This window comes from Enhydra lutris, unplaced genomic scaffold, assembly GCF_002288905.1.
Source record: "Enhydra lutris kenyoni isolate GAN:26980312 unplaced genomic scaffold, ASM228890v2 scaffoldscaffold13, whole genome shotgun sequence".
Taxonomy (NCBI): domain Eukaryota; kingdom Metazoa; phylum Chordata; class Mammalia; order Carnivora; family Mustelidae; genus Enhydra; species Enhydra lutris.
The window spans coordinates 6,416,664-6,538,559 of record NW_019154097.1 but is presented as its reverse complement, the minus strand read 5'-3'; the positions used below and the strand labels follow the sequence as shown (position 1 = coordinate 6,538,559).

At 49.1% G+C, this 121,896-nt stretch overlaps 2 protein-coding genes across 2 annotated transcripts; both read right to left on the bottom strand.

Annotated features, from left to right (window-relative positions):
• Window positions 1-1,522: 1,522 nt before the first annotated feature.
• LOC111146089 (stimulated by retinoic acid gene 6 protein-like) lies at window positions 1,523-59,506 on the bottom strand. Its single transcript, XM_022501473.1, is given in 21 exon segments — window positions 1,523-1,671; window positions 2,356-2,502; window positions 3,222-3,385; window positions 4,629-4,748; window positions 5,795-5,912; window positions 6,141-6,189; window positions 6,498-6,579; window positions 10,090-10,165; window positions 16,070-16,223; window positions 21,622-21,733; window positions 23,116-23,186; window positions 24,390-24,518; window positions 27,021-27,066; window positions 27,993-28,113; window positions 33,566-33,696; window positions 36,311-36,411; window positions 38,146-38,221; window positions 49,700-49,730; window positions 49,733-49,861; window positions 59,444-59,464; window positions 59,467-59,506. Coding segments are annotated over 21 exon segments (2,067 nt in total).
• A 22,454-nt stretch (window positions 59,507-81,960) lies between these two features.
• Window positions 81,961-83,514, bottom strand: LOC111146290 (aldehyde dehydrogenase 1 family member B1). The gene has a single exon (XM_022501779.1). The coding sequence runs from the start codon at window positions 83,512-83,514 to the stop codon at window positions 81,961-81,963; it is 1,554 nt and encodes a 517-aa protein (XP_022357487.1).
• Window positions 83,515-121,896: the final 38,382 nt, after the last annotated feature.

Here is a 121,896-nt window from a genome sequence, read left to right as displayed (position 1 = left end):
GAGGGGACTAGTAGGGGTCTGGTGTTCTTAGAGGGGGACAGGAAGAGAACTAGGGGGCTCCCCATGGGAACCCTGGGGTGGAGGCTGAGGCGTTTTCAGGGGACAGTCCCTGGGGGCACCTGAGAGCCAGAGCTCATCCCCACTCCTGCCCTGATGTTCCCCTTCCTTGGCATGTTTCTCACTGACCTTGCAATGCAGGATTATCTGGAAGCCAGAGAACCTGGGGGCAGGACAGCAGGGTTTGGAAGGAGAGAGCTGCCTACTGAGTCCTGAGGTCACAGCACCTGGCAGGCCTCTCCCATGCTGGGGTTTGATGCTCCTCTTAGGGAAGACTGAGTGGAGGCACCACATAAGCCTCATGTCATGGTTCCCGGGGCTGCCCCACAGCAAAGCTGCCCGAGTGGGACTCAGCCTCTCCTTCAGGAGATGCCCATGGAGGGGAGAGAGATGTGGGGTTCCTCCAAGTCAGGAGACACTTAAGTGGCTGGGCAGTCACTTCCTGCCTGAGACCTTAGTCTCCCTGTCATCAGAGTGGGTTGTGCTAGCTCCTCCCTGAGCTTCAACTCTCACCTCCCACCTTCTCTGGGGCCCAGAGCCTGGCAAAGGTCCCTGTCTTGTTATCTGTGCATGCCCTGCCCCCTAGAGGGCCTCGGCAGTAGTGCATCCTGCGAAGGGGTGGGGAAGGGAGGCTAGTTATGGGCTGGGGACCTCTTTCTGATGGACCCTGGCTGTCTGCCTCCCAGGGGAACCACATTAACCCCCAGAAAAGGAATAAGGTGAATCTCTCTCGAACTCACTGCAGGGGGAGTATTGCAGGGGTTTGGGGGAGCAGGAATCAGAGCCCCCACCCCTGCCCCAGGCAGGACACTCCCTGGGAGTTTGATAGCAGAGAAGTGGAGACCCATCCATTTGGTGGGTGGGGTAAGTCCCACTTCCTGAGGGGGAGCTATTTACACCCATCTCTGAGGATAGATAGGATCTGGATGGAATTGGAGGGTTTCCAAGTGTACAGAGACCCAGAACCAGCCCCCTGCCTCTCTTCTGACCCCCCAGAATGCCCCTACACACCCCCTGCTTAGGCCCTGTCTACATCACCAGAAGGCCTGGAAAGGGGGAAACAATGAGGATCCTGTTGGATTAAGGCCACACTTTCTTCTAGAGAAAAACTGTTTTAAACAGTTAAGTTCTCCTGGTGTAGACATTTTACCACTTTCTTCACAAAGTTCTATCCTGTAGTCAAACCGAGTGCTTGTCCGTACAGAAATCCCCAGCGCCACCTCCTAACCATGGATAGTGGAAATCATTATTGAGAAAAGACTGTTCAACAGAAATTCTCTTTAGTTCTTGATCTTTTTACCAAGGGACTGGATTATTAGACCTGACTTCGTGGTTCAGCCCACGTGCTGTCCCATGACAGTGACTGCATCCTCTCACACTGTGGGGGACAGCAGCTGGGAGCCTGGGCCTCGTCTCAGGGGCAGTTGTGCTGGAATGGCCTTGCAGCAACATCGGTTGGTTACTGTCAGCTCTCTGAGCACGTCAGCAGGATCTGGGTAAAGTCCCGGGAGCCGTGACCTTGTCTTGCCTTTCTGAGCATGACAAGTCTGGGGTTGTTGACCAGGGTCTGCAGCAGGAGCCACCTCGTCCTGGACCTGGCTGAGATTCGGGGACCTAGGAGTGAACCAGAGCAGATGGACTTGGGGGATGGGGCAGCTTGTCTCTGTTCTCAGAAGCTCTAGGAGAAGCTGACTGGTAGGTGTGGGGTGCAGGAGAAGGAGCTGGATGGGGACTTCTGGGGACATGAGGGCGGATGGAGGGATGTGAGTTTGTGCCAAAGCTGGATGTCTGCAGTTAGGAACAGTGACGAACGTAGTCCAGACCAGTGCTCACAAGACGTGGCTAACTGGTGGGCTTCCCAGCAGAAGGCAGAGCAGAGTAATAAGGGTGGGAGGGGTGGGGTAGACAGTTTTGACCCTCAAGGGAGCAGAGAATGGTAGCCAGAAGAGCTTGATGTAACTAAACCGAGCCCCATCTTGGAGGGCGTCTGGCATGAAGCCTGGGATATGGGTGAGGTCTCAAACAAAGGGACTGGAGGACACAGACAGCAGAACTAGGGCTCCTTCCTGGGAACATGGGAGGAACCCACTTAGAAGGACAAGGACACCAGGCCTCCAGGGTCCCCTGGCCAGGCTGGCTACGTGCTAAGCCTCCTGGTCTCCTCGGTAGAGGGCTCCCCAGGGCACAGAGTATGGAGGAAGGGGGAAGCTGGGCCATGTCATTGGGGCTCCCAGAGAAGCCTTAGGGTCCTCGTTGCCTGTTGTCCAACCCCAGCATAGGTTCAAACAGGAGGCTTACCTGTCGACTGATTTAGGCACCAGTATTTGATGGCCCGCTGCAGCTTCCTCTCCCTCTGCCCTGTGATCAGGATGTTACAGAAGCTGACGAGCACAGGGTTGGTATGATAATGATCCACATAGAGCATGCCGATCCAGGCACTGAACCCTGAAACGCACAAGGCAAGTCAGGCCGGGCAGCATGCCCTCTGTCCTGTCCCGGGACGCACGAGCCTGGGCCACGTTGTTCCTCAACAGTGCTGTTTTCACTGAGAATCTAGAAAATCAGGTACAAAGAGCTGGAAGGGTTCTCAGGCTATCATTCTAATCCATCCCTTTTGCAGAGACCTAAGCCGAAAGCAGGAGGAACGCCGTGGCTTGTACGGAGAGGCTGCCAGGCATACAAGCAATGGGGGAGTGAATGAATGGACACAGGTCAGAAAGAAAACCGAGACGATTTTTGCTCTACAGAAATGGCTTGATTTGGGAGTCTTTTCATCAGGACAGACCATTTTCTTAACTATGTTTCCAGCTAATGACACTGTTAATTCTATGACATATTCTTCCTCAAAATGTTCAGGTAAATTAGTTACATTCTAACTGTTCAGATGGAGTTCTAGTACTTCTTACTGCTCTCCATGATACCGGGAAGGTCTGTCAAATATGCAGCTGTTTCACTAGCCTGAATTCTCTTCTATTAGGCTGAATGCTTTTTTTCTGCTCAGCATTAGAGCCTCCATGAAAGCTGAGTTCTGGGCAGGAGGAGGGTGTGAAGTCCAGGCTTCCGGGACCCGAACGGCCGGCGGCTTCCAGAAAGCTGCAAGAGCAGCGCCCCCCTCGCCCCCCGCCCCTGACTCAATGCATACCCACCGGGGATCAGCCACTCACCCATGTCCGCTCCCTCATAGCCATTCTGCATGATGGTCCTGTCAATGCGTGCGATCAGCCATGTGCCCAGGACGCAGCTGATGAGCAGCCTGGAGAGACAAGCGCCCAGGCCCAGCAGTACGTTGTAGAAGAACAGAAAGTAGTTGAAGTTGTGGAATGCTTTCCTGCAAACAGAAGCAGGCAGAGGGGCAGCAGGCTTTGAGCAGGAGGAGGCGGCTGTGCATGCTGGCTCAGGGCCCCAGGCCTGGGGTAAAACCCTGCAACTCCCGTCTCCTAGCCGTGTGACGTGATTGTCCCGGCCACACAGCACTGGTCTGGGGATGAGCTCAGATACAGTGCAGGTTGTCAACGGTGGCTGTGATGTTTCATGGGATCCTTGGGTTTTAAGGTTTCCTGTACCACAAGAAATCTCATGGCCACAGCTGGCTTTGTGGTTACAGCAGAGGTTGTGGCTTTCCCACTGTCCATTGTCATAATGACCGGCTCCTCTCCCCCTTCCCCCGCTGGAACTGTTCCAAGTCCTCCAGGGGAAACTTCCTAGAGGACCACTGGATTGTGTGGTTTCCTGTTGCCCGTGGGTGGGATAAGGCCCCAACTCGGGCATCCTGGATGTCTGGGCCATCTCTAGGAGGGGTCTTCCTGGGGTCATCACTCTGTACCCCCCGTCTGCCCCTCACCATCCAAGGCCACTTCACGGTTGCCATATTGAATTCTCACTGTTCTTTCAACACGTCTTGCCCTTTCGTGGCCAGCTGCCTCCATCTGGACCACGAGGGCTGCTGGTCACGCATTCTCCTCAGAGTTACCCACCGGAATCCCACCAGCCTACTGCATTCAGCTCAAACGTCCCACTTGCCATTGAATGACCCATTTCTGTCTCTCTTTCTCCATTACCTGCCTCGCTCTCATGAGGCTGTTACCAACCACCCCTCACCCCGGAGTTGTCGCCATGTGTCTGTGTCTGCTGGCCCCGGTGGACGGGGAGCTTCTGCAAGCGGTCATGGAGGGATACCTCTGTATCCTTAGTGCCGGCTTTGTTTCCTCCCTGAGTGAAGGGCTTTGAATGAGTGAACCACAAAGGAGCACGTCGGACCAGGCACTATTGTTCTAAGTGCATAATGGAACACAGTTCATGCTCCAAATACCTCTCTGAGGTGCGCAATTATTTGTAAAATGAAGAAACTACCATTCATGGGTGTTCTGGAAGACCACATACAGTGCCATCGCCCATAAGGGAGCCAGGATTTGGACCCAGGCAGTTGGGTCCCAGAGGCCGCTCCCAAACCACCACCCCTCGCCCTCTCAGGGAGAGTGTCGTCCGCCCAGGAACCTGCCAAGGGGGAAGAGGAAGGAGCGAGAGGCTGCTGACATCCAAGCCTCCGATCCCCACTCCCTTCGTTACCCCACCTGTTGTTGAGCGCCAGGGGCTTCTGCCTGTCAGCTGCGCTCATCTTCGGCTGCAGGAAGAAGGTGGCGGCAATCCACACCTGCAGGACCATGAGACCCAGGACGATGGCTATGGTGAGGCTGAAACACAGGGCGAGACAGTCCTGAGGTGGCCTTGTCCAAGCCCTCCTCCGGTGCCCAGTGACAGAGAGGACAGGGACCAGCCAGCTTGCTGGGACAACACGAGCCCCGGCTCTGGGCTTTATGCCTCCAGAGCCTTCTCACACCCACTGTCTGATGAGAAAACAGGCTCACGAAGGGCGGACGGCTTTCTCAAAGCCGCATGGTCAGGTCTTGTGACTCCAGATCGGAAGTTCAGGATTTAATTACATGTGACCGCTAAGCTGCGTGTTTAACAGCATGGAAATCAAAGAAAAGGATGGGGTTTTTTGAGAGTTCATGAAGGCCCTGAGAGTGGACAAGCAGGCTCTGCCCAGCCTCCCACATGGCTCTAGGGGAGAATGGAACCAAGGAGCTCAGAGCAGGAGTTCCCAGAGAGGGCCATGTCCTGTGTTTGCTTCCCCGAGAGGCCGTGCGGGGCGCTTAAATGGGGCCTCGGCTTCAGGTGGCTAGCTCCCAATCCTGCCTCTTCCCTTCCTTGGACATACTGGTGAGGCCTCTGTGCCTCTGCTTCCTTGTGTGAAAAATGGGCCTTAATATGAGACTCAACCTTCCAAGGGTTCCTAAGACAAAAGATGCACAGTGAATTCTCAGTAATGTCAACCTTCACTTTTACCTTCCACAGGGGTAAACTGAGGCTCAGAGAAGCAGTTCACCCAGGGTCACACAGCTGATCGAGAACCTAAGTTCAGGTTTTCTCCTCTCTCCTTCCACTATACTGCCCTGACTCTCATGTCACCTCCCTGAACCTCAATCTTCCCGGCTATAAAATGGACACATATGTCTCCCCCATAGACACAACTGTGAGCACCCCCACTGACCAGCGAGAATGCAAACAGTCTGTGAACCGTAAGGTTCCCATGGTGATGAGTTGCTATTTTGGCCCATCCTTGGGTCAGAGCTGAGAACGTGGGTCCAGGAATTAGTGAGATCCCAACAGGGAAGGGGCAATTTGAACAGGAGCTCCAAGGCCCCGGGCACGGACAGAGAGCCCGCCCAGCACTTACGTCCCAATGCCCAGTCCTTGGAGCATCTCCAGGTCCTGGTTGTGGATGACAGGCAACACCAGGCTGTACATGATCAGGATGCCAAAGAGGCTCTGCACCACGTGGATGATGAGGTAGCCTGGGGGCCAAGGGAACGCACAGTCACCCGAGGCCCTTCGTGACCCGGTCATACCTGGCCCTCCCTGAAGTCCCCCCTCCAGCCTCTTCCCACTGAAGGTCCTGGCATTCTTGCTTGTGCTGTGTCTTCTGCCTGGGACGATCTCTCTTCTCTCTACCCACAGCCAGGACTCTGCAGGCTCCTGGGGAACGGGTGTTGAACTACAACAGGTCACGTGAAGACACTTACCCCACAGTATGTAGGCTATTTGCCAGCCAGAGTACCTTGCAATGGCCACCTGGAATTTAAAAAGAAAAAGGGCCTCAGAGGGGAGAAAACACTGATCACCTCTAACACATGGGTCAAGCGTCCCCGCCTCATCTGAGGTTCACCGACCCATACACCAAGACAGATGTCATGACTGCCATCGTTTTACAGAAGAGGAGACCAAGGGCCAGAAGGCTCACCCAGCAGCAGAAGTGAGGCCCATGGACTCCCAGTCCGGGCTCTTCCTCCCAGAGGCTGCTGCCCCTGTCCCAGCTGCAGGACACCAGGATTCAGCCAACCCCTCGGTCTCAGAGCAGAGAGAGGCCTCAGAGAACTCACCACACTCTCCGACGAGGAAGGATTATGGAACTTCAAAGGGAGAAAGTGTTTCTTTCCTGCCCACAACCTCTTCATGTGCTTTCTAGAGGAAAAAGTGGGAAATCAGGAATACTCATGGCCACGGCTGTTTATGCACTTCAAGCTCAAGAGATGTAGACAGAAAAGCCAGTGGAGGGAGATGGTGGCCGGCTCGGCTTCCCTGTGTTGACCACAGCTCCTGGGACGTCCTCGTCAGACTTAAAAATACTTTCAAAATACTTTTTAAATTGAGATATAGTTGACATATAACATTATATTAGGTTCAAGCGTACAACATAATGATTTAAGTGTATATTGCAAAATGGTCACCATGATGAGTCTAGTTAACATCCATCATCTTGCATAGTTATAAGATTTTTTTCTTGTGATGAGAGCTTTTAAGATCTATACTCCCCAGCTTGTAAATCTGAAGCACAGCGCTATTACCTAGAGCCACCAGGCTGTGTATTACATCCCCATGATATTTATTCTATAACTAGAAGCTTATACCTTTTGAGTCCCTTCACCCATCCCCCCAACCTGCCTCTGACAACCTCACATCTGTTCTTTGCATCTGTGAGCTTGGATTTTTGTTTTGTTTTAGATTCCACATATAAGTGAGATCATACAGTATTTATCCTTCCCTGTCTGACTTACTTCACTAAGCATAACACCTTTTAAGGTCTATCCACGTTCTGCAAATGACAAGATTTCATTTGTTTTTATGGCTGAATGGTATTCCACTGTGTGTGTGTGTGTGTGTGTGTCGCATCTTCTTTGCCCCTTCCATCCATCAATGGACACCTAGCTTATTTTTCATATCTTGAGTATTGTAAATAATGTGGCAATAAACATGGGAGTGCAAATATGTTTCCAAAATACGGTTTTTGTTTTCTTCCCATAAATACCCAGGAATGAAGTTGTTGGATCATCTGATCAGAAGTTCTATTTTTACTTTTTTGAGGGACCTCCATGCTGTTTTCCACAGCAGCTGCACAATTTGCATCCCCATCAACAATGCACGAAGGCTTCATTTTCACCACATCCTCGCGCATACTGGCTACTTCTTGTGGTTTGGGGACTAAACTAGCCATTCGAACCAATGTGAGGTGATGCCTCACTGTGGTCTTAACACAGTCATATGTATCCCTGATGATTTAAAAATCTTAATATAGTTTGTAAAAATAATATGTAGTTACCTAGTCTTCATGGCGACTAAATGTGGAAGTTGAGACTGTGTGCGGCTTTTATTTTTTTCAATTTGCTCTGTTTTCTTATTTGTTCTGTGATGAATATGTATTACTTATGTAATAATATTTCAAAACAGGTAATAATGGAAACCCATATTTAATGATAGGTCCACCTTATAGCAACATAAAGGAAACTGAGAAAGGGACCACAGCCCCTCATGCTCCCAGCACCCCTGCAAACTGCTCTCAACCTGGCCCTTTGAGTAAAGATTAGGCTGGTAATGGTTATGTTCATGGTGCATTCTCATCTGTGTCCTGCCTTTTTCCTAACATCCTATCTCCAACATTTTCCAGGAAGTTTTGTGATTTTATGACCACTAAATTGGGAAGACTCAGTATGAAATAAAGAATGTAAACATGTCATTAATAGTTTGCATACTTGGGGCATTTGGGTGGCTCAGTTAAGCCTCTGGCTTCGGTTCAGGTCATGATCCCAGGGTCCTGGGATAGAGCCCCACATTGGGCTCCCTGCTCAGGGGGGAGCCAGCTTCTCCCTCTCCCTCTGCCCCTGCTTGTGTTCCCTCTCTTGCTGAATCTCTCTCTGTCAAATAAATAAAATCTTGAAAAAAAAGTATGCGCATTTATTACATGACAAAAAGATGGTTTGGGGTTCTGTTAGGTTCAGTAAAATATATTCAATTATTTTCATCTCTTTTTTTAACTTTTTAAGGTTAAAAGTTAGTGTCTGTTAGAAAATTCAAAATTGCATCTGTGAGCTTCATGGTCTCAGCTTAGCAGCCTGGAGTAGAGTACGCCACCAGGAATGCAAACACAGAATGCAAACACAGATTTGCACAAGGCACAGACAATTTCTGGAAGGATACAGAAAATGAATAATGCTTAGCTCTGGGGCAACAAACTGGGATCTGAATAGGAGAAGGATTTTACATTAAATATTTTTATAACATTTTTTAAAAAAAGAGAGATTAGACTAATTCTAAGAGAAATAAAAATACGAGCACAGTGCTAGTACTATCTGGTTGTAGCGTTTTCTTATCCACTATTTCCTTTGCCCCATGGTCCTGTAAAGCAGACAGGATGGGGGTCATCAGTCCTCATGACAGGAATGGGAGGGAGGGGCCAGCCTGGACAAGAATAAGGCCTCCCACCCCTGTGCCCTCTACCCATGTCAGCGCAGACAGCTCTAAAATGTGGTTTTGACTGGTTGTGGTCCAATGTCTCACTGATCATCTCCCAGGCACTTGCAGGCCATATCCCTGCATCAGGGAGGGCAGGGGAGAGTGGCAGTGTCCAGTCCACCCACAGGATCCAGGGACAAGAAAGCAGAGAGAGGGAGCAAGCTAGGGCTGGGATGGAGAGCTGGGGCCTCTTTGTACCAGGAGAGTACTTACTTGCCTGCCATCTGCAAGAGAGCCACACTTTGGGCAGCCAGATGGGGAGGCTGTAAAGGCAGGATGCTCCGGGGAAGGGGAGGCAGTAAGAGATGGCCCTGGGCCTCCTGTAACTGCATGTGAGGGAAGAACTGGGAGACAGAGAGATACTGAGAGTAGAGAGAGAGGACAGAAGGCGAATACCTAAAATTCAACCACTGTCTGCAGTGAAATGCTCACTACATATTCAAGGCCATCCCCTCCTCCTGCTCTGCTCTTCTAAAGACTCGTGCACCCCGTGTCCTTGACCTAATCTCCTTTGGTACCCCCTGAGCCAGATGCACCTGCTAGGAACCCACTGTGGTTAGTCCTGGGGAGCAGGGCAAGTCTGAGCCCCAACAGAGATGCTGAGCGTACAAGACGTGATAAGGCATCTCAGGGCAGAAGACATGGCCAGCTGCTAATGGCACGGCTGAGTTCTCTTGTCTTTTGTCTCAGCCTTCTCAGCTGTTAAAACAGAGATGGAAGTGCCTCTCAGGTTGTGGTGAAAATCAAAAGAATTAATTTTTTTAAAGATTTATTTATTTATTTATTTATTTGAGGGAGAGAGACAGAGAGAGAGAGAGAGATCATGTATGCATGTCAGGGGAGGAGCAAAGGGAGAAGGAGAAGGAGGGAAGCAGACTCCCCACTGAGCGGGGCTTGATCCCAGAACCCTGAGATCATGACCTGGGCTGAAACCAAGAGATGGCTGCTTGATCAACTGAGCCACCCTGAAAATCAAAATATTCTAAGCACAATGTCAAGCTTATAGCAGAAGCTCAGATCAATAGATTTTTTGGTTTGGGGCTTTCTGTTTTACAACCAATAAATGTGGCTACTCCTGGATGGCATATACATTCCTGGTTTCAATTCGAGCACTGCTGTCACTACTCAGGAATTTCTAGAAAATTCTAGCTGAAGACACACCAGTGACTCCCAGAGCCCTCTTACCGGTAACAGGCCAATATGTGGAACAGATAGCTCACGCACATGAGGGAGGCGGGCAAGATGGTCACCAGCCAGACTCCTGAAATAGAAGAAGTCACGGGAGAGGCCTGAGAAGATGAGCCAGAAACATTATTTTCAAAATACAGCTGTTCACATCAGAAAGAGCTGGGTGATACATTTTACTTCCTTTAACACATTTCTTGTGTACATAAAGTTTTGCTTCTATTTCTTCTATTTCTGTCTCATTTCAGACACACACACGCCCTTGCTATGCTTTGCTTCTTGCACAAGCCTCTCCTTTGATATTAAGATTTTCCATCTACAGTAAGTAATGGGAAGAGAAAATGAAGGAGTATACACATCCCAGTCACCTCCCACCCTTGTAGAATGACTCATAGTTGACTTCTCTTTGCCACCCCCGGTAAAAAGCAACCCTGCGCAAGGGTAATTGGAGTCAAGAGGTCCTGACTGACGTCTTTCATCCCTCTTTTGGCAAGTTTTTAATATGTTGTATCTAATCTGCTTTCACGTGATCCTGTGTGCTTGGGAGCAAGGTGGGGGTGGAGAAAACAGGGAAGGGGAATGATGTGTAGAGGAGCTTGCAGACAAGCTGTTTATCAGTTGGGCCAAAAACCATTTTAAAAACATCCAATACCTCTTCATAATGAAAAACACTTCATAGAGTAGAAATAGAAGAGAACTTCCTCAACCTGATACAGAGCATTTGCAAACAAAAACAAAAACAAAAACAAAAACACAAACACAAACACAAAAAACCCACAGCTAACACCACGCTTAACAGCAAAAGACTGATTGGTTTCCCCCCTAAGTTCAGGTATAAGAGAATCAATGTCCACTCTTGCCAGTTCTACCCAACATCGTACTGGAGGGCCTAGCCAGGGAAATTGGGCAAAAAAATGCAGCCAGTCTGCAAAGGAAAAAAATAAAACTACCTCTGTTCACCAGTGACATGTTCTTATATTTAAAAAATTCTATGGAATGAACAAACAAAAAAGATTAAAACTCATTAATAAACAAGTTCAGCAAGCTTGCAGGATACAAGACAAATATATAAAAATCAACTGTATTTCTAGGCACTGGCAATGAACAAAATGAAAATATGCTTGCATTAGCATCAAAAAGAATAAAATACTTAAGAATAAACAGAAGAAGTGTGCAACCTGTACCCTGGAAACTACAAAAGACTGTTGAAAGAAATTAAAGAAAATTTCGATCCATGGAAAGACATGCTGTATTCCTGTACAGGAGGGTCTCTGCTAACATGGTAACACTCCCTGAACCAATCTAAAGATTCAATCTAATCCTTCTCAAAATTCCAATGCCAATTTTGCATAAATCAACAAGCTAATCTTAAAATTCATATGAAAATGAAGAGACCTAGAATAGGCAATATAATCTTGAAAAGGAAGAAGAAAATTTCAGGACTCACATTTCTTGATTTTAAACTTACTACAAAGCTACAGTAATGAGGACAATGTGGTACTGCCATAAGGATAAACAGATCAGTGTGATAACCTGAGAATCCAGAAGTAATCAGCGTACTTAGCATCAGTGTACTTTCAACAAGGATGAAAAAGACAATTCAATGAGGAAAGAATATGCTTTTCCACAAATGGCATGGGGTTAACTGATATTCACATGGAAACCAGTGAAGTGAGAACCTTACCTCACAGCATATACAAAAATTAACTCAAAGGGGGATGATGGGTTTAAATGTAAAAGCTAAAATTGTAGAAGTCTTTAAAGGAAATAGAATAAATCTTTGTGACCTCAAGTTAGGCAATATTTTCTTAGATGCACACATGTAATGAAAGAAAAATGACTATGCTGAACTCCATCAAAATTAAAACCATCTGTGTTTCAAAGGACACTGTCAAAAAAGAGAAAAAGCAACCCACAGACTGAGAGAAAAATTCTTGCAAATTGTATCTCTTTTAAGGGATTTATGTGTAATGTAAAGAATTCTTACAGCTCAGTAATAATTTAGAAATAGGCAAAGAATCTCCATGGAGATAAACAGAAGATGTACAAATGGCCAATCTCCTCCAGTCCCATCGCAGTCAACATCCTTAGACATCAGGGAAATGAAAACCAAAACCACAATAAGATGACATTTCACACTTCCTAGATCACTATTAAAAAACAAAAAACATATCAACATGTGTTGGTGAAGATATGGAGAAACTGGATCCCTGATAAATCACTGGTGGTAATACACAGTGAGGCAGGTGCTTCTGAAAATAGTCTGGCAATTCCTTGAAAGGTTAAACATAGTTACCATACAATCCAGAATTCCACTCCTAGGTATATATCCAAGACATACGAAAATATATGAAAACCTTGGAGATGAATGTTCACAGAAATATTACTCATAATAGCAAAAAAGTTGAAACAACCCAGATTTCCACCAACCGATGACTGGATCAACACAATGTGGTATATTCATACAACAGAATAAACTCCAGCAATAAAAAATAATGAAGTTTGGTCGCATGCCATGACATAGATGAACTTTGTAAACATTTGCTACGTGAGAGAAAACGGTCAAAAAAGACCATGTATTGTGGGATTCCATACATATAAGAAGTCCAGAAGAGCCAAATCCACAGAGCCAGAAAACAGTGGTAACCTAGGGCTGGGAATGTTGAGGGGAAATGAGGAGAGATTGTAAATGATTATGATTTCTTTTTAAGGTGATGAAAACGTTCCACATTTGATTGTGGTGATTGGTCGCACAACAGTGATGGCTGAGAATATACTAAAACCACTAAACTGTACTTTAAGTGGATGGATTGTGAGGTGTGTGAGTTATATCTTTGGAAAGATCTATAAAGAACTCCTCAAACTCAACACACACAAAACAGATAATCACGTCAAAAAATGGGCAGAAGACATGAAAAGACCCTTGTCCAATGAAGACATACCAATGGCTATCAGACACATGAAAAAATGTTCATCATCACTAGCCATCAGGGAGATTCAAATTAAAACCACATTGAGATACCACCTTACACCACTTAGAATGGCCAAAATTAACTAAACAGTAAACAATAAGTGTTGGAGAGGATGTGGAGAAAGGGGAACCCTCTTACACTGGTTGGTGGGAATGCAAGGTGGTGCAGCCACTTTGGAAAACAGTGTGCAGATTCCTTAAGAAATTAAAAATAGAGCTTCCCTATGACCCTGCAATTGCACTACTGGGTATTTACCCCAAAGATACAAATGTAGTGAAAAGAAGGGCCATCTGTACCCCAATGTTCATAGCGGCAATGGTCACAGTTGCCAAACTGTGGAAAGAACCAAGATGCCCTTCAACAGACAAATGGATAAAGAAGATGTGGTCCATATACACTATGGAGTATTATGCCTCCATCAGAAAGGATGAATACCCAACTTCTGTATCAACATGGACGGGACTGGAAGAGATTATGCCGAGTGAAATAAGTCAAGCAGAGAGAGTCAATTATCATATGGTTTCACTTACTTGTGGAGCAGAAGGAATAACACGGAGAACATTGGGAGGAGAGGAGAAGTGAGTTGGGGGAAATCGGAGGGAGACAAACCATGAGAGACTGTGGACTCTGAGAAACAAACTGAGGGTTTTGGAGCGGAGGGGGTTGGGAGGTTGGGTGAGCCTGGTGGTAGGTATTATGGAGGGCACGTATTGCATGGAGCACTGAGTGTGGTGCATAAACAATGAATTTTGGAACACTGAAAAGAAATAAAATAAAATAAAATGAAAAAAAAAAGAAGGAAAAAGAAAGCTGATTTCCATTCCTTCCAAGTTTTAAATGTGTTTCTGTCCCAGCATCACCAGGATTAGGCAAGGGCTATATCCCAAACTTCAACCATCACAAAGGATGAGGGTAAACCCCCATAAATCTCACCCCCAGGGGCACAGGGAGCCTTGAAGGAAAGGATGGGAGGTGTCTGGCCATGAGCAGAGCGAGTGCAGACTTACTCCAGCCCGCAGCAAGAGCATGGCTGATAGCACACTTTTCATTTAAGGTTTATTGTCCCAAAGATGAATGTTTATCTTCAAAGATGAAGCCTAAAAGTCTCTCTCGGCCACGGGACAGCGGTATTAAAGCCGAAAAAGATCAAGATGGAGCGAAAATTTTATGTTTTGACTCTCAAAGTATCTAAACATGAGAGAAATACACGGAAGAGGGGGTACAACACGAGTGAATATGGTGATATATTTACTCCGGGTTCACCCAGAGTGAGTAACTGAGGTTGGCATTACAAACTTGCCCAGAGGAGGGGGAAAATGTAAACTTTCAAAACTATGACTTAAAATCAGTATGACTGAACTTGAAGATTAGACCAGGCTTGCTGAGCGCGGTACTCAGGGACTCCTCAGCCTGAGCATGAACCTACATTAAAGATGAATGGGAATGTTCAAGGGCAACAGTGAAGTATGTTGGTATGGAAGGGGTGGTACCCCAGTGCTCCCATCAAAGTAACTTTCCATGCCACGTGTATGAAAGAGAATTTCCCTCAAATAATTCACAGGAGATCTGTTTCCTTCTGGTTGCCGTACTCTACTGGATTGTGTCTTAAGTAAAAATATCATTTGCAACACCTGTTTCACAACTTAAGAAACATTTGGTAATTTATGGCCATTAAATGTCGATGCTACTGAGGTTTTTGGAAACCACTTCCCACCCCGTTCCAAGCCCCCATTTAAAGATGAGGAAGCTGGGGCACCCGGGTGGCTCAGTGGGTTAAGCCTCTGCCTTCGGCTCAGGTCATGATCCCAGGGTCCTGGGATCGAGTCCCGCATCGGGCTCTCTGCTTAGCAGGGAGCCTATTCCTCCTTTCTCTCTCTGTCTGCCTCTTTGCCTACTTATGATCTCTGTCTGTCAAATAAATAAATAAAATCTTTAAAGATGAGGAAGCTGAGGACAAGGGAGAGGACCTGACCTGTCTGATGGCAGGGAGTTTACCTAACATCTAGTCTAGGGCCTTTCTTTGCAGGAAAGAGGGAAGAACTCGCCTCCCTCCCTAGGCAACGGACAAAGAATTAGAATGTCGTTTTCAAAGACAGCTGGTATCTTAAGGTGAAGTGACTGCTCTGGACAGACTCCTATATCAAGACCCTAACCCCAGCATGATGGTAGGTCGAGTTGTGGCTTTGGGGATTAGTGTCATTATAAGAAGAGAAAGGAGACAGCTGGCTTCCTCTCCCTACGCTCCAGCACTGAGGATACAAAATCAGGAAGCAGGCTCTCACCAGACACCAGACCTGCTGGCACCTTGAACTCCTCAGGCTCCAGAACTGGGGAATGAGTAAGTGCTTGTTGTTTCTACTATCCAGTCTACGGCAATTTGTCACAGCAGTCCGCACAAACCAGAAACTACATAGGAACAGCAGAAATAAAATTTCCATATAACCCTAACGAAAAGCCATGACTTGCTGTTTTATTTTTTCCAAAGTGAAAAAGAGATGATGATTTAATTGTTCCCACTGGCATCAAAACAAAATGGGCTATTTAAAATGAGAAAATTCTATGGGGCACCTGGGTGGCTCAGTGGGTTAAGCCTCTGCCTTTGGCTCAGGTCATGATCTCAGGGTCCTGGGATCAAGCCCCACATCCAGCTCTCTGCTCAGCAGGGAGCCTGCTTCCCTCCTCCCCGCTACCTGGCTATCTGCCTACTTGTGATCTCTGTCCGCCAAATAAATAAATAAAATCTTTAAAATGAGAAAATTCTCAGGGCATGTTTAATTCAGCCCCAAACAGATTTTAACAGAATGGCCTGGATCCCAACCCCACTGGCCTTCCAGTCACCCAGGGAGGCATAGACCAGTTGTAACCCACTTGTCTCCCAAACCAGGCACCTCATGCAGATAATGGCAATGCTACAGAAATAATTATCCCAAGGGTGCACCTGCCGCGAGTTCCAAGTCCTTCTCCCAGTTTCCCACTCTTTCCCAACAAAAGAGGTGTGGTGGTTTTACCTTTGGTGACACTCATCAGCTCTTTCACTTGCAGACTGACTGGGGTCAGTGTCCCCGTCTGGTTCACGGAGGCGATGTAGCTCTCCAGCTCCCCCTCAAACACATCCAGCTCGTCTCTCACATACACGAACATGCAGAACTCAATGACAATGAACTGGTACAAACAGCAAACATTTCAATGTCACACCCGAGTCCAGCCTAGTAAGTGAATAACATATGGCCCTCTCTTTGGTTTTGAGGTCAAAACTCTTTAAAGCTCAAAACTCATCTGAAATAGACTCTGGACAGTGGCTATCCCAACATGAGCGGGACTGTGACTTCTTTGAGGACTTCTTTGGAGTCAGCCCAAACTCTTTTCTTCACCCAATAGCACACAAGACTAGGTCCTACAAGGGCTCAAGGAACTCTTCAAACATTAATTACATCCAAGTGAAATGAATGCCTAACTGTGACTAAGGAGTGACCTTGGGGACAATTCCAGCTGTATCTCTCACCACTCACTGTCTTTCTGGTGTCCTGGTGGTAGCCATGTTAGAGAAGGTGCTGGTTCCTGTATGCAGGTCACACGTGCTCACTCCCATCATCTTGTCATCATGGTTCCATGGCTCTATGCCTACCATCATACCAAAGCTTCTAGAGTTCCTACTACCATTTTACTTCATCAACCAGATTTTGTCTGTCTTTGAATGTGCAGCTCCAAATGTTACCATCTTCAGGCAGTGTCTCAATCTAAGATAATTCACTCAGCTTTCAGAGCACTTTCACCTTTTTTCTCTCTTTACATGGCAAGTACTTCATACCACATCATATCCCCTTCTCTTAGACCATGGGCCTCTCCTAGGCCAAGTCTGATAAATCCGCTGTCTTCTCTCTTCCATGATCCCGGGGCTTGATCCCAGGACCCTGAGATCATGACCTGAGCCGAAGGCAGAGGCTTTAATCCACTGAGCCACCCAGGTGCCCCATAGAGTTTTCTCGTTTTAAATAGCCTTCCATCTTAGCATGGTGCGTGGCATTCAGTAGAGAGCCACCAAAGACTTAAGGAACACAGTAACTTCAGGTTGGTTATTCACATTGTGGAGAACTCCAGTTGTCCATTAAAATCCATTCTCCCCTTTGGGCACAAAGCTGGACTACTTTTCCCAGCCTCCCTTGAGTTAGATGTGGCCACATGACATGGTTCTTGCCCCAGAAGAGGAATGGAAGGAATGTGTGCCAGTCCACACAGGTCTTTGAAAACCTTCCACATGCATTTCTCCATGCACCTCCCCCTTCTGCTGACTGGATGCAGATGGGAGGGTTCTTGGAGATAATGAGGAACATGACAGAAGAATCTGGGTTATGGAGTAACATGCAGAGGTCCACTGCCCTCCGGACCCGAACCCCACCCACTCATCATTGTTGCATGGGCAAAAATATATATAGTGTTAAGTCACTGAAATTTAGGGGTTTATGTGGTACTTCAGCATTACCTAACACATTCATTTAAAACTCAATCACAAGATTAATTTATATATAGGTAGCATCCAGAAGACAATTTGGTCTTGCTATTTCTATCTCTCCAGGCTGACCCCACTTTTGACTCAGACATTTTACCTCAGGTAACTTTGACCACATGAAATGTTTTGATCCCATGCTTAATAAAATATTAAAATCAAAATTATGCCAACATTTAAATTTTTTGGTTGTTGAGAAAGCAAATTTAAATAATACACCTGAATAATAATAAGCTGAAACATGATTATCACCCATACCCCATAGTTCACACTAGGGTTCACTCCTGGATTCTATGGATTTCAACAAACCTTTGATGACATGTATCTACCATAATAGTATCATACAAAGTATTTCCACTGCCTCAAAAATCTTTTGTGTTCTGCCTATTCATCCCTCCCTCTTCCCAACTCATGGAACCCACTGGTCTTTTACTGTCTCCATAATTTTGCCTTCCAAAATTCATGCAGTTGGAATCATACATTGTGTGACCTTTTCAAATTGGCATCTTTTACTTACTAATAAGCATCTAAGTTTCTTCCATGTCTTTTCATGACTTGATAAGTCATTTCACTTTAGTGCTGAATTGGATCCCATTGTCTGGATATACCAAAAACTATTTATCCATTCACCTACTGAAGGGTTCTTGGTCACTTTCATATTTTAGCAATCATGTATAAAGCTGCTATAAACATCCATGTGTAGGTTTTTGTGTGGACATTAAGTTTTTAGTGCATGTGGGTAAATACCAAGGAAGGTGATTGCTGGATCACATGGTAAGAGTACGTGTAGTTTATCAGAACTTACCAAAGGATCTTGCAAAGTGGCCATACCATTTTTATTTCCACCAGCAATGAATGAGATTCCTGTTGCTCCACACTCTTATCTGTATTTGATGTTGTCAGTGTCTTGAATTTTCGCCATTTTAATAGGTGTGTAGTGGTATCTCATTGTTGTTTTAATTTGCATTTTCCTGAGGACATATCCTGTAGAGCATGTTTTCAAAAACTTATTTGCCATCTGTCTATCTTCTCTGGGAGGTGACTATTAAGGTTTTGGTCCATTTTCCAACATGGTTATTTATTTTCTTCTTATTGAATTTTAAGTCTCTTTATATATTTTGAATAACAGACTTTCTCAGATGTGTCTTTTGCAAATATTTTCTCCCAATGTGGCTTGTCTTTTTGCTCTCTTGACAAGGTCTTTTGCAGAGTAAAAATGTTTTTTATTTTAGTGAAGCCCACCTTATCAACCTTTCATGGACTGTGTCTTTGGTGTCATATCTAAAAAATCATCACCACTTCAGTGTAGAGAACAAACTGATGGTTACCAGAGGGGCGGTGGGTGGAAGGATGGGTGAAATAGTGAAGGGGAATAAGGAGTGCACTTGTTGTGATGAGCACTGGGTGATATATAGAATAGTTGAATCACTATACAGTATATCTGAAATAATATGTTAACTATACTGGAATTAAAATAAAAATACATACATACATAAATACATAAATTCACACTTATCAGTCCCTCAAATAAATGCTTGATAACGCCAAAAATAGTAACAATAATAAATTTCATTTCATTTAAAAAAAATTAAAAGTCATCATCAAACCCAAGGTCAACTAGATTTTCTCCTATTTTACCTTCTAGGAGTTTTATAGTTTTGCATTTGACATTTAGGTCTGTGATCCATTTTAAGTTAATATTTATGAAGGTCTGTGTCTAGATTTTTTTTTTTGCATGCAGATGTCCAGTTGTTCCAGCATCATTTATTAAAAAGAAAATCTTTGGGGGCACCTGGGTGGCTCAGTGGGTTAAAGCCTCTGCCTTCAGCTCAAGTCATGATCCCAGGGTCCTGGGATTGAGCCCTGCATTGGGCTCCCTGCTCAGCGGGGAACCTGCTTTCCTTCCTCTCTCTGCCTGCCTCTCTGCCTACTTGTGATCTCTGTCTGTCAAATAAATAAATAAAAATCTTTAATAAAAAAAAAGAAAGAAAACCTTTGCTCCATTGTATTGCCTTCGCCCTTTTGTCCAAGATAAGCGACTGTATTTATGTTGGTCTATTTCTTAGCTCTCTATTCTGTCCACTGATTCATTTGTCTATTCTTTTGCCAACACCGCAGTGTCATGATTAGAGCAGCTTTTGCAGTAAGTCTTGAAATTGAATGGTGTCAGTCCTTCAACTTTCTCATTCTCCTTTAAAATTGTGTTGGCTATTATGAGTCTTCTGCCTCTCCCTGAAAACCTCAGAACCACTTTGTCAATGTCCACAACCTAACTCCCTGGGATTCTGATTGAGATTGCAACTGGATTCCAATATAGATCAATCCCGATATACGGAGACCAATTTGAGAAGTACTGATACCTTGACAATATTAAGTCTTTCCAAGAATGAATATAGAATATATCTCCATGTGTTTATTTGATTCCTTTCAACATAGGTTTGTAGTTTTCCTCATATAGATCTTGTACATATTTTTATTAGATTTACATGTAAGTATTTCTCTTAGGGGAATGCTAATGTAAATGATATTGTATTTTTTAAAAGATTTTATTTATTTATTTGACAGACAGAGATCACAAGTGGGCAGAGAGGCAGGCGGGGGGTAGGAGGAGCAGGCTCCCTGCTGAGCAGAGAGCTTGATGTGGGGCTCGATCGCAGGACCCTGAGATCACGACCTGAGCCGAAGGCAGAGGCTTAACCCACTGAGCCACCCAGAGGCCCCGATACTGTATTTTTTTTTTAAAGACTTTATTTATTTGACAGAGATCACAGTAGGCAGAGAGGCAGGCAGAGAGAGAGAGAGGAGGAAGCAGGCTCCCTGCTGAGCAGAGAGCCCCATGCGGGGCTCGATCCCAGAACCCTGAGATCATGACCTAGAGCCAAAGGCAGAGGCTTAACACACTGAGCCACCCAGGTGCCCCCCCCGATACTATATTTTTAATTTCAAATTCCCCTTGTCCAATGCTTATATATAAAAGAGCAAATGACTTTTGTATGTTAACCTTGTACCCTGCAACCTTGCTATAACTACTTATTAGTTCCAGAATTGGGGTTTTTTTTTTTTTAAGACTTTAAGTAATCTCTGCACCTAGTGTGGGGCTCAAACTTAAAACCCCGAGATCAAATGTCACATGCTCTACTGACTGAGCCGGGCAGGTTCCCCTTCAGGAGTTTTTTTGGTGATTCTTTGGATTTTCTACATACACAATCATGTCATCTGTGAACAAAGACATTTTAACTTCTTCCTTCCCAATCAGTATAGCTTTTATTTCCTTTTCTTGTCTTATTACTTAGCTAGGATTTCCTAAGTAAATGTTGAGTGGTGAGGGGGAACAGTCTTGCCTTCTTCCTGATCTTGGTGGGAAAGCTTCTAACTTCTCACCATGAAGTATGATGTTAGCTGTAGGTTTTTTGTTGATATTCTTTATCATATTGAAAAAGATCCCCTCTATGACTAGGTTGCTGAAAAATTTTCTCGTGAACTGGTATTGGATTTTGTTAAATGCTTTTTCTGCATCCATTGATAGGATCATGTGGTTTTTCTTCTTTCAGTTACTGATATGATTGAGTACATTAATTTTAATATTGTACCTTTGCATATCTGAGATAAATCCCACTTGATTGTGGTGTATAATTCTTCTCAGACATTGCTAGATTTTATTTGCTCCATTCCACTGTGGCTCTCCTACCCACCTGTCTGTCTCCAATTTTAGGGGCAATGGTTTGCACTATGACTTCTCTTTCCTTATGCATTTAAGAAGAACTATTGATTTTTCAGTTTGTTCAGGTTTTTACTTGTGGTTAGGATAGAGTGGCATCTTGCAGACTCTTTACATAGAATTGATAACCAGAAGCCTCCATAAATAATTCAATTATATTTATTCGTAATATTTGCCATGTGGGTGAAAGTATCCTTGGAGTAAAAATGGTAGGGGTCAAAAAATTGTTCTTCTTTGATTTACAGAGATTCAGTTTTGACCTAGCTTTTAAAGAATATCCCCTGCCCTAACCCCACCCCATTTATGAAACAGAAAAGGATTTGTTCAGATCTACTTACAAGGTACAGGCATATGAAAGCCAACACAGTGGTTCCAATCATTCTGCTTGGGAACTGAAAGCAGGGATCCCACTCATAGATTCTGGTTTGGAACCAGGACTTTTTAGTCTCCCTGTGAATTAATAAATAACAAGAAAAGAGAGGCTGTGGTTGATAAGCAAATGCCTGATACTTCTGAAAATAACCTCATTGTCGCTGCTTCATCTTAGAATGCAGGGAAGAGAAAGAACACTGATAGATCCCAGTTTTCATTCTCCCCTCATTCTTAAGAACAGAGACTGTTTTACTCAATACAGCGATTCAGCAGACTAAAGGGCTATGGCTTCTGACTCTTACAGCTAAGACTGGAAGACCAAGCACAGGCTGATCAGAAGTGACCACAGTGTGGCATGGCATTTTGGGGAAGGTGCTGAGGTAGAATTGACACAGCTGGGAGGGACCCCTCTGCCTTTCCTTCTTTTCTCCTGCCCAGCGTCTAAAATGCAGACATGGTGGATGGTCCAAGCTGGAGCCCGACCAGCATCTACTTTGGACGTGGACAGCCTTCATGATGACAATCACTAAGAATGGCAGCTGAAAGACAGGTGATCAGCAAACTTCCATGGTGGGCAGTGTGGGGTCAGTATGATCTGCCTACCTGCAGAATTCTTTTACATGAAGAAGAAAGAAATCTCCCTCTTGTGTGTCCCACTGTTGTTTTCCATTTTCTGCTACACGTGAGCAAATGTAGTTCTAACCAAAGTATGAACCTTGCCATTGTATGACCTTGGACTAGCCACATCTCTTCTCTGGGGCACATCCCCTTGTATATGGTGGCAGTGGCAGGGATAGGTCACTGAAGACCAGGTGCTTTTGCTTGGCCATGAGCTATGTCCTCTTGTATTGGTAAGAGCACAGCAGTCTTTCTCTGGGAACCTGCTCCCTCCCATCAGTCCTAGTGGTTAAGTGAGCCTGAACAACTTCCTAGTTTCAATGGTGAATATGTGACAGGCTTAACAATCCATTTACTCTAATTGCCTAGCCACAGGAATTGGTTTCGGAAAGACGTGTAGCCCCATGTGATCCAACGAATCACAATGAGGTTTTGGTTTGAATTATTAGAAAGGAAAATTTCTTTTTCCTATGAGCTTAAACCAAGAGGGTATAAGCTTAGAGATTCTGGGGGCCACCACCGGGAGGAAACCCCCCTCACTACAAGGCTAACACAGATCAAAGCAGAGCTAAGAGAAAATGAGGGAACTTGCCCTGGTTCTTTTATCAATGAAGCCACTGGGTCAATGGCCATCTGCGCTGACCGCCTCTACACTTTCAGTTATGGGAAGCCATACGTTTCCTTCTTCTCTTAAATCTAGTTTGAGTTGAGTTTCTGCCATTAGCAGACAAGAGTCCTGACTACTCTGTGCCCTTCCAGGCATCTCAGGGGCTGCCACACCTCAGGGCTCGTCCACACTGGTGCAAACATGGAGGGGTGAATGGGGGTACCCCGTGGCTTACTGCAGGGGGGGCTTCCTCAGGAGACGTTTGACATGTTCCGCCTGGTGAACTGCCAGGAAAGGCTTTTCTTCCTGTGAGAAAAGAGACAGATGTATGATGGGGCTCAAAAATCCTCGTGACAGGCTCTTGTCACAGAGGCCAGGAATTTGGGTCAAGTTGTTCTTCTGGATGGAGCACAGTGGTTAAGAGAGAGCCTCAGCAACCGAGCTCTCTGGCTGTTGTTCCCGCTCTGCTCCAGACCAGCGATATGACCTTGGGCAATGCAACCCACCTCCCCGGGTCCGAGTTTCCTCACACAGAACTGGAGCAATAAGAATAGTGCCTCCTGGGTATTTTTTTTTTAAGATTTTATTTATTTATTTGACAGACAGAGATCACAAGTAGGCAGAGAGGCAGGTAGAGAGAGAGGGAGAAGCAGGCTCCCCTCTGAGCAGAGAGCCCAATGTGGGGCTTGATCCCAGAGCCCTAAGATCACGACCTGAGCGGAGGGCAGAGGCTTAACCCACTGAGCCACTCAGGCGCCCCCTCCTGGGTATTAACCCCAAAGATACAAATGTAGTGATCTGAAGGGGCACATGCACCCCAATGTTTATAGCAGCAATGTCCACAATAGCCAAACTATGGAAAGAACCTAGATGTCCATCAACAGATGAATGGATAAAGATGTATATATATATATGTGTGTATATATATATACATACATATACATATATACAATGGAATATTATATATATATACTGTATATATAGTATATACATACAATATATACTATATATACAATGGAATATTATGCAGCCATCAAAAGAAACGAAATCTTGCCATTTGCAATGAGGTGGATGGAGCTAGAGGGTATTATGCTAAGCAAGATAAGTCAGTCAGAGAAAGACAATTATCATATGATCTCCCTGATATGAGTAATTTCAGAGGCAGGGTGGGGGGTCACGCAGGGAAGGGAGGGAAAAATGAAACAAGATGGGATTGGGAGGGAGACAAACTGTAAGAGGCTCTTAATCTCACAAAACAAACTGAGGGTTGCTGGGGGCTGGGTGGGGAGGGATAGGGTGGCTGGGTGATGGACATTGGGGCATTGGGGAGGGTATGTGCCATGGTGAGTGCTGTGAGTTGTGTAAGCCTGACGATTCACAGGCCTGTACCCCTGATGCAAATAATACATTGTATGTTAATTAAAAAAAAAAAAAAGAAGAAGAAGAATAGCGGTGGTTGTGGAGACCAGACCCATGGGGACACACACGGGGCTCCTACTCGGTACTCACCGTCTGCAGCTCCCAGCCTAGGTGTACCCTCAGAGATTTGACAAACATGTGCAGGAAGCGGCCCAGCAGGAAGGCCAGGCACAGCAGCGAGGGCCAGTAGAACAGGACCGTCTCAAACCTCCCCAAAAACTGCAACCAAAACAGAGCATGGTGCGGGCTACCACTGGGCCAGGGCCAGGCCACCGGTGAGGCTGTGGCCAGGGATCTGCCTGCCCCCGCCCGCGCCCAGCAAGCCCACTCTCTCAGGGCTGGGCAGCCAGGGGTCCATCTCTGCTCCCCTAGCCCCCCACTGTGGCACCTGCCGGGGCCTACAGCCCAGCAGCACTGGGTGTGAGTCCTAATATCCCCATTTTATTTTATACAAAGGGCTTTCATGGCTTCTTCTGTTCAGGAATTAAATATTGCTTTCAGAAAATACAACAGTGGGGGAGAGAAAGAAGGGTGAAGAGGGGAAATAGGAGAGGACAGAAGAGGAGAAAATAGGGAGAGAGTAGAGAGAGAAGGAAGAACGGAAAGAGAAGGAAGAAAAGGAAGGAATGAAAGGAGGAAGGAGGGGAGGAGGAAAGGAAGGAAGGGAGGGAAGGAGGGGAAGGCACAAAGGAAGAAGGAAGGAAGGAAGGTGGGAAGGAGGATAGGGAGGAAGGAAGGCCCCATAACTGCTATCATGTTGACAGCAACACAAGTTCCCAAGTACAGATCTCTCAAGATGGTTCTCATAGTTTATCTGTGATTTTAGTTTCTCACACACACACACACACACACACACACACACACACTGTAAATTTTTTTCACTGTTTCAGGACAAGTAATATTGTGACTTATCTTTCACAATCTAGAGTCTGGTTTTGTGGAATTTTTAAAAAAGATTTATCTATTTATTTCAGACACAAAGGGAGTGTGTGCTTGAGCAGGGGGAGGAGCAGAGGGAGAGGGAGAAGGAGAGAATCCCAACCAGACTCCCTGCCCAGTACAGAGCTGGACACGGGGCTCCATCCCATGACCCCAAGATCACGACCCAAGCTGAAATCAAGAGCTGGCAGTTCAGCTGACTGAGCCACCCAGGCGTCCCAGTTTTCTGTGTTTCCAGAGCACTTGCTCCCACGGGGAGCTGGGTTTTGATGTCGTGCTATTCAGGTGGACGGAAGCATGCTGAGATGTGGGGGCTCTTGTCTCCCCTTCATCCTCCTCTCTAATGTCTGTTCCCTGCTTAGACATCAGACATCACCACTGCCGATATTCCCGTTTCTTCCCTCTGTATCCAGCCTTATATCTCTATCATAAACTGAACTTATACCAAATACATAGGTCTGTATACATCATAATCAGCTGCCCACAGGCTCACAAATTATTTGCATACATCACTCCTAATGCTGCATAACAGTGCCTTATTTACATGAACCATGTACATGAACCATACATGAACCAACTTTAAAGTTTCTCCTAATTTTTGACTTTTTAGACTCTTCCAATGTCTCATTTTTATATATAATGTTTCCACGAATACATTTCAGAACATGAGACGAAATCTTTATTATTACCTTAGTCTGGATTCCAGGCCCATGATTTTTAACCCATAAGTCCCATTAGCCCCTGAGCCTCATTTTCTCATCAGTGAACTGGGGACGGCCCCCACAGACAGCCTTCAAAGGGCCTCGAAGCACTCGTTAATCTGGGGGGCTGAGCCTCGAACAACACCTAGCAGACAGCAGTTCTTAACATTAGTGATTCTGAGCATAGAGGTAAGACCCTGCCCTCTCCCTTAATTAACCACGAATATTTCAAATTTCAGAAGAACCTCAGAAGCCTGGAAGCTCTCCAAGATACCAGAGTAAATGCCGGGGATCTGGAATCTCCGGCACTGTGAGCAGAGTGGAGGGTATCTTTTGGGGCAGAGGTGTGCTAGAATGTTCTTAATCCCAGCACAGAGATGCAGAGGGAAAGCCCGGCCCCCAAACTCGTTTTCTAGTCCAGCTCCCCCAGACTCCCTTCTTCACACCCTCTAGTCCCCCACAGTGAGTGAAGCCCAGGATAGACCTTGGCAAGGCTCCTATCAGCTCCAAACCCCAGTGGCCCGCTGGTGCTCCCCCCACCTGCCTAGTCACCCTTCTAGATGCAGCGTGACACCGTCTTTCATCTTGCTCCTTTTCCTCACATACAAGGCCAAACAGATGAACCAGTTCCCTCCAGTTCCAACCTGACATGGTCAACCTGGAGGGTTCATCCAGTCCAATTTCCCATTTTCCAGACAGAGAAAGTGAGGCTACATGAAGGTATTGAAAGAAACGAGCTTTGGAGTCAGCCAGACCTGGTCTCAACTCTCGAATCTGCTATTTCTGAAGAGTTACTTAATACACTTGGCCTCCGTTTCCTCACCTGTGAAACGGGTCTGCTGAGAGGCTCCTCACCTCAAGGGGCTGCTGTGAACATGAACTGAGAGGACTCTGTCTGTGAATGAGTGCCTTGATAGTGTAAGATGTACAAATGGAAGCACCATGAACGGTTCCAACTCTCCTTCCGTTCACACGAGGTAACTGAAGCCCAGAGAGTGGCAGGGGCTCGTCCAATGTCACACAGCAAACTGGTCGCAGGGACAGGACTGAATACTCTAAACTTAGCTCAGCAGGGACTCACCTGTCCGTGGGGACACTCTGTGATGTAAAGGACGGTGACAGCAAACCTGCAGGACACAAACAGGTTTGGGGTACTGTGGCTGCCCTCTGCATAGCCTGCAGGAAGAAGCCCAGATTCCATCAGCCTGGAACTCCCTCCCCTTCCCCTCCTCCTTGGGAGGGCTGGTGCCCAGGCCTCTGTGTCCCTCCCTCCCAGATCAGCCACCCTGCTTATGCTCAAGTGCGGGCACCAAATCCATCTCGCGTGCGCTCGGATAGGACACAATTCTGGTCTGCATCTGTGGGGCTGACAATCCATGAAGGATGGGCTTGTGTGTCCCACCGGATCGAGTCGGGGATGGTAGTCCACAGGGGCAACAGCAAGATACAGACCAAGAGGCCAGAACACATGATCCACAGGGACTGGCCTGTTCTCCCGCGTGTTCCTGGGCTCCGAGCAGGGATACGATAGGGTGTTTGCCGAGGGAGTAAGCGGGTGGGTGAAGGGACGCAGGAGTCTGGCATGAGCAGTGGTGTGTGCTGGAGACTGTGGGGGATGGAGAGACAGGGGAGGCCTGCCCGCAGTGCCCTGAATGTCAAGCTGAGGTGCACGGACTTTTGGCTGGGCTCCCAGGGGAGACAGGACAGCACAGAGAAGCAGCATCCAAATGGGACTCCTACATCCCCCCCACCAGGACTCTGGGCAGTTTACAGAAATGAAGTCTGCTCCATTGCTGACTTTGGGGAACATTCTGATCACAAGTGGCTCATGAAGCAGAAAGCACAGTGGACCGACCTTCCGCAGCCTGACGTGCAGTCCCACAGACAGGCCCCAGTGGGACTGCGACCAGTCACCCCACCCACCCATCTTGAGCTCAGGTCTGGGCAAAGAAGCCCTCCATGGGGAGCTCCCAAATTACCCCCAGCCCTTTGTCCAGTGGTTAGCCACGGCCGAAGCAATCACAGGAAGGCAGGCAGGCGGCATCCGTCTTACCAGATCAGAGAGTAGCTGAAGCCAAGGACAGAGCTGAGCAGCTGGAACTCGGAAGAGAGGCAGGCGAAGAAGGGGAAGTGGGACAGGCCGACTTCCATGCCTCCAATCAGCAGCACAAAGGCTGGGAGAGACAGAGTGAGAGATGTCGTGAGTCCTCTTCTCACGGGCTCGGCGTGTACCATGGAAGCGATGGGGCTTTACAGGGACTTTGGGTCGCAGGCCTCAGGACCCAAGGAGATGCGATGACAAGCCCCAGCTCCGCAAGGAGGAATGCAGGAATGTCTTTCCCCCTTGCAAATGACCCTTCCTGGGACCTCTTCCATGCCAGGCACTGACTACGTATTGAGATGGAGAAGACCTGGCCCCTGCCTTTGGCCAGCTCACAGCGTGAGGTACAGACAGGCCACGTAAAGGGACAAACAGAAACGACCAAGAGTAAAGCACCGGGAGTGGACCACGGCAACACAAAGCGAGGTGATGTGTGTGCACAAAGCCTCGTGTAACCACCCTGTCCTAGATGAGGCGATCATGATATTCATTCTGCCACTGACTAGCTCTTAGAGGGTTTAACAGGGTCCAGGAAAATCTAATCATGCAAGATGACCTTTACGAAGTATCTGCTTTAAGCTGGGTCCAGAGCCAGGCACTAAGGCTACAGGAGGAATGAACTAGCTTCTTGCTTTGAGATGCTTGCTGTCTAGTAGAGAAGACAGGGAGGAAGGTAAGTGGTGTGTTAACAGAGGCACAGTCAATCTGCTGTGGGGACAAGAAGTGGAAGCCACTGACTTCACCTGGCGTCCCGATCAGGGAAGGCTTCCTGGAGGTGGTGACATTTAGCAAGGCCAGGAAATACAAGCAGGTGTTTGTAAGATGGAGAGGAGAAGGGAAGGAAGGGAATTCCTCACTCCCAGAATGGGAAGGAGATGGCCGGTTGGGGCTGGTCAGTATTTATGGGTATGTGAGGGGTGGGTGGTCAGCAGGACAGGACCATATATGAGGAAGAATTTTTGTGAGGAAAGAAGCCCCAAGAGCATAATTTTGTAATCTACCTGTCATAGAGGCAGACAGGGCAACTAAGACGGCAAAACCAAACCCAGAGAAAACATCTACCAGAAATCTAGGTCTCGAGGCCATTTGGTCTCGACATCTGAATACGTGGAAGCAGAGGAAGGCAATGGGATGTCTGAAGGCCCGAGAACAGAACAGCCCCAATCTGCCAGCAGACACAAGACACCGAAGCTGAAATCCCAGCTGAAAGCCGACCAGGTGACAAAGGCTGCAAATCACGGGTGAGAAAAACCTGTTGGCCCTGACCTCGCTCTGCAGACTATCTCAGGCTGCTCCCGCGACACAGCCCCCATGAAGACGGCCTGCAGACCCATACGACTCTAAAGCCAGAGGGAGAGGAACGTTAGGAGCTGGGAAACCGAGGGTGCAGACGCCAGCGGAGGGAAGAAGCTGACTGGGGAAGGCTCAGGGTATTAGGAGGATACAGCTCTATGATCACTTTGTGACAATAGAAGAGAGGGAGCTCGAGCCACGAAGCAGGAAATGATGTTCTGATCCTGCCAGCTGCTCCACAGCACTGGTCTTTAGGGACCTGCAAATCCAGATGGCAATTAGATGCTACCTCACCCATGCTGAGATGCTGTCATTGTTTTAAAAATAGAAAATACTGTTGGGGAGGGTGTGGAGAGATCGGAGCCCCCACATGCTGTAGATCCATGGAGGAGAGCAGAGTCCGGACACAGATCCATGCGTATGATGCTGACAAAGGTCCAAAGGCAATTTTGTGGGCAAAGAACAGGTTTTTGAAATACATAGTATTGAAAAAAAAAAAAGATAACCAAAAGCAAAAAAAAACAAAAACGATAATAAAAACAAAACCCTTCAGTCCTTATCTCATACTATACAAAAAACATTAACAAAATGTATCATAGACCTAAGTGCAAACTATCATGATTATAAAGGTTCCAGAAAAAACACAAGAGAAAATCTAAATGACCTTAGATTAGAAAAGATTTCTTCTAGAACACCATCAGCATGATCCATAAAAGAAAATGAATAAATTAGGTTTCATCAAAATTTTAAGTCGGCTTTTCAAAATAAAGTGTTGGTAGAATGAAAACAAAAGCCATAGACTGGGAGCAAATACAATTCAGACATTTGATAAAGGACTTACACACAGAACGAGATAGAGAACTATCAAAACTCAATAGGAAGGAAACAAAACCCCTCACTTTTGTAAATAATGAAAGTGATCCGGACCCTTTACCAAAGAAGCTACAGGGTTAGCAAATAAGCACATGAAAATATGCGCAACATCCTCAGTCATCATGAAAATGCAAATTAAAACCACAATAAGACAGCACTACATGCTTCTTGGAATGGCTAAAATTAAAAAGACTTTGCTTATTCATTTGTTTTATAGATTCTACATATGAATAAAGTCATACAGTATTTGTCTTTCTCAGTCTGACTTACTTCACTGTACCCTCTAGGTCCATCTATGTTGTTGCAAATGGTGAGATTTCATCCTTTTTATGGTTGAGTAATAGTCCTCTGTGTGTGTGTGTGTGTGTGTGTGTGTGTGTGTGTGTGTATCACAACTTCTTTATCCATTTATCGATGGGCACCTAGGTTACTTCTATATCTTGGCTACTGTAAATAATGCTGCAATGAACACAGGGTGCTTCTATCTTTTCAGCTTAATGTTTTTCATTTTCTTTGGGTAAATGCGCAGTAGTGGAATTACTGGATCATATAGTAATCCTATTTTTAATATTTTAGGACTCTCCCAACTATTTTCCACAGTGGCTGTACCAATTTACATTCCCACCAACAGTCCATGAAGGTTCGTTTTTCTCTACATCCTCGCCAACACTTGTTGTTTCTTAAATAAGCAAACAAACGAAAAGCAGAATATTTACAGAGAAAAAACTGATGGTTGCCAGAGGGGGTGCAAAATGGATGAAGGGGACTCATAGGTTGCCGGTTATAGAGTGAAAAGGCCACAAGACTAAAAGGCACAGCATGGGGCATATAGTCAATAACATTATAATAGCGTTGCATAATGACAGATGGGAGCTACATTTGCGGTAAGCAGAGCATAACATACCGAGATGTTGAATCACTATGTTGGACACCTTAAACTAATGTAATTAAATTAAAAAAAATTTTTTTTGAGTGAGACAGTGCATGCATGAGTGGGGGTGGCAGAGAGGGGTAGAGGAGGGAGAGAGAGAATCTTTTTTTTTTTTTTTTAAGATTTATTTATTATCTGAAAGTGTGGTGGGGAAAAGGGAAGGGTAGAGAGAATCTTTTTTTTAAGACTTCATTTATTTATATTTGTCAAAGAGAGAGACAGAGATAGCGAGAGAGAGCATAAACCCAAGGAGTGGCAAGCAGAAGGAGAAGCAGGCTCCCCGCTGAGCCAGGAGCCCGATGCCGGACTCAATCCCAGGACACTGGGATCATGATCTGAGCCAAAGGCAGACACTTAACTGACTGTGCCACCCAGGCAACCCCCGAGAGAGACAATCTTAAGCAGGTTCTACCCTCAGTGTGGAGCCGGACATGGGGCTCGATTTCACAATCCTGAGATCATGACCTGAGCCAAAATCCAGAGTCACGCACTTAGCTGACTGAACCACCTAAGGGCCCCAAAGATTATTTTTAAAAGAGACTGACTCCTCCTCAAAACAAACTGAGGGTTTCAGAAGGCAGGAGGTGGGGGTTTCAGAAGCATACCGGGTGATGGGTATTAAGGACGGCATGCGACGTAATGAGCACTGGGTGTTATATACAACTAAGGAATCACTGAACACTACATCAAACACTACTGATGTATTAGATGTTGGCTAACTGAACATAAAAAATTAAAAAAATAAAATAAAGGGCACCTGGGTGGTTCAGTGGGTTAAAGCTTCTGCCTTCAGCTCAGGTCATGATCCCAGGGTCCTGGGATAGAGCCCTGAATCAGGCTCTCTGCTCAGCAGGGAGTGTGCTTCCTCCTCTCTCTCTCCCTGCCTTTCTGCCTACTTTTGATCCCTGTCTGTCAAATAAATAAGCAATCTTTAAAAAAATAAATAAAATAAAAGCTGAGAAAGAAGGGGAAAAAATAAAAAGAGACTGACAACAATATAAATAAAAAATAGAAAGACTGACTACGTGTTGCCAAGGATACGGAGAAAGTAGAAGTCTTGCATGCTGATGGTTGTAATCGAAAATGGAACAATCACTTTGGAAAACGGTTTGACGATTTCCTTAAAAAGTGTGATCTTCTACATGAAGATCCAGCCATTCCACTCACAGGTACGTACCCAGGGAAAACAGAAGCAGAGGTACACAAAGATTTGTGCACAAATGTTCATAGTGGCTTTATTTGCAAGAGCTAAAGACGCAAATAAATCAAATGTCCATCAAGAGGGGATTTCCCCCCGGTGGGATGGCCAATTACAAGGTTTCCAACTTTTGGTTTCCGTTCAGGTCAAGGTCTCAGGGTCATGGAGTTGAGCCCCACTCAATTAGCACGGAGTCTGCTTAAGACTTTCCCTCCATCTCCTTCCCCGTCTCCTCCCCATCCCCACCCCGGGAGCTCTCGCTCGCTCGCGCTCTCTCTCTCTGTCATGAATAAATAAATCTTGTTAAAAAGAAAAAAAAAAGGTGAATGGGCACACACAAAGTCTGTTTTCTCAATATAGTGTAACACCACCTGGCAATAAGAAAGAATGAATTTCTGGCAAAGGTTAAAGGTATATGAATCTCAAAATAGCTACATTCTGTGAAAGAAGATACACCAAAATAAAAAAGTACATCCTGTATAATTCCATTTATATAAAATTCTGGAAAAAGATCAGTGATGAGGGCAGTGATGGAATAGGGTGGGAAGGAGAGATGACAAAAGATGACAAGGAAGTTTATGGGGTTCGTTGTCTTGATTGTGGTCCAGATTTCACAGATGTCAACATTTGTCAGAACTTATCAGATTGTACACATCAAAGAGGTGTCTGGTGGCATATCATTTCAGTGTCATTTGCATTTCCCTGAAGACTAATGAGATGCTGACAGGCATTTGCTCATACAGGCCTGGAGGCCCTCAGAGAGAACCCAGCTGGGCAGAGAGGCTTGGAGTCATTCATTGTACTGGGACGGCCTATTCTGTAAATTAGTCGATCCTTCAGGGAGAACAAGAGACATGGGGAATGAAGGGGCCTCAGACCAATGGCAAAGAAATAAGCATTGTTCTGTGAGGAGGAATGCCAGGGCTTGTTGATATCAAGAAGGCAGCATGCCTAGGACTCAGGACTGAAATTTCAGGGGTGGGTGATGGTGAACCCACTTTTTAAACCTTTATTCTCTATCTGAAGGAACTCTGACTCTCCCTGGAAGAAAGCCACACAAAAAAGCTTTGAGACCTGGCAGATGACGCATCTTCCTTGGGGAGGTTACGGACAGGGAGGAACACTGATGGCTCATAACGTTTATCCCGATCCCTGGGAACCCTTGCATGTGTTCTCTGAAAGCAAGACTTGCCATGGCAAAAATCCCGGCCGGTATGCGGCAGCCCTTACCTTGGGCCCACTGTGGGATCTGCAAGGGCTGGTAGCCTTCTGAGAACAAGAACATGACCTTATTGGCTGTGGCCCCAAAGGCGATTCCATAGGACCATCGGTTACTAAAGGTGCCCACGAAGTCCAGAGGTCTGTGAAGGAGGGAAACAGCTCATGAGGCCAGACCGTGGCTCCGTCCAACAGTTCACCTCCAAATTATCAATCCTACTCTGAGAAGGGGTTATTGGGTCGTGAATTTTTCATTTCAACTGGCATTTTTCTGAGACCCTCAGGGCCAATTCTGGGGGTAAATGTGGATTCAGGGTACCGAAGTGAGGAAGACCAAAATCTTTGTCCTTGAGGAGCTCCAAGTCCTGGGGAGGAGAATGGGGGAAGGGACACAAGCAAGGACACTAATAACCATGAGAACAAACAAAATAGGATGAGTTTCATCTATGAGAGACACAGGCAGTGTGACTCAAGAGACCAAAACAAGGACTATGTGCTCGACAGGCCTGGGGGAACCTGCCCTGTGCCCGGCTGCTAGGAGCGCCCCCAACATCCCTGGAGAGGTCTGGGTAGCACTAGCCATGCGGGTTCCACGCAAGCGTACCTTCCTGGCCACAGCTGATTGGACCAGGGGGTGACCACCTGACCCTGGGTGGGCCAATCAGACACCTGGTCTTGGATTTTGGGCTTCTGACCCTGAGGACACGGGCCAGTCAGCTGTTAAAATTCTGTTTTGGAAAGTCATGCCACATTGGGATCAGAGCTGGTGCTAGAGGCAAATGGAGGTTTTAGGGAAGGAAGGATCCTAAATCAGATGATAAAAGCAGATAGCAGAGAGGACAATAATAAAATGGTGCTGAGGGGCTCTTGTGACACAGGGAGGCAAGAACAGAATTAGTCTCTCAGAGATGACCATCTCAGGAGACCAGCAGCCATGAGGCTGGCCTTGCCAGATTCTGTGAAATCTCTGTAACTTTATAAAAATCCTTTATTACCCTTCTACAAAAACAAGCTTTATAGGATGTCTGTTTCTTCTAACCAAAATAGCTCTGTCCAGATCAAAGTCAGCAACCACATCTGGAAAAAAGAGAGGACTTTCCCGTCAAAGGACCATCTGAAGCAAGTTTTGATGAAAACACTGGGAGCAAGGCGTGGAGGCAGGGACCTGGGGCCAGGGTCTGGATCTCACCTCCTGTCCCTTTAGTCTTGCTCATCCTGTCCTTCAAGGCCCAGCTCAAGGAGCACCTCTTCTGGGAAGCCCCCCCACTATCACCCAGACCCCTCCCAGCAGGCCCACTTAGGTGCTGCCCTGCCTGTGTCCCCTCAGCCCTAAGGGCATGTCCGTGTTTCACACACTACTGCTTGTCTAGAAAACTATACGCTCCAAGGGGTGGGTACCTAGTACAGGCTCTTGAAAAGAGTGGGTGCTCAGCGCACATTCACCAACACCCGTTTTGTGGACGGGAACCAAATTCAGTCAGTCCCACCTGTGGTACCTCAGAAATATGTGAGACTGTTTCCAGATCCTTCAGACAGATGGAGCCCCCGCTCTGCTTATGGCAGTGACGCCATGGGTGGCAAATGAAGAACTGCTTGGCAAACTGGTGTGCCACGCACCAGCGAGGGGCTTCTGAAGCGTGAAGACGGTGGGCCTGACAGAACTCCTCAGAAAAGCGGGGGTTTTAATGGGAAAGTGGCCAGGGAGCAAGAAGGCTGTGCCCTTACCAACTGAAGTCGAAGCAGTTCAACATGACCCATAGGGAAATCCTGCTTCTTAAAAAGTCCCGCACCAGCCCGCCTGTCAGACGCCCACGGCCAAGTCTGGCTCTGCACCCCAAACAGTGGGGCTCAGGCCTGGCCTTTCGGGAGCAACTGACCCCTTCAGTGGGTGCTTTCCAGAATGAGTCTGCTCCTCAGAGCTGGCACAGGGCCTCCCTATGTCACCCTGAAGCCATAGGTCACTGCTAGCCTTGGTCTCGATGCCCTGCTTCCTCTCTCTTCGCCAGAGCCCAAGGTGGAGACCTTAGTGTGTTCGTACACTCGAGCCTGCTTAGGCTCCAACACTGGGAGAATCAGAGCAAATATCAAGCAGACCTCAGTGAAATCTCTTGTCACTTGTTAGCTGTGTGGACTTGGGCTGTCATCCATGACCTGAGGATAAGAACCTCCAGTATGCTAGGTCCGCAAGAAGGCTCGTCCAAGTAATACAGACAAAGCTAATGGTTCAGTGCCTGGGTCACGGTCACTGTGCAGTAACTATTATCTGCTTTATCATCATTATTATTATGAATTATTAAAGGATGATGTGGCAGGGATATGAATGATTAGAGCATAAAGATAAATGTGATCAGGGGTGCAGAGACTCAGGATGGCAGAGCCAGCAAGGGCTTGAAAGCAGCCTCGTCTGGGCGGGATCTCCTGGTGTGTGACCCATGGTGCCATCCCAGCACGAATGTTTGCTGCTGCTGGTGACCAACCCAGAGCTCGCTTCCTCCTGCTTCCCAAGGCCGCCATAGTGCTGGGTGTGCAAAGGCCGTTCCCACAGGGAGCGGAGCCTCCCTGAGACGTTGTAATCACATCTGGGCAGCCCTGGGTGCTGAGGCCACACTGGCTTGGAGGCCAATTCTGAATTTCCAGAGCTGGGCAGGGATGGGGAAGGGAGGGGAAGGAGGGGTGGAGAGGAGGCAAGGCTGGAGCGGAAACGGGGAGCTGTGCTGGCCTTGCAACAGGGTTCCCCAAGCTGTGGCGACCACTCACATGATGATTTCAAAGCGGTTCCCCAGGAGGTGAGAAGTGTCCTCTCTCTGCTTACGGTGCTCTCGTCTTTGGAGAAAGGACAAGATCAAAATGATGAAAAGCTACGGGAAGAGAAGAGGAGAGCGTCAGTGGGAACATTCATCCTCAGCGTGGCCACGGGGCCTTCCCTGAAAGAAAACGTGTGGTGAGCAGAGGGCATGGAGTGTCTGTGACTCCTCAGACCCCCGAGGCGGGGAGCTGGCTACATGCATTCTTGAGCTTCCAGAAAGCTCAGTTTTGTACTGAGCTTACCTTTGTGTTGCCCTGAACAGGTTCAAATCCCGTCTCCCCCACAGACTGACTGGAAGAGAGACCTAACTTCGCTGATTTCCATTTCCTCATCTGCAAAAAGGGGATAAACCCTGTCAGGTTACAAATCCTTCTTTGTTCTTTTTTTTTTTTTTTAACCTCCTGTGGATTCAATCATATTCACAATTCTTGATACCCCTTGTCTCTCCCCCTTTACAAGAAACCTCTTGAGAGCTGTCTACACTCGCTGCCTTCATTTCCTCGCCTCTCGCTTGCTCTTTAACCCCCTAACCTGGCTTCACCCCCATCCATGGAAACACCTCTGGCCAAAGTAAAAAATTACCATCAATCCAATGGAATCTTGACGCCCAAATCTGGTTGATCTCTCAGCCATGTTCCATGGTGTTGACCACCTCCTCCTCTTAGAAACACCCTCTTCCCTAGGCTTCCATCAGCTGTGCTTTTCTGGGTGTTCTCCATTACCATTCAGCCTCCTCTGCTGGATTATTAAAGTGCTCCTCATAATGCCTCATAGTTCAGTCTAAGGACCCCTTATTACCGGATCCTCTCACCCACATCCATGCCTTCAATGACCATCAATGCACAGAAGACTCACATGCTTGACTCTTCAGCCCAGACCTTGTCCATGAGCTCCATAACTGTTCATCAAACTACAGAGTTGGCGTTTCTTTTTGATGTATTGAAAGCTTCTTAAATTCAGTATGTCTTAAAATGGAATTCATGATTTGCTTCTCTGCCCTGTTCTTTCAACCACCCTAAACCCTGATGTCTTCTGGTTCTCCTTAACTAGTGAATGGCAGATACTGCCATTCTTCTGGCTGTGCAAGTGATGAAACCCACACCCCCTCAACTCTTCCTCTCCCTAACTTCTCTATTCGATGCATTACCCAGTCCTATTGTCTTTCCTCCCAAAAGTCTTAAGCTGACCACCACCATCCAGGATGAGCTAAAATCTGTAACCATCTCCTCTCTGGCCTACCTCTATGTGATTCCCGCAGTGCGACCAGAAAGATCATTTCAAAACAGAAATCTGATCACACCAGCCTTGTGCTGGAAACAGTCGTTACTCCCTACTGCACTTGGAGTGCAGACACCACTCCTTCACACAGAGCCCCACAGGGCTCCACCGGACCCAGGTCCACTCACATCCCAGATACCTCCACCTCAGCTCCCTACTCCAGTCACACAAGTCCTCTCAGCTCCTCACACTCCCCATTCCCCTCTTCCACAGGGCCTTTGCACGTGCTCTCCTGCCTGCCTGAGAGGCTCTATACCACATCTCCCAGCAGACCTCAGCTATCATCGCTTCCTTAGAAGAGCTTTTTTTTTTACTCCCCTAAAAACCAGTGTCTTTGACTCTTTGGCCTTAAAAAGCCTTCTTCTGCCTGCTTTTTTGGTGCATAATGCAAGACAGCAAGTTGAGGAAATTTACCCGATGTCTCTCTGCTGACCTATTCAGGCTTCTCTGGGAGTCTGTGTATGGGAGTGACCCAGTCTGCTCCATGCTCTCCCCTGCTTCTACTTACTGATGGGATGAGGGAATAATGGAGGAAGAGCTCCAAGTCCACCGAGCCGACACAGGTGCCATTTAGCTGCCTGGTTCTGAAAAACAGCCCAAACCACATTCACACCATCAGTCACGGCTGCAGTCACTGACCCGTCAGCATTGAGCATCACTGGCAGAAGCTCGGCTTGTACCCCACTAAGACCATCTGATCTTTTTTAACTTTGCTTCCTCAGGGCCAGCACTGCCCACTGCAATGTGTCTTCCCTAAGTGAATTTATCCTCATCCATATTTCTTTCTCCAGCCTGATTATCTATCCAACTGTCCTGCTAACCGGATCTAACTCCTTTTTTCTTTCGTTCCTTTTTTTTTTTTTTTTGGTTAATTAATTTATCTCTTAAGTAGTCTCTATACCCAACATGAGCTCAAACTCATGACCCCAAGGTCAAGGGTCATACGTTCCATGGACTGAGCCAGCAGTGCTCCTAGCTCCTTCCTTTCTTGATGACACCGTCGGGAACAGATTCAGGCTCTGTGAGGTCCAATGCTTATCTAATTTGGACATCCTTTTCAAATAAAACTAAGAAATCCTCTTACTTTTTTGTATTTTCAGGAAAACATGCCACCACATAAACACTTAACAGGGTGCCCCCCGCTCGGCCTCCCGCCGAGCCTTGGCAGGACCTCCCTGTGTGGGAGGCTGGAGCTTCATTAACTGGGCAGGAACGCCGCAGGCATCTGGATCAGTGGCTGCGGACTGTGTCCTCCCCAGGCTGCAGGAGCAGGATGCTGGGGCCTCAGGGCTAAAAGATGACAAGGCAGTTCCACGACTTCTCTTGACAGGGACCCTCTCCTTTCCGGACTCCCCATACTTTGTTCTTGCCGCTCGGATTCCACTCCACCCCCTCCCCCCAGATGCGCTCACGAGCACCCACAGGTCTGCGCTACCCATGGTGGCATCCGTCTGGCCCTCTCCAGGCTTCCTTCCCTGGCCGGCTCCTGCTTTTCCCTCCAAGGTCTCAGGGAAGAGCACTCCTCAGGGAAACCCGTCAGCGGAGCACCTTTCCCTGTAGTTCTTTAAAACCCCAATGTTCCCCAGGTGTGTGTAACCATGGGTCTGAAAGATCCTAGAAGCGGTGGGAAAGGTGCAGGAACCCAGGTCGCCAGAAACATGATAGAACCCTAAAGGTCACACTTCTGCTTTCAGGAGGGTACACGAAGCACATACACCAGCCTCCCCATCCCACACAAAACCCTCCAAATGACAAAGATGTCATTTTAAAAAAAGAAAAAAATCGCTCAGGTCATGATCTCAGGGTCCTGGGATCGAGTCCCGCGTCGGGCTCTCTGCTCAGCGGGGAACCTGCTTCCCCCCTCTTTCTCTGCCTGCCTCTCTGCCTACTTGTGACCTTTCTCTGTCAAATAAATAAATAAATAAAAATTAAAAAACAAAACAGAGAAAGTAAACAAAGAAAACAGATATTTGAAAGCAAGAAGGGGATCTAATAAATAAATAAATAAATAAACAAAGAAAACAGAGATATTTGAAAGCAAGAAGGGGATCTATCAGGGACAGAAACTACAAGAAGACCCTGAATGATACAGAGCAATTAGGATTACAGCAAAGAGGGGAGCCTGGGTGGCTTAGTCAGTTAAGCATCTGCCTTTGGCTCAGGTCATGACCCGGGGGTCCTGGGATGGAGCCCCATGAGCCCCACATCTGGACTCCCTGCCTTCTCCCTCTGCCTCTGCCACTCCCCCAGCTTGTGCTGTCGCTCGCTCGCTCTCTCTGTCAAATGAATAACAGCAAAGAGAAAAGGCATGAGTCAACAATACCACACACACAGGGCTCTACACCCACAGTGCAAGAGGGGAAGCAGGACAGGGTTGCCAACAGCCCACTGAGTGATGAACTGGGGTCTCGCAGAGTCCCAGCTGTCCTCCCACCTCCGCTGACCAGCCACGGGCAGTGGGGGCTGTCCCCAGGAGTGGTGCATATGGGTCACACAGAGAGAGAGAGACGGGTCGTGCTCTGGATCACAGGTGGTCTGTGAGGGACCAGGAGCTTCACCTTCCAGATGGCCAGCCCCAGAGGCACCCCGCCTAGCGGTGTCTCACCCTCCAACCCACTGCCCTGACGGCAGCCTTAGGACAAACCACCTTCCAGAAAGTGGGCACCCCAATGGCCACTCAGTCACAAAGATGAGCACACAGTCGAGGGCCATCAAACATCTGAGGAAAGATTACACCACAAAAGAGAGCTAAAAATTGGGGCAAGACAGAACCTCTCTGAAGTCATTACTATAGGAAATTTTTCATAAGAAGCATAAAGCCAAGGAAGTAGAAGGGCACAAGGAGCAACAGCAGGCAAAAAATCAGCAAAATTTACTGTTAACCCTGAGCACGGGATTTTAAGAAAATATACATTTAAATAAATACATAAACATGTAAATATATATGACATAAATGAAGATAAATTTATCTATCTAGTTATATCTAGAGAGATATATCTTTATATATAGATAACATTCTTAGAAACACAAGGACACAAAAGACCCTCTGGAAAGAAAAGTGGAAGAAATTCTCAAGAAATAAGAAAGAGGATTCTAGGAAGAAGGAGAAGGGTTTAAAAGCAACAACTAACAGAAAATGAGTAAAATACATGGTTAAATATCAGGGTGCCTGGTTGGCTCAGTCGGTTAAGCGTCCAACTCTTGATTTTGGCTCAGGTCATGATCTTGGGGTTGTGGGATCGAGCCCCACGTCCAGCTCTGTGCTTGGCATAGTCAGCTGGAGGTCATCTCCCTCTCCCTCTCCCTCTCCCTCTGCTGTGCCGCTCCCCGCCCCACTCATGCTTTCTTTAAATAAATAAATATCTCGGTGAGTAGTTATTGTGACACATAATGTGTGAAATGCCAAATTGGAGGTAAAATACCAGGTGATATCCTGCAGGGTGGAGGGGTGGGGTGGGAACAGGTGTGGACCCAGAGGGGAGAACGGCACCATCCCATTCTCCTGTTTGGCAGGAGGATGAAGAAAACGGTTTTCTCTTTCTGGGCAGTATAAGAAAAAAGTAGTTCTAAGTAAGTATGTTACAAATCCATAGGTAACTGCTGAAGAATACGATTATAGTGTAAACCCAGTGTAAACCTGTATATTAAAAAGTATCTATGGAAGAAAGAAAATTCAATCGTTCCAACCAACTACAGGAAGAGAAAAAAATAAAATCAAGATTAGAAGAGAAACGCCACGAGAACAAAAATGTGCAGAGAACAGTAAGCCACCAACAAGGAAGATAGAAATACGCAGAGTTCTTAAAATTCCAGCTAGTAAAAAAGTAGAAATTAAGATAAAATGCTATCTTATCTATTAAATTGGGAATTATTGAAGATATTACCCAATATTACTAAAGGTTAAAGCAAGTTAGTATCCATTTACTGGTAGTAAGAGGTTTAACTGGTATAACCATTTGGTGGACTAGTTTTGCAATATATACACCAAGAACTTTCCAGATACAGCAATCCCACTTCCAGGAATTCTACTTCTGAAAAATATAAGCTAAAGAAATACTCAGAAAGGTGCCTACAGATATGCTCAGACTCTCTCCCTCTCTCTCTATCCTCACTGTGTCACTCTCTCACGTGTGCATGTATATAACATTTGAAATGTAATATATGCTCATTGTAAAACACTCAAAATATGTACTAATGTATAAATGCATAAAGTAGTAAATAAAAGTCCTTTCTTCTTCAATAACTATGTGTGTTTACAACATCTATGGTGTTAAGCAAAATGTTAAGCAAAAATTGGGTCTAACTAAACTCGATTTTTTCATTTAATCAAGGAAAGAAAATGCATTTACTTAGGAAAGGAAATATCTCATGTCAGTACATACAGAACCATCACACTCTTCCAGAAGGGTGACCTCCCACACAGATGCACCCGCGGGCCTGTCTCCTGCTCGAGGGGCTGAGCCGAGAGCTGGTCTGGTAGCAGCTGGAAACAGGTGAGCTCATAACGGGTCCACAGCCACGGAGTCTGGCCCCCTAGGCTACACTTCCTCTCCGGCAGCCACTGCCGTGAACATACGAAGCCTACCACAGGCAACCCAAGCTCGAAAGCCAGAGACCCCTTCCTGGCAGATCCCGGTGGGGCAGGTGTGCTGAAGGGTGAACGTCTACAGGGCAGCGGCAAGCAACAGCCCTAAATGTAGAAGACCCGCCCTCCCCAGGTGATGCCTTCTTCTGGCATCTGGAACTGTTCTTCCAGAATTCAAAAACTCTTATCCTATTCATCTCAGAAATAGTTTCCGTCAACTGAAGAAGAAGTGACATTCTGACCGAACCCTTGTCTTCATTGTTTCACATTTGTCTTACTCATTAATGCAAATAAAACGATCAAATAACATTCACATTGAAACTATGCTCATTCATCAATTGCAGGTTGGCTACAGATAAGAGTTCAGCAAAAATCAATGAAAGCATTCCATGAGAATTAATTGGCTGTATGGACTCTATAATAAAGAGCGTTGTGTGTTTCATTATGTACAAGTTGTGTGATACACGCTAGGTAGGTACAATGTATGTCAAGCACATATATTATTTTTTCCAGGGAGTCAGCTGTTGCACACCTCTGGCCCACCTCTGGGCAGACGTGGCCCTGGCTCTGGGCATGGGCAAGAATAATGAGGATGTCCAACTCTGGAAATGGATGTCGATATAAATTATGCTTTGGGAGAAAGAGAAGTTTAGAGGAAAGAACATAAGAGGGGGCCAGCGCCCCAACCTAATCTCTCCTCCCAAGCTCTGCCAAAGGAGGAGATTGGATCAGTTCAGTGTTTTTAGGTTTTTTGACTACAAGTCATAGTTGTGGTCAAGTACACACTGTCGCCATGAGCCAGTTCACATGTGTGTGTATGCATGTAACCACACGCAAAACTAATTTTCACAACACAATACCCTTCTTATGCACTGTGTCCTCTAGGATTTTTAATCTGATTCAATTCTCTTCATTTTGTTCTGGCCTGCTCCATTTTGTAAGAGGCAGGTCATAACCACTATATTAACTTTACAGTCCATTAATGGAGCTCAGTCAGCTGCTTGAAAAAAACCCTGATTAGGAGGTGATCGGGAGGGCAGGGGCCCCCCACCCCTGAAGGCGTCTGACTCATGGTACCTTTGGCAAGCATCTGTCCTTGCACCAAGGACAGATGTGTCTGTCCCAAACACCAGGCCTTGCTCCGATGTGTCACAGCAGGTGAGATCATCTGGAAACTCTTTAACCCAGGCCCCTTATCAGCCTGCCCTTCGGGACGCTACACCAGCCTCCTCGCCCTGGCTCGTCTCCCTGGTGCCAGAGTCCATCCCTCGGCGCTCCCCTGGGAAGGACTCCCCCCAGCTCCTCAGCCACATAGCTCCCTGGCACTCATCACCTCCTGTCCCAGGTGCTTTCTTCAGGCCCGAGCTCTCACTCTTTGTCTGGGCTTTTCCAAAGCAAGATACATTTCACTCGGCTTTAAATTCCAACCATCGGGGCGCCTGGGTGGCTCAGTTGGTTAAGCAACTGCCTTCGGCTCGGGTCATGATCCTGGAGTCCTGGGATCGAGTCCCACATCGGGCTCCCTGCTTGGCGGGGAGTCTGCTTCTCCCGCTGATCTCTCTCTCCTCTCATGCTCTCTCTCTCTCTCAAATAAATAAATAAAATCATTAAAAAAAAAATAAAAAAATTCCAACCATCTCCCATCCCATCCCAACCTCACCCCTAGCTTCTGACTTGGGACAGGTACATAACAAACCAAATTAGGTGCTGAATGAATGAATGAAAAAGGAAGGAAGGAAAGGGGAGAGAGGGAGAATGAGAAACACGCAGCACTGGGTGTGGTGGGCTTGCCTGTGTCATGGCTGTGCCCTGTCCACCCCTGAGGGAAAATGTTCTCATCTACCCAGCCATGGAATCACAGACTCCTGCCCAGTCACCAGAAGGCTCTGGAATCCATCCCTCTTGGATGCCTGAATGCCTTCTAGGACCCTCCCCACCACACCCATACCTAGAAGTGAAGATGTTTCATTTGGGCACTTCTAGGCGTGGGCATCGTCTCCCCCACAAAGCCAACCCTTCCTTCTTACTGAGTCAGCGGGGTCTGGAGGGAATGGAAGCCAGACAGACCTGAGAGACAGCCAGCCCCACCACTCAGCAGCTGTGCGACCATGGGCGAGCCATGCCTTCTCTGGGCCTTCTACTCCTCCTTCCAGGCTGCTCAACAACTAGACACAGTGAGTGTCTAGTGCCCACCTCATGCTCAATGAGAACTGGTGTTCTTTTCCATCCTGTTCCCGCTTTTGCACAGCTCTGACCAAAAAAAAGGGATTTTCCTGCTGCTGGGCAGAAAAGGTACTCTTGCTGGCTGTGTTTCCACCTCCTCAGACCAGAGCCTATCTGCTCCTCTGTCCTTGGAGTGTGTGCAGTCAGCCCTTCTCAATCCACTGCACGGCACGGCCTGGCACTCCCCGCCTCTTGCTCATCAGAAGGGTATCAGGGACCCCCCTGCCCTTGGCCCCATGACTATGCAGTGGACTGAAGTCCTTCACCTGGTTAACCAGTAGCCACAGTGGCCGCCTACACTTGGCCCAATGACCTGCCTCCATGCTGTCCAGAAGAGCCCCACTGCCCTCCAGAGCCGCTGGCTCCTGAGACCCACATGTAGAGAACTGGCCAGAACCACTGCTTCGAGGCCACCCGGCTCTGCTGCTAAGTGCCGTGTGGCTCCTAGGGTCTCAGTCTGGTCACTCAGATTGGTGAACTAAGAAGGCTGAACTGCTTGGGGCACAGCCCACTGCTGGGAAGTGTCTCTTCCTGGGTCTGCACCCCCACTGGATGGGGAGCTCCCCAGGGGCTGAGACCCTTCTCATCCATCTCTATGAGTCTGGCTCCTGGCCCAGCACGTGGCCCCAGTAGGTGCTCACTACTATTCCCTTAAGTGGGCGGAGGGACAATCGGCATCTCCCCCGGGGCCCACTGTGCACCAAGCTACGCTTTAGGAGCTGTACATTTCTTAGCGAACTTCATACCCGTGACAGTCCTGTGACAGAGGCACTATTATCACCCCATTTCACAGATGAGAAAACAGATGCATCGAAAGGTCAGGAAGCTTGTCCAAGCCTCCCCAGCTAGTAAGGGGAGGAGACAGTAGGACTCGAGCCCTGGCAATGTGGACCGTCACATAAGAGCTTTCTGATACATTCTAGGACTCTTCAATGTCATATTCTGCGCCTGTGGCCACGGCAGGCCGAACGTTCTCAGAGGAAGACCAGAGACGCACAGGGGCTGTGAAGGGTTGACCTTGTGTTCCAGGTCATCTGCGCACAGTTTTAAGAGTTCCATGAGGGGAGGCAAACTCCCTTCACACTTGACACGCATGACGAAATGACAGGCTGTCTGGAAGTGGGGAGCATGCGGGGATGCCCACAGAACCAGACTGGCCATGGGACTTGGTGATGGGAATAAGTGGGTTCGATATACTATTCCCTCCTCTTCTGCATAAATGGTATACTTCCAATTTTAAAACTTTAAATTGTGAAAAACAAAATAAAATTAAGTCCATGACTATCATGAAACCCACACAGGTGGCCACCTTGCAGACGATCTCTTGTTTTCCGCCCAGCCCTGCTGCCCACTTCAGGCCCTCTTCTGACAGCCTTTCCAGAAAGTTCTATGTGTCTTCTGTTTCTCTCTTACTGCCTGTTGTCTCTGTCACTTTCTGTGACTCTCTGATAATCAGGGGAAAGCTGTATCATGAAAGATATTTACACACCCTGTTCTTATTCCATTTTTCCCCCAGGGTTTCTGTCTCCTCTGTGTCCAAAATCCCAATTCCTTTTTTTTTTTTTTTTTTTTTTTTTTTTCCATTTCCTTTTTTTTTTTTTTTTTTTTTGCTTTGACTACTCCCTTTCATTTTGACTTTGCTGTACAGTTAGAAACAGTCAGCTCTGGGTCGGTAACATCCTTTAGAGGGTGTGTAATGGAGTGTTTTCATGCTCATGTGGGACCTCAGATCTGTCTGGAGGGAAGAGCTTGGGATTTGGACTCAAACAATCTTGAAACCTGGGGTCAATCATTTCTCCTCCTGCAGCCTTGGTTGCATGTCTGTGGCATGGGTGGGATGGCAGCACTCGCCTAGATCAGGGGTGCCTGGGTGGCTCGGTTGGTCAAGTGACTGCTTTTGGCTCAGGTCATCATCCTGGAGTCCCAGGATCAAGTCCCCGCATTGAGCTCCCTGCTCAGTGGGGGGGGTCCGCTGACCTTCTGACCCTCCCCCGCCCCATGCTCTCGCTCTCATTCTCTCTCTCAAATGGAGGAATAAAATCTAAAAAAAAAAAAAGGGGGGGGAAGAAAGAATGGGTCTGGATGGTGCATTGCTAATTGAGGCCCGTGTTGCCTTCCCCTACAGCTGCCTCCCCCAGATGCTGTTCCCTGAGCTGCAGGCGGATTCCAAGCAGCAGCCTGGCCCCCAGGGGGCCCTAGGGCACTCCCCTGGGCTGGCACCAGCATTATCCAGAGCCACAGGAGAACCTTGTACCAACGAGCTGGACATCCTGGGTGGGTATCCCGGCTCCACCAGTGTCTCAGAGAGACAGAAGCAGCTCGGACAGGTGGGGAACGGCGCTCTCTGCCTGGGGCCCAGGAACCGTGGGATCTTTGCCAGCGCCCAGCTACAGACGCCGTGGGATAGCACGGGGCTGCACAACTCACACAGCGCTCTCACTCCCGAGGTCTCGCTGCGTCCCTAGCGAGGTTCAGAGAGAGGCTGTCATTTATCCACAGGGGACTCTGACACACACGAACTTTAAGCTCTGAGGATCAGAGATGAGGTGTTAATAGGCCTTTCGTGTCTTTGTTCCATTTTCTCCCCCTCCACGTGTCTAGGTCTTTATTCTCTTTATTCTCCTCTGCTCTCACCTCACCCATTGCTTCGAGCTTTCTGCACAGCTCGGAATGGTCAGCCTGGTGGGTAAGTGAAGGGGGGTTCTCACCCATGTCTGAAAAGTTCAGAGAGGGTTACCACACACAAAAAAAAAAAAAAAATCAGTGAATAAAGAAGGCAGAAGCCCATTTTTCTACTGCTACCATTCCTAACTGTCCGATAAGGCAACGTTCATTTTCACTTCTTCTCACTTAATAAAATAACAATAATAACAGGTGCTGTTTGTTGAAGGTTTACCATGTGCTAGACACTGGGCTACAGTCTTTTAAGTTATCAGCTCCCTGAATCTCTCACAACCTGTGGAGCGTGGACACTTATTCCCACTTCATGGGTGGAAAAACTGAGGCTTTAGAGAGAGGAAGTAAATGACCACAGGCCCTCAGCTAGCGGCAGAGCTGGCATGGGAACCCTTCTTCTATTTTCTAAACAGGAAACAGATTCACACATTAAAATTATAGTAAGGGGGCGCCTGGGTGGTTCAGTTGGCTAAGCATCTGCCTTCAGCTCAGGTGGTGACACCAAGGTCCTGGGATCGAGCCCCACATCAGGCTCCCTGCTCAGTGGGCAGCCTGCTTCCCCCTCTGCCTGCTGCTCCCCCTGCTTGTGCTCTCCCTCTCTCTCACAAATAAATAAATAACATCTTTAAAATCACACTAAGACATGGATAATGGCTCCATGTCGGGGGTCCTCAGATAAGACAGTGACCCCTGCTCTTCACCGGCCAGACAGATCTGAGCAACATGCTCAGGCCTGAGCCCTGCCCTGTGAGAAGGGCCTGACAAGGCAGCCTGGGTCCAGGCGATGACCACGACAAAGAGGAGGTCCTGGGAGGGGCCCTGAAGGTCATGGAGTCAGTCACGTCCTCTGGGTGCAGCACAGACTTATTCTGAGTCGAGACCATATGGCCAATTGCCTGCCTCCTGGTCCTCTCGTTTTGGATGTCCCGTGGGACTCCAGTCCAGCGTGTCCCCACTGGACACCCCTGCCAACCTGCTCCTCCTCGGGGTTCCTCATGTCAGGAATGGCTCCTCCATCCCCTGATTCAGCCAAGCCAGAGACCCAGAGGCACGTTTTCCAATTCACCCCCAGATCCAACCCAGTCAGGGGCACTCTGCGATCCCTGCTGAATCCAGACATGTCTCTGTCCCCCCGGCCCCTGCCACAGCCTAGGCTACCCTCACTGTCACCTGGATTCAGGGTGGATTTCCTGCCCTGTCTCACCCTTCCTGGTTTGCCCCCACATCCGTCCTCTACCCTGTGACCAGAGGGACCTCCCTGAAGTCCGCATCCAACCACACTCCCCTGCTCCCTCTCAGCCCACGGAGTCCAGCTGGAGAGAAGAGGAAGTGATGAGCGCCCTCCGGCTTCCTGGTTCCTGTCCCCTGGCACTCAGCTGACTCCCCTCTCTGTCCACCTGTCCTCCAGGACCCCCTCTTCTCTGTTTCCTGTCCTATGTCCTTTTCCACCCCCCGCCCTCTCCGTTCCCGATGCCTGGGGCTCCAGGGACAGCTACATCCCACTTTTCCAAAGTTCATGTTATGCCACTTCCCTTCTACAGAAGCCCTATGTTAGTCCCTGTTTCCATTAACCAAAAGAAATCCACAGGTGATTTTCCCCTTTATGAAAAAAAAGCCAAAGTGAAAACAGTGTCCTGGGTTTGTTTCACAACAAGCCAGTAGAGAAGTAGCAGGGACCCTGGGAGGGAGGGGGCTGTCGCCATGCTCCTTCCCCTGGAGACACATTTCCATCAAGCCGCCAGAGCTTCGAACGGGGTGAGCACTGGTGCTTTATCTCTATTTAGTTTGTGCATCTGTTAGCAAAATGTGTCTGAGGGTAACAGAAAAGCCTAAGAGAGGTTATTTTTGGGGCCTGGGAACACTCAAAAGTTTTTCCGCATAATGGCTTTCCAGCATTCTGGCTTCTGAAAAGTTTCGTGGCAGACAGCGGGGAAACCTGTTATCTGCTTTTCCAAGTGACCCCCGGCATGTCTGTCTGTCCACAACTCCTCTTCTGCCTCTCACCCTCCACGACAGCCCCCTGACAACCTAACCAGACACACTAGGACATCAGAAAGTAACAGTTCTACTTTCTGTCATGCTTTGGACTCATCTTTTCAGTTCTTAGACCATTTGAGATTAAATATTTAAGTTCCAATGTTTGAGCAAGAATTTTAATTGCTGGCATCTGGACCGGATTGTCAGATCTCAAAGTCCTTTCACAGTCTCTCCTCCTGTGATCTTCCCTAAGCTGGGGGTTGGGGGGAGGTCAGAGTTATTACACCTAATTTATAAGGGAGGAAACTGAGGCACGCAGATTTTCTAGAAACTACAGAGCCAGGGCTCCGACTCGGCTCCTCCACCACCGTACCTGGGCTCTTCCCATTCCGTTCTGGCTCCGAACTGAAGATAAAGAGAAATCTGTTCACTGACCCAGGAACCCATCCGTGGTTCCTGTCTGCGTGCCAGCCCTACCTGCAAGTCGGCTAACCCGATGCCCTTCCGCCAGTTTCCACAAGTCGCCAGCATCAAAGAAGACAGTTCCCAACGACGTGTGTTTGTCCAGCAGCTTGTCTTCAGTCTGACTCTCATAACTCACCTCGAGTTTGGGGAAAGCATCTCGGCAGGCGGACGGTGCCCGCGGCCCCCGTGAGCAGTCTGCCTCTCTGGACTGTGCTGCGAGCTTCTCTGGCCTCTTAGTTATGGACGGCTTCTGAGAGTCTGGTGTCCTGCCCAGTTCTCTTCACAGCACCCAAAAACCACAGAGAAAAGGCAAACACCCAGTCAAATATTTACCAGGGAAACGAAAGCAGGCCGGTGGCCTTCTTCCTTGTTTCAGAAGACGATTTTTCTGCTCTTCCTCCCCTTCTCCTGCTTTCTCATTTGAAAAGCAGGAGCTGCTTCCTCTTTCCTCTCTCCTGGACAGCTGTTATCTCTGTTAGCCTGCTGGGGTGGGCAGGGGGCCCCCCTGAGCTATCAGAACTTTGCCCGATAGTTAAGGCCTCTTTGGCTAGCTGTAAACATGATTATAGGCAATAAAGTAGGATTCTGCCTCAAGGCAATAAACTAGGAAACTAAGACCACTGGCTTCAAGATTCTTTTTGGAAAAGGACACCCGCTGCCGGGAGAGGAGGATGGAGACAAGTTCAAAACCGAACCCCACCCACGCAGCAGAACCGGCTAGCCGTGCACTGGGATTCCTGATCCCTTTCCATAAAGTGAGGTCGGAAGGACTGGCCTATCCAGAGCCACAGTCCCGAGGCTCTGGCCTCCAGGAACAGACATGGGGCCAAGGCTCAGCAATGAACGACAGAGGTGACAGGGGTTAGTTCTGGGCTGAGAGAGTTAAAGACGCCTTCTCCTTCCCCATCCGCTGGCTTAGGACTCCAAGACCCTAAAGAAAGGAGATGGGAGGAGCCTGGGTCCCTGGATCACTCCGCAGGGGAACCTGTTCTCTGCACCAACTGTGCTTTCACACACTGGTCCGTGAGCAAGAAATAAAATTCTACCATCATAAGCCAATGAAGCACAGGCCTCTTTATCACAGCAAACATAGCCCTAGGATGGAACATGAAGGCCCAGGTCCTTATGTTAAGGGTAGGAAAACTAACGTTTAAGGAAGGGATGTGTACTCACAGGACCAGCCAAGCCTCAGAAATCCCACCGGGCCCAAAGAGCGGTGTCAGGGCCCCAGCTGCCATGCTGGTGCGACAGGACTGCCCCAGGGCACCACTGATGGGACCGAATGCCCGGTTCATGACTGCCGGTCCTCAGTGATGTCCGCCCAGTATCGGGGATGGACACTGTGCGTGGGGAGGTGGACAGGTGTGTCTCGGGAGTCTGGCCTCAAGACAGAGAGCAAAAGCTGGGTGCCCATCAGAGGGACCGAGAACAGGTAACAGAGAGACAGACAGACAGATGCAGGGGCCTAAGGAGTGGTGGGGTCCTGATCAGGCCCAAGCACGCCTCTCTCGAAGCTGAGAACGAGTGACGATTTCCCAGTCACCACCGTGGCCATGGATTCCAAATGGTCTTCCAAGCTGAATGGGAACGAGACCCCTGGGTCCCCGTCTGTCAGGTCCCCACCCCTCCAGCACGCCAGGGTGGCCCCTCGCTCCCCTCCCTTGCTCTCACTCCGTTCCCTCTGCTGCCAGGCCCTTCTCACGCACCCCTTCACCTGTGTGAGGAGCGATCACCTCACAACGGTGCAGCCCCCACAAGGAAGGGGCCGGGACCCCTGCATCAACCCTGGAGGCAGACAGAGAGCCGCTGCTTGAGGCTTTGCAGAGACAAGCAATAAAGGCCTCTTGCGTCCGGGTCACACACACCGCAGGGTCCGCTTGCTACAGCCACTGGTCCTTACCCTCACGGCCCCACCACTGCATGGACCACCCCCAGCTCCTGAGTGCCACCCCGCCAGCACAGCTCACCCTTTCCTGCCCCCGCGTTCCAGGCTTTCCAGGCAGTTGCTTCAACCTTCTCTTCTGGCCTGCTCCCTGCTGGTTTCCCACACACATTACATTCTTCCTGAGCTGTAATCCTTCCTGAAACACAGCCTCTGCTGCTCCTCTGGGTCTTCAGGGAGCGAGGAACAGAGATGCACGCCAGGTGCCCGGGGCTAACGGGGTTTCCCATCACTCCGCCACAGGGGCTGGGGCCCAACCTGGGAAGGCGCCGGAAACTCAAGCCCCTCTTGGGAATGATTCTCCACCCCCGAGGGCTCTCTCGTTCTCTGGTCTCTCTCCCTTCGGGTATGTCTTGCTTCAGGCTCTCTATGGCGCCGTCCCTTTGCTTTTTTGTAGTTTCTGCTCTCTTGTGGCTTCAACTCACTGCTGTCCTGACAAGTATCCTTTCAACTTCTACCCCCACAGTTCACCCCCTCTTTTGTGGGGTTCCCTCAGATCTAACTGCTAACAGAAAGGCTCTGTCCTGGTTTATCTCTACCCCCGCGTAGGTCATAGGTCAGTCTTCATTCTTCTGTCTTAGGCTCATACAGCCCTTGTCTTACTTTGAGAGGGCTGCTGTAACAAACACCACCCACGGCGGGGACTTAACAACAGAAATTTATTCTTTCACAGTTCTGGAAGCTGGAAGTCCAAGGTCAAGGTGTCCGCAGGGTTGGTTTCTACGGAGGCCTCTCCCTTTGGCTTGCAGAGCCCTGCCTCCTCACTGCCCTCCAGCCCCCGCTGTGGCCTGTCCACTGGGCATGTGCATCCCTGGTGTCTCTGTGTGTGTGTGTGTGTGTGTGTGTGTCCTAATCTCCCCTCCTTAGGAGGACACGAATCAGATGGGATTGGATCCCACCCTGATGGCCTTATTCTAACTTAACTATTTCTTTAGAAGGTCCATCTCCAAATACAGTCACAGTCTAACATACCGGGGGTTATGGCTTCAACTTATGAGTTTGTGTGGGGACAAAATTCAGTCCCTAACACCCCTGGTCTAATCAGCTCCAGGGGAGCGGGAGAGGGTCCCACAGGCAGCGAACAGACACCCCACCTGACAGATTCAGGCCATTCATGTTTGATCCCTTTACTCCTACGATGAACACCCTGTCTCCGTCCTGCTTGTCACCAGCATCTTGTTCAGCAAGTCCTACCTCAGGCATAACATCCGGCATGAAGCGTCTCCGGGCCACTACAGTGTAATCTTGTTTCTCCTGGTGTGGCCTGCACCTCTCTTATGGCATGTACGAGCCTTTATTTGCTACGTGACCCCTATGTATGGAGAAGCAGTCCGGGGCAGCGGTTCAGAGTGTGGACTAGCTGTCTAATTTTGACCAGGTCACTGCTACCCTCTCGGATCTTCGGTTTAATCCGAGATAAGGTCTACGTGCTGCACGCTCGTAGGTTGAAATGAGCTAACACACGTGAGAGGGTGCCTGACACACAGGAAGCACTCGATGAACTTTAGTCCTTCCCAGGCCCCCAGCAGGGTTCAGAGTCTGGTGACAGGCCAGGAGGGAATTCAGCAGGGCATCACAAAGGCCGTGAGTCTTTCCTGAGCGTTGGGAGCTAATCACAAGACAGCCTCTATTTATTCCAAAGACATACGGCTGGCTTAATTATTAAATTTAGAAACAAAAGAACCCAGGTATCCAGGTGATCTAGTGTAATCTCTTCATTAGGTAGCAATGACGGCTTTCTGGGGCAGGCATGCCCCTTGACTAGTGATGATTTTTCTCACTTTGAAAAAGAAGGAAATAAAGCTGTAGTCCAATCCAGCCCCTTCTCCATCACCAGCAAGATGGCTCCCCCTGCTGGCAGAATGAAGGCTAACTCTTTAACCTGGCATTCAGTGACCTTTGTGACCTGATTCATCTTCCCAATTTATCTTCCCAGACTAGACTCAACTCTGGAAAAGTCTGCAGGAGATCTGGACTCTCCCCTCAGGTGCCATCTACTTCCCCTGACCTCACCTGCTCATTCTTCTCACAAATATTTACAAAGCACCTGTGTGCCAAGAAGTATGTCAGTCCCTGAGGACAGGAACTCTAGGGACACACCTTGGGCCCTCTTCCCACATTGGCCAAGATCCTGGCTTAGGTACAGTGTCTGTCCTGGGGAGGGTTCTGGTGCTTTGCAATTGCTCACAGATGGAAGACAGAGAACGAGATTATGGCTCCAGAAGGCAGACTGGGACAAATGGCTGGGCTGGGGTTGCGCAGGGACAGACCGGAGGGAGCAGCAGATCCAACCCTGCAAAGACCATTTCTGGAGCACCAGGAGGGGGACCCATGTTAACCAAGGCCCACCATGTACCGGAAAAGGAGTTCTATGCTGGGATACCCAGAGGCCTCGGTCCTCCCCCCAGCTCTGCCCTGCAGGGCTCTGTAACTTTGAGCAAGTTTCTTCCCATTCTGTGCTGCAGTCCCCCCCCCCCTGTAAAGTGAGGATGTCAGAGGTGCTCTCTAAAGACCCTTTCTTCTTATCTGACCCTGCTCAGATGTCACCCGTGAAGCTTTCCCTGATCTCTCCATTGCTTTAGACAGACTCATACCGCTGAGGACACAGTGATTATCTGTACCCATTTCTGTTCTCTTCACCTAACCAAGAGTGCTTTATGCCAGCACATTGGTTCATTCCAGTTACTAGGAATGACAACTAATTAATGAATGCGGAGCAAGGTCATTTCGAGATCTGTAATCCCTACATTGTCCACAAGATGGCAATGTGCACGGCGGCGGCCACACTAACCTTGCGTTTGATGGAAGCCCTGGGAAAGATGCAGAAGGCAAAAACAGAGAACCAGGGACTGCCCTCAAAGACTTATCCTCCTCTGGCTCTCCCTTTCCTCCCCACCTTTAAGGTATCAGTCTGTCAGCAACACAGACCTGAGCTGTGGGGTTCAGGCCTGGATTCCATATTACCAAGCACTCACTGGCCCCTCAAGGCTCAGTTTACAGAGCATTTTTTCTAGAGAAAAAATAAATTTTTTTCCAGAAGGTGGACTCCTTTCCCCCAGAACTTCTCTGTATGTAGTCACATTTATGGCACTGAAATGGCTTCCAGCCTGCCTTCCTGAGGCCACCCTCTTGAGCACACAGCGACAGGCTTACTCATCTAACCCCCGATGTCCCACCTAAGTCTGGTAAGCAATAGCAGATCCTTGGAGAGCCCGCTGGATGAGGAATGAATCAAAGAATTGGCAGATCACAGACGTGATGGAGCAAGAGGAACAGAAAACCATCCCTGGTTGAGAAAAACCAACTACAGCCAACCCTGGAACCACATGGAAGGGGTAGGGGCCCTGACCATCCGCATCACTGAAAATCTGCATATAGCTTTTGTCTCCCCAAAACGTAACTACTGATCGCTTACTGTGGGTCAGAAGCTTTACTGATAATGCAGACTGACACCTATTTCCTATGTCCTATGTATTGAATACCAAATTCTTACAATAAAGTAAGTTAGAGAAAAGAAAATGTTATTAAGAAAAATCACAAGGAAAACACATTTATGGTACTATACGATAAAAGAAATCTGCGGGGCACCTGGGTGGCTCAGTCAGCTAAGTGTCTGCTTTCAGCTCAGGTCATGGTCCCAAAATCCTGGGATCGAGCCCCACACTGGACTCCCTGCTCAGCAGGAAGCCTGCTTCTCCCTCTCCCTCTGCTGCTCCCCCTGCTTGTGCTCTCTCTCAAATTAATAAAGTTCTTAAAAAAAAGAAAGAAAGAAAGAAAGAAAGAAAGAAATCTGCATATAAGTGGATCTGCACAGTTGAAATCTGCACTGTTCAAGGGTCAACTGCACAGGTTTGTGTTGGCACCAGGTCAGGAAGAGACCACATACTCAGCACAATAATGACACACTGTTACTTTGAAAGGAGTAGAGCCAAGGGCCTGCTAAAAGGAGGCAAATGCTTTACTCAAGTGAGAGTACGCTGTGCGGCCTTCTAAGAAAATGAATCCTCCCCATGGCAAGGTGACTTCTCTTTCAATTATTTATGAGGAAACTGATGGCAGCTGCTAACTCTCTTGGTAAAAAAGGAAAGTTCCAGGGGTTTCCATGTGGCCCTGCCTCTTATAACAGCCCTTCCTCCATGTGTCACAGAACTGATGCTGGGATTCTGTCCATTGCCAAATGTGTCTATTGACTGCACATTTTTTTATAAAGATTTATTTATTTATTTGAGAGAGAGTGCTTGTGCTTACAAGCAATGGGAGCAGCAGGGAGAGGGAGAAGCAGGCTCCCTACCAAACAGGGAGCCCGATGTGGGGCTCAATCCCAGGACCCTGGGATCATGACCTGAGCAGAAAGCAGAGGCTTAACCCACTGAGCCACCCAAGCACCCCTACCTCTAAGCCTTTTCATCTCTTCCTTTGCAACACACTAGGGAAGTACTGGCATCTCAAATTAACTAAATGCAGATCGTCATTAAGCCTCAGTTTCACTTAAACAGCTTGGTAAAGACAGAGTCACTTCCAGCTACATAGACCAACACACTGAACCCAGAATCTCAGGTAAGTGCACCTCTATGGACTCAGTAAAAGTTACGTTCTGTTCTCTTTGGTCTTCCATCCTTAGAATCCATTCTTGCACATAATCCCCAAGTTGCTACAATGTAATTTAGCAAAATCTTGGCGTTCTTGTGGTATAGAAGCTATATTTTCTCACACTGGAGTTTGTACTTGCCTTTCTCAAGCATATGGAACTCTAACCCAGTTGTGAGTCTAGTGACGACAAGAGGCATGTGGGGTAGGTCTTGAAGAGAAAAGTTATGACTTGCGAGGAAACAGCCCTTCGCAGGGTCCTTAAACAAGGGAAAGCAAATCTCAGACATAATCTGCAGACTGCTTCCAGTGGGGGTGAGGGGGAGGCTCAGAATAACTCAGAGCTCAAGATTGTCAACTTCAGGGGCGCCTGGGTGGTTCAGTGGGTTAAAGCCTCTGCCTTCGGCTCAGGTCATGATCCCAGGGTCCTGGGATTGAGCCCCACATCGGGCTCTCTGCTCAGCGGGGAGCCTGCTTCCTCCTCTCTCTCTGCCTGTCTTTCTACCTACTTGTGATCTCTATCTGTCAAATGAATAAATAAAAAAATCTTTAAAAAAAAAAAAAAAGATTCTCAACTTCATCTGTTTCATCTGGGTCCCCCCAGATATCCCCATTCCAAGACCAGTACCTACACACTGTTGTTGTGTTCATTTGTGTGGGTTTTATAATTGTTTACAGCAGGAGGGGAACCCCTCTATCATATCTTGGCAGCTCAGCATCTAATTTCATTTTTGCAGAGCTCCATATCTTGTGATGTTCCTTCTTACACAGGACTGAGTTGAAATCTGTCCCTCCATAACTCCCACCCCTCATGCATGAAAACCTACCCCTCTCTCTGCTCGGGAACGTCCCACCAGAGACCTGGAGACAGGGATTTTGTTTTCTCTCGGCCTGGATCAATGTCTTTTCTGATTGGTCTGACGGTTAAGCTTGAGATTCAAGACTGTGGCCCATTTATGGAGAAAGCTCTCCTCACCTTAACTCCTCAGACTGGGACATTCATGCCACTTCAGCAGCTGCTGAGTGCGCGTACGCCCACCCGAGGTGCTGGATAAGCTAGCCTCCCGTGTGTGCCAGCCGTGAGCAGAGGACACAGAACATCAAGGGAGCTCACTACCTGGCGGACAATAGAGGGGCCTCAACCCCCTTCCCTGCCAGGAGAACTCATCTTTTCTTTTTCCTATAATCTTAAGGGGCCCACAGATGTTCCCCACAGTGTTAACTGGCACCCTGGGAACCAGAGTTCATTGGGCTATGGGCTTGCAGGCCATTTTCAAAGAAATGGACACCAATCCAAGAGGCTTCTCCAACTCTAAGCGTTTGGAAAAGGAAGAAAACTCCACAAGGCAAATGAGGATTAAAGGGTGAGCAGGAAAAGCCATCCATACAGCTGGGTCAGCAAGTCCCTCCCTCCAACCCATGCCTTCATTCGGCCACACAACCAAATCCAGCAATCAGGAACCCTCAGGTGTTCCTGTGTGTGTCCCCCGCCAGGGCTGGGCCAGGGATGGGATACACAGAGCCTGACTGCCGACAGGCGGCGCATGAATACATAGCTGGCTGCATGCTATCATGTCTTTCCACCCCCGACTAACGGGAGATGTGGGTCAGGACATTCATCACAGCACTACTCCTACTAACAAAAGCACTCAAAACAACTGGCTAACTGATTGTGTTTTTTGTGCAATTAAGCACGGCGCCAAGTTTAAAAGCCTGAGACCAGTCCAAAACAGATCCCCAGATCTCATCACCACCATAGTCACTTTTGACTGTGAAATATACCATGACTTTAGTAGCATTCAGGGGAGAAAAACAAACAATGCTCCATTGTTTGTACAAGAAATGACAAGAGGTCGGGTGCCTGGGTGGCTCAGTGGGGTAAGCCTCTGCCTTCGGCTCAGGTCATGATCTCAGGGACCTGGGATGGAGCCCGCATCAGGCTCTCTGCTCAGCAGGGAGCCTGCTTCTTCCTCTCTCTCTCTCTCTCTCTCTGCCTGCCTCTCTGTCTGCTTGTGATCTCAAATAAATAAATAAAATCTTTAAAAAAAAAAAAAGAAAAAGAAATGATAAGAGGTAGGGAAGCTATGGGAAATAACCATAGATGGAAAAACCAAGTGCAGAGTAATGCGCAGGGCACACTACTCTCTGTGTGTGTATGTCTGTGTGTGTCCGTGTATCTGTGTTTAAAGGGAGGAGCTCTACAATCATACAGGCTTTAATGGGCATACAAAATTTCTGCAAAGACACAAGAATCTGATAACAGTTGGCCTCCTGAGGTTGGGTTGGGACACTGGGTCACAGGATGGAAGGGAAACTCTTTTCATCATTACACCTATTTGTAACCTCTGAAATTTTAAACCGCATATTCCCTCTTTAAAATAAAACTTTGAAAACTACCAAATGCAAAATAAAATTACGAAGCGCATCCTTCTGGGGGGAATCAAGGTACATAAAATCTGGAGTTAGCCTTGAATCTGGATCCTGGCGCTACCCGAACGACCTCGAGCAAGTTCCCGCCCCGAGTGGGCCAGTTTCCCCAAGAGGCCACTGGGTCCACGAGAGCAGGTGTCGGGACATCACTCTAGCTGGGAACCCGGGCGTCCGCGAGCCCACCCCGCCGCGCTGCTCCCGGGCCCCAGCAGCCGGCTGCGGCGCCCCGCGGCGGAGGCCCGGCCAATCAGCGGCCGGGAGGCGGGCGGGGTGGCGGCGCGCGCAAAGCACAGCGCGAAGCAGAGGCGCCACTGCCGTCCAGAAGCAGACCATGCCACGCTCACCCTCGCTCTTCCCGCTGCTGCTGGTGCTGCTGCTGCCGCCGCTGGCCCCAGGTCTCGGGCTCCGCGCCACCGGCGGCCGGCGCCCCGAGTGCGGTCCGTGCCGCCCGGAGCGCTGCCCGGCGCCCGCGCGCTGCCCCGCGCCCGGGATCGCGGCGCGCGACGAGTGCGGCTGCTGCGTGCGCTGTCTGGGCGCCGAGGGCGCGAGCTGCGGGGGGCGGGCGGGCGCGCGCTGTGGCCCCGGCCTGGTGTGCGCCAGCCGCGCCGCGGGGGCGGCGCCCGAGGGTACCGGGCTCTGTGTGTGCGCGCAGCGCGGCTCCGTCTGTGGCTCCGACGGCCGCTCCTACCCCAGCATCTGCGCGCTGCGCCTGCGCGCCTGGCACGCGCCCCGCCCGCACCCCGGCCACCTGCACAAGGCGCGGGAGGGCCCCTGCGAATTTGGTGAGTCTGGCTTCTGCCGTGCGGTGCTGGGACAGGAGGAGAAAGAGGGACCCCAGCCCTCTGGAATGTGGGGCAGAGGATGCCTGCATGAGCCATGACTGAGAGCCTCAGTTTCCCCTTCGGAAGTAGTTTTTCTTACCTCGCCAGGTACTCCAGGAGCCTGGGGCAGGAATCCACATCCTTCACCCCTTCCCAGGCTCATGGAGATACAAGCCCTTGAGCTGGTCAGAATTTTGGTGAGCCTACTGTCTCTTTTGGTACTTAACTACCAAAAGGCGTGCAGTTCTGTGCAGGCCTGCCATGTATGCCTCCACCAGACTGGGAGTTGGGGGAGGGGGTGTCCTACTGGGTGTAAGTCCCCCCGGACCAGCAGCAAGCCAGGCCAGGGTCGGGTTTTGGAGCGGAGAGAGAGGGAAGGTGAAGATGCCAGAGGAGGAGGAGCTCCAGACAGGGAGTCAGGAATCACTGGGCGATAACCCTAGGTTAGGGCCCTGCTGGGAGACCCTGAGGAATCTCCCACCCAGGACAGGTAAGATCTTTAAGGACCTAAGTTCTGAAAAGATGATGGTGCTATCAGGGCCAAACCTGGGTTTTGTGGGTCTAAGGCTCATATGATTCGGCGGGTAAAGGAATGGAAATTTATTCATTGCTGGGTACCTAGAAGCTTCAGGTTCATTAAGGTCCCAGGAAAGTCATGTATGGGTGCCGTCATTGTCCACCTCTATAAGTAACTTTTTATAACTCAAACAAAAATAGACTAACAACATCAGTATACGGATGCCCAGTGGAGCACCCTGATGGCCCATGAGGTTTTGGAGAGCTGCCCCATCTGCACTGCCTGGAGCGGGCAGTGGAGAGTTGAGGGTGAGTGAGCTTGTGGACCGGAAGTTCCAAGGAACCTGGCTTGGGGTTCTGACTTAGGCCTGGAGACCCAAATCTAGACCTAAATGTGTAAGTCGGTGTAATGACTTTAGCTCCAACAGGGAAGCCTTGAGGGTAGGGGACAACCTTTTCTAGGCCTTGGAGAATTTCTAGTATTATTTCCACCCAAGCATTCCAGGTACGTGCACTCAAGTGCAGGAGACCCAGCGGGTTGCTGGGGATGGGGCAGGAAGGCTCCTGTCCCAGGCATCACAAAACTGATCTGTTGCCCACTGAGGAGGCTGAGGCAGTCCCACAGCATAGGAAAGGCACTTTTGGGTATTCCTGGCCGGGGCTTCCAGTGAAGGAAAGAGCTGGCAAGTGTTTCCCGATCTGCTGCTGCTGGTTCCCTGAGCAACCTTGGGCAGGTCCCTGCCCCTCTCTGGGCCCCGTCAGCCCTGTGGAGCCACGGTTGAGGTCCCTTCCACTTGGAATCTTTGTTTCTGATCTGTGGCATTTAAACAGTCCTGCCTCCTTCCTTCCTCCAGTTCCTTTCACTCCTTTTTACAATCTGCCTTCCCTAGCAGTTAATTCACAGGCAGTTCTCTTTGTCTCCAGACAAGTCACAGTTTCACTCCACACGCTGGAGACGCAAGAAATGCTGACCAAGTCCCCAGGATCTAACCGATGCTGATAGTCTCAGATGATTTCTCCCTGGAGTGTTGTTCTGTTCCTGAGGCCGAGCCTCCTTGAAGACATACAGACGGAATCTGCTATGCTACAGAGGAGCCTGAGACCCAGAGGGCAGGGGACACAGCCAGGGTGACCAGTAAAGCCTGACCAGCACCCAGGACCCGAGTGCCCTCTGTAGTGTTCTTTCAGGACAGGACTTGAGAGTGTTAAGTCAGGCAGGTGGTGGTTGCCATGGTTACCAGAGCACGGCCAGATGGCAGATGGCAACCCCATACCCCTAATTCATTGAAAATTACCAAATGACAAGTAAATGTGACAGCCCCTCCACTCTGATCTATGGGCTCTGAGGCCCACCCCAGGCACAGGCCCCGCGAGGAAAGATGTCCAAGGGGCCAAAAGGAAGGAAAGTCAGAAACTGCTTTTAATGATCCCGTTAGTGACAGGCAACGGGCCTCCCCAGAATTCAGCTCTCCTTCCCTCCCCCCACCGCAATTGTGTCATCTGCCACAGCCCCGGGCACTGTTGTCCCCTCTGTTTGTGTGGCCCTGTGCTGGTGTCCTGGGGAAGCATGGCTGTGGACAGGGACATCTTTCCCAGCCAGCCCCAGTGGCACCTCATTCTGGGTTGCCCCAAAGCCATCCTTTATTCAGAGGACGCAGCAGGGGCACTTTTTAACAATGTCCCCAGGGACCCTGGTAAAAGGGAAATGGGCTGAATCCTAGCAGCAGCTGTTCTGCTTCAATATGGTTAATAAAATCACCCCTCCCCGGCTCTCACCTACCCTTCAGTAAGCGAGCACCTGACTCAAACGGAACGAGACCTCGATAAATATTTATCAGGTTCCGCACAGGGTGGGAAGTGTTCTCACTCATACTTCGGAGGGGCGTTTGCAAACCACTTTCAGGCTTAAATTCTGGCCTTTGCCTCTGCTCTGAAACTGCCCCCCCAATGCCTAATAATTAGGGCAATCCTTTAACGCATTGAATGAAGACATGCCCAATTCCAGCATATGAATCATTCTTTTTTTAAAATTATGCATTCTTTACTGTTGGGAATTGCTGTTGTTTCCCATCTTCCTACTCAATTTTCACAACTACCCTGGCCTGATCTCACTCCGATTTAATAGAAGGGAAAACTGAGGCACACAGAAGGGAATTCCGGGGAGCTGCGTGGCTAGCCCCTAGCCGAGGTGGGGCACCAGCCTGGGTATGCCTGGCTCTTTTCAGGCAGAGCCACACACCTCTAGCTCTCCGGCCACCTGATTAGGAAGGGGCTCCAAATTGGTCACCCTTGAATCTTGAGGGTTTTTTGGGTCCTGATCCATCGCCTTACTGTTTTCCCCCCAGTGCCTGCTGCTGGCTCCCCTCCCTGCTTAGCACTGGGTGATGGCCCCTGAGAGGAGTGGGGATAGCTTCACAGAAGGGAAAACATCTCAGGGAACCCAGGAGGACTTGTAGAAAATTCTTGGGGAGAAAGGGGGATGGGAAGATAAAAGCAGGTAGGGGAGGTCCCGTGGTGGGTGTGACCCAGGGCTGCCGGGCAGCTCCCCAGGGTCATGGTTGGGGAAGGCGGCGAGGCCCAGAGTGGTGTGGGCAGGGGCATGGCCAGCCTTGAGCCCCGGATGAGAGGCGAAGCTTCGTTCTCTACTAAGTTACTGGTTTCATTTCTTTGCTGTTAAGTGGCATGGCGTTGTTGTCGCCACTGTCATTACTTGAAAAAGCTGTGTTGTTCCGTGCATGCACCCTGACTGTTGGCCGATGGGAGAGGGATGGGATCCTGTAGGTAGCAGGTTGATAGCAGGTTCTGAATGCTAAATTAGGTCGGAACAGGTCTTGGGCCACTACTTACCAGGGCACCGGGCCCCGAAGCTTCAGTGAGCTCTTGAGATCCTGAATCTTAGAAAATTCACCACCCTCCGGTGACATTCCGGCTCCGCTTAGAAATCGCAGTCTGTGCGAGGCGTATGTTACCAGGTAACCAGGAGAGGCTTCGAAAGCCACTTTGTGAGAGGGACAAAGAAGGGGGGCCTCGTGCTCAAAAGCCTTTCATGCTGAGGGAGGGGGTGGGAGGCACAGGCTGCAGGAAGCCGGCTTAAGCTGTTTCTCCTTCCACACTCGAACATGACTATTAGCATAAATTATCAGGGCCGCTCAACGCGTCAATGATTAAACTCTTTGGTTGTGCACTTCTTTGTACAAGCAGATGGGGTCCTGGGGGATGACTTTTGAAATTCTTTCTTTCCTGGGCACCATTAACTTGAAAGAAACCTCAAAGGCATGTGCAAAGATCTTACATTCTAGCCGTCGAGGACATATCTAGTTGACCGTGTTGAGGGGGGAAACAGATCTCCACACACTGGAATAACCGTCGGCCCCTCTCACTCGTACAGACCCACATGGTTAATAATTCAGTCACATCCGTCCTCTCCCTTCACCCCAGAGGATGTGGGGTAGCAGTCACTGTCTTCATTTGCAGACAAGGACAAAATGGTTAATGGCTTGTCCAAGTCCCCATGGTTGAGTGCACCTGTGGGTGACTATTCTGTCACCTGATGGGTGGATTGGTGCCCTCCCAGCTTTTCTTGAGCTGTTGCTGGCAGGGACAGAAGGAGACAAGTATTTAGCAAGAAAGAGCTAGGGAGACGAAGCTGGCATGTTCACAGGCCGGGCCCACCAGGCACCAAGCTCCCTCTTGAAATCCACATTACTCTTGTTACAAGCAGGTAGAAAAGAAAGTGCAAAAGTGAGGTGACAGGCTGTGCCCCAGGCTCTCCAGAATGAGGGCTGCAGACATGGCCTCTGGAGCCTCCGGGCAGAGCCCACCCAGAGCCTGGTCTCTGGAGCCAGGAGGGGGTTTGGAGCAGGCCAGGCACTTTGAGGAGATCCCTGTGGGGCAGGAAAGCTGGTCGAGTCCTCAGGTCTCTCTGTGGAAGCCTTTTACAGTTTGCAAGGGGTCTTGAAGTTCTTCCTCCCAGTAGGTTATGGAGAGAGGAGGAAAGGAGAGGGGAGAGGAAGGAAAACAGGTGCCTGTGCCCATTTTAAAGAAGAAACTGAGACCAAGTCGCAGCACTGGGGCATGGCAGAGACAGGATTTGAACCTGGGTCCATCCTGCCTGTGGTAGTCATGACATTGAACAGCCCAGCACCACACTTGAATGAGCCCTTCGGGACAGTAAGATGAATGTCCTGCGAGTGTAAATGACGTATCACCCATTTAATAGTGTTTTCACGAGAGCTTCTCCCTGGGGGTGATGTTTGGAGGATTTTTTTCCTGTGCAGAAGAGAGTAAACAGAGCAGGCTTGAGACTATCCTTAGAAGGGCCTGCTGGCCATGCTGACCCTTGGTGGGCGTCTGGGAACTTGGGTTTGGGGACAGTTCCCGCTGTTCCCTCAGTGATAAGAGTGACTTTTGGCCTGAGCTGTTTGGGCCAACACCGTTTTTTATGCTGCATGCCTGCTTTCCTTCCGGGACCCTGGAATTTGGGTACATGATGAGCAAGGAGGCCCTGGTGACCTGCCCCCAGCAAAAATCCCAGACTCGGAGTCTCCAGTGAGCCTCCCTGGCAGATGGCGTTTCGCACGTGTTGTCACCATTCACTGCTGGGGGACCCAGGTTGTCCTGTGGGGTCCTTTGGGAGCAGCGCGTGGAAGCTTGTGCCTGGGTTCCCTGTCTTTACCCCGTGAGCCGGTTTTCCTTTTGCTGTTTGCTTTGTCTCCTGTCACAGTAATAAGTCAAGCTCTGAGTCACACTACTGAGGCCTATGAGTCCTCCTAGCAAATCACTGAACCTGGGAATTGTCTTGGGGCTCCCCAACACAGTTCCTAAGGAACTCACTCTTGTTCTGGAATGGAGTCCATCCAGACAACAGATGATTCACTTTAAAACTCAGTGAAGAGTTGATGGAATCAGGGTACCTGGGTTTGAGTCCCTGCTCCTCCAGGCACTTCGCTGTTCTGAGCCTTGGTTTTCTTGTCTGTAAAATGGGGATAAAAGCACTGGCTGAGCAGGGTACATGGAAGTGTCATCTAAGTAGAGGGCAAGACTTCGGGACAAACCTCAGAGCTAGAACCTGCGCTCAAAGACTTGCCGAACCGTCTAAACCCAAGTAACCCTACCTAGCTCCACAGCTGGCGAAATTGCTGGAAAGATAGAATAGGTTAATCCCTGTGAGCAGACGAGAGTGCCTAGCACACAACAGGCTCTCATAATTAGGTGGTGGCATTATCAATGTTATTGCTGTGATGGTGATGATGGCTGATTCCGAAGGGCTATTATGGATAAAAAACATTTTACATTTAAAAGCAGATATGTTAATATTAAAACCAGATTACTATGACAGGGAGCAGCCTGAGGAAATTTCTTGACACAGACTGGACTCTTCTAGATCCTCGTTGTGGTGATGGTTACACGACCGTAGGCCTTTGTCAAAACTCAAGAGCTGCATTCCACAAGGAATAAGTGTGCTATATGTAAATTTTAAAACAAATAAAAATTTGAATGTTACTTTATCATCAAAAGCTGGGGGCTCCTTTGTCAAACAAGTGCTATTTTCTGCCACAAGATCAGTAGCAAAGACAGCATTTCCAGGACAGTCTTCAAAGGAGGGAGAGGGAAATTTGAGGAGAGAGACCGTTGAAATGTGATTTACTGGTTTATTCATTTAGGCCTGAAAGGGATTGATGAAATCTCATTTAAAATTTATGACTTTACATGAATGAAAGTAAAACATGTTGATTGAGTGTCCCTTTGGAATCCATTGAGGGCTTTGGAATAAGATACGGTTCTGATTGTTCCCCCCAGTGAGCCATTTGAAGACTGTTGGGCTCCAGGGGGAGGGCATGTCGGCGGGAGGGTGTGGATAAATTAGACTCTCTTTGTCATATTGCAGATGCCCCCCCAACTGGAAAGCAGGGGTGCAGTGGTTCTTTGTGGCAGTTTTGCAGGTGGCTAGGCTGCTTTGGGAGATGTTAGAGGCCTAGGACTTTGGTTCAGTAGAGGGCTTTGGCTACACTCAGTGTTGCGGGTAAAGCCATGATGCTCAGGGGGCAATCAAATGGGCACAACTAAAGGACTGGGGTGACCAGGCTAAGAGGGAAGAAAGCAGTCTGGGGGCAGGAAGCATAGTGTCTGTATTCAGTGGAGGCTAGTGGGGCACCCAGGGGACCATAGGGCTCCAGTCCGGCAGCCCTGGGATCAACATGTGGGAGTAACAGGGAGATAGGTTTTAGCTCCAGATGAAGGAAGACAAGCTTTCTTACCAGTGGAGCTCTCCTAGGGTGGAATGCCTGGCTCTGTAGGTAGTGAGTTCTCTGTCAGTGGAGGCATGCAAGTAGATCACAGATGGTCAGGCATAGGATCTTGAGAAGTTGGGCCAGTCCAGTTTGAGACTCTGGTTCTAAGACAATTTTCCAGAGATCTTTTTTGGTACCAGCTTGACAAGTTCTGTCAGAAGGGGCCAGACCAGTCTTATTTCCGTGCCCTTTCACTCCTTTCCCTCCTCCTCCTCCTGCAGCCTTCTCCCTCCCTCCCTTTGCTCTCCTTTTTTATTGTAGCTGCACCCAGGCAGGTGAGGGCCCTTTCCCTCTCCAGAGCCATCCATGAGTCACAGGGGAAGCCCCAAGAGTGTAGACCCTGCAGTTTGATGGCCAGAGAAGGAATGTTTTTTTCTCCTCATTCGCCATGTGTTTCTTCATCCAGTCATGTGTTTACCAGGCCTTCTGAGGCCCACTTACATGTCCTGTTAACTTAAACCATTGCTGTCACACTCATCACATGGTAAGATCAGTTCAACGGCCCTACGAGCAAGGGACATTATCCCCATAATGAGCAAACCTGAGCAGGGAGGATTCCCCCCACCCAGGCCCACTCACTGCATCTTGTCCACGACACTGCTGGGCCAGATGCAGGGATGGCCCCAGTCCAGAGGAGGCCGGTAGACATACCTGGACTGCAAGTAGGCTGTCCTCCATCAGCTCAGAGGGGTACGGACATGCTGGTCCTGGACTAGGACATGTACCCTAACCCTCTAGGTCCTGCAAGAGGGGGAGCCATCCCCCATGGAGTTGGGGAGTGCCTTCCATGCAGCGCGGGCAGGTCTACTGAGGGACAGGACGCAGGGCCCAAACACCGAGGTGGCCGGACTTCATTCTTGTAGCGTCCGTGTGAGCAGATAATGTGGCGGGCACCAGGAGAAGGGCGGTGTGGGGTGTCAGGTAAGCACTTCTAACCCACATGCCTACAAGGTCCCCGCCCCAGCCAGCCAACCCACACCCTCCCTTCTCCTTTCTGTAATGCTCTGACAGCCTAGAGCCCTGCTGCCTGGGGATGGCAGTCCTGGAAGTAACCCCTCTCCAGGTGTCCTTGACTCTGGTGGAGGGGGGCCCTTCGGGGCCTGCAGCCCTGCCCCTGGGGAGGGGGCCGTGGGCAGCCAGGCGCCTGCGAGTCTGCGATATGCAAATGATCGTCTGCGCCGGGCCGCAGGGGGTCTGGGCGCGTGCACGCAGCTGTTCTGCTTGGCCTGTTCTTTGGCCCGCCCTCTGCGTGCAAGGAGAAAAGCCCATCTGTTCCAAGACTTGGCACTGGGGAGGTGACACCAGCCCCTCCTGAGCCGCTCCGTGTCTCCAGTAACTGAGCTGCAAGCAGATGGCAGCCGGGGTCCTCGGCGGGAGTGTGACGAGACCCCGGCTCTGCCACAGACGCGGCGGGCGATATGGGAAGTCGCCTTTCCTTTCCAGGTCCCTGTTTTCCTGTTGGTAGAACAAAGGGGCTGGATGAGGAAGCATGGAGGCGTCCCTCCGGGTCTGAGGGAAACATGCTTCCTGGCCTCTGAGTGTGCTCTTCGCTCGTGGAGAGCTTTCCTCTGCTGCGGCTCCCCTCACGGGGGACTGTCCCTGCAGGCTCTCTGCAGGAAGGGCATTTTTGATGTGCGATGGCTTGGAACCTGGCAGGGTAAAGGTTGTGATCTCTTGTCTTCTTCCTCCAGCTCCCGTGGTCGTCACACCACCCAGAAGTGTTCACAATGTCACCGGGGCCCAGGTGTACCTGTCCTGTGAGGTGAGGGCTGTGCCCACCCCTGTCATCACGTGGAGAAAGGTATTTACATCCAAGAATTCCGTGTGTGTGTGTGTGTGTGTGTGTGTGTGTGAGAGAGAGAGAGAGAGAGAGAGAGAGAGATGTTTCTTCTAAGTGTGTTGATGTGTCTGTCTTTATATGCGGAGCAGAGGATTTAAAAAGAGATCTTACATGTCACTCTTCTATCTTCAGGCTTATGCCTCAAAACTTTCACCCCAGAGCTCTCCCCAGAGTAGGGGAGTCGCCATCCTTCCTTGTGCCATTTGCCCCCTCAGCCACTTAGCTCTCCAGAAAGTTCATCTATTTATCTTGCCTAGATCCACTGGAACAAAGTTAGAGCCAACCTCACAGGATCTGGGTTTTACAAAGACTAACCAAATCCCATTCCAACACTAGCTCTTCCTGCAGGTCAATTTTTGAGAGACTGGTGTGGATCACAGCATGACTGTCCACCTATGTCAACAGCCCCCACCCCACTAAGGGCCAGAAAACTCTGAACGGCTTCTGAGAGATAGCGGTGGTGACTGCATCGTTACTGTCCAGCAAGGGGTGCTGTCTGCACAGACATTTAGGTTCATGAAGCCCCTGACGTTTTAATAGGAATGAGAGGGCCCAGGGTCTGGCCTTTGAGTCAGTAGGAAGATGAAGACAACAGGGATGTCTGTGATGTGGTTCTTACCCAGAGACACTTTTTCTAAACCACTCCTGGTTTTTCTGTCCTCTGTAGGTCACACAGTCTCCTGAGGGTACCCAGGTGCTGGAGGACCTGCCCGGGGACCACGTCAATATCGCTGTCCAGGTGCGAGGGGGCCCTTCTGTCCACGAGGCCACAGCCTGGATTTTGGTGGGTATCTCATTTGTTTAGGATTAGTGGCTATTACTGACCGGCTCTTACAAAGCACCCTTTATATTTTTATAGCATGTTATACATTTCAAAGTTCTTATCCTTTTCTGCTTGGACCCTGCACTAACTGTGAGGGAAGTCTCACCCCCAGGAGCCTAAGTGATCTTCAGCGGTGGTCAGAATTATGGCCCCAGAGAGATGTCCCCATCCTAATCCCTAGAATCCATGGATACGTTATATGCAAGAGGGGATTAAGGTGGTAGATGGAGCTAAGGGTGCTCATCAGCTGACTTTAATAAAGAAGTTATCCTGGATTATGGGGGGGGGAGTCCAATATAATCACAAGAGCCCTTTAAATGCTGAAGTGGGAAGCGGGAGGGAAGATGCCAGAGAGCTGGCAGTGTGGGAAAGATATGAGCCACCTTCTCTGGCTTTGAAGATGGAGGAAGAGGACCACAAGCCCAGGGATGCTGGCAGCCTCTAGAATGCGAAAGGCAAGAAATGGATTTTTCCCTGTGACCCCGTCCCCCTGAGTTCAACACGAGCTGGTGTGCATACCCCCTGCCTGGTCTGTAGAGTGGCTCACGGCTGACAGAGGTGGTTGTGCCCAGAGGAAATAAGAGAGGAGGGAGCAGGCGTGGGTGTGAGAGCAGGCTGTTCCCGGAGGGGCGGAGGGGGTTCACGTCGTCCTTGCACTCCCATCTAGGCCTGGTTTGGTGACCTCTCCACCCAGCTCAGACACTCAGAATGCAGTCGAGTCCATGTGCTTTTTCAAATCAAGCACCTTCCCCTCTTTATTACAAGAAGGTGTATGGGGAAAATGTTCTCCCTGGTGTTATTTTGTAAGGCTGTCTCCAGTGGGAACACTTGAGGGTCATTCCTTGTTCAGGAGACTTTTGTTCTTTTAACTTGCAGTAATTTCCTTGTTATGTATAATAAAAGGATCAGGTAGCTCACAGTAAAAGGCAGGAATGCAAAGGAAACATTAAAATGAGGGCCACCATAGAGAGAGCACAGAGAAGAAACGTTAACCCGTGGCAGTGAAGGCTAGAAGAGAATAGTGAGCTCTATCTTTTTTGAAAAAGAATAAGACATATAATTAGGAACTAAGCAAGGAGGTGATTTTGCCATGCCGTATATAACTACATAACCTTGCCTGTTTTACTTCTAGATCAACCCTCTGAGAAAGGAAGATGAGGGAGTGTACCTGTGTCATTCAGCCAACGTGGTTGGGGAGGCCCAGTCGCACGGCACGGTGACAGTTCTAGATCTGAGTAAACACACAGTCCCCCGCCTCCCAGCTCCGGACGACCGCCTGTGATGCGGTAACGTACATGTTATGGTCTAAGTCATTTTCAGTGTATACACACTCGTGTCACAAGAGATTGAGATGGCTACTAAGATGCATAGTAACAAAGAAGAAAAATACATAAACCAAGGAAACCAGAGGAATACCAAACAGGAGTAGGAACATATTACAGCCAGCAGGTAGACTCTCTAGTACGTTCGACACTCGTACCACTCTGGGCTCCCACTGAGTGTGCAAACGCAAGGGCTGTGCACATTGTCGGTTTCCATAGGTGGGGAAGACCAGCTGTCGCTTTCTGTTTCTGAAGCTGAAAGAACATTTCCTTCAAGTCCTAGAGGGGACACAGAGCAGACACTGTCACTGTGACAGCACCATGTGAAAACATGCCAGCAGAGGAGACAGTCTGAGCTCCATTTGCTGACCCCAGGTGCATCCTTGCTGGCAGCTCTGCTGTCTCCAGGCCTCACCTCCCTGTCCTCAGCACCACCCGGCTCAACAGCATGTCAGGGAGAATCTGCATCCCCCGGGCCCTCGGCTTGTAGTCCTTACAGCCCCCCCGCCCCTGCCACTGTGTGAGAGCTGGGGTTGCATCTGTCCCCTGCCAACAGGTAGGCCGTGAACCTAGGAAACAAGCCCCTTAATTAGCCAGCATGCGCTGCGTGACCACCTCTGGAGCTGGCTGGTGCACAGCCACCAACATTTCTGTCTTGCTCACATTCCTTGTCGTGGCGGCCCGTCGGCTGGCTGCGGCTCTGCTCCATGTGTCTTACCACACAGGGACCCAGCGAGAGGATCAGCCCCAAGGTGCACAAGGTCCATTCTTGTGGCAGAAGGGATGAGCAACAGACTTAGCCACAGATACACAGTCCCCTTTAAAGATTCTGCTGGGAGTGGGTGAATGACACATCGCTTACCTCTGGCAGTCCCAGCATCCATGCGGTAGGGGGCACTGCTCTGTCACGGGAGCTCAGGGATAGGTACACATGAATTTGCTGTGGCTGTAAGCCACTTACTCTCCCATTTCACCACTGTTGTGGGGTACCCTCTGCGTGCAGGACCTTCCATCCATTCTGTGGGGTGCACAGAAAACCAAAACAGTGACCATCATTAAAATATAAGAAGTGCCACGTTAAGGAAGCGAGGGGCATGTACGAGTTTGAAGCTAGAGGAGCAGCTTAGAACTGGGGGCACTAAAGGAGAGGTCACTAAGGAGGTGGCATGGTGGAGGAAGTAGCTAGAGCTTCGGGACACAGGCGCAGAGAGAGAAGGGGGGACATCCTCAAGTAGGAATTCAGACAGGAGATGGTTCCTAAAGTTGCCTTCCTGATACTCTGCTTTTTATGGGCATGTACTAGTGTATGTTGTTATATCACGTATCGGGAATTTTGTCCTGCATGCTCGTGTGCGTTTATATGTATGTACCTATGTATGTGTGTCTCTATACATGTTTTATGTTTTAAATATGTATACAATTTTTAATAATATATAGTTTTAAAATACACACACAGTGGTACTAGGCTATGGATGTAGTGTGCTATAGATGAGTTTTCAAAAGGGAGCTACAAAGAACCATGGTATTTTAAGACCATTGCCATGCAGTTCTTCAGTTCCCCCTACAACATGCTGTACTGGCCAGCTCTCACATACTTCCAGTGCTGTGGAGCTCACTACCACCAGACATCCATCTTTGGGTTTTCCAGTAGTTGAAAGTTCTTCCTTGTATTAAGCTCGGCGCTGCCTCCCTGAAATGTCTACCTAGGTCTCACATGTACTTCTTGGATGCCCCCAAGGCCCCTCTTCTTCTCAGCAGCACTTCCCCTGGCCAGGAAGATTTAGGGTTAAGGATAATTCTCCCCACCCTTTCCATTTACCACATAGTTGATTGTGACATATCAGGCTTCTTTCCTCTCAACCTTTTCTCTCTTTCCTCTAGGGTCTTAGAAACATTGATGACGGGATGTTGGAAGACTCAAGTCATGCATCGTTTTCCTTGTGAAGAGTTGGAGAAACCGTGTTTGTAGATGACCCCTTTTGTATGTTTTTACAAATTAGATGCAAACTAGATTCGTATGCAGATGTAGTTTTTAGCAGGGCAAGCATTGGGAAAGCAGACTGCATGTGGCTTTTTTATACTTTTGAAACGAATTGCTCTGTGAGAATTCTTTTTTACCTAACCCCTCCTAGGGAAGGTCACCTGGTGGTATGTTTGTAATTCTAAAGGGCTAGAACAAGAAGGCCTGTGTCAGCCGTGAGTCTTTACCTCATTTGTCTGTGACTGATTAGTGTGTGTTGTAGGAGAGGGGGAGTAGGATCACGCTGTCCTCTGCCTGCCCTCCGACTTGCTGTGTGACCTGGACAGGCCCCTCCCCTCTCTGGGCCTTTGTATCCTCACTGGGAATGTGGCATCTGGACTAGATACCTCCTGTGTCCCTTCAAGTCCTGCCATCCTAGAGTAAGGTGACCCTGTGGGAAAAATAGGGGAGGCAAAGTCTTAGCATTCTTTTTCAGTGGTATTCCCTCAAAAACAGTTGCCATGGTTTCATACTAGGCTGTGGAGCTGGCCGTAGCTCCTCCTTCCCTGCCATTTTCCCACCTTAAAGAGATGGAGTCCTTGGCTGGGTGTTTGGGGACCAAGATGTCCCCTTGTCAGCAAGCCCAGCACTCTCTCACCAGGCGGGCAGTGGACCCCTGGCTTCTGGACATCAAACTGAGGAAACAGGGTCAGAGGCTTCTTTCTCTGGGCTGTGCGGTTAGAGTGTAGTCGAATACCTTGTGCTTGGAGAGGTTTTGACCTTACCCAGAAACAAGGCTTTCTTTCTTTTTCTTTTCTTTCTTTCTTTCTTTTTTTTCTTTTTTTTTTTTTTTAAGATCTTTTCTGTTTATTTGACAGAGATACCGCTAGAGAGAAACACAAGCAGGGGCAGAGGGAGAGGGGGAGGGAGAAGCAGGCTTCCCGCCGAGTAGGCCCTGGGATCATGACCCAAGCCGAAGGCAGATGCTTAACGACTGAGCCACCCAGGCACCCCTATTTCTTTCTCTTTTTTTAATAAAAGAGTATTTAATACCTGGGTGAAAAATTAGATCCCTTAGGTGATTCAAAAAAAAATTTTTTTAAGTCGGAATTGGGATCTCATTTGTATCTTGTCCTTCAAGTTCATGAAGTGCTTTTCTGTCTGTGGTCACCCCAACTCGAGGACAGCAAGCAGGGGGAACATAGGTGTTCCCTCCCCCCTCCCCTTTGCAGATGAAGAAACCAGGCTCTGAGAGGGAGGCGCCTGCCCAAGGTCTGAAGACCTCCGAGAAGGACCAGAACTCAGGGCACCTGGCCTTTGTCGGCCCCCTTCCTGCGCCACAGTGCTGCTGCTCGGGTAATCTCCTAGCTGTGTAAAGGAAGGTGCTGGCCGGTTCCAGGGGCCCTGGGGATCTTATTCCCTGGGGATCTTACTCGTCCTGCTCAGCTTCTATAGCACACTCCCATGCCACTCCCGCTAGGCATTACATTCTAGAGTCCTCTTTGGAGTTAAACTTTTCTGCCTTTGAGCCTGGCCATTCCATATCTGAAATAGCAGGGTGGCATCATCCCCGTGTACTCAGTGGCAGGAGCATGGCCTGGGGATCCAGAAACATGAGGTCCATTTGGGAATTCATCCCTCGCTTGCTGCCTGACTTCAAGCAAGTCCCCTTCACCTTCCAGACCCCAGTTTTCCTCATTTGAATAAGAAGGGAAGGAAACTAGATGGGTGGTTTGCAAACTTTAAAACATCTGGAACCCCTTTCTTTGAATAAGATCAGAGCTGAAATGGATTAACTGGAAGCTGTGTTTGTCGGTTGGAGGGTGGGGCTGCAAGGGCCCCACTCCCATCCCCTACCCTGCACCCCAATGCCCTCCCCGCCCTGCCCCCTGCTCCCCCACAGGGGTTGCTGTATCCGTCTGCCACTAAGTCTTTTGGGATGTGAATAGTTAGAAGACTTGCTTGGAAAGGCACTTAGTGAAACTACCGGGAGAAGCAAGGATGCTGTGGCCCTGGAGAAGATGCTAGAACAATCCCGCATCTGGTGAGGGACACATTCAGCGAAATCACTTGACCTGCCTCACGTGTGCCCAGTCACATCTGGAAGGGGAGCCGAGATGCAGAGAGAAGGGGGTTGGAGCACTTGGGCAGAGCTGAACATGGAAACTGCAGGAGGCTGGGTTCATGGCATAAGGATGTGCAAAATTATAATCATGTTGCCCTCTCCAAAATGTTCACCAAAACCAAACAGGCAGAAAAACGGGATTGTTCCAAACTGATGACTTTTCAACCAGGCAGAGCCTGTGTTTTCTGCCCTATTGTCATAAATGTTATGATGTTACCTGACCCCTGCGCCTGAAAATAAATGTTTTTAGAGACACTCTTCGTGGTTTCATGGTCTCTCTGGCCCTGGAACACTGCTGTGGGTGGGAGCAGGGGCCACCAATACGTCTCCACGACCCCGGATGCATCTTGCCCTTTTCTTGCCCAGCTCAGCAACTTCGGCCTGAATCCTCCGTTCCCCTCACCCCTGGGTTCTGGTCATAGCCCCACCTGGACACCTGACTCACAATTTTTAGCTAGTCCTAAAATCCTCCTGCAGGCCCAATCCTTCTAACTCCCTCAGAACTTGTGTCTCTCACCGGATATACACCCCAGATATCCATTCACGCAGAGAGCTGTGCCCTCTGTTATCTCTCAAATGCACACGGAGGCCAGAAGGGTGCAGAAATCAGTATGAAGAAGGGTGGGACTCAGGCAGGAGAGGGGAGAGGGATGGGGCTGCAGTCCTGCCAGGCAGCACAAGCTCTCTGCTTTGTGATCAGAGAAGACTTCCTGGAAGAGGAGGCATTGAGTTGGGGATTCTGGGCTAGGGAACCAGCATGAGGAAGGAGCAGGGATGGGGAAGTGCAGGGTAGCTTGTGAAGGGGAGTGGTGACCTGTGGTAGTTGCCAGGAGCTATAGCGGCAGGTGGAGAGAGGGGAGTGGTTTCAGGCCATGCCCCTGACTGCCATCAAGGCTGGTTGGAGCTGATGCCGCAGGTGGTGAACAGCCTTCTGTTGTCTTCTGTTGTGAACGGGGTTATAACTGCGCTTAAGGGAGGTCATCTGAAAGCCAGTATTTAATCCCAAATGTACTCACTTCCCACCTTATCCCAAAAAAAGTCTGATTTTTAGTCAAAATGGATTTTTCTTCTTCAGATTTTGCAGTAAAATTAATCCTCTATCTTTAAAAAACATTGCCCTCCCCTCTCCCCCAGGGATGGATGACACAGGAAAAATTAATAAGAATGAGCAAATCAATCGACGGTGAACAGTCCCCTCTAATGAATTTCCTCGTTCCCAGCCTTTGCTAGGGCCTCCCGAATGTTAAATCAGAGAATGATTATTATGTGATATTTTAATTAATTAAGGGAAGCTAAAGTGGCCTGGCGTCTGCAGCTGGATAATGAATTCAGAATGTGGGAGCCCCGGTCAGCCAGGGCACAACCGGAGGGAGCGGTGACCCACACTTGGCTGGGCGGGACTGACCTCTGTCCCCTGGAGTGCGGGACTACCTCTGGGTTCAGCCACGACCACGATCGTGTCCAGGGGGCTGAGGGGTGTATGCAGCCAGGAGACAGTGTTGTCTGTGCCTCCGTTCACTCTGCTGTCTTTCTCCCGCCTAAATCTCCCCTCAAAAGGGCCAGAGAAATTGAGCTGAATCCGGAGGGGAAAGAAGACAGGAGGGAGGAATAGCATGAGCAAGGCTGGAAGGTAGGAAGAGAAAGGTCCATGAGAGGGTTAAACCCTAAAAACATCTCCGTGAGAGACACTATCATCGTCGCACACACCTGCGCGGAGGGCTGTCTCAGAGCTGGGGCGAGCTGTCCACCGAACGCCGTGGACCACTCCACAGCATCAGTGTCCCCGTAACTACAATCTCCCAGCCTCCCCTGGCACCATCGGTTGGGTCAGGTCATTTTGGCCAGTGGACTGAATGGAAGCCAGGGCTTTAAAGAAGTAGGTGGGGGGTGGGGGTGGCGCCTGGGTGGCTCGGTTGGTTAAGCGTCCAGCTCTGGATTTTGGCTTAGGTCATGGTCTCAGGGTCTAAGATCAAGCCCCACAGTGGGTTCCACGCTCAGTGGGGAGTCTGCTTGAGATTCTCTTTCTCCCTCTCCCTCTGCTCTTCTCCTGTGCTTACACACGCTCTCTTTCTAAAAAAATAAAAATTAAAAAAAAAAAAAGTTGGTGGGCCTTTTTCACAATTTCGTCCCCATCTACCAACTGACAGGGAGGTCTCTGAGACCCTACACTGGGGTTTTCACTTGGGTCTGTGGACCCCTAGGGATTCTATTGATGGATTCAGGCGGCCTACGGGTCCTTTGAAAGTGTGCAAAATTTCGTATGATGGGCATATGTGCAGTTTTTCTAGTAGCCTTCATCAGCTTCTCAAAGGAATACAGAACACAAATGGTTAAGAACCATTGTTGACAATGGAGCCACAAGATGGACAGAACCTGTGTTTTTGAATCTCCATGTGGAAGAAGGTGCCAGTTAACCAGACACCTGCATTAGATTATTACAAGGAATTAACCAGCATCATTCATGAACTGCTGGTTAACCACTGGTTAGTTGCTTAACCAAGATTAAGCAAGAAATAAACAGTGATTGTGTTGACGCCCTCAACTTGGGGCTTTGTTTGTGGTGGCACTAACCTTACGCCAGTACACGTGGGAAGTATACTTGGCTGGGGACCAGGAGATCTATACTCCAGGCCATGCTTCTGCACCATGGAGCTCTGGGGCCTTGGACTGCTTACTCAGTCCACCCCTCAGCTTAAGTGAGTGGGGAGACCAGAGGCTCTCCGAATTCCTCATAAAGAGCCTTCTTACTTTCCTCACAAGGTCTTCCAACTCTAGGATCAATCTACAGAGCCCTGGGGCTTGGGGGGATTAAGTGCTGTTCTCAACCTATAGTGGTCTGGCTTCCGTCCCTACCCTTCCACACAAACTGTCCTTACCAAGTCTGCAGGGACCCCATGGCTTCAGCCAGGGGACACTTCTCAGTCCTCTTACCTGACCTCTTGGAAGCACTGGACTCTGCCGATGGCTCCATCCTTTTGCAAACTCCTGCTTTCCTTGGTTTCTTGACTCCTCTCTCTCAGGTTTTCCTCCTGCTTCCCAGCTGCTTCTCCTTAGGATCCTTAAGGAATTCTCATTCTCCACTCACCTTTGATGTTGGCATTATCAGGATCAAGCTATCCTTGTTTTCCCTGCAATCTGTGGTCAACACAGCAGTTCCAGTGATCATTTTAAAACATGTCAGATCATGTCACTGCTCTGTTCACAACCTCCCAGTGCCTCCTTCATCATTCACAGTAAAGGCTCTAATTGACCTTCAAAGCTCTATGTGCATCTAGAGCCCTTGCTCACTCCACCCCAGCTCCTTGGCCTCCTTGTGTTCTCTGACCCCCGAGATGTGCTCCAGCCTCAGGGCCTTTGCCCCTGCCATTTCCATACGTCTTTCAGACCTTTGTCATCTCTTAACTGTAAACATCTCTGAGCACCTTATTGAAAACTACACTTCCTACCCCACCTCAGCCACATTCCCAATTCTCCTTTCCAGTGGGGCTTTTCACCATTATAACCTTATCCATCTGATGGACTAAATGTTTCCCTTATTTTACTTATGGTCAGCCTCTCCCATCGGGGAGAATGTTCAGGACTCATGTTTAGTTCCCTGCCATGTCCCCAGCACCTGGAATAGTTCCTAGTGCATGGTCAGCACTCGTACAATGTGCTGAATAAACCAATAAATAAGTAAACTCTCCACCTCGTCCTCAAATCCGCTCCTCCAGCTGGGTTCCCTTTCACAGTGCTAGCACTACTGCCACTTTGTCCCCAGCAGGGAGCATGGGTCCCCCTAACCTCATGATCCTCTTGCAGCCGTCACTCACCACACCCAGAAGCCCACCTCGGGGCCGCCAGGCTCTGCCACCCATCCTCACACCTGGCTCAGGTCAGCATCGTGTCGGCGGCATTGGCAGTGGTGTCCAGCTCCAGGGCGATCCCTCAACCCATCCTCCCACTAAGCCATAACCAGCCTTAGAAACCAAAACCGGGGGGCTGCCTGGGTGGCTTAGCTGGTTAAGTGTCTGCCTTTGGCTCAGGTCATAATTCCGAGGTCCTGGGATGGAGCCCTGGGTCGGGCTCCCAGTTCAGCAGGGAGCCTGCTTCTCCCTCTCCCTCTGCTCTTCCCTTCCCTGCTCATGCTCTCACTCTCTCTGAAATAAATAAATATAAATCATTAAAACAACAACAACAACAAAATAGAATCCTCTCACTCTCCTTGGGAAACCTCATGGCTTCCCATTGCTGGACAGCCCGTGGGCTTCCTCAAAGGGCCGCCAGCCCCTTCATAAATTCAGCCCCTGCCTTCTCCCAGGCCTTTCTTCCCAGGTTTCTCCCTTCCTCAAACTATTCCTCACACCCTCTGTGCCTTCTCATAAACCCCAGATCCTTCTCCCAGGAACACGCATTCTGTATCTCTGCCTGGTTACCTCCTTCTCACCCTGCAGATCCTCTTCCTTGGGCCTCTCCCTGGGGCCGAGCCGGGTGTGGGTAAAAAGTCAGGAGACCTGAGTTCGCATCCCGGCTCCACTCACTAGCTGAATACCTCTGGGCCTCCACATTTATTTAGCAAGTGGAATGCTAACAATAAGTACCTTGAAGGAAGTTAGAGACATTAAATGAGACATATATATTGTAGGTGCCTTTTAAATATTGTATGAGCTTAATGTCACTTCTTTCCTTCTGTGATTGCGTGGCCTCTCTGCTTCTGCTTCGCACAGACTTTTCACCTCTCCCGGGAATGGTCTCCCTGGCAGCCTGCGAACCCCTGGAGGGAGCTCCTGCCTCATTCAATTCTCCTTCCCCACAACCTGCCTAGAACCCGCACCTGAGTGTCCCCCCACCCCCCTGCTTCTTTTTAATCAGTGGATAATCTGAGCCAATGAACTAACGGGGTGGCCACCAGAGGTCAGGCTCACACCCAGAATAGAGCCAACCCAAACTAGAGCTCTTCAAAGGCCTGGGATCTGGGATCTGATCAGAAGCCCTGGGGCGGGGTGGGGGGTCCCACTGGGAAGCAGGGTGTCGGGCTTGTCCAGCAGCACTACTGTGGGCCCTTGAGGCCTCCTGAGGTGTGATTAGATGCTCTCCCCTTGCTGGCCCCTAGCGTATGCATATGAGAAATTGAATCCCAATGAGCTACGTGCTAATCCTCTCAGCTTCCACTTGCTCATCTGAAAAGAGGGTCACTCCACTGCCTACTTTATGGGATTGTGAGGCTTCAGGGGTGTGTAAAGACGACTGGCAGGATCGTGGCAGACAGAGTAAGCGCTTGGTGTAAGCTCGTTGAATGAGTGTTGGCCCAGAGTTGCCCCATCGAAGACTGAGTGAAATCCTGCACTGAATGAGGCCCAGTTAAACCTCCTGCTCACATTTCCCACAGTGAGAGCAACGAAGGAGGGCAGAGGGGCCTCCGGGCTCAGATGACTAGGAAGCTGTCCTATCGGACTCATCAGTCTCAGAATTTTAGGGACCGGAGAGAGGGACCTAGAGGATTGTCTTTTTGTAGTCCCACCCACACTAGGACACCCTCTAAAAGTTCCTCTTGGTTTAGAAGTACTGAGAAGCAGATAAGGAATGGAGCTGTGAAAACACTGGGATGTTGCTTGTTCCTGGTCAGAGACCCCCACTACCTGGCCGCCCAGCTCTCTCATCCCTACCCCCCCTCCCCAGTCTGCTGGAGAGTAACTTGTCTACCATGCAAAGGTGCCAACAGCCTCCAAGAAGAAGCGATAAAAGGTGCCCTTTGGGGGATAGTCAGGATCACCCCAGGCTTAGAAAAATGGTGTGAAAAGGAGGCCCTAGGAAGGGGAGATGAGGGGCCCAGACAGACCCCAAGTCCATAGGAAGTTTCGAGTCTACTCCTGAAGACACAGAAAAAATCGTCTTGATGCCTTGGTGAGATAACAGGACATTAAAGAGATGACCAAGGCTGCGCATTTCCAAGACTGAGTGAACCAAAAAGTGTGGTGATGCGTGAGCAACATGGTCTAGAAAGATAGAAGACAAGGAGAGAGGGATCAGCCTTGTTTCTGTACCGTGGTCAGGCTGGCTTGGATTTACTCCCTTCAGAAGGAGAATGAAGTCCGAAGACTAACAATGAAGACACTGAACTCTGAGGTTTAAAATTCTGGAAAGCAGGGTGTCTGGGTAGTTGTGGGTTGAGTACCCAACTCTTAATTTCAGCTCAGGTCATGATCTCAGAATCCTGAGACAGCCCATGTCAGGCTCTGTGCTCCGTGGGAGTCTGCTTCTCTCTCTCCCTCCACCGTCCCCCACCCCCCGGCCCGCTCACATGCACAAGTGCATGCACTCTCTCTCTCAAATAAATCTTTTAAAAATAAATATAAATAAACAAAATTCTGGAAATCCCTAACATGTCAGAAAGGCCCTGATGCTGGGCTCTGCTTGAGGGGCAGTGTTTTGGGGTAGGGACTGGGGGACAGTGGGGAAGGCCCGAAATGGGAACTCGGATGGACTTGCTCTAGGCAGGAACCAGGGCTTTTCTCTATGGGTCTTAAAGTTACACTTTATAACCCAGCCAAGAGAAAACAAAAATGCAACTAGAAATATGCTGGGGAGAGGACTTCTGCACCTGGCTGGGGGTTGACTAGATGACTACCTGGGTCCCTTCCATGCCCACGACTCTAAAATTTTCAGTTGTAAGAGACTAATGATTAAAAAAAAAAAAGTGATTGGCAAACAATGTATAAGTATCTTTAATTTTTAACTGAAATTAATTCACATATCATAAAATTCACCCTTTTATGTGAATCCCTGGGCCAATTCAGCACTTTTGTGTATATTCACAAAGTTATACAACCACCATTATTATCCGGTTTCAGAACCCTTTGAAACCTCCCCAAAAGAAATCCTAGACCTACTAGCAGTTATTCCCTATTCTCTCCTCCCCTAACACCTGGCAACTGCTAATGTGCTGTCTCTGGATTTGCCTATTCTGGACATTTCACATAAATGGAATCATACAGTATGTGGCCTTGTACGTATGCCTGGCTTCTTTCACTCAGCCTAATGGTTTCAAGGTTCATCCATATTGTGGCATGTGTCAGGACTTCATTCCTTTTTTATGGCTGACTAGCACAAGGAACGTTCCATGCAAACATTTCATTTACCTACTCACTACCTGATGGACGCTTGAGTTGTTTATATTAAAGGAGCGGTTAAATAATTGCATTATTTGCCCACTTCTTTCCTCAAATTAATGAAAATCAGTAGCAAAATGCAGGGTAAGCAAGCAAAATAGCCAGCAACTGGTACTTAAAAAAGGAAAAGCATCCTTGGTTTTTAGGTTCCGTCACTGAAGAATGGGGCCAAGATTTGGAATCCACCTAGTTTGAAACTCCGAATGCTTTCCAATCTTCTGTCTGAACTGAGACCATCAACTAAGCATTAGGTTAATCCATGGGGGTGGGGGGGTCCTCGGATCAGAAGGAAGAACTAAAAGGCACTGTCCAGATTTTAATCTATTTTCCAGAGATTCCCAAGATTTCATGGAAGTAACTCAGGGCCATGGAGGGGGCTGGGCTGACGCACTGGTGAATAGGACCTGAGTCCAGTCCCCAGCCCTGCTTTAATGAGAGTAGTTCTCATTTTAATTGCTTTATTTGTCGAGCTTCCCTCTAAGAGTTCATTTGGAAAAAATAAAGTAGGGTCCGAGGCTAAAAAACTACTTGGCAACCATGGTCTAGGGGTCTATGGAACTCTGTGCTGGAGGTGGATCCAGTGGTAGCCATTCTTACGAGTTCTTTTGAGGAATCTTGATGGTAACTGTCTTCACCTCCGTGTAGGCCTTAAGCCCATCCTCCCCCAGCTCCCTCCCATTGCCAGATTCCTTAAACCCTCCAAAGGGCGTGTGGCAGGTGACAATGTTGTAGGTGTTTACCCACACCGTGCCGGCCTGGAGCGCCTGTGTGAAGTACATGGCCTTGTCCAGGTCCCGGGTGAACACGGCGGCAGCCAAGCCATACCTGGTGTTGTTGGCCCTCTCGATCACCTCCTCCATCTTCCTGAATTTAAATAAGGGCTGCACAGGCCCAAAGATCTCCTCTCTGGCGATCCTCATGTCATCCTGCACGCCACCAAAGACCGTGGGCTTGATGAAGAAACCGCGCTCCCCAAAACGTTCCCCGCCGCAGAGAAGTTGTGCCCCCTCCTTCTGGCCAAAACGGATATAGCTCAGGATTCGTTCAAACTGCTCTTTGTCCACCTGGGGCCCCTGCTGGGTGTCCGGCTCAAAGGGATTCCCGACTCTTCTCTGCTTAGCCTTCTCCACAGTTCTCTCAAGAAATTCGTCATAGATGGATTCTTCGACGAAGGTCCGGGAGCCCGCACAGCAGCACTGGCCCATGTTGAAGAACAGGGCTTCGTGGCACTGTTCCACGGCGTGGTCCATGTCCGCGTCCGCCAACACGATGCTGGGGCTCTTCCCACCCAGCTCCAGGGTGACTCTCTTCAGGTTGGAATCGCCAGCCGCCTTCTGGATCAGGTGGCCTACCTCAGTAGAGCCAGTGAAGGCGACCTTGTCGACATCCATGTGCTGGGCGATGGCGGCACCCGCCGTGGGGCCGTAGCCAGTGACAATGTTCACCACCCCAGGGGGAAAGCCCGCCTCTTTGATGAGGGAGGCCAAGTACAGGGCAGAAAGGGGGGTCTGCTCTGCCACCTTCATGACCACAGTGTTGCCGGTGGCCAGTGCTGGGGCGAGCTTCCAGCCCTGCATGACCAAGGGGAAGTTCCATGGGATTATCTGGCCGCAGACGCCGACAGGCTCGTGGCGGGTGAAGCAGAAATGCTCTCCATCCATGGGGATGGTCTTGCCGTGCCACTTGTCAGCCCAGCCAGCAAAGTACCGGTATACTTTGATGACCTCATCCAGGTCCAAGGCATAGGACTCCTGGAAAGGCTTCCCATTGTCCAACGTCTCCAGTGAAGCCAGGTGGACACGATCCCGCTCCACTAGGTCCGCCAGGCGGTTCAGCAGCCGGCCGCGCTCGGAGGCATCCATCCGGCGCCACGGAGACCCCAGGCGGAAGGCCTCGCGGGCTGCTTTCACTGCCCGGTCCACATCAGCCCGATCCCCTTCGGCCACGTGGCCAATGACCTCTCCCGTGGCAGGGTTGACTGTCGGGAAGGTCTTCTTGCTGGCGGCATCTTGCCACTCATTGTTGATGAACAGCTGGTTGTAGCGGATGTCTGGGTTTGGGTTGGGGCTTGGAAGGACGGCCGAGGAAGAGTATGGGGCGGTGCGGCCACGGAGGCAAAGCAGCCGGGGCACCAGGGGGCGCAGCATGCTCACGGCTCTGGAGCGGGACAGGAGGAACCAGAGTGAACAGATGAGAGCAGGCCAAGTGGTCTCCCAGAGGCCTGCCGGCTCAGAGGTTCCAAGATGCTAGCGTAAAGGGGTGCTACCTCTAACAATGCGGACCGTAAGGGCTACAAAGGCGTGGGTACATCAGGGCTGGGGGTAGGCAATAGTCCTAAAGAACTGTCTGGTTCCAACCTCCTCATGTCCCATCTATCCTCCAGCTCACTCCCTCACCTCTGCTGGGTCTTGGATCAAATGTCCCCTGCTCGGCAAGGCCTTCCCTGACTGTCCTTTATAAAATTTATAGAACGGCAGCTTTTCTCACTGCCAGGACTCTGTCCCCCATTCCTGTCCCATTTCTCCCCACCTGACACACACAAAAGAGTATATTTACACACGTATATGTTTCTTGCCTGCCTCTCCCCAATACAACATCCACTCCAAGAGGCAGGATTCATTCATTGCTGTGTCCCTGATGCCTCAAAGTCTGCCCGCTGAGGAGCAGCTGCTCCACAGCTAGTCAGTCAGTGACCTACAAGGTTTCCACAAACACTGTTCACAGTTTGACCTCACGATGGAGTAGAAACCAAAGGGACCGAATGACAAAATTGTTCTCTGAGACGAGGTTTTGCTTCACTTCCCCTCTGTGCCTTGGTTTCCTCTTATGTGAAAGGCCTCTTGGGGCTACACTGAATGGGGCTGTGCACTTAAAAAGCAAGGCAACTGTCCGCCCAGCACAACAGAGCTGGCAGTGCCCTCAGAAACCTGCCTAGCCCACCCCCTGGGGCATAGGTCTCAGCTTCCCAAGAGTGCGGCAAGTCTGGCAGCTGCTGGAAAGAAGCGCCTGTTTATTCTTCCCTAGGACTTGGAAACGGTGCAGACTTTATTAAAACAACATTGTAAAATTTAATATAACATGTATTCAGTGACATTTAAATGGTGTCTAAAATTCCTAGATTCACTGAAACTGTTACCCTTCAATCCCTCCATCTTTTCTGTCTCAGTTGAGTCTTGACCCACCCAGCAGCCAAAAGGAATTGCACCCAGCTTCTCCACCCCCACCCTCTGCCACTGGGCATCCTGGAAAGCAAAGACCCAGCCAGATCCCCCATTCAAGCCAGTGTTGCCCAGGAAAACCCTCCCTTGGAGGGTAGTTGAGCCAGCAGACCTGTCGGGGTGCACTCAGGTTCCACTCTGCTCAGAGCTGTCCCATGCTGGGACAGAAGCAGCTTTGGCTCCAACAGGCCTGGATCTGAGGAGGAAGGGGTCCCAGGGGAGGTTAAGTGGGGGGTAACCAACCCACGGGGAGGTGAGTGGTGGAGAGGCTGAACAGGTGAAAGAGATAGTCATAGACAAAGCCTGGCAAATCTTTCATGCTGAGCCAAGGCTGTTGCTCTTCTAGGGGCTTAAATGAGGTCTGTGCTTGGAGCCTTCACTTGCAATTGGAAGATCACTGCTCACGTGCATTGCGCTTTACAGTTTGCAGCCATTTTCTTAACAGTTAAGTCCTGGAGACTCTCAGTCACCCCTGGGGTGATCTGGTCAGATGATCAGGACCAGCATCCTGGAAGGAGGCGGGGGATCAGAGAAGTTTGGGAACTGACGGAGGACACATAGTAACTAAGAATAGGAGCCTCAGCCCGGATTCCCATAGCCCTACCTTTCTGTTTCCTCCCGACCACGGGAGATTTCTTATGGTTCCCAGTATTAGTGTCCACCGTCCAAGAACCGGACTTCCTGCATTGCCCAGTACGAATGGCACCAACCTCACCCCTTCTGCAGGGAGGTGACACCTGTCTTGGCCTTTCAGCTACAATCAGGGGCTCTCTGCTGGAGTGGGCTGGATGGCAGGCGCAATGAGGTCGAGCTAACGGGAGGGTTTGGGGAGGCCTGCATCCTCCGAGCCCAACAGGAGCCACCCGGGAACGCGGTGCAGGCGCAAGTGTTAGCGTGGAGAGGGTCCCACAGCGCGGAAAGGCGGAAAGGCCAGTCCCCAGATGGGGAAGCAGAGAAAGGAAGCCTCCATCTCAGAGAGGGGAACTGCGGCCTGCCTGGGGGCCCAGGGAGAAAGCGCTGATTACCTGCGGCGGGTTCGGGCTCCGGGGCAGCTTCGGGCTCTCGCAGCTGTAGCTCAGCCTCCCGCCGCCTGCTCGCCGCAAGTCCCGCCTCCGCGCAGCCGCTCAGCTGCCAAGAGGCTCCGCCTGCGCCTCGGGCGTCGCAGATCTGCGGCCCAGAGGCCAAGGCAGCTCGTCCCCCCAGGCGCGGGCGCGTCGGGGCGGTGTGCGGGAAGCGGTAGTCCCACTTCCCGGATCCCAGCCATTTCCCTCCACCCCCACCCCGGAGTGTCACGGCTCGCTGGAGTGCCTTCTCCCTGCCGCTCGAGCTGCAGTCCCAAGGCGAACGTTTGGGAGCGGAAACAAAGACCCAGAATAGGGCAGGCCTTCCCCAGGTCACACACAGAGTTTGCAGGGCTCCCACTAGCTGCACCTCGTGAGGCCCTCATCCTGGAGCCTCTCCTTGACCCCTTCAGCGCCTCCCCTCTGTGTTTAACCTTCGCTGCTCTTCCCGCCGCCCCGCCCCCCGGCCCCGCACCTTTAAGATTTTTGTGTGATTTTTTTTAAAGCATTTTTTTTTTGTCCTAGGTCAAAAAGAATATGTGCACTGTGTAGAAAGTTTGGAAAACACGGAAGAGTTTGCAAGAATTTTTAAAATACCTTCAATCCAGTTTTCTTGTCAATTTCTGAGAAAAATGTTAAAATCTGTGACGATTGTGGATCTACTTCTTTTAATTCCCAGTCTCTGCTTCATGCGTCAGGTACATACATATTTGTGATTATAATGACCTACGTATTGACCTTACATCATTATGAAATTATACTTTTGACCTCTAGGGGAAAAAAAATACCTTCACTCCTTTCACCCAAAAGTTGCCATTTATCTTGCAGGTCTTTTTAACTTTGTATTTTTCAAAAATTCATCTAACAAAAAAGAAACTGTATGGTGACCTCTATCTTGTTGCCTGCTTTTTTTCTTTTCTTTCTTTCGTTCTTTTCTCTCTCACTCTTTTTCTTTCTTTTGTTAGTGATTTATTCTGAACCTTTTCTCATGTCATATTAATCAAAAGGCAACATTGTCCTCTCCGAGGTGGCACAGAATCCCATGGTAGGGTAGACCGTGGATGGACACTTAAACTGTGTCCATCTCGTTGCTATAAATCATGCCAACCACACATCTCCCACCCGTCCCACCTCCACTGCACCTTCCTTCTGGTTGGAGACTATGGGAAGCTAAGAGCTATTTCCCACCCTGTTTGCAGCTAGATTTCTAAAGTGGACTAGGTGCTTCTTCTGGAAGGCACGGACTATTGTCCTGTCCCTTTGGGGGCATCACTGACAAGATGACGGATTGTGAGGATTTTCTGCATTCATGTTCCTGGTCCCTTCTCCAGCTTCCTGGAAATGGGGTGGCAGCTGTGGCTGCTGCTTCTCCTGGATTTTGACCACCTGCTCTTTGAATCATGGCTGCAGGGGTGTGTGTACAGCTAACTAGCTCCGGAAGTGGCCTCAGACAGTAAGGAGACCAATGGGCCATGTCCATCTTGTGCTGGGAATCTGTCTTGCTTCTCCCTCCAGCCCTTCCAGCAATTCTGTCAGATTCTCATATTAAATCCCTGCCTCGGCACATTATTTAAGGTTCACGTTTTCCTGCTTGAACCTGGCTGATTCACATTATTCTTCCCTTAAGCTACATCTCATTGGAATCTTTTGTGACCATGTCCCCCTCAGGATGTTTACAGTCCTTGCCGCAAAGTGGAGTTCTTCACTAAAAGCAATGCATTTCATATCTATGTTCATGTTTTCCTCGGGCTCCCCCAGCAACTGTGTAGCCCCTTGCAAAGTCCCTTCTACCTCTCCTGCAGCACATGGCCAACCTAGCACCCCTTAGGGCACTTGGCACTCCATGATGGACTGACTTAATCAGTCAATTATTAACAGCCTCATTGGTAGAAGCAGGTTCCATGACCAAAGGAGTTATCAGTTTTCATGACCCCTTGGAAAGCTGTGGCATGTGTGAGAGGCCAGTGGCAGCCAGGAAGTGGCCCCATAGGGAGAGGTTCAGGCTGTGTCCTAAGGGGAACAGCTGAAGGAACTGGGGTGTCCACTCCTTAGAACTCATTGGACACGTTTGCACCCTCCAAATCTCCAAAGGCCAAAGACAGGCATCTGTGGCATCCTAGTGAGGGGAGTTAGAGGGGGCAGAGGAAGAACCTTCTAAGAAAGCAGAGCTGGCTAAGGAAGGATAGGAGGGGCTGCTCTGAAAGGCAGTGAGCCCCCCATCCCTGGAGGAGTACAAGAAGGGATAGACAACCATTTGCCAAAATCCTGTAGAGGGGAGTACCAAAAAAGGACTGAATAAGACAAGGGAATTCCAGACATAGATGTGCATCAGAATTGCCTACAAAGTGTAAACAAACAAACAAACAAACAAACAAAAAAACCCAAACCCAAAAAACAACCCCACAATCTCTCTGGGTCTTACCTCCAGAGATTCTAAATGTTTAGATGTTGGTTGAGACCCAAGAATTTTTTCTAAGTTCTCCACATGCTCCTGATGTGCAGCTACACGTGGGGAGAACTGACCTAAGTGGTCTTTGGGGGAGTCTATGACTCTATGACGGGCGATTTTCAGAAAGGGACTAATCCAGCGTATGCTTTGTCTCTTTCTAGATTCCATTCGGCATGCCCACCCTTGACATTTCACAAGCTGTGGCTGTCATCAGGACTCATCAAAGTAGTCCCATCACAAGGCATTTGTAAAAGCATCCAAAAAATCAGAAAGTAAAAACCTGCCACAATGCTTGACATTATAGTCTGCAGAGAAGGACAAATAGGCAGCCGCTCAGGGTGAAATGCGTTCGTTAGTTTTGCGGAGAGTTGACTATTATTCAGGAATGTTTTGGATTCAGCGTTTTAATTGGCAAAAGTATCGAGGCCTCTGTAGCGGATGTTGGGCCTGGAACCACTGTGAGTGTTTGGACTAAAAGGATTGAAGGGGAAATGGTGAGATAACACAAGCCATAGCCAGGTCATTGTCAGCAAGGAACGTCACCCAGGGATGTGTTTACACTGGCCTGGTTGGGGAAGAGAGGCTATTTCTATACTCGGGCGTTTTGGAGACTTATATGTCTAGGAAGTTACTAGAGAAGATTCCTGGCTCTGAGACAATGAACGGATCAGACAGATTCCAAACAAAAAGCCACGCAAGCGGCCCTGGACATTTATTCTGCATGGAGCACAACAGGTGCCTCCGCTCTCTGCCTTTGAACTGGAGATGGAAACTGGGTCAAAATAGCGAGGGAGTTCAGGGAATGAAAATTTAAAAATAACAATGCATGTAAAAGCAAACCCAAATGTACCCCATCCCCCCTCCTTTTCTCCGGAGTGAGCCTTTACGCTCTGCGCAGTTTACACTGCGGGAATGGGACCGAAGCTGGAACGTTGTCAAACCAGCCCTGAGTACTGACCACAAACTCCGTTTCCCTTCCACCTTCCCGGCTTCCTTTCCCTGTCCCTCCCTCTGTACCTCAGCTTATAGTTGCGTCAGCTGAGAGCCAGAAAGGGAGCTGGACCTGCCCAAGGACACGCAGGAGGTATGTGGCCTGAGTTCAGGGTGGACGCCAGCTCGTGCACAACAAGCATAGGAATCACACCGACACAGAAGTGGAACGTGGGGTGGCGCAGGGCACCTGAAGTCTCGGGTCCTGAGGCAGGGAGATTATCCTGGATGACATGGGGGAGGGGGGTGACGTAATCGCAAGGGTCCTTTTCAAAGAGGGACAGGGATGTCACCATCAGAGGAGATGTGACGGAGGCAGAGGGTGGAGTCACGCAGCCAGGAGCCAAAGAATGCAACCAGCTGGAAAAGGCAAGGGGACACGTTTCCCGCAGTGTCTCCAGAAGGAACGCAGCTCTGCCAACACCTTGATTTTAGCCCAGTGACACCCAGTTCGGAGCCCGTTTCAGAACTGTAAGATAATAAGTTTGTGTTGTTTTAAGCCATTGATTTTGTGATCATTTGCTAGCAAATAGAAAAGGAATACATTGACTCACTCATTTCTAGCCCTTGTAGGCACAGGAGCTCATGGCCTCTGGCCCAGCCAGAGCAGGCTGAATGTGTTCAACAGTCTTCCATTGCAGACACTGTCATTGCGGTGGGCATCGTTTCTTCTGTTCACCCAGCATTCCTCTATTCTGAAAAGGGACCCTCTCCTGCCTCCACCTCGATCATATTTTTGAGTCAGAACTGCCCATCACAGCATTCTCCGCATTCTGGGGACCTCGTTAACCCCTGTTAACTATAAATGCCTTACATTCTGCACTTCTAGCAAGTTACTGGTGATGCCAGTGCGGCTACTGCCGAGACCAGGCTTCAGACAGCGATGGTAGAGGGTGAGGGACAAGCAGGAGCTAACTGAAGAGGCAGGTGAACACTGTGGGTGACAGGGACCGGAGTAGGCACAGACCTTGAGATGGGAGGGGCCAAGTGCATTCAAGGGACGGGGAGAAGACAAGCAGAAGGAATGAAGGGGGCCATGGTTCTGGAAGACGCTGGGGCAGGGGCCAGGCCGTGCAGGGTTCTGGAGGCCCAGGTAAGAACCTTGACCCCTGGGCCAGGCCCTGTGGATCCTACCCTAGAGGAGCTCTGGGCCAGGCCCTGTGGATCCTACCCTAGAGGAGCTCAGAGGACAGCAGGAACCCGACCCAACCACACTAATGCCATAAACTCCCACACACCTCTGGCAGAGTGTGGCACCAAGTTCTGTGGGAGCACAGAGGAGGGAGCCCCGAGTTCCTCAGTCCTGGGGCCTCTTGGGAGATGACTTTAGCTGAGCCCCGTGTCAGAAGGAGTTCAGACACGGATCATGAAACAGTGCTTCTCAACTCTGGCCGAGGGAGCGTCACCCGGACAGCTTTCTACACCATCAGTGCCTGAGCAACACTTCCCATCCCCCATCAGAATCCTCTGGTGTTTGCAGGGTTGTCTAATTTTCCTGGTTGTCGTTCGGTTTTGTTTTTCAGCTCCTCTACTGACTCCAGTAAGTAGCTTTTTGTGAACTCCTAATATGAGAGAGAACCCAAAATAAAAGTGGCTTAAACAAAAGAGAAGCATACTTCTCCTTTCCCTTCAAGAAGTGCAGAGATGGGCTGTCTGGGGTGGGGAGGAGCTCTGCTTTGCCTTCCTTTCTACAGCACAGAATCCCACTGGAGTTTTGAGGAAAAAGGAGGCAAGCTGACACGATCCAGTTAGAAATTTGAAGATTATTCTGGTTGTAGTATGTGTCTCCTCTAGTCTCCTAGAGGGAGCGATGATTCCAAGTTAAATTACCCAAAACAGCAGGTGTCAAGAACTACTTAAGCGGGCTGCTGATGGCCCCAGGGGGATCGTTATATTCTATTTCTGCAGATACTTAAACTGGTTCATAATAAAAAGCCAAAAACTATGAAAAGATTATATTATGAAATCATTAGAATGTGTCCTCCCAGTTCAAAGGCTCTGTAATGGATCCGTCCCTTCGTGCCCCTCATGACTGGGCCCGAGGGGTCTATGTCTTCATCCAGATGCACAGTTAATTGTTGGACAGCAATCACGGAGCAGGGCAAGTGGGGCACAAAGGGCAAGGGCCTCGGTGTCAGAGCCTGGGTGTGTGTGACCTTGAGCAACTTATTTTTCTTGGCCTCAGTCTCCCCCACTGTTAAAGGAGTGGTGATGAGATACACCAAAGAACCATTAGAGGATCGGGGCCCCAGAAAGTTAGAGTCAGGCTGTTAAATGATGTTCATTGTTAGCAGAGTCCTTGGACCACAAACTTCGGCCCCGCACACATGCTATTTGTGAAACTGTCAGTTGACTCTCCCATCCTGTTATTGTCGCCGATTATGGGCCATAATGAGGCAATGACTGAAGTACAAAGTGTTGGCAGAGGCCAAGTGTATCTTTACACACTTGCTGATTGAGCAAGCCTGAGATGCCACCCTACCATCAGTGACAGATTTGCCAACGAATGCACAAGGTCCCCTTAGATCCAGGAATATCTGACCAGAGCAGGGGAGCATGGATGCGCGGCTGCTCAGGATGCCCTTGACTTGACCTCTCTCTCCAGTCAGTTCTACTGGCTTCTAGAACTATTTCCACACTACCAAGCATCTGCCTTCTGTCTTTCCTCCCTTCACGCAGCTCCTCTCACAGATGGCTCTGTAGCAGAGATGAACCGGGCATTCTCCCCAGCCTCAGGCCACAGACCAGGGAGGTAGACAGACAGGGATACTGGTGTGTTGCTCTTACACAGTATGAAAAAGCTCCATGGTGCCAATGGAGCAAAGCAAAACAAGAAATGGGACACAACACACCTGTGAAGGTCTTGGGAGGCTTCCTGGAGGAGGTAACCCTTGATCTTAATATTGAAAGCCACAGAGAGCCAGTGGAGAGGTGGCATTCCTGGAAGCAGGTTCATGGGTGCAAAAGACTAGAAATGAGGGGTGGCCTGAGTGGCGTGGGGAGCTGTGAGTAGCTCCTGCTGGCTGGGGCCTGGGGGGTGTTGAGCAAGGTGGAGTGCAATGAGAGAGCCAAGGCTGGAGGGGGAAGGGGGATATATCATGAAGGAACTAGGTACCAGGCTAAGGAGAGTCAATGTCATTCTGAGGAGGCACAGAAGGACTTTAAGGCAGGGGATGGGGGACTGTGACTTGGTTAGGGGAGAACCATTTTATTTCATCAGGTCCCACGAGTGAGGATTACGTTTAACTGTGAGAAATGGAGACTCTAGTAGCAGTGACATATAAAATGGGAGTTGATTTCTCTAAATAAGGAAAATAAGCCCAGAAGTAAGTGGTGCAGGAGGGCGATAAATGACCCTCAAGTAAGCACAGCCCTCCAGCTCACCATTTGGTCACCCTTAGCAGTAAGCATTGTCTTGGGGGTTCAAAAGAGCAGCTACTGCCGTGGCATTTCAGGGGGCAGGAGGGAGGGAGGGATGGGGACAAAAAGGCAAAGTATGTATGTCCACTGCTTTTAAAGGAAGGTCCCCAAAGCTTCCACCAAACCCTTCCATTTTCACTCCTTTGGCCAGAATGTGGCCACATGGTACTGCTAACTACAAGGAAGGCTGGGACCTGCAGTCTTTATATTGGGTGGTCATTTTGAAAGATCCTGTTTCTGTGATTCTGTGGGAAGACAGACACTGGGGAGTATCTGGGAGGCTCTGCCAGGGACCCTGCTAGCTCTGGTTTGAAGATAAGTGTTACCAGCGTTGGTTGACAGATAAGGACACTGAGGCTCAGAGAGTGGAAATGACTGACTCATCAGTGGGACCCTGAATTGCAAAGCTTGGCTTTGAGCGCCCCACTCTCAAGCACTAGCAAGCTCCTGGAGGTGCCAGACCCGGGCTGAGCCTCCCCTCTCCAAATCTGGTTCCAAAGACCCTGCTATGACTGCATCAGTGGGTCATCCCGGAGGAGCAGCCTCTTCCCGAGAGGATTCCCATGATGGCTGATCCTACTCTTGGCCTTACAGAATCAGGGACAGAGCAGGGAGCAAGGGGGCCCTTCAAGATTCTGGTCCAATGTTGCCATTGTACAGATGGGGAGACCGAGGCCCACAGAGGCCAAGGGACTTCTCCAGGTCCTTCAGGGAGTCCGTGGTGGGGGAGGGGGCTTGGACTAATATCCATAACAAGAACCTACACATGTCACAGTCTTATTAATTATTTACCTGGTATCTAGTGTGGTGTTTAAACAACCTTTTTAGATAAGTTGCGTCCTGGTTAAGGCCACAGCTGCAGGTTGGTGAAATTGCCCCAGGGTTGGAATAAGAAAGGGGTTTCCCATTGCACACCTGTCCATAAGGATTATGGATCATGGAATATTCCTTCCCCAGAATAGAGTAATATGTTTGCAGGGACAGGGAGGATAGAACCACAGAGGAGAGAGGACATAGATGCAGTGGACAGAGCCCCATGCTGGGGGCCAGAGGTTTGGGTTCCAGGCTTCCTGCCTCACTGTGTGCACTCTGGGCCTAACTGTCCATACAGTGAGGGGACTGGGCTAGCCACAGACCCAAACGAAATCTTACACAGAAGCTCAATGTCAACCAGACTTCCCAACCCCTGGGGACCCCTGAGACAGCTCCAGGGGTCTTTGTGACCCTGCTGTCCTTCTCAGCTCTGCCCGTGGGCTGAGGTGTCTAGAAATGCTCACAAAGAGGGGAAACATAAAGGGACTCAGGGGCAGGAGCTGAGCAGTGTGGCCTCCCCTGGCCTGGTGAGAGTCCTTCACAGGGTCTGGAGGACAGCTGGCCAGGTCTTCCTCTCAGGGCCAACTTTTGGACCAAATGGCCTGCTAGAAAGGAGGGTGGGTGGACAGATCAGGGGTCCCTTGGTGGTCAATGGTTTCCCAGCACTCTGAGTTTGCCCATGAGCTGGGCCCCACTCTGATGGGTAAAGGGTGGCAGAGGCTCCCCTGAGAGACAGTACCAGGCTGAGAAGTGCTTGAGCCTCGAGGGCCGAGGCCTGCTATTCAAAACCTGAACACCAGAAATCTGCGCTCACTAGCAAACAGAGGGCCCACTGTCCTTCTTCCATGCCTTGTCTTTGTGACCCTTCTCTGGGCCCGGCATGATGCCTTCGGATGCTGAGTCACAAGGAGGTTTGGGGGGGGTCCCAGGGCAGTGGCTGAGAGTAGACACAAGTGGGGCCTTGGGGGCTCAGACATCGGCTGCTTATAAACTGGCAGGTGATCATTTCCTATGAAAGCAGCCACAGGGCAGCACTAGTGGTCTTCAGCGGGGACAATGAGTCCTGCACTGTCATTTATGACTTGAGCCAAAGGGGTTTATCGCTGTGACAGGGAGAACACGAACTAAGAGCACTCTCACCCTGACTGTACAGGACAGGAGGCAGAATCCCAAGCTGGGACAGGGGCTTGCCCCAGGGCAGGCAGAGGGACCCCGACAGGGCAGGGCATGGTGGAGGAGAACCCCAAGTCTCTACCTCTGTACCCTGAAGCCGCTACCCGGGTGGCCTCGGGAGTGCAATGACTGCTTGCTGGGGACAAATCCAGGCCTTCAACAGGCGTGTTATTTTTTTTTTTTTAAAGATTTTATTTATTTGACAGAGAGAGATCACAAGTAGGCAGAGAGGCAGGCAGAGAGAGAGAGGGGAGGAAACAGGCTCCCCGCGGAGCAGAGAGCCCGATGTGGGGCTCGATCCCAGGACCCTGGGATCATGACCTGAACTGAAGGCAGAGGCTTTAACCCACCGAGCCACCCAGGTGCCCCCAACAGGCGTGTTATTTAAAGGGCTTCTAGACTCTCAACACCCAGAAGGAAAGAAGAGATAACCCAATCTTGTTTTCAAGCAAAAAGAAAACCAAAAAGGAGGGGTAATGGGGGGACACAATCGTCCTCCAGCTGAGGAGGCCAGAATCGGACTGCATTCCCCTAAAGCCGTCTCTGTGACGTGGACAAAGGAGCGGCTGTACTGAGGGAGACTGTTGATTCACCAAACCATGTTTGCAGACCTGTTTAATCATTGTCTTCTAATCAGCGCCACGATTCTGTGCTTCACAGGGCAGACAGGGCCCTCCTGCCCCAGATAGGGGGGGGCTTCTGGCCCCATCAGCCTGGGTCTGCCCCCCCTGCCCCCGGCTTGTTGCCTTGGTTCCAGCTCCCAGGGCTTGCAGCCCCTGGGCTCCATTCCAAAGCTCTCTCGAGCTAGGAAACTGTTTCTGCCTCCAGCTGACGAGCATTGAGGAGCACAGAAGAGGAAAAGCAATTATTTTTGAAAACTCAAGGTCATCCCTTCAGGGAGCCCTCGAGTCCAGGGTAAACCAAACTCCTGGTTCTAAAACCTGAAGGATTTTTACAATCCTCCTTAGCCTGCCAGACGGGCTCTACCTTTCTTGAATATGTGTCAATTTCTTGCAACCTGAAGGCGTGCTGGGAGCAAGACACTCACCTCGGTGACACTGAACCAGGTGCTTGGCCTGGGCTTTGAGTGGCACAGGAATCCCATGAAGCCAGAGAGACATCTGATTAGATCCTATCTTATGTCCCCCTGGAGTTTGAAATGCTTAATTTAAGTGTCCCTGAAAATGTCACCATGTTAGTGATCTACTGAACCTTCCTATTTATCCTGAGAATTTTTAAAGTGGGTAGAGTAGGCACTGAAAGGCACTGAAAGATGATCTGTCTGTCTGGATTGAAGTATGGTACTAATTAACATCTATTGAGGGCTTACTACGTGCTGAACAATTTACACAGATTACCTGTTTCAGGCTCATCACACCCATGGGATAGGTAACCGAACTGATTTCTGTCTCCAAGGAGGAACAGATCTAGAGAGGCTTTGCTCAGCCTGGCTGCATGTTAGAATCACCAGGGGTCTTATAAAAACACTGATGTCGGGGCACCTGGGTGACTCAGTTGGTTAAGCAACTGCCTTCAGCTCAGGTCATGATCCTGGAGTCCTGGGATCGAGTCCCACATTGGACTCCCTGCTCGGTGGGGAGCCTGCTTCTCCCGCTGATCTCTCTCTCCTCTCATGCTCTCTCTCTCTCTCTCTCTCTCAAATAAATAAATAAAATCACTAAAAAAAAATTTAAAATAAATAAATAAATAAATAAAAACACTGACGTCCAAGCCCCTAACCCAGACCTCCTGAATCAATCTTCAGGGATGCGGCCTGGCCATGGGTCTGATTTGAAGTGTTCTGGGTGATTCTAATGTGTAGTCAGAGCCGAGAAGATGGGGCTGTAGAATCTGCCCAAGGTCATCCAGTGAACGAGTGGTGGGTTCTAATCCAGCATGTCTAACTCATCAGGCCTCATTGGAACATGCAGGAAATCAGTGTCATTGGTTATCCTCCCAAAGGAGCTGCGGCTTTGGTGGGAAGGTCTTTCTCCCCTTAACAACAAAGGTATGTGTGAGCCAGGAAACCTCCAGCACTTACAGCTCGGGAACCAGAGGTGTTTTTTTTCCTGCTCTAAGTTTTCCTGATTGTCCCATATGAACATGACAGTGTATTAGTTTGCTATTCCCCCTGATACAAATGACCACAAACTTATGTTTTAAAACAATGCACACTTATTCTTTGCAGTTCTGGAAGTCAGAAGTCCAAAATCAGGTTCACTGACCAAAATCAAGGTGTCGGGGCTATACTCCCTCTGTTCTCCCTCTAAGGGAAAATCCATTTCCTTGTGTTTCCAGTTTCTAAAACTGGTTTTCTTACACTCCTTGGCTCATGTCCCCTTCGAAGCCAGCAGTGTGGGTATCTGCTTCTCTTTTACAAGGACCCTTGTGATTGCTTTTAAGGCCTACCTGGATAATCCAAAAAGTCTCCCCACTTTAAGATCTTCAGCTTAATCACATGCACAAAGACCCTCCTCCACCTTACAGTCAGCTCCAGGGGTATGGTATGTGACTTTAATCTGTCCTCTCCCCTATGGTTGATCAGCCCATTGTTTGGTAGACACTACAGTGGCTGACTTAAGAGAAACCGAAAGAATCCATCATAAGGGAAAGAGACGGATTGAAAGGCGAGGGGAAAAAAAGCATCCTGCTGACAATAAAATGGTGGAAAGGGGGCCCATCAAGGTCGCTTACAAACAACTGTGGCAAGATCTAAGATCATCTGGGACCTTGAGAGAAAATAGAGACAAGCTCCCAATTCAGTTTTGCTAAGCCTAATGAAGGTACTGCTTCAGGGGAAGTGGGTTATTCCTTTGAAGGAAGGCTCAGAACAGCCAGGTGTGTTGCCAAGTGCCCTTCTGCTAACAGAGGAATTTGAGGGGTGGGTCCCCCCCACCTCTAGAAACTAGGGGTTAGGCTAACGTTGCCCTTGAGTGTGTATAATAGGAGGCAACCAGAGGCCCTTTGTTGAACTAACAATTTATTGGTCTTGCACTAACAAATAGACTGTACTAGCTCTGACAGACACTGGAGCTGAATGCACACTTATCTAAGGAACCTCTTGAAATTGGGGGAGAAATAAAGGATACTGATGGTAAATTTCAGGCAAAGACACTTTTCCACCTAAGGTAATCCTCATGGAAAATACCTTTATCCATACTTCCCTTCAGGTTCAAAGCCATCTGTGATCTGGCTGAAGGCAACTGAAATGAAATCATGTTGGTTGATATTAATTTGGTCCAAATGAAAATTTGGTTAAGAAAAAAATGCTATAGCTAGTACCCAAGAGAGAGCCCGACGAGCCCTGGCTCCTGGCACTCACACCGTGCCCACCTTGGTAGATCCTTCCCACGCTGTGCTTAGAGGGTTGGTCTGTGTGACCAGTGGTGAATGGCAGAAGTGATGGTGCTAGGTCAACCCGAGATTCAATCATGGAAGACAGAGGCCTCTGTCTTGGGCTTTTTCTCTCTGATCTCTCACTCCAGGGAAGCAAGCTGCCATGTGAGCTTTGGAGACACGCACCTCAGTTGAACTGTGGCCTCCTTTCAGGCTGTCAACAGCCCATAAGTGCACTTGGAAGTGGATCCACCAGCCCAGGCAAGTCATCAGGAGGCTGCCAACAGCTTGGTCACAACCCCCTGAGAGACTTGGAGCCAGAACCAGCCAGCTAAACCGTTCCTGGATTCCTGACCCTCAGAAACTTGTTTAAAAGTGCTAAGTTTGGGGACCATCTATTATGCAACAATAGCTTATGAGTACAGCCACTGTTCTGTCTCAGTTCTGGAACTGACAATTTTTAGTTCCTCCAGTGGGACATTTTGCAAACTTTGAGGTAACTTGAAACATTTTGTCCATTTTCCAGAAGTGTGTACTGATTGATGTTTCTCTTTTCATAAATGTTCAGCCATTGGCCTCTGTGTTCCCAGGTTTTAATATGAAAAAAGGCAAAGAGAAGATGACTTGGAATGATCTAATATCTGAAAATAGGGACTGGCTGGGACAAGGCTCACAGCTCGTCATCACTGGTGCTTCCCCAACATGGGGCTGTGGGAAGTGGCTGGGACCTCCTTTATCGGGACAGACCGTTATAGCCCAGGTGGCCCACGACCTCTTTTAGAATGACCCTCTCTTTCTGAAAACCTCCATCTTCCCCTCCATCCCCCACCCCCCACCTTGCCTTTGGCTTTACGGTCACCAGGGGCCTTGGGTGAGAAGAACTTTCTGTAGTGTTGAGAATCACATTCTTTTCTATGCCTGAGCCAGGACCTCACTCCATCAGCTTTCCTAACCCAGCTTCTGGGCATTTCTCCTCCTGGTTCTTGACCTCATTTCCTTAACTGCACACTGACTACAGTGAAGTGACCTTGAGTCTCTTTCCTTACAACATTTCCACCTCCTCCATACAAGGGAGCTTCAGCCGGAGATCAGAATCAGAAGGAAAGCAAAGGGATTGGAGTAATTCACACTAGGGGGTGAATGGCTGATAGCTCCATGACTCTACCACCCACCCCCATTACTTATATTAGCCTTAAAAACAAAACAAACAACCAAATGAGTAAGAGTGAATCATTCTGATGGCATTTCACATGGACTGAAGAAAAGGGAACTACTCTGCTACTTGGAAAGATAGAGCGACCAGAAACCTTTTCCACAGCCTCTGGCCAGACTTCAGCCTCTGGGATCAAACAGAGCTGAGGCTCTTCCACTGACAGGCTTTGCAGCCTTGGCAAATCAGTAACCTCTCTGAGCTTCAGCTTCCAGGTCGTAGGAGGCTGTGATGACCTCTGCCCCTCACTCGTAATAAGCTACAAGCCAGCCAGCACAGATGAGGTGCCCAGACAAGCGGGTGGGCCTCTTTCTTCTTTCCCTCCTTCCACGGCTGGATATGGACCTCCTCCCACGCAGCCCCAGCCCCAGGATCTGGTGTGCTGGCCGTGAGCAGAGTGGGCTGTGGGAAGAGAGCCAGGTCAGCCCTGGCCATCAGGATGGGAGGATGGTGAGTGACCTTCTTCCCAGAAGCCCCTGGCCCCACATTCTCTAACTGGGTCCAGATGGTGGAAGCTGAGGGTTGACTGTGGGACAGGCCTGGCGGCAGGCTCCCACATGCCAGGCAGGCTGGAGGGGGAAACAGCTTTCCTTTAAGGCAAGTTGGCTCAGCCCACTGCTTTGTTTAGCTTCAAACATCCAACTTCTCACTTCTATTTGAAAACCTGCCTCTGATGTGATGGCCTGGCAGCTGGTGAGAAATGTGGGGAGCTGCATCTGTGTGTGTGTGTGTGTGTGTGTGTGTGTGAGAGAGAGAGAGAGAGAGAGAGAGAGAGAGCCTGGTCTCTGTGCCTGGGATCACACTCGATCACTCGTTCAGCAGATACCCAGTAGATGCTTACTTACTATCTGTGCGGGATGCTAGGATCCAGCCAGTGAGCAAGACAAACAAGGTCCCAGCCCTCAGAATGTAGGTTCAGGTAGGGGCAGGGCCGTCCCTAGCTCATTAGCCAAAGCACACAGGTTGGTGTAAGGTTGAGGCCCATGTTGGGACGATGCTACCACCAAGGTGAGTAATGGCCCTTAACCAGGCAGAAGGGGTTGGTGCATTTAAGTGTTTCTGCTAGTCCATTCATCCAACTATTAGTTTACAGCTACTCTGCCCCAGGCATGGGTTAAGCCCTCAAGGGAACTGTCATCTTGCCTGCCAGGAGTTCCTTGAGGGTCCTCAGGACCCTCCATGGTAGACCCAGGCTTGATTATGCCACAGGAACTCAGATAGTGAGACTGGGATGGAAAGCCATGCAGAAAAGCAGAGAATCCTTCCTGGCTGACCAGGGATTTGAGGCATGAGGAGGGCCAAGATTATCTCTAGCATTACTGGGAACACAGGGGACCTGAGAGACTAAGAGCTGTGTGACTTCACGCAAGCCCTCTCTGTCTTTGGTCTTCATTTGCCCCTACTGTACAAGAAAGGAGTTGGAACAGGTCAACATCAGGGTCCAAGCCACAGAGCCCAGGACAACCTCTGGGACAGAGCAGGAATGACGATGTTATTTGTCAGAGGGAACCAATGCAGCCGGAGTTGGAGATGTGAGGAGTGCTTATGACAAAGAATACGAGGTAGTGCCATACGACTCTCATCCTCCCTGTTCATGATCAGGGTTGTTTTGTAATCTGACAAACACAGCATATGTGAGGAACATAGTGATTCTCAGATCACTGGGTCTGACAGGTAAATTTCCTTTTAAAGCCTGATGTTAAATGTATTATAAAGTGATCATAATTCATCGATTTTTTTTCTTACAAGAACAATTATAGTATAGCAATCAGTTCTGGGACACATAAAACAGGATTCCAGAACTCTCTATCTTTGCTTCCAAAGACTAGAATGCGGAAAGGAAAAAACAGTAACTTTCCAGCAGAGGCACCTGGCAAATACCACCTCAACTGAGTGATCAAAGAGAATGTCACCAGTGATGGCAGGTGTCATTGGAATGTCGTGAACTGTGGTGTTCTTCCCATAAGTCTGTAACCCCAGTCTAAGCACGAGAATAACATTAGCCAAGCCCAGATGAGAGGACATCCTCTCGGATACCGGGCCAGAACTTCTTGAGACTGTCAGGCCCTTGAAAAACAAGGAGAGACTGAGGAACTGTCCCAGTCCAGAGGAGGCATGAGAAGACATGACAGCTAACGGTAACATGGTGCCCTGCCCTGGCTCATGTTGCAGAAAGAGGACATTAATGGAAAAACTGGTGAAATTCAAATAAAGTCTGGCATTTACTTACTAGGCCTGTACCGATGCCAAATGTCCTGGTTTTGACACACGTACCATGGTAACATGAGATGTTCACGACAGGGAAAACTGGACAAGGGCTATTTATGAATGCTCTGTACTATCTACACAATTTATTTTTTCCGTAAAAGTAAATTTTTCCAAAATAAAGTTTATTTAAAAAAAAAAAAAAAACATGTAGGGGCGCCTGGGTGGCTCCTGGGAGCCAGGGTTAAGCCTCTGCCTTTGGCTCAGGTCATGGTCTCAGGGTCCTGGGATCGAGCCCTGCACTGGGCTCCCTGCTTTCCCCCTTCTCTCTCTGCCTGCCTCTCTGCCTACTTGTGATCTCTCTGTCAAATAAATAAATAAAATCTTAAAAAAAGAAAAGAGACGTAGAAACATTTTAAGCCTAAAATGAAAGCATTTGGTGAAAAAGGAGAGAAGGATGACTAATAGACAAAATAAATACTTTCCTTCTTAGAAAATGCCATAGAATAATTTGTTTCGTCCTAGTTGATGGGGTTGGGGTTTTTGATAGTTAACAAAATTCCTAAGGAAACTAAGCCAAACTATGAGGATTTATGAAAGGTGCTGCCTCATAACCTCATGCTTCGGCTTGGTGCGAATATAGCGGGCCACACAAGATGTGCTAAAGGCACAGGAGGAATCACTAACTCTGGAAGGATTGCAGAAGACTTCCCGGAGGAGGGGACATTTTGAATAGAATCTTAAATGAGGTACAGGAGTTATGAAGCTAATGAGAAAGAGTAAGGACAGGAATCTCTATAACTATATCTAATAAATATTGGTTACCTACAAAGTGCCAGCTACTAGGCTAGGCTCTGGGGGTATAGCTATAAACAAAACCAAGAAATGTTCTCTGTCCTCATGGACATGAGGACATGTCCTTCCTGTTACCTTCTGCAACCTATGTAATTACATAGCCGTAATTATGGAGTGGATATGGATATTTAGGGACGTGTGTTCTAGAAATATCCACTACTGGGCCTGCCCTGTCACCATCCTGAATTCTATGGGACACCACTCTGTGTTAGGCTCTGCTACCCAAGCCAACAGACTGGTTTGCCAGGTATATTATCTGTGCAACTGCATGGGACACTTAGGTTGTTGTTTTTTTTTTTCCCCTACCGTCATCACCTTGAAATGCTGCATAATTTTACCTTTGAACTTGGGCTTTCTAAGTGAAGTCAAATGAGACAATGGAGCATGCCTGTGAGGAGAGGAGCTACACCAGGTAGCAGGGCTTGCCCATGTGGGCTTGGCCCCATGGGGATGGTGAGCAGTGCACACAGCAAGCAGACGGCCTGGCCACTGGCTGTGCATGCACAGTCCACCTCGGGTGGTCTCAGGTAACTGTAGGACCTCATGGGGACAGCCAGGGCTGGAACATGAGCTCAGACTGGTGCGAGCAGCTACCGCAGAAGTAGCAGTGCTGGTGACAGCTGAGGCCTTGGGAGGAAGGAGACTTGGAAACTGAGCTATTGGTCCTTGACTTAGACTTGGTCCTTGCATTATTGAGGGGCTACTAAGTGTCAGGTTCTGTGTTTGATAGGAACTCCAGTTATGCCCCATGAGAGATGGAAGGAAATGCTCGTTTTTTTCCTTTAGTTTTTCTTGTCTCATTAAAAAAAATTATATAGCTAATTTAGAAGAAATAAAAAAGAAGGAAAAAAAAGTTCCACAGACTCAAAACCTCAACAAATAACAACACCATTTTGGTGTATTTTTTTTTCTAGACTTTGCAATGCACATTTTTACAGTGTTTAAATGATATATAATATATATTTTATCAAGTGAGTATACCACATTAACTTTCTTTGACATTTATATGGTTTCCAATTTTTTGATAAGACCTAGCTTTACATCTTTGGACATAATTGTACTTTTCAATAAACTCACTCGTTTCCAAAGAGCATAAAGTTCTTCGTGAATTTCAGATTATTCCCTAACCTAGAATTCCTGTCCTTTGTTGGCAATGGTCTCTTTAGGCGAGTCATTCACTCATGCGTTTGGTTATTTTAGCACTGACTTGTCTCAGCTTTATAACAATACATTTAATAACTCCGATGAGATGGACAAGTCCCTCGGAAGACAAAACTACCAAAGCTTCACTCAGGAGGGAATAGGTAATGAGAATGGTACTGTGTCTGTTCAACAAATGGAATTCATGATTGAAAACCTTCCAACAAAGGAAACTCCAGACGCAGACGGCTTCACTGGTGAATTCTAATACCAACTTATTTAAGGAAGGAAGAATACCAACTCTGCACAAATTCTTACAGAAACTAGAGGAGGAGGAAACACTTCCCAATAATTGTATAAGGCCAACATGTCCCTGACGCCAAAAGCAGACAAAGACACCCCTCACCCCTGGAAAAAAAAGAAAAAGAAAAAACTATAGTCCAAGAGTCATTATGAATATAAATGCAAACAGCTTCAACAAAATGTTATCAAAGCAAATCCAGCAGAACATACAGAGAATACTCCATAATTGCCACACAGGGAAGTAATCTACGTGTCTTTCAGCTGGCGAGCGGATAGACATGCTTAGGTACATTCGCGTAACAGAATACAGCTCAGCAAGTGAAGAAATGAACTACGGATATGAACGACATGGACAGATGTCAAATGCATGATGATGAGTGAGAGAAGATGCACTCAGAAGCTAGATACATTAGGATTCTATTTATGTGACTTTCTGGAGAAGATAAAATTATAGGAACAGAAAACAGAGTTTGCTTGGGGGGGGGACATAGGGACAGCATGGGGACAAAAAGTGACCACAGAAGCACAGCATGGGGGAAGTTTTGGGGGTGAGAGAATAACTCTGTGTCTTGACTGTGGTGGTGGTTACAGGACCATGTGTTTTTGGTCAAAACTCATGGATTTCTCTGCCAAAAAGCATACATTTTATTCCATGTAAATAATACCCCAACTTAAAAAGAATAAAAGGCCAATCTCTGCTTCCATTTATGACATTCTGGAAAAGGCAAAAACTGTAGGGACGTAAAACAGATCTGTGGTTGCAGGGCTGGGGTGGAAGGAGGGATGGGACCACAGGGTAGCATAAGGAGACACTCGGGGTCATGGAAATATGCTATTTCTTGATTGTGGCGGTGGTTGTAAGACCATATACATTTGTCAAAATTCACAGAACTGTACACTTAAAATGGGGCCATCTGACTATATATATGTAAAGTACACCTCTACACACCTGACTTTAAAAAATCTTTATACCCTGGAGGGCCTGTGATTGCTTGGTTCATCTATAGCAGCAGTCCTTAAAAGGACATGTGTATCTATTTCTCTTAAGGCATTGACTTATGTGAAAATCTTATCAAACGCCCTGCTTCCAGATTTCAGCTCTCTCACCTACAGCAAGACATTTTGACCCTTGCAGAATGCAGAATGGTAAAGAATATGGTTTTGATGTTGAACAATTCTGGGAGCAAGATCTTTCTCCACTTTCCAGCTGTGTGACTTAGGGCAAGTTTCTTAGCCTTGCAAGGCCTCAGTTGTAGTTAAAATAAGAGCACTCACCTCATAGGAATATTGGAAGGATCAGATGAGATGGTCCATAAAGAGTGTAGCACAATGAAGACCCAGGGCAAACTTTCCACAAATGGTACCTATATACTCAAGTCCTATCCGTCCTGACCTATGCAGAACCATACAGGGAGAGGAAGGGTTTGGGGGCAGACACCTGGAGCAGGATGAATAATGGGTCCCCAAAGATGTCTGGGTATTAGGAATACCCAGAACCTGTGAATGTTACCATCCATCACCAAAGAGACCTTACAGATGTGACTAGGATCTTGAAACAGAAAGATTATCCTGGAGTGTCGGGGTGGATCTAGTTATCACTAGACTCCAGAAAAGAGGGAGGCAGGAGAGTCAGATTTAGAGACAGAGATGTGACAACAGAAGCAGATGTAGGAGTGCTGTGGGGCCACAAACCAAGGAATGCAAACAGCCTCTAGAAGCTGGAAAATGCGAGGGAACAGATTCTCCCCTAGAGTCTCCAGAAGGAATGTAGTCCTGCCTTCCCGTTTTGATGTCTGACTTCTAGAACTCTAAGAATAATCGCTTCTCGGCCTTCTGGCTAAGATCAAGTGCAGAACTCCAAGAATACATTTTGGTTTTTTTAAGCCCTCAGATTTGAAGCAATTTGTAACAACAGCAAGAAGAAATGGCATCACGGGCCAAAGGATCTTATTTCCCAGACCACTGGGACTTTGCATGAAGGGCATGTTAGTGAACATGTTCTTATAATTGGGACTGGCTAGGGCAACAGAGAACGCAGGGCCCCAGCAAATGTGGAGGCTTGGAGTAAGGTTTCTCCCCACCATGCTCTGATCTTGCGCAGGATGCCCCCCCTCCTGGCCCATGAACCCACCAAGTGGAAGCTCAGTGACCTTGCCTCCATACCAGGGGAGGAGCCCTTTCCCCCAGTGCTAGGAAGCTGCTGCCTGTGGGCTGGACCCTGCACAGAGTTCCCTGCCCAGTGGACACCTGCCCTCTCCTGCCCTCTCTGAGGCCATCCTGGAAACTTTGCCCTGTGTGTCGCCATTGGACCAATCTGGAATTGGAGGGGATCCAGATTCTGCTTTCTCTGAGGGAGTCTTGGGGTCCTTCCTTTGCTGTCCACTAGAGGGCACTGTGTACATGTGTTTAGGAGACTCTGAACACAAATTGAGGCGTCCTCCCCTGCAAACGTTCCTGTAGAGAAACACTGACAAAGACATCCTCACACGTGTGTCTAGAGTCAGACATATGGACAGATACAAACCCACAAATCACCACACACATAGCACTCACTCACACACGTCGATAGATATGTATATACACACCACCACATATGCGTGAAAAAATACACTCATGCACATAGTCTCATGGTCAAAAGACACACAGACACAAATGTACATATCCACATACATTCAGATTCATACAGATTCATCTACACACACACACACACACACACACACACACACACCACGATCAACCAAGACATCCATGTGGCCAATTATAAATGATAGATGACATGCAGTCACGTATATAGTGTCATAAATACACATTTAGACACAGACATAAGCGCTAAAACACAACATCCATATACACCTAAACAACACACGTGAACATACGTGCACACCTAGTCTGGGCCTTTGTTATCTTACTTTTGTGGAAAATTAAGTCCCTTGAGGGATGATTAATGTTGCGGTGTTTTCTAAGAAAAACAGTGAAAATGTCAACTTCACAATCCAATGGAACTGTTTCATTCGTTAAATGTTAATGAAAGGCAGTTCAGATAATACAGTCAGTTTTTAAACTGAGACACCCTAAAACAGATGCTGGTTTTGGAAAAAAAAAATGCCAGAGAAATTTCAATAGAAAAATCAGGATACGCCAAATTATCATGTTAAGATAAATAAGTCCAAACAAGTCCTTCTTTCTCAGAAAGGGTAATAAGGAAGCATGGAGGCTTTGCAAATGATTATCAGATGGCCAGGCCTGGAAATTTGCCTTCAATAAAACAAAGGCATTAAAATAAAGGAAAAGATAAAAGAAGGAGAAAAGGGGGAAAAGTCTATAAAAATAGCTGATTTGCTAACGACACAGTAGAGCTGAGAGAAGTCAGCTGTCAGAAATGCACAGCACTCCAGCAGCCCAGCCCTGGCACCGAACAGATGATTGTTCTCCGGGTTCTTGGGGCGATGGGCAAGGGGAGGCATGAAGGGCTTTGCAGGACATCCGCTGTCCATCACTGTGTCTTTTCCCACAGGAACCCTGTAGGCAGGGGTGAGAGGCTCAGCTTCTAGGTCAGAACACCCAGGCCAAGTCCTGTTCTGCCACCGCCCTGTCCTATGTTACTAGCAGGTCCAGCCCATCCCTTGGCATTGGTCTCCCCAGGGGCATGGTGGAGGAAGTTGGCTTCTCTAATCTCTGAAGTTCCTTCCTTCTCTGACACCTTATCATTACACGTCCCCCACACTATCTTTCTGAGACCCCACCACACCCCAGGGCCAGAATCTTCGCAAGTAGCCTAATTTGTGCATTCAACAAAGTGCCCGTTCCAGCCCATCAGTGCGATCCCAGTGAACAATAGCTCAGGAACAGATAAAAGGCATTCATCAGGCAGCCAGGCCCAATTATCATGTCACACTGAATGAATGTATTTTAAAATCTTTTCTGACAAGAAAATGTTCCAAGTAGATACCTTCAAATTAGCTAGAAAATCCAGAAAATTCGCTATTAGGCCTTCTTTGAAGAATCTTTATTCCCCCCTACCGTCGCGGAGGAATTCCTTGGATATTATTAATTCCCTCTAAGAGTATGACCTTGTGCCCCCTGCTGGGACTGAACCACTTTGTCGGCCTGACGCCCCTGGAGCCACAGCAGAGAAGATACACACCGCAGCCCTAACAGGGGATCACCTGTCCATCAATTTCAAGTGTCAGGTGGGGTCTAGTCGAAATTCTGTTCAATTCAACTCAATTCCACCAACATTTACTGAGCATGTGTGAGCTCTGTAATGAGAGCTGAGTCCGCCCAGCCTTGTCCTTGAGGAGACACTCCGTTCACAGAGACGTGCTCATAAACAGACTGGTGTCGGGAGGAGGGAGGTCGTGTAGCGCAGTGGGAAGACAGACAGCCTATATTTTGAAGCTTGAATCAGCTACTGGCTGTGTGACCTTGGGCAGGTGGCTTCACCTCTCTGAGCCTCGCTTTCCTCACCTCTAAAAATGGGGCAAATGATACCTAACTCCTGTGAGGCTGTTGCTCTGTTTCATGGGACATAGAGTCTCCCTCCCTCTAACTATGGTCAAAACCTGGCGTTCCAATGTCATCCCCACTTCCCAGGGTTGAGGGGGTCCCCTGACCCCCTCTCCATCACACACGGCTGCTTTATTCTCCACTTCGCATTGCAGCTGGCTCCATTTGGCTATGGTCCAGGGAAAGAGATTTCTCTAGCCTAATGAGAAATTCCATCAAATGCTCAGTACCTGGAACTTAACGGCTCTGATATGGAGCACTGGAAAGGCAACAGCAGCATTTGGAGAAGAGATTGATTGAGGGAATTCATTTCCAAATGAACATAGAACAACCTGCTTTGGCTTCTTCATATCACGGGTTTGTGTGGGAGCAGATCGTTAATGAGGAGAGAGTGCTTGTAGACCCTCAAAATTTCTGGACTAGAGGGGAGCTCAAGACCACCTAGTTCTTATTTTATGAGTAAGGAAACAGGCCTAGAGAAGGGAAGGGACTTGCCCAGTGAACCTGTGGCAGAATTAGGTCCAGATCCCAAAGGCCCTGAGTCCTCGCCTCTGTCCCTCCTTTTATCTCACTGTATTACAGATCACCACCCAGAGGACTGGGAATGGGCCCCTCTCTCCAACTTCCCTTCCCTGCTTCTAGAGCCCCTGGCCCGGGAGCCCCTGGCTCTGCCCTGCCCCAAACCTAGAGAACCTTCCGGTTCTCAGCTGGGGTCATCCAAGTCTCCTGAGGGCCTTAGATCCTGCCTCCAGCAGCTCTGTGGACCTCCAGGTCATGGGAGGAGTTCAACCACCATCCCTTCCATGGGCTTACGCCCGATGCCCATGAGTAAGTCCTGGTGGGGTGAGAAGAGTCACTGGGGAAGACTATGCAGGAGGTAGCTTTTGTCCAGGGGAATAGAACCCAGACATCGCTGGGTATCTGGGAACTTCTGGGCTTCCTTCACTTCACAGTCTGCAAAGCACTTCCAGATCCATGAATGGGTGGGCTCACTATCCCATTTATAGATGAGGTTCTCAGAGTGCCAGGATGTCATCTCAGGCCCCCCAAGTGACACAGCTGTGGAGTTAAGATTTGACCCCAAGTAAGCCCTCCAGGGAGGAGAGGAGCTTGGCATCAACAACAGAGGTTTTTGCATTATTTTTGCATTCACCGCAGTCAGAGGGTTGGTGCAGCTGCTCGTCCCAGGATAAGAGCAAGACACCTCCCAGCACTCTCAGGAGGATGTTGCCCGCCACCTTTCCTGCACACCTCTTGTTTATGTTACTCTGACCAGGGATGTGCAGAAGAAACAGTCAAACACGTTGCCTCCAGGACTGCCTCAACACCCAGGGAAGTGGAGAATGCTCCGAGAGGGGATGCCTGTCCTCCCCTCCATCAGGGAAGACCAGGAGTCAAAGGACAGGCAGCAAAGGGGTGGGGAAGGGCATGCCAGCCACAGGGGACGCACGGGCAAAGGCCTGGAGGAAAGAAGGCACATGTCTGGGAATAAGAGCTTTGATCTGGTTCAGCAGGGACCGTGTGAGGGCCCGAGTAGGAGAGATGAGGTTGGCCCAGGGGACTGCTCTTGACCATGAGGATAAGAAACGTAATACAATCTAGCAGATGGGGAGCAGAGGGATTAAGAAATGTTCTGATCTCTAGGTGAGCTGATGGCTGGATGGACAAGGGCAGAGGTGAGATGAAATCATCCATCGAACAACCCCTCGGTGGGCAGCAAGTCCAGACCCGGTCCGGTGCCAGGCTCTGCCGGCCCTGCCAAGGTGGAATGCCCTAAGGAAGAAGCCCGCACCCAGGGCTCCGGGCCAGGCTCAGGCTGCCCGCCTTGGGATGTCTGCACCTCGGCCTGTATCTTTTGAGACAACACCTTCCTAAGGCAGCCTCCGAGGCCCACAGCTGCCAGCTTCCTCCTTATCTCTCTTGTAAACACAGATGTTTTACTACCTTGTCAAAGGACCCCTCTTATAGCTTGCCTTGGGGAAAACGGAAATTTCAACCCCTCCAGCCTCCTGAAAAAACGCCATTGTGAGGTCTCTGACTCCCATGCAAAGTTGTGCAAATCTCTTCTCTGAAAGCAGCGGCGGGGGGGTGGGGGGGGGGCAACCCCTCTAGGGCCTCAGCTCCCTCCTGTGGAAAAGGCCCCAGCTTGCTGTAGAAAGCCTCCTCCCTCTGTTTATGGTCTATCTCCCCCCAAGCTTGAAGCCCCAGAGAGTGAGGCCCCCCCACCGACTCCCCCACCGGGGAAGTCCTGGCACCTACCTACCGTGGGCGAGGCTGCTCAAGGAACATTTGTGAAGGAATGAATGAACGAGCAAGTAAGTAAGGGTTCCTTCTTGACGTGTGGTCCTGGGATTTCCATATGGTCTGCGAGACACAAAAGGCTGTAGCTGTCCGCTATCAGCACAGCCCAGACTCCACTAGAGCAAGAATTCGCTGGTTGCTCCAGGGTTTACGGCTCATCTCTTTGCCACCAGGCTCAGGGGTAGACATGGATTTCCCATTAGTCACCTCAGATCTCGGGACAGAAAGGGCTGGGAGTCACTCCCGGAGGACACACATTTCTCAAGGACAATTGAGTCACTCAATTCACACGACAGCCGTTGTCTGGTTAAATGCCCACCTCCTATCACGTTCCGGATAATGATCTTGAAGACCCTGTTCCCGGGACTGACGATGAATGACTGCCAAGGTCAGAGGGTAACTTCCGCGTGGCCTTTTCATGGCTGCCTTGGAGGGGCAGTGGGGGCGTGGGGGAGAGAGAACTCGACCTTGTGCCAGATGGACTTCGGTCTCTCCAGACCCACACTCAGTAGCTGTGATACAGGCAAGTTCTTTGACCACCCCCAGCTTCTGAGCCACTTCAGCGGAGCCTCGCACTGGTCACCTGCAGCACAGGAACGATGCCCACCTCAGGAGTCCGGTGAGGGTTAAATGAGATAACTTACAGCAAAGGGCTTCTAAACTGAGAATGGGTGGGTACTGCCTCAGGACTAGCAGTCTGGTTTTTGTTTTTGTTTTTGTTTTTTCCTTCAAATTGTTCAAACCAGTTGCTCTGCTGAATGTGAAGTGGATCGGCTGCAGGACTGTGGTTCGAGCCCAGGCTCTGGGTCGCATCACCTTCTCTGGGGAGGTCAATGGCTGGAGCCATTGTGTGTGGAGTGTGGTGATGACTAGGGGTGTGATGATAGCAGCTGATGCTAGAAAAAGGATGAATGAATGACTGATTTCAGGCTTTATCCAGTAGACAATGGGAAACACATAAGGTCTTTAAGCAAGAATAAGGAAGGTCAGATCTGTAAATGAGGAGGAACATTCTGATAGCCTGTGTGGCTTGGGGAGGGTGAACTTGGAGCAGGGAAACTTGTTAGGCCTCAGCTAGCAGGGCACAGTGGTCCCGAGACCCAGGTGAGGGAGGGCCAGGCCAGAACACAGACTGTGACTCCAAGTCTGGGTCCATGGCCACAGCACTTTGGTGCCTCACTCATTAATTAGAAATATGAGTGAAGACCATTTGCTAAGAGCAAGGCTGAAGATAAGAGCATTAACCTTTTGTAGGAGGGGTTAAACGTCCTAAGCAGGAGGCAAGAAGTGGTTGAACACTGAGCCTCTCAAATGGCCAATCTTTGGCTTGGTAACGATTTCTCTGAACTCATTAAACAGGTGGGGGAAAAAAAGAGTCCTCCGAACAGATTTGTACTTTGAGTGAATGTTTTTATGGAGGCTTTTATTTTTAAGGCCACTTTCTTTCATTGAAGAGGGACAACTACCCAGGTAGGTAATGGAGTGGTACTTGCCTGCGTGAAAATCCTGCAGGTGTAAGGCCAGGTCTCAGCCCGGGATGGTTTGAGTAAGGGAGCAGCAAGATGATGCCCATGGAGGCCAAGACGGCCCCCAGCCTCACTTCTGTCAATATATTCCCCCTGGTGTCCTTAGCCTTGGCGCTACAATGATGACTCGAGTCATATCTGCTGTAATGTGTTTTGGTCTCATTAACATGGACTGGATTAAGCAGCCGCATGGGCTTTTCAATTAGGAAGACAAGTTTCTGACAGTGTTTACAAAGGGATTAGATCCCCACTTAGCATGTGGCAATCCTTGCCTCTCCTTCCTTCTTCCTTTCTTCCCTCCCTCCGGCCATCCTTTCTTCCTCCCTCCTTGGCCTCCCTCCCAGCTTCCTTCCTTCCTCCCTTCCTTACTTCCCTCTTCCCCTCTTCCTTCCTTCCTTCCTTCCTTCTTTCCCTTGCTCATTCCCTCCCTCCCTCTTCCTCCTGCTTTCTCTCCCTGTTTCATCCCCTGTGTTCTATGGACAAATGGGTTTGCTCTGATTTTCTTTGGGGGATATTTAGCCAGATATGCTGGTAAGAGTAGGCGTGTGATTGTTTAACCATCCTAGGTGACATCTAATCCAGCTGCCTACCCACACTTGGTTCTACTCCTGCCTTTGCTTACACACCTCCCACCTCTAGGAGCTCACTACCTCAGGAGCCAGCCCATGTTGCTGTTAGAACACTGTGACCACAAGAAGAGTCTTCCCAGATCTGAGCTGTCAGCAGCCCTGGGAAAGAATTTCCCCTCGCACCCCAGGCCTGCTTCTCAAGTCCACAAAAGCCCAGCAGGAGCTGCCTCTGGTCTGGAATGACCTTTGTGATGAAGATTCAGAGACCTCCTGCTGCAGGGTAGTCTCCCTCTGTGTGAACACCCCACTGCTCTCAAGGGTTCCTCCTTTGCATGAGTCTCCGCCTCCCACAAGCCCATGTGCGGATAGTTTCAATCATACTCTAAATAGCCTTTTGTTCTCTTTTTTCAAATTAAAAATATACCATAAATATTATTCCATATGGCATGCCCACTCTTCAAAACGTAACTAGAGCATTTCAGAGCATTTCAGAGCATTTCATATGGAAGCATGATGGCTTGACTGAGCCTCTACTGTTAATGGATGCATACCCTGCTTTTTAACATTTTTTCAGAGCATCTTTGTTCATTTGGCTTTTCCCTCCTATTGAATGATTTCCTCAGGAGAAACACACATTAGTGAGGCTGCTGGACCATTTGTCTTGATTTGATTCTTGGTGACGTGGTTAGAGCACCTTATGAAGCGTCCGTGCCGGTGCCCGTTGCCACTCCACAGCTGGCATTTAACTTTTGCTAGAAACCTTGCCTGGATCAGGTATCCTCTTTTTAATATTTTTCCCATTTTTTTTGGAAATAAAGCCACCTTGAGGTTGTTTTAAGTTGGTGTCTTTTACTACTGATTAAAGAAGAAAAGAAAACCGAGGAAAAGACATCTTTCCTTGGGTTTGATTGCTATTTGTCTGTCTCTGGTGGGAATGGTCTATTTGTACCCTTTGCTCATTTACATATTGGGGTATTGATATTTTTCTTTGAAATTCTCATTAGCTCTTAGATTGTAAAGACATTAACCCACAGTCTGTCCTCGTCAGACCTCCCCCACAGCACTTTCACATTCACTTTAATAATGTTGTTCTTGTTTTCTGCCTGGAGGAGCTCACTCCTGGGGACTGGGAAATAACTCTGGGCACTGACTGCCCAACCCCCACAAATGGCACCTTTGAGATGCAAAAAAAAAAAACCCAAACAAATCCCAATATTATTATTATTATTAACAAAAACACTGTATTAGGAGTTCTGAGGGTATCTTCTCAAATCCTCAAAGCAATCCTGGCAGACCTTATGCCTATTTTATCGGTGAGGCAGTGGATGCTCAGAGAGGTGAAGTGCCCCTTTCCAGGTCACACAGCATGGACGCACACAGGAGCTAGTGAAGGTCAGCATTGTCTCCAAGCCTGCCTGCCCCTTTCCACAACTCCAGCAGCCTGCAGAGAAGTAAGAAAACGTCTGCTGCTAACATCTCCAGGTTTGTGACTTCAAACTCCCCTGGCAGAGGAGAGAATTACCATATTTGGGGGCAATTTACATCAAATTACCATGCACCAGCCAACAGCTGCCGCCTGGAGCAGGAGGCTGGCTGCATGGATACAATCACATTTGTACACACGATAATGAAAACCCACGCTTGGGCCTCCACATTCTCCCATAAATATGGTCATTATGATCTTGTTGGCATTGCTTGTTGAATTCCATCTTGCAAATTGTTTCCTGGTTGCCTGGGGGAGCTGACTTGGTCTCTTCTTCTTTTTCTCGAAGATGCAATACTGCTTGGGCTCGCCCACTCTCCTCAAACTGTCCTCTGCCACAAGACTGAGGATTCTTAGGATGGCTTCTGCCCAATCTTATAAGTGTTCATCAAGTGTGCCTGCTGTGCACACAGTGTGTGTGTGTGGGGGGGTGGTGACAGAGCTCTCTGGGCAGGCCCTCTCCTTCATTGTACTCCCAGATGAGAGCTGCTCACAGAGAATGAGAGACGGGAGTGGGGTTAAATCCAAGAAAAAAGGATGTTTTGTGTTGCCTGCACTGGACCCTGAAGCGGGGGCACCTGGACCTCCCCACAGCACCTGCATGGGGACGGGCAAGCGGTGGGATTGAGTGCTGGCACACTCCATTTTTAATAGTTAGGCCTTCCTAGTGTAAATAATAGAAATCCTCTTTGGCTAGCTGAAGCCTAGGCGATAGGAGGAAGGGGATTCTGTGCAAGGACACAGGGATCTTATAAAATCCAAGGGCTAGATCAGGTCACGTCCCAATAGGACATGGAGAACTAATAGGAACCCAGGGTGCCCTGTCTCTCCAGCTCTTATCTGCTTCTCTCTGCAGGGGATCTGATCTCTCAGCCTGCAAACGCACATCCCCTGCTCCCCTGTTCAGGTGGTAGAACATGATACAAAACTACTATAGTATAGTAGTGCAACCAGAATATTGACATCGATACAACCTACCAATCTCACTCAGACTTCACCAGTTTTTACTTGTACTCCATTGTGTTTGTGCATGTTATGTTTTATACAGTTTTATCTCAGATAGGTCCATGTATCCAACACCACATGGATCCCTTGTGTTGCCCTTTGAGGCAGGCTAAATAATGCCATCAGCACCGCTCTCCCGCAAAGATACCTGCGTCTTATCTCTGGAAACTGATTGTTACCTTGTATGGCAAAAAGGACTTCGCAGGCATGAAGGATCTCGAGATGGGGCAATTATCTGGGATCATCCAGGTGGGCCCTATATATGATCACAAGAGTTCTTGTAAGACCGAGGGGAGAAGGTCAAAGGAAAAAGCAGAAAACACAATGACCAACATGAGAGTTTGGAGTGATGCCAGGGAGGGGTCATGTGGCAAAGTGTGGACGTAGCCTCCTGAAGCCTGAGAGAAGGTGAGAAACAGTGTCCCTCGAGCCTCCAAAAGGAATACAGCCCTGTCACCACACTGTCTTTAGCCCAGTGAAGGTGATTTTGGATTTCTGGTCTCCAGAACTGTGAGAGAATAAACTTATGTTCTTTTAAGCCACTACTCTTTCTGGCAATTTGTGAACACCAGCAATAGGAAACTAATATATCCTTTTATAACTACATCTGCCTCTGTTCCAGCACCATCATCCCCAACAGCAACAACTCATCAGTCCTCCATTTCTAAAATTTTGTCATCTCAATCATATTATATAGATGGGATCATACAGTACGTACCCTTTTGGGAATTGACCCCCCCATTCCCATCCTCTCCACTCAGCATATTTCCTTGGATATGCATCCAAGTTGTTGCATGTGTCAACAAAAAAAGTTCATTCTTTTTTACTGCTGAGTAGTATTCCATGTCATGGATGTAAGGCTAGCCCTCTTTAATGCCTGTGTGTTTTATCTGTATTACAAGCTCTAATTAGGGATATTTTGATAATAGTATCTAGAGGCAGGATGTAGGAAGGAAACTTAAAAATTATTCCATTCTCCCTACTACTGTATCAGATATCTGAGTCCCCTCTAGAGCCTGCCCACCAAGTACCCACCAGCTTCTGCTTGCATACCTTCTCTGACCAGCCACTCGCTACCTCCTGACACTGCCTATTATATAGCTGTGCAGCTGTACCAGAAGCTCTGGTCTTGAGCTCAGCAAAGGGCCTCTCTTAAGGGGACCGTGCTAAGAGGAGGATGGTGTCAGACCCAACCCTCGAATGAGAGCAACTTCAGCTGGAAAGGGCCCTGAAAGGGAGTCATGTGGGCACTAACCTGGGCTCCATCCACACATCCACTAACCTGCACATCTCCCTGTCCTATTCCAGCTCTTCTTCCTACGAGCCTCGTGCCAGGGGCCCACAGCCAGGAGTCCCTACGCCATGAAATCCTCCTCCTCCCCATGTGGCTCCATCCTCCTCTGTCGACTTCCCCGCCTCCATGGGAAGGAAACACCATCCTTCCAGCTGTTTGAAGAGAAGGAGCCAGACCAAGAGGGAGAGGCCAAAGACCTAAATAAGCAGGATCAGAAACTGCCCCCACCCAGGTGATGCACTCTAACCAAAGGGCTTCTTCTAGGCTTTTCCCTTTTCTCAGTTCCCCCCTTGGAGCAGGGAAGCTGGCTCCTCCCAGCCCTAGGCCCCCAGCTGAATTGTCCCCACCCCCAACTCCTTGCCTAGTGAGAAGCACCCTGGGGATTCTGAACAAAGACATCAGGGAGCTAGAACAAGAGCGGATCATAAACTACCCTTTGCGCTGCCAAGCCCCCCTTCCCATCCACACACCCCTGGGCTCCTGCAAACACTTTCTGGCTCAGGCCCAGCACTGGGCCTTCTGGTGAGAACCCCTCCCTGGGAGTACCGCCTTCTGGGCAGCTTTCTTCTCTGGGACTGAGCTGTCAAGGAGCCTCTGAGAGATTGCAAGACAGCTCCCCTCCCCCAAGGGATGCCTTTGTCTTTGTCTCTACAGAGGAGGTGGCAGCAGGGGTTTGGAACAGAGGGGAATGAGGCTGCTTGGTCCTTACCCCAAGGACCTCATGTTTGGGGGGCTAGGGGTGGCAAGATAAGGGTGCCTTATATATCTTTACTGCAACGGGAGCTTTGGGAGCTCAGAGGACTGAGAGTTCATTGCCTTCTGAAAGGTACTCAGAGATGGCTACATGGAGGAGGCGGTCTTTAGGCTGTCCTGGAAGGACAGTGGGGTTAGATGGGCAGAGATGAGGTGGGAAAGCAGAATAAAGCAGAACAGGAGGTGGTCCAGGGTGCAGGCCCTCAAAGGGGAGTGTGCTGGGAGATGAAGCCAGAGAAGCCTCCTGGGCAGCCAGATTGTGGACTACCTGCAGGCTGGAGAGATGAGAGCCATTGCTCAGGCAATAGGGAGCCATTGAAAGTTTTTGAGCAAGGGAGTGACTTGACAGGAATGATGGCTCTGGTCACCTGAGTACAGGACAGATAAGTAGGGCGAGTTGGAGGCAGGGAGAGCAAGGAAGGGATCCTTGGTGGCCTGGGCAGAGCAGGAGCAGTTGGGGTGGAGAGAAAGGCATGCATGTGAAGAGCGCTTCCAACAAATGGTAGAACTTATGGAATGTGGGACTGATTGGAGGAAGGTGGAGGAAGAAACAGCAGTCAGGGATGACCCCCTTGCAGAAGCAACTGGGTTAAGTGGAGAACGGGAGGGCGTGGGGTGGCATCTCCTGAGCACAAATGTCTGTGTCCCTCTGGATGTCTGTGGCCCCACATATGTGTCTGGGAAGGTGGCTTTGCCCTGGGCAAGACTTTGTTGCCTTAAGCTCCCACCTATGGTCTCCCAAACTCATACGGAAGCTAGAATAGGTGCTTGGAGCACATGGGATGAGACAGGCCTGGTGTGCTTTACCCAGGCAGGTGGGAGACTCGGGGAAGAGGGAAGGAGTAGGGAGCTGACCAGCCACTGGCCACACATGGAATATGTGAAACAAGAGCACTGTTTTTCTTTCCACTGAAAGGTGATGCTGACTTTGACTTTTTCATCATTCTAATATTGACCAAGCACTTCCTGTGTGCCAGATAGTGGTAGGACCATGGTGGGTCCCAGCCCTAACCCTACCCTTAAGGAAGTCTCAGTCTAAGCGGGGAGGCTGGAGTGGACATAAGGGACTCTGATACTAAGGCCCACAGTGCTCAGTGCCATAAGCAAGGGATAGAGAATGAGAGGTCAGGGAAGGAGTCCTCAAGGGGGCTTCATCACAGCGGCATGGGACAAAGGGCAATTCCAGGAGAGGACATAGCTTGAACAAAGGCATGGAGATATGCATCTCTCCACATGGACTGGCGCCCAGAGGATTTGAGGTGGGAGAGGGGAGACAGGAGGACAGTTCTAGAAAGGTAGGTTGAGGCAGAGGTAGGGGGCCTGGGTGCTGTCTGGAGGTGGGAAACTATAGTGCAGGCAGTGGCAAGGGGCGGTGGGGGTAGGCAGAGAGAAGGATGATGGAAGAGTTTCATAAAGGTGGAGGCTATGATGGTTGGTGGGCCCGAGAGGTCACTGGGCCCCAGCCGCCAGCCTGCCTCCTCAGGACCTCTCAGTTTACATTACTGTCTGGGTCCTGACTCCTTTATGTTACATTTTTTGATCACCCACTCATAAATCGTCATCCTGCCTGAGGCTGGGAGCCCTTGAACAGAGAGCAACTTTGATTTAAAGACAGAAATGGCAGTAAAGGGGGAGCAAAACTATCCAGAGAAGAGCACAGGTTTCCCCTTGGGGCAAAAAAGTAATTAAAATGGGGCCGGCTCTCTTCCTGGATTGGGGAAGTCTGGCCCCTGCTCTGCATGGCTCTGAGAACCTCCCGAGAGCACTAACAAGGGAAGATCACCACGTGCCACCTCCGTCCACTGTGCCAGCACACTTCCAGATCCAGGAAGAAGGGCCAAATTCTGAGCAGCCCCGCTCCCTGCTGTGGTAAGCAGACTTCTAAGACAGCCTCCAATAATCCCCACCTGCTAGTAGTCATGTCTCTGTGTAATTCCTTCCCCTAGGGTGGGAGTCTGGCGCGACCTAATGACTTTCTCTGACGGATAGAATGCAGCCAACTTGTGGGTTGTCATTTCCATTATTAGGGTATAAGACCATGACTTCCTTCTTTTTAGCAGACTTTATGGCTTTCTTACACACTTTGAAAAAGCGAGCTGCCATACTGAAGGGGCCCCCATGACAAGGAACTGAAGGTGGTCTTCTGTCCACAGCCAGGGAGGAAATTAAGCTCTCCGTCAGACAGCACACAAAGAACTGAATCTTGCCAACAACCACATAAATGAGATTGGAAGAAGATCCTTCTTCCCCAGTTGAGCCTCAGATCAGACCACACATTCTGGGCTCACACCTTGACTGCAGCCTCATGGGAGACCATGAAACAGAAGTTACAGCTAAGCCTTGCCTGGACCCATGACCCACAGAGACTGTGAGATGATACTGTGTAAAGCTGACAAATGTGTTCGCAGCAGGAGATCACGTACGCGCACACTGACGGAAGCCAGTGAATTCCATGCTCTAGACCTCGATGTTCTCATCCAAGTAAATAGGCTGATTCTACTCAAGCCGAGGGGTTGTTGCCGAGATCAGAGACAATGGCAGGTGGGAAAGAGCTCTGTAGACTATAAAATGCTGTGTATATGGAATGCATTTTTGTGAATATGATCATCTCAGTGAAAGGTTAGGGACAACGTGGTTCTCATCTCAGCTTCTCAACTTACATGCCAGGAGATTTGGTGTAAGTCAGTTAACCTCTCTGGCCTCAATTTCTCATCTGCAAAATGGGATTGCTGGTAGGATATTGCTGTCCTGAGGATGCAGGGTGCTAATGGGAGAGAAAAGGAGAGGAGCGAGTCCTGGAGACAAGGTGCATCTTGGTTAACCAACACCTTTTCTCATTTCTATTGGAAATTGGATTCTGACTGGGTGGCCTTGGGCCTTCTCATGGCCTACAGGTAAGGGCTCTCTATACCCTCCTGGGCCATAGTTAGCTAGGCAAAGCAGAGCCACTGCCCCAGAGAGACAGTGACTTACTCACTCAGAATCACACAGCCAGTTTGATGAAGGAGTAGGGAGAAGGACATGGGTCTGCCTGACTTCAAAGCCCATGCCAGAGCTGGGGGTTCTAAGGCTGGACTCATTAATATTCCTTGAAAAGAGAGGATAAAATTGCAGAGTTTAGCATATTTAGTCCTGAAGACTTTAGTCCAAAGGATGACCTTCCAGCCATGTTAGAGCCTGAGTGTATTCTGTCCTATGTAACGAAAGAGATGATGACGAGGTGCTAAAGCGGAGTCGGGTTCTGGGAGAGACAATGATATGGAAGCCCAACTGGGATAGGTGAGACGTATAAGAGAAGACTTCTCTGAAAACAGCTGAGATCTAAAGGATGAATAGGAATCAATCAGGGAAGAGTGAAAAAAGAGAGTCACAGGAAGAGGAAATATCATGTGCCAAGGCCCTGGGGCAGAAAGGCACATACTGCATCCACATGATGGAAAGGAGGCTTCCTGGAGCTCAGCCAACAATGGGATGGTGACTCGAGGCCAGACTGTATAGTATCTTAGAAGCCTTAATAAGAAGTGTGGATTTTATTCTGAGTGATCCAGCTGTCATTATAAACAGGAAAGAACTCTGGGTATGAGGTGGTGGGTGGTGGAGGGTGATAGCAGGGGTTTGGTTGGAAATGGTGCTGTGTCCTGAGATTGGACAAGCAGTGGGTCTGGGAGGTAGATGAGGAGATGATAAGGTAAGGAAGCACCAAATGCCTTTGAACAGGGCAGTCTCGGTTTTCCAGGCCACTTGGCATTAGGAAGCTTGCTCCTGGTTGTAAAGGCTCAACTGTCAGAAGCCATGGCCCCCATCCACAAGCTCTCCAAGGTCCTGCAGGACTGTTTCCCAAGACGAGGCTGCTGGAGCCCTGGCACATCTGGCCCAGGCCTGACACACCTACTCTGCCAAATGACTGACTGATGTTAGGTTACATGGCAAAGGGGAATTAAGATTGCAGATGGAATTCAGGTGATAAACAGCTGATCTAAAGAAAGTGAGGATCCTGGAAGACCCTGGTGGGCCTAGCATAATCACAAGGGTCCTTGAGAGTGGAAGCCGGGAGGGCAGGAGAGGGGGTCAGAGAGATGGGATGTGAGAAGAACCTGACCGGCCTTATTTCTGCTGTTGAAGATCAGGAGCAGGTCACGAGCCAAGGAACACAGGTGGCCTCTAGAAGCTGCAAAAGGCAGGAAATCCATTGTATCCTGGAGCCTCCAAAAAGGAGCATAGCCCTGCTAACACCGTGACCATAGCCTAGAGAGACCTGTGTCACACTTCTATCCTGCACAACTATATGATAACCATATATTTGCGCTATTTGAGCCACTGAGTGTGTAAGGAAACAAACGCAGTCCCCTGTCCCCCCCAGCGCAACCCTGAGGCATGCGGGTAACACCTCTGTGCAGATAGCCAGCTTGTTCTCAAGTAAATAAAACCATCTTCCCCAAACTGGGGCACAATGGGAAGGGCACTGGACCTGGAGTCTGGGAACGTGGGCTGTCACTGTGGCTTTGCCATCTAGATGTGAGACCAGGGGCTGGCCCCTTCCTTTCTCTGGTCTCAGTCTGGACTGGGGCTAATGACCACCCCCCCTTTTCACCTTGCAAGGGGGACAGCACTCTGCAAACCATAAGGTGGTGCACTTGTGTAAAGGATGTCCTTTAGGGTGCAGAAATGAGGGGTGAGGAGAGGGAGTTTGTAGTCCTAGAAGAGTAGACATTTCCATGAGGAGAGAAGAGACAAGGGCACAAGTCAAGAAAAAGTAGAAAAGCCACTGGGAGCTGTGACTGGAAGGCACCAAAGCCAACATTGGAGGCTGGGCAGCCCCGAGTGTGTTCTGGGAATGGTGAGTTGCCTGATTGCACCCAAGTGTGGGGCATGTGAGGGAGGGATGGACACAAGCCTGGAGATTGGCTTTGCATGACCTT

What these genes read in the sequence shown, in the direction of transcription:
- LOC111146290 (XM_022501779.1), bottom strand. Translation starts at nt 83,514, where the DNA reads ATGCTGCGCCCCCTGGTGCCCCGGCTGCTTTGCCTCCGTGGCCGCACC.